The sequence below is a fragment of the Mustela nivalis genome, assembly GCF_964662115.1.
Source record: "Mustela nivalis genome assembly, chromosome: 6".
NCBI lineage: Eukaryota > Metazoa > Chordata > Mammalia > Carnivora > Mustelidae > Mustela > Mustela nivalis.
The window spans coordinates 39,854,993-39,999,171 of NC_139025.1; the positions used below are offsets into that span (position 1 = coordinate 39,854,993).

Here is a 144,179-nt window from a genome sequence, read left to right on the forward strand (position 1 = left end):
GAAGCTAGTTATATCCCTAGTTCTCTTTTCCCACTGGAGAAAGTAGTCGCTCTGGGGAAACCTCTCTGTAGTACTGTGTTGTCCTATGGGAGGAGCAATGTGGTGTACATTTATTTAGTCACTTCTCTTACCCTTTTAATACAGTCTGTCTTGGTCTCTGTGGTGCAGGGTGTATCTCAGCCTCAGCCCCATGTTCTAGGATTCCCTCAGAGGTGTCTTTGTTCTTAAATAGGTGTTGGTTCTTGCGAGGGGGAGTTAAGTCAGGAATGACCTATGTTGCTGTCTCAGTGACATCACTCTCAGGGCTTTCTTTGAAGGGAGTGAGCAAATACTGATAGATCTTAGGATGCAGTGACATTAGATCTGCAGGGACATTAACAGGTGATTTTTATTTCCTCTTTCTGCAGATAGCTCCCAGGTAATGAAAGAATGCAAACTCCCCATTGTAAGTTACAATTTGAATTAGATGATTGAGTTCAGATTTTGCTGAAAACTCTTGATGGGAAAAGAGGATTGTTGGTTTTATTGAGTGGTCGAAGGTGAAAAAAATACTTCAATTTTCAGGGCATAATGAAGCTGTGAGCCCTTGATATTACTGAGGCCACACCAAATTGGCATAGAATGAAACAAAGCAAATTATAATTAAGGCATTTGTGCATCATTATGTGGCTGATTAATAAAATTGTGGTAGTGACTAAATTAGAATAATGGAGCAAAAAGCTCATTTTCTGGCTTTCTAGCCTTGAGTGTGTATACTATGCATCTGGGCAGAAAAATGGAAGATTATATGAAACACAAAACAGATCCCATAAGACCAGTGTATTATCTACACTGAGACATGATTAAAGATATGTCAATACATAGCATAGCGATTGTCCTAGGAAGGCAGTACAGTGTTATCTGCAATCACGAACACCTGTCTGTCCTTTCTACCCACCTTCTCTCTTCCCATACCTTCAGGGTATAGTTTTTTCTAGACAGGGCACAAAAGGCAGAGTCTGGTATTTATATCAGAACCAAACATAAACCAGTTCCAAATGATGACTTTGTATCTCTTCTAGGTAGTGCATCCCCATATTTGACAGACAGCTGATGGCCTTAGCACAAAGCAGTCCAGGCATAGTACTTCTTGGTTGGATGGTTAATCTAATTTTTTAAAAAGTCCTTTCAGAACTCAGAAGGTCAAAGGATCATGAAAGGTGACAAAACTGAAATAGTGTTATAAGGACAGGAACTCCATTAACAACAAACCCAGGGCCCTTCCATTTTGCAGCGAGCACTTGTTAAAATGATGCTGAGAGGCTTAGCAAACTTTAGCATTCCTTTCTTCCTTCTCCCAAAGCCTATCCTTGCAGAAGTTTCCTAGTGGTATTTCAAGGGTTACTTCACAGTAGCTTTCTTCATTACTAAGCAGAATCTGTTGGGAAAAGAGGAGCACAACAATGTTGATCAGTTCTCTGTAAAAAGGTGAATTTAAACTCTCAAATGAAAATGGGTCATATTAAGTCTGCATGGTAAGGTGCAGGATTTATGAGAATGATTTCAAAGGTTGTCGAAATGTAAGGGGTAGGGAGTCTCACTCCAATAGTTTCTTTCAGAGAGCATGCTTAATAACTTTGCAAATATTACCTTCTCACATTTATGTCTAATCAGTTAAACCACATTATCTACCCTCTTCGCTTTCTCATAGAAGATTATCTGACATTTAGCATTCAACGGTTTTTCTGAAAAGGTTAATAGTTCACCAGCCAAAGTTAGAACTAAACAGAATGGATCATTCCTAAAACTCTTGGTTGAAATGTGAGGGCTTTGTGTTGACAGCCAACGGATTGTAATGAGTCTTTCGTACATTCTTAAGGCTTGTTTCATTTGCCCTATGAATGGAGAGAGTAAAATTATAGTCTCTAGGTGTTTTCCATGGTTCTTTCACATGCAGGCTTCCCGACACCAATTAAAGAGATTATGTCATCAAGTGAAAGGAAAGCTATAACTTGTATGTTAATGCTGTGATTACTTGAGACAGGGTCACAGGACCCAACAGCACAGCAGCTGACCTTCAAAAAATCAACTTTGAGCTCAATTCCTAATTAACCTTTTTCAATGTAAGAAAGTATAATTTCAAGCCATTGGCCCTCTACAATACTCTTATACAATGAATGTGTTACAAAAATCAATTAGTAATTATCAAGATATTTTTTCCCCTTAATGATGTTATCTCTGAGGATGAATTTGTATTTCCACTCCAAGTATTCTGTTTTCTCCATGAATAAAGCTGCAGGAAACACATTGAAACCTACAAAAAACTTAGGGTAAAAATAAGTTCATGTTGATGCTCAAAATGTCAAACACTGTACTCTGCCACCGCATACCCAACAATGTGAGATTATCAATCATTAGGACATATGGAAATATATGTAAATTTTGAAGTTCTGTTGGAAGCCAAAAATTTCATTGCTTTGAATTAATGTTCTCTGTAATTCTTAAAACTTTGATATATGATGTGTATTTTATTCCAGAAATTGCTCGGTGATAAAAATACTCCAATTACATTAGCTCTTATTTAATCAGGTCTGAAGTTAATAGCTGATGGACTTCACATTTCTTATAATCTCTGGTATCCTCTGGCTGAACAAAAGAGAAAGTTACTTTTAAGGTAGTGCTATATAACGGTTGAAGGCTTTGGTCTTCATATTCATGATGTACCTCTGGAGATTATAAGCGTTTTCTGAATAAATGATTTTTCCATCATTTCGTAATTGTCCTTTATGACCTCCATATTAAAGCAGCATTTACCAAACTTCAAAACAAATCAAAATTAGCATTTTTATGCCATAGATTTAGAAAATGCTTTAAAAGTGACTTGAAATATGGGTTCTAGCTTACTCCTTTGGCTGCTTTGAATCCAGATTGTGGATGACACAGGCCAAAATATTGTTTGGGTAATAAATTATCAGGAACTACTCTAATGAGATCTGCATTTTTCTATTTTTGCATTTCCCCCAGTTTTGTAATAGTAGCGTATTTTATTCTGTTAGTATTGGATAATAATCTATAGAATTCCGCAATATTTTATCAAAAGAATTAATAATTATTACCCTTTTGTTAAAAAGACTCCAACATTTAGATCTGAAGTGGTATTGTGGTAGAAATAGAGCAACAGACTTTTTTAAAAGAGTCGCACAAAATAGCCTGAAATATACTGGCAAATGTGAATTTCTCACTTACTCTTTGCTTCATGAACAATGTACAGAAGAATACACTGCTGTTTTGTTTATCAGTTTTATTTCTCTTGGAGCATTCACATATCCAGGATTGAAAAGAAGAGCAAGGACCAGTAATGAGACACAATTAATGTCTTGCATAGGTTTCACTCAAATCAGAAAAATGGCACCAAGAACATAGTAGTGAGCACAATAGAAAACAGTTGGGGCACAGCTGGAAAAGTTGCCTTGATATCTAAGTATGCAATTGGCATTGATCCTTAGGCTTTTAAGATGAAATAGGAAAAAAAATCTCCCAGCTCTCAACCCAATCTTTAAAATAAAGAAACACATAATGTTGGAAAAGCAAACAAAATGTGTACATTCTTAAAGCAGATTTTATATAGGTTTAGTGTTGTTCCAAAATAAAAAAATAACCCTGGAGACGAGAGTTCAGGTTTACTATAAAATGTGTGTGTGTGTGTGTGTGTGTGTGTGTGTGTGTGTGTGTGCGTGATGTATTTGTCAATGGATGAATTAGACCCAGAATGAGTTTAACATGGTTATGAAATAGAATTTTCTATTTCAGGGAAAGGCAAAATGACTTCTGAAGTCACCATCAACACACTTGTTTTCCACTCCTAGTGGATTCTTTTGTACTGTTTGATTCTCTTGAATTCATTTAAAAATAACGGGATTTAAAGTATACTAAATAAGCCCCACTCTTCAACTGGTAACTAAGGTGACTTGGAGCACAGGTAGATGACTGAGGTTGAACTATTAACATTTACCTTTATTTGTTCAGTTTAAATACATACTCACACAGAAGATATTCTGTAATTATAGGAGGGTCCACCATTAATAAATTTTAATATATCTTAGCAGATAAATGCATTAAAATATTTATAGCATGAATGAAATAGTTATTAGATTTTTGTCCTCAGCTAGAACTGTCTGCTTGATACATGAAGGAAATAAAATGCAAGGATTCCTGGGTTCTCTTCCCAGCTCTCATTGAACTCTTTCATTCTCCAAAATGCTCTGGAATTGGGAGGAAGGCATTGCTCTCAAGCTTCCAAAGAGAATGCCTTGTTGTAAATATCCAGTAACAAGCACCACCATCAGTAACTATGCCTGCCCCTCCACCAGCTGTAGAAAGCCACAAACATACACATTTCTACCTCTTCTCACAAGCCTTCCTACTCTCTTAATTTCTATAATAACTGCTCACATATTCACCAATGCATCTTTTAAAGTCTCCCTGAATTATTTTTCCATCTTAATTCACAAACTTTCAATGAACACCTCCTATTCCAGTCCTTCTTCAATCTCTAGTTAACTCTATGCTTTTGAACAAAAGCCTTAACCATTCTTGGCTTTTCGTCCTTAAAATCTCTGAAGTCCCTAGTGACTCTATATGAACTCTCATGTAACTCATTTTGATATCTTTTCTGAAAAAAGACAGAATGTATATAAACAAATATTATGTCTATTTTCAACATGCATTTTCTTTAATCAATTCATTTGTGGATGTTTATGTACATATGGCAAAGTTTATATAAAAAAACAAACTGCAGAGGAGCGGCTGGCTGGTTCAGTTGGTGGAGCATGTGACTCTGGATCTTGGTTTTGTGAGATCAAGCCCCACATTTGGGTGTAGAGATTACTTTAAAAAATAAAATATTTATAAATAAATAAATAAATAAATAAATAAACAAACTGCTGATAAAATATCTTCATGTCCCTAAGTTATACATGATAAGATGTAGACGGTTATCACTTAGTTCCTATCACTTATAACCTAGTTCCTTTCATTTAGTTAAAACATACTTGAGTCATAAAATTCCAACACAATATGGGGAGTTTGATAATTCAGTGAAATTCACTATAATGAGATGTGACAATTATACAAAGTTATGCAAATACCCACACCTGTATGCAATGCCAGATCATGTATGTGTGGAAATGAGAATGTTGTATGGGTACAATACTTTTATATGATTGTGTTTTAAGTAAAAATTGCTAAATATGTTTGGATGAAAACCCCTTTTAATCATTACTGGTGTTTTCCAAGAATATATGAAAACAGCTGAAGAAACTTTTTGACAAATGAGTTTGGGGACAATGTGTGTTCTCAAGGTTTACAAACCCTAGAATCATAGCACTGTGAATTAAGTCACTATGAAGGAGAGGAAGGCTCTGGTGAGGAGAGAGGCTTTTTCAGTTCACCTGCCTGTGGAGCAGCTCAGGATGCAGACAGGAATGCAATGTAGCCTCTCCTAATGCCAACGTAGGAGGAACCCGGAAACTAGTGGCTAACAGGAACACTTAATGAAGACATCCCTAAACACAGACAGAGCTGTAGCGTTTGGTGGGTTCATGTCACACTCAGATAACCATTACAGAGATTTCTTACAGAGAAGATAAACTCAGATGAGTAAGAAACCATCATTTCTTTCCAACTCAGTAGTATAGTGAAAGGAAAGAAAAGAATTATAATTTTTTAAAAAATGACTTTGCAGTATGTTACAATGCTAAGAAAAAACAATGCCATTGTGCCTTGTAGTCAGCATTTAGCTTGACCGTGGATTTAAGTCTTTATATTTAATATTATTATTGGTGTTATTTTAATGGAACCTTGAATGCTAAATTTGTTTGAGCAGATAGTGAATTTTTTAATCCGTTAGTTTTCAAGTAACCTAAATATCCCTGGAATAGAATTGGGAACAGGGTTTACTCCGCCACCTGCTGGTCATTTTCAAGTACTGCTGCTCTCAGGAATTTGCCACATGAAAAGGAGACTAAACCTGGTTTGTGAAAATGCTGTGCTATTGGGGAGAAGACTTCACCTGGGGGGGGGGGGGCAGTAGAAATCGCACTAGGGTGAAGGGGGTGGGCGGTAGTACGGGAGTCTCAGTTTTGTCACTTATTCCATGGCCAGTTGTCTAAGGCTCCCTGCTTAAGGAGAGCTGTTCTCCTTTCCTCTCCATTGACGTTTGTACCCATCACTTTAATTTCCTCCTCCCCGGGATAGGTGTCCTGAGACCTGCCTCATACACCTCAAATGGAAAAATGCTTTTAAGACTGTAAGACATTATATAAATAAACGTATTGGTCAGAAGTAGAGGTTAAATTAACTATATGCAGTTCCTTGGGTTCCTATAATCTTTATTTTTTTTATATTTAATTTAATTTGTTTATTTATTTATTTTTAAAGTAGGCTCCCCACCCAGTATGGGGTTGGAACTCCTGACTGGAGATGGAGAGTTGCATGCTTTACCAGCTGAGCCAGCCAGTCGACCCTATAATCTGTATTTCCCGTGGACACTGTGAGAAAACTTTTCAAGTCCAAAATCTAACTGAAGTCACCTTAAGTCATCTTTAGGATGATGGCAAATATAGATGTGTATGCATATTTGCATGTATACTGAACCAGTTTCCAACCTCAGCAGATCCCTTACATGTACCATCCCTTCCATCTTGCAAAATAACTAGTCCAATTAAAATGCTGAAAGTTTCCAAAATTTGTGCTTCCAAAGAGACAGTACCAGTAATCATAAACACAAAATTACCTTCACAAGCTTTTCTAGTTATGGCAAATAATATTCAAAGGTGGTCTTAGTGGAATGCAGGGAGACAGAACCATGATACACACAAGGCAGAAAGGCCAAAATTGGATTCAAATTGCCAAAATGAACTTTCTTCCTCTCACCACCAACAATTTCTTGGTTTCCTCACTATGGATGATCCGTTTTTTAAAGCCCTAATAAAATTTCCACAATTTATCTTTGTGAGGAGCTCTGTTGTTGAGATTTAATATAAATTTGCAGGTATTCACAAAAGGCAGGTCAGGCAAAATTACATCCTCCCCAATTACTTTATTTCTTCACATAAATATCCCTTAAAATAGACTTTTTCATGCTCCTGAACAGCCCTGCAATCACTCTCACAAAACAAACATAGAATTCTGAACCTAAGCAAGCCAGCTAGTCAGCTTGAGGGAGACAATGTCTTTCTTGTCACTTGATTTTGTCCTTTTTTTTTTTTAAGAAGAGGGAAGTTTTCTACCCCCTCCTGTTTGCAGACCACCCATGAATCTTTTTATTTTTCTCTTTTAATCTGAGAAAGAGGAGAAAAGGAGACTTGTTGCTCTTAGCAGTTCTGGGGCTTTTCTGCCAATAGGGTAAGTTAATTATTTTAACCTACTGATGAGGGGTGGCCCGGGCAGTCAGCATGGGAGGGAGGGGGAAACAGGTGTTTCCAACACCTGCATTTCTAGTCTTAATTGCTCTGAAATCTTGTAGGCTCACAACTGCTTCTCCTTTCTTTACTGAGACTCAGGGGGAAGGGTTCGTTTGTGGAGTTTTTCACTGATTGTAACATAAATATGCAACCACTTTTGGCTGAACAAATTATTTTCTTTAACATGAACTCCAGGTAAATTTAATTAGGAAAAAAGGTGATTGGCAGGTATTGCTCTGAATGCAAGGATTAAAAGCCCTTCTGTTGTTAAAAGAAAAAGTCAGAGTCAATTGCCAGCCATAATGTCATTGTTTTCTTCTCAGAGCAATGACTTCAGGTAATGAAAACCCAGATCAGTGATTCTGGAATTCTCCATGTTGTGTGACATAGCCACTACAATTAAGTACCAAGAAGTAATTCTGTTTTCCCTAGAGTGCATGAAAAGAAATCTGCTTTTAAAAATGTGTTGAGATAACTTATGTACCAAAATGAGCATTTGATGTGGATATTTTACATTCAGCTTGAATGTTCTCCTCAGCACAGGTTATAATAGAGTGCTTACCACATGCCAAACATTCTTTTATATGTGTTGTCTCATTTAACCCTCACACCAACCCCGTGAGGTATTTCCTATTATTCACATCATTTTACAGGTGCAGAAGCTGAAGCATAAGGAGAGTAAGTAACTTAACCAAAACCAGATAGTAAGTGGTTGAAGGTCCAGAGTCTGTGACTCCTCTTCATATCCCGAATTCACTGGAAGTCAGTAGCTGGTAGGTCTCCTGACACTGAACCATTCTCCAGGAAATTTTCTTCTTGATTCTTGAGGCCAGTAGAGGTAATTTAGAGGTTAGAACTTTCAGGGCTGAGGAAAAAGCTCAGTGGGTTTTGTTGCCGAACCAAGTTGTGAGAACAGCCCTGGTCACACACAGTATTATTTAATAAATGGTATGGGAAGATTCTAGAAAAACACAAGATTCCAGGATAGTGTAGGTAGCCTGAAATCAGGAAATCTTGGAAAACCAATTATTTTAGAACTAATCCCCCTGCTCAATAAGTAATCTGGGGTCCAGAGAAATTAAGGGAGATTTTGTCAAGCTTTCACAGCAGGGTCAGTGTCTGGTGCAGGATTATAATCCAGAAATGCAGCCTCGCAGCCAGTGCCTTTTTATCCCCAGCAACGAATTTTTCTTCCTTAGGTGAGGATAATTAGACCAATCAATTAGGACAACAATTTAATGACCTTGCTGTGTGACTGACTTCTTGTGTATTGGTGAAAAGGCCCCCAAATGGAAATACAGTCTGTTACTGACTTAATGGTTCTCATCAGGCAGCAGCCAATGCAAGCTCACTTGGCACAGGAAATCAGGAGTCAACACGGGCTGAGTCTGGCAAGTCAAAGTTCTAGCCTCGGACAAGGGGGCCTTGGTTCTTGCTTCCGCTTTCCTTTCTGCCTGCCCATTTTCACCTGTGTGTTTTCAGGATATGGAGGTGTGGAAAGAGGAAACGGTGAGATTCCCCATTGTGAACTACCTGAAACTTCTCTCCGCTTCCTGATCCCAGACATAGCCTTCCATTAGGCCTGGCTCTGCCTCTCATTTCCCAGCCTCCTTGAAGAATGGAGGTCATATTAAAAGGAAAATTTTTTTTAAGATTTTCTTTATTTATTTGACAGAGAGAGAGATCTCAAGTGGGCAGAGAGGCAGGCAGAGAGAGAGAGGGGGAAGCAGTTTCCCCACTGAGCAGAGAGCCCGATGTAGGGCTTCATCCCAGGACCCTGGGATCATGACCTGAGCTAAAGTCAGAGGCTTTAACCCACTGAACCACCCAGGTTCCCTAAAAGGAGATCCTGTTAAAGGTTCTGATGTGGGAGGTTTCAGGTGAGTTGGAGAGTCTGCATTTCTAGCTAGTTCTTAGATAAGAACTTAGCTTAATAAGTTCTTAAGAACTTAAGAAATAAGTCTGCATTTCTAGCTAGTTCTTAGATAAGAACTTAGATAGGGGCGCCTGGGTGGCTCAGTGGGTTAAGGCCTCTGCTTTCGGCTCAGGTCATGATCCCAGGGTCCTGGGATCGAGCCCCACATCAGGCACTCTGCTCAGTGGGGTGCCTGCTTCCTCCTCTCTCTCTCTGCCTGCCTCTCTGCCTACTTGTGATCTCTGTCTGTCAAATAAATAAATAAAATCTTTAAAAAAAAAAAAGAACTTAGATAAATACATTGATGCTGCTGGTCTGTTGATCCTACTTTTGAGTAGCAAGAAAATAGAGTAAATTCTGCTCATTTGAGAAGGGCATTCTATTCCATTTTTTATGAATAAATTTACAACTTTAGGGAAGGCATTTTTTAAAAAATAACAATTACACTTTTGTGTGTCAATGAGTTCTGCTATCATAGTGTGATTTGGCGCATGTTTTTCAGACATGTGAACCAGTTAAGAGAATTTGAACTACACAATTGATAAGACTATCTCACATGAATAGAAAATTCTTGATTTGATGTTTAAGTCTGCATTTTGCATATTCAAAGCATTTGAGAGAATCAGATATGCTGAATTTACAATCATATTTTAAGATATCTAAGGGACTTTGAATAATCATGTAAATGTTATAAAAATTAGGGGAATTCGATTTTTTAAATTTAAATTAATTGACTATTAGTCAAAGAATAAGACAAAGAAAGAAACGTACCTAATTCATAGATCAATAAAGAAATTATAATGAAAATGAGAAAATATTGAGAATGGAATGATAACAAAATGCTACATATTGGGTGCTTGGGTGTTTCAGTTTGTTAAGCATCTGCCTTCTGCTCAAGTCATGATTCCCAGGTCCCAGCATTGGGCTCCCTGTTCAGCCAGGAGTCTGGTTTTCCTTCTACACCTCCCCACGCATGCTCACGTGTGCTCTTCCTCTCTCTCTCTTGCTTGCAAAAATAAATAAATAAAATCTTTTAAAAAATACAACATGGGGTGCCTGGGTGGCTCTGTGGGTTAAGCCTCTGCCTTCGGCTCAGAGTCCTAGGATCCTCAGAGTCTCAGGGTCCTAGGATCGAGCCCCACATTGGGCTCTTTTCTCAGCAGGGAGTCTGCTTTTCCCTCTCTCTCTGCCTGCTTCTCTGCCTACTTGTGATCTCTCTCGTTCAAATAAATAAATAAAATCTTTAAAAAATAATACAATATATCAAAACTTGTGGGATAAATCTAAATTGATAGTTATAGATAAATTCAGTTTCTAATACTTATGTTAGAAAAGAAGAAAGGCTAAAGTTACCCAAAAAACAGGATAAATTGAGAAAAAAGAGGAAAATAATAAAGAATAAATTAATGAAAGAGAAAACAATTAAAAAACAAAGAGAATCAACAAAGTCCTAAATTTTTGAAAGGGTATAAATTATAAAATTCCATAAAGATCAATCAATTAAAAATTAGAGGACATACATATATAAACAAAGTCAGGAATGAAAAGTAACCACTACTGATGTTGCAGATCTTTTTTTAATTATGAGGATATTGTGAACTGTTGCAAATATACTTGAAAACTTAGAAGAAATGGACAAACTCTAAAATATATATACATATATATATATATACATATATATATAATAAAACTGACTCAAGAAAAAATAGAAAATCCGAATGGTTCTATAACCATTTAAGAAATGGAATTTAGTCACTTAAAAATGCCGTAGAGATTAAACACCAGACTCCTCCACTTTTAACAGTTTAAAAATGGGAAGGAGCATAAGAAAAAAAAAAAAAAAAAAAAAAAAAGAACACTCCCAAACACACACCTAAATGGAAATTCCAGGTGGATTAAGGGCTTGAAGGTGAAAGGCAAAACTATAAAGCCTTTTAGAAGATTAATATCTTTGTGGCGTGATGATGGGGAGCTATTTCCTAAACAAGTCACTAGAAGCACAAACTGTGGAGGAAAAGTCTAATAATAAAAAATGTCAGAATAACATAAAGAGAAAATTTGAGATAACATTTCACACTCCCCAAATTGGCAAAAATTCTAAAGTATGGCCAAATCAAGTGTTAGCAAGAATGTGGAGGATGATAAACTCTTACATAAACTGCTGCTGGGAGTGTAGATTGTTACAACCGCTTGGGAAAGCAATTCAGCCTTATCTAAAAAAGTTGAGGATGTACATGCCATAGACCCAGCCATTAGATATATGCCCCAGGAAGCACATACAAGAACATTCAAAGCTGCAAAATACATAATAGTAAAACACTTGAAATGACCCAAATGTTCACCCATGTTAGAAAAGATAGATAAATTATGTAATTAGTCATACAATAGAATATTATATGAAGTTGAAAATGAATTAACTAATGCAATACAGAACAACATAGATGAAAATCAGGGGCATAGTGTCACAGAAGAATATGAAAGCAGCAGGAAGCTTTTTACACATTCCTCTGCCTGGCACTCATATCGTTCCATAATCCATAAAGCCCATTTAATCTATCCAATCTCATGTCCTTCCCCAAAGCACATTAAGTCATTGACTCCATGAGGCACTGCTTCTTTCCTAGTTCCTCATGTACTCCACGATTCTTTGTCCTCCCTTGATTTCACTTACATTATCACCACCTCCAGAGTCCACCAAAACACCCCAGGTTTTCAAAGAGCACCACCCCGCAGGAAGCCATTTGCAACAGTTCAACCTCCCTCCTCTGAACTTCCACTGGATTTACTATCAGGACGGTGACATGTTGTGACAAGTTGTTCTCCAGGTAAACTTGATTTCACAGGGGCATCTAGGTGGCTCAGTAGGTTAAAGCCTCTGCCTTCCGCTCAGGTCATGATCCCAGGATCCTGGGATAGAGCCCCACATGGGGCTCTCTACTCAGCGGGGAGCCTGCTTTCCCCCTCTCTCTGCCTACTTGTGATCTCTGTCAAATAAATAAATAAAATATTTAAAAACAACAACAACAACAATAACAAAACTTGATTTTACAGATACATAGGGAACCCGGTTAGGTGGTCCAGTCTGTGGGACATGCTGCAAGGGGCAGAGAGTGGAACATAAAATAGTCCCCAGGTCCAGTTCTAAAGAGTGAGCTATCAAAAGCGCGTGGGAAACTAGGCAAGGCTTTCTCTACAGCTGAGGCTGCTCTTGAGAAAGTTGTAAAGCACCAGGTGGTGAAGTGGTTTGAGCGTGGAACTCACAGACCTGTCTTCTGCTCCCGGCTCCATCCCACGCACTAGCGGTGTGACCGAAACGAGTCGTTTTACTTTTCTATGTTTTCGATTGAGGTATAGTGTTATTACTCACTTCCTGGGTTGTGGTGGGGTGTACACCAGACGGTGCCCTGTGGGGTGCTGAGAACATTGCCTGGCACTTAGTAAGCATGGAAAAACAGTGGCTAATACCAAGAAAGATGGCTACGATTTCCACAGATAGAGATGATCCTGTAATCAGTCCGATTTGCTAGAGTACAATGTTGAGGCAAGAGGAGTCCAGGTAAAGAGGATGGTTTGGATCTGCTGTAGAGAAAGACGCTGCATCTGAGAAGTTTGTGCTTAATCCTGTGGGAAAGGGCATTGGGCAAGGTGACCACCAAGACCATTCTTGTTTCTAAGAAGGCCCTGTGGAGACGGTAGAAGCAGGGAAACTGATCAAAACCATCACAAAATTGTTCTGTTTCAGCTCTAGTACAAAGTAATAATGCCATAGGGGCACCTGGATGGCTCAGTGGGTTAAACCTCTGTCTGGCTCAGTTCATGATCTCAGGATCCTGGGATTGAGCCCCTCATCGGGCTCTCTGCTCAGCGGGGAGCCTGCTTCCTCCTCTTTCTCTGCCTGCCTTTCTGCCTACTTGTGATCTCTGTCAAACATATAATAAAATCTTTAAAAAAAATAATATCATTAACTGTTGAAACTTATTATATTAAGTTTTTATTTTGCTTCTGTGGAAACAAAACAGTAAATAAAAAAAAAATAGACATTTATTCTATAGCTTAAACTTAATTCTATTACAATTTCCAAAATTTCCAATAATGCCAATAATCATTTTTATTGCTACAACTCTACAATACAAACATAAGAAAGATTTTCATTGCCAAGGATACTGTGAGAGTGACTGTGTTCTCAGATCTGCCACTGACTCTCATCTCTATTCTGGGAGGTAGGCAGGGGTTGGGAGAGGTTGGAAACAAGGGCTTGAGATGCTGCTTTGAACTGATAATTAGCTTTATTTTTAAGTTATCATGGCAGATAGTTATCATGTGACAAATGATGGCTATCTTCTAATAAAAACAGAGGCAGGTTGCCTTAAAGAGTCAGTTAAATACTTCATAGTCCTCGCAATATCTTTGAAAACTCTGAGATTCACCCAATCCACTTTGGATACCACTTTGGTATCCATCCTAGACTAGAAAACCCCTGAAAGTTCTTCTCTGCCTTATCAGTCCAAGAAGTAGGGAAAGGATCTTCCTCCATCACATGGACTTTACTCTGGGACTTTGAGTCACTTTGTGACCCTGCCAAAAATAAAAAGAAAGATAAAGTAATTAGAAATACCATGAACTCCGTTCCCTTTGTGATTTCCTGGCAAATGACATGAAGAGCCCTAGAGTTCTGACATGATGGGTGGCAGATTCTTCATGCTGTGAATGCAGGTAATGATGATGGAGGATTGTCTTTTTCGTAATTAAGGAGTAAAAAAAACCTCCCCTTCTCTGAACGCCTGACTTTCCTTCCCAACAATTCTCAAGATTATGCTTAAGCCTCACTCACTGAATTTACAAATCAACAAACTTAGAAAATGAGTTGAATTATTCATTATGACATAACCTACTCATAAATTCATCATAAGAAAGTAAATTTCTCCACAAGAAAGCCAATGCTTTTCTTGCATTTTATTCCGGCGGACTTTTTTTTTTTTTTTTAAGCTATTTATTTTACTCCACTATAAGTTTGTTTTGAAAATCTGAGACTGGATTTTGCTAAGTACAGATCTTACTTATTTCCATTTCAGAGGTGTTACCCAGATAATGTACAAAGGATTATTTGTAGCTCATCAGGAAATGCTAGAAAACCTGCCAGGAAGTCTGCAATAACATAAGGTGTATAGCTTCACTGACAAAGAATAGCCCTTTTTAAAAATGAGCTTCAAAAGGAGTTCTTACATTTACAATACACAGTAATGCTCTAAAAAAAAATAATAATCACCCTGTTTTCCTTTCATTAAAAGAAATAATTGATAGGTATTTCAATTTTCACCATCAACGACTGCAGCTTATGAGTGCGTTCAGAGTACTGTGTGTCACCTGACTTCCACAGATGCTCCCTTGAAATGGAAATAATGGGAGTTGATCGTATTTCCTCTTGAGGGAGGATTCCCACTGCCGTAGATAACAACTGCCATGTGTGTCTGAAAAGCGGGAGCCTCCCAGGACCATGGACAATATGGGGACAGAAACACGCTGCACTGTGAAGAAGGCTCTCTTACTAATGCCAGAAGCCCTATTTTTTGCTCTAACTTTAAAAAACAGACACATCGGGGTGTGTGTCTGGGTGGCTCAGTGGGTTGAGTGTTGTACCCGATCTTGGCTCAGGTCTCAGGGTCCTGAGTTCAGGCTCCCCATAAGGTTCTGTGCTGGTCGTGGAGCCTACTGAAACAAACAAACGAACAAACAAAAAGCAGACACACATTACCAGAATAAAAATGTGTTACAAACCAGGTAGTCAGTTAAGAAGCATAGGGAGCATTTACTGAGAGCGCCCCTGGCACTGTTCAGAGTACTTGATGCATGAGAACTTGGCTCACTTCATCATAACAACCTGATAAAGCTGGTTCTTTTATGATCTTCATTTTACAGATGAGGAAACTGAGGCTTGTGCAAGAGAAGTGTCCAAGGTCACACAGTAATTAAGAGGCTCATTCGGGATCAAACCCAGCTTTGCTTCTTTGAGACCCCATCTCCTAACCACCGGGGAGCCCCACACCCCAGAGAGCTCAGGTGTGGTAGCCTCGGTGATTGGCCAGTGCCAGCCTGGGGTGGGCGTTGGCTTAGAGTTGGAACCGAGGTGAATGTCTGTGGAACCAGAAGAGTTCCTTCCAGCCTGCTCCCCTTTCCAGAGAGAGAGGTGAGACACAAAAACAGTGAGTGGAGGGGTGGGGCGCCATCTCCTGCTCTCCTCGCTACCACGCTTTGCTCTGCTGTTTACAAATGTGCCAATTTTATTTGCAGCCATCCCAACAGTTTTACTATCGGCAAAGCTGCTGGAAGGGGAGCCTTACTATTTGGTTGCAACATAAGGGCTTCCTAAGTTCAAGTCCCTCTGTGTGAAGCATTAGTTCTCACAGACGGACCGTCACCCCTTGGTTAAGTAGCTGACAGACCTTCTGTATTGCTGAACAGGACTGTGTCATCAACCAGTTTCTCTGTCATCGGTATGACTGGAGGCAAGATGAAGGAAATCATTTGCTACACTGGTTCAGGTTGGCTCTACCACACTGTGGCCATATTACTCGTTTGACTGTGACTTAGACTGAGAGAAAATATCCTGCCCACGTAGCTATTTCTTTCCTCTTCACCTTAGACACAGAAGGAGCCTGGAGAGAGGAGCTAAGCCACACTCAGCAGATGCCGGGGGTGTCTCTAGTGATTACTGGGCAAGTGCTGGCTTTTCATAATTATAATCCCACCCCTCTCACAGGTTTAAATCTTCCAGGGGACAGAGACCCTCAAACAAGCCAGTACAATGCAGTGTGACAATGAGAAGGGAAAGCTGAGAGGGTTATGTGGGAACAGTGGAAGAGCACCCAATTCAGAACTGGGGGGCTGGGAGCAGAGAAGCTTTCTCAGAGGAAAAATGTCAGATCTGAAGGGAGAATAGGAATTAGTCAGAACAAATGGCCTGAGGAAGGAGAGACGAAAAGGGAAGACAGGGAGAGGGAATAGCATGGTGAAGGCTGGGAATTAGAGGGAATATGGCATCACCATGGCACTGGAAGGGGTTCCCAGAACTGTTATGTGTTTACTGATTTACATAAGGGCCAAGGAACCTCCTGCAAAAAAAAGATTTTATCTGTGTCCAGCTGGGGTTTGAAATTCACAGCCATAATCAAAACCGAATTGTGGGAAACACTTGAAGAAAATGAGGTGAGAGTCATTGTATTCACCCCATGTCATGAGAGGTGGGGTTCTGTGTGTGCACAGGAAAGGCTGGAAGCAGACTTGAGTGGAAGACCTTCCCCTCTACCCACACACTGCCTACAAACTAGAAGGTGCGCTCTTCCCACTTCTCCTGAGCGGTAACTTGGATCTTTGGCCTTGCAGTGCAGGCCCACATGCAAGTTCTCCTAGTCTCAAGGAGACCACAGTCCTGTTCTGCTTGGACTGAGCCACAGATGTTTTCTGCTCTGGCCACATCCAGGCCATGGGGATGGTAGAGAAGCACTAGGGCAGGACTTCTGTGGAACTCTAGTGGCCTGAGGCAGCAGAGGCCTGGCTCAGGGGGGCAAAAGAAAGAAGGAGCACACCATATGTAATATCTGGGAGCTCAGCTTGCTTTTGGGGAAAAGTAAAAATAGATTCTCCTGTCTTCAAGGGAACAGTGATGCCCCCTCATACTGGGCACTGCACATTCTCAGCTCTCCTGTCACCCTGGGGGTGGCGATGGCGACAAGGGGAGGTGCCAGCCTGCAAGCGAAACCTCCATGCGTTTGTTGGATCCCAAGATGGAGCTGTGGTTTGGCCAGCAGCAGCAGCAGCAAGGGATGACTGGGACTAATTCATGGATTCCTGTAAAGACCTTGGGAGTTTCTAACCGTCCTACACTGTTGTTGGGAATGTAAGCTGGTATAGCCATGCTGGAAAACAGTGTGGAAGTTCCTCAAAAAATTGAAAATAGAGCTACTCTACGACCTAGCAGTTGCATGACTGGGTATTCACCCCCAAGATACAAATATAGTGATCTGAAGGGATACTTGCACCCCAATGTTTATAGCAGCAATGTCCACAATAGCCAAACCATGGTAAGAGCCCAGATGCCTATCCACAGATGAATGGATAAAGAAGATAGATACAAGGGAATAATACATAGCCATCAAAAAATGAAATCTTGGAGCGCCTGGGTGGCTCAGTGGGTTAAAGCCTCTGCCTTCAGCTCAGGTCATGATCCCAGGGTCCTGGGATCGAGCCCCGCATTGGGCTGTCTGCTCCGCGGAGAGCCTGCTTCCTCCTCTCTCTCTCTCTGCCTGCCTCTCTGCCTACTTGTGATCTCTGTCTGTCAAATAAATAAATAAAATCTTAAAAAAAAAAGTAAAAAATGAAATCTTGCCAATGAAACCAAAGAGAGAGACAAGCCAGAAGACTCTTAATCTCAGGAAACAAACAGGGTTGCTGGAGGGTGAGGGAGGTGGGAGGGATGGGCTGACTGGGTGATGGACACTGGGGAGGGTATGTGCTATGGTGAGTGCTGTGAAATATGTAAGACTGATGATTCACAGACCTGTAGCCCGGGAAGAAATAATACATTACATGTTAATTTTAAAAAGAATAAAGTATCCATTTGATAGAAAATATCAAAAATAAAATAAAATAAAGACTTTGAGAGTTCCTAGAGATACTTTAACAAGAGGGAACTATGTGAAAGAAGGTATTTTCTGTGGTTGAGAAGGGAGAAAGGGACTTAAGGCCACTGACATTTGAGCATGGATGGGTATACATCCCTCCGCACCAGGTGGAGAAGGCGGAGAGATGTGGGTCGCATCTCAGAGGCATCACTAATATGGCTGAAGACAAAGTTTCACAGAACGAGTGTGTGGTTGAATCTTTTGAGGCACTTAACTACACGTTTTGCATATAATGAAATTTCATAAATATTTGGCAATCTGATGACCGACTGCATGCTTTTCGGTTGGATCTCTCTGGAAGGAAAACCTGTAACCATGAAGACAGGGGAATTATGGTGACACAAAATAAGGTACGTCTTCCCCTAGGCATGTGCTTGGAGAGAAACATGGTGAAACTTGCTGGGACACTGAGTTTTCTGAAGAGTTTTTGGACAAATATTAAACATTTGAACTGGTAAGTAATTTAAGACAGTTTTTATGAAAACAGGCATGGCTCGAGATGCCTGGCTGGCTCAGTCGTTAAGCATCTGCCTTCAGCTCAGGTCGTGATCCCAAGGTCTAGGGATCCAGTCTCACGTTGGGCTCCTTGCTCAGCGGGGAGTCTGCTTCTCCCTCTGCCACTCCCCTCTGCACTTGTGTGCTCTGCCCCCACTCCCTTTCTTTGTGTCTTAAATAAATAAATAAATAAATAAATAAAATCTTTAAAAAGAAGAGGCATGGCTGTATTAAGAAACACCATATTAAAAAGCACACTGAATCTATTCATACTAAATGATGTATGAAACAGAATATGAAACAAAGAGAACACAAAGTGATTTCAGGCTTGCACTAGGACACTTAGAACCTCACCTCACCTCTGTCTTCCCAGGCTCTTCATCTTCACTGCTTTTGGCCCATAGAGGCCCTGAAAAGCACTGCTGGGCAGAGGGGTGGGGCGGTGGTCAGGAGATATGGATTTTAAATTTCTAATTAATAAAAATAATAATCCACTTTCTAATCACTAATAGTAATAGCAATAGTAGCAACAGGCTGGTGTTCAGCAAATGCGTACTAAGTGCCAAGTACTTTTAATGCCTTATCTCATTTAATGCCCCCCCCACGCACACACATCTGTTGAGGTCTATACTTTTTATGTGTGACTTTACTGATGAGAAACCGAGGCACAGACAGCCGAAGTTACTCAGGGACTATGGGATGGAACTAGCTTTCAAACCTTGGGGTGGGTGTTTAAAATCCACATGAAGCGACAGGACCTCTGCTGCCCCCAGCTGGGGAAACAGGCTATTGGCCTAAGCCCAAGCAACCAGCTTTGGGCTGCGCCAGTTGCCAGGAGGGACCAGACAAGAAAACCTGACCCCAAAGGCATGCTTTATATTGGTGATATCCAGTGATGTCCATTTGTATTTTCCTGAGAAAAGTATGTATGTGAGATGGTCAGAAAGAAGGTACTAGGGCCAGAGGCAATAAAGAGGGAACACAGTGGAAAGACAGAGGCAGAGGGTGAGGTGATCAGAAGAAAGCTGAGCCCCAGCACCCCTGAGATGCTTGGAGAGGACACAGAGGCCAAGTCCCTCGAGCTTCCCTTGGGAAGTCATGTCTGCTTGGTCTGTCAGAGCGGGAACACAGTGTTCTGCCTGTCCCTGGGGCCCGCTGAGGCAGTTCCCCAGAGGTTTCCCCCATGTCTTCACCTCCTGTGTACAGTTTCAGTCATTCCCTGGCATCTGAGGCAGTCCCTCTGTCTTCTCTACAGCCCGGCAACCTAACACAATACCAATTCAGTGTAGGTCTTTGGGCAAATGCCTTCTCCCTTCTGGGTCTCAGATTTCTTTTCAGTAAGTTAGGCCATTGTGTTCCCAAGTGAGGACAATATGTCCCAGGTCCCAACGGAGACACTTGGAATGTATGCATATGGAGGCAGGGGGCTCTGATTGTCCCAAAAAAAAAAAAAAAAATCAAGGGGGTACTCCCAGCGTTTAGCGCCCAGGAGCCATCAATGCTAAACACATTGAGAAATGCTGGGCGATTCCAAGGTTATACAGGTGCTCCTTCCTATAAAAACAGAAGTAAAGCCATTTTAAGGTTTGCAGCTCTGTTAAATGGGCTTCTTAGAGTTGAAAGTTAAAATGTAAAGGGAACTGAAAAAATAGCTCATGATTTATATGGAGCTTTCCAGACAGACTTTTAAATACTGGTTGATTTTCTAAAGGAAACAGCTTTGCTCTGACTGGAGGATTTCTGGCATGTTTCTAATGCCTCTGAGCTCTAAAGATCTAAAGCCGTGATCACATTAAACACAGATGTCCTATGAGCCAGAAAGTGTTCTGTTGACAAATGGTATGGTAGAATTTTCTCGAATCGCAGAAAAAGAAAACACATTTTTTTCTTAAGCCAGTGGTATCTGATTGTATTTGTCTGCCAGTGAGGGCTAAGGGAATGTTGAGTCAGACAGGAACATACCTTGTTAAGGGCCCTTTCTTCAGGGCCAACTAGAGTTGCCTTTTTTGGTCCTCCTGGCTTATATATGAATCTAATGACTTAAATTTTAGGTGATCCTTCCTGCTTACATTATTCTTGTTGTATCTGATTATCATGGGTGTTATACTTAGCTGAATAATTTTTATCAACTTATTTAAAAAAAAAAAACTTGTTTGTATCCCAAGTAATTTCTGTGAAATGACACTTTGATAAGCTATTTATATTTTTCAGATATACCTTAAAATATATGCATAACTTAAAATTTCTTAGAGTTCACCTCCAGTAAATGTAACTATAACCATAACCATAACCTATAACAATAAAACAAAGGAGCTTTAAAAATCCAGATCCTACACAGAAAACAGGGGGATTAAAAGAGAATAAATCAACCCATGTTTATAACATGAGTACATAGAAGTTTATGATAAAGTTGACTTAAGCACCAGTTAGTATGTGTGAGTGTGCGAGTGTGTGTGTTTGTGTGCGTGCATGCAGTTATAGCTAATATTGTTTGTGGCCTCGTGTTGCATTCTCATATTAACCTTCCAAATACTCCTTAATAGGTAACTGGTAAAACAGTATCGCCACATTGAATTATGAATGCTGTAGCCAAAAGCGAAGAAATTCGACATGTGTGTTAGTCTGTTTTGGCTTACATAGGGTGGACAGTTTCTTTTAGTCTTTGGAAGTCATTGAAACAGATCCTGTGGCTGAGACAAGGGAAAAAATCTAACATGTGGGCAGGGAATTGAAGGTGAGAAAGGAGAGAAATGAAGGCAGGAGGAGGGCCAGTGAGAGAGTTAAAATAGGTTGTTAGATTGTGGTCCCAATGAAGTTGAGTACCAACTTCATCAAATTCATAAGAAGGAATTAGATCTCTCTTTTTTTACATTTTTTTAAAAGATTTTATGTATTTATTTGACAGAGATCACAAGTAGGCAGAGACGCAAGCAGAATGAGTGAGAGGGAAGCAGGCTCCCCACCCAGCAGAGAGCCCGATGTGGGACTCAATCCCAGGACCCTGAGATCATGACCCGAGCCGAAGGCAGCGGCTTAAACCACTGAGCCACCCAGGTGCCCCAGATCTCTTTTTTATTCTTGCAAATATATGGGTTCGTCCACCAGCTATGTCTCTTTTGTTGAACTTATGGAATAATCACATGAGAGCTTCACATGTATGGAGGACCCTCAGTGTGTCAAAATTCTCATCAAGTCAAAAGGAAGGATTTTATTTATAGGAAACTAGTGCCCGACCATTGTCAGATTGACATTGTCCATAGATTTTATCAATGTATCTTGCTTCTTGCAAGCTCTAGGCTGACAGAGTCTCACCTCTTTTGTTCAGAGTCTGAGCACCAGGGTTGAACAGACAGAAGGCACTTAATAAACATTTGCTGAATGAACAGATGATACTTGGTCTTTCCCAGCTTCAATGAAAAGCACTGCAAAGCCATTGGGAAGAAAATAAGGAGGACTGGTCCCTGATGTTTGTTGATGGAGGCTTTTCCCTGTCACGCAGACCAGAGTAAAAGACATGAAATGCTCCACGACCCCATGTCATTCTTGAAGCCCATTTGCAGGGACGTAGAACCCTAGTCAGAAAGTCCCTCTGCCCCCTCTCTGGGGACAGTTCCCATTGATTTAAAGATAAACTGATGTATACAATTAATCTGGACTTCAAACTTCAATGGTCTCTGCAGCTTGAAAGTCACAACGATGCATGGCTAGTCAGTCTTCAGAACTCTTAAATCCCTTCCCTTTTGCGACCCGCCCCCCCCCACCTTGGTCACTGAGAAGCCTCACTCCCCTGCCCAGTGTTTCAGGAGTCATCCCCAACAGCTAGTGTTGTCCAATGTATTCTATTTCCGATTAAAGCATTTTTCATGTATTTCTAAACGCAGTTTAACTTGCCTAGCTTTGTAAGATTTCCTCCCATCTGAATATCCAAATCACTGGGAAAAAAAAAAAAAAAGAAGTCATTTGACAGATATAAAACGTAGTATATGGATGACTGATTTATAGGTTGGAAAAGAGGTTTACACAGGGAAATTATGGCTAGGACACTTTCACACAAAACGAACTCTCAGACGTGGTTCGGTATCATCTTAGTGTGTGCGTGCCAGCCACTTCACCGGCCACACTCCGGTTTTTTAAGGTTGCACGAGGGAGACCACGTCTTAGCTCATCTGCCCACACCCAGCACCCGCAGGCCTGGATCAGTGCATCGTTCATTCACATCCCCCACCCCACCCCCGACCGTGGGCGGGAGGTGACCGCGTCCGGGGGGCGGGGCGGTGGAGTCTCCCGAGCGCCGCCTGGGGCTGGGCGTCCGCAGGTGCACCGCGCAGACGAAGCCACGGAGAGACCCTCCCCTGCCCGACGCAGCCCCCGACCCGGGAGTTAGACCAAATCCCTCCTGCCCCGAGGTCTCGAGCCACGCTCGGCCCACTCTCGGGGCCTCGCAGGAGGGCGACGTCCTGCCGAGTCCTCCGCAGGCAGCGCCCTGTGAGCGGGACAGCAGCTGCACCACGCCCGCAGGCCCCCTCGCGGCCCCCTCGCGGCCCCCTGAGCGCCCAGGGCCGTCCCGGGGATTTGTCAGTGCGCCCTATATAGCGGCAGACAGCTGCCATCTGTTATGTTTAGTAACAACCCCACGCCGCTCCCCCTTCCCGGTGAATAAGCCTGCCTCGGTCTTTAAGCCGGGAAGTTCTTTTTTAACGACTCCCACTCCCTTTCGCAGGCGGGGTTCGCCCATTAGGCAGCGGCTACGGCTGTCTTCAGCGCCCAGTCCTCCTTTCTCCCTGCCTCCCGACTCGGCTCGGTGCAGGAGGCTGCTTTCCCTGCTGGCCTGGGCCTCCGGGCAGGTGCCTCACTGCCAAGGCGGAGACAACACCTCCCTCCGCGGGTTCAGTGGAGAGAAAAATCTGTGATGTGTGCACCATTTTAATGCATCGCATTTCAGTTCTGCAAATGCGAAGTGTAAATTGGACTAGAGTATGATTGTGAATCAGACCGGACGTCATGATTAATTTATCACCGTGCTCCAGATACATCAGCTAAAATAATATGAATTTAAAGTAACGGTTCTTCCTGCCTTTGTGTTTGCCGATGAACTCAAAAGAATAGATCCCTAAAGAAATTGAGGAACTCAGATGCCACTTTCTTCTTGTATTGGCAAAGCAAGGATGCAATTAAACATTCTCACCCAGGTTTCCAACACCGATTGGAATCGAATTTGCCCACTGACCTTTTCCATCAGCCCATGTCCTACTCTCATTGATACACCAGAAGCTGTTGGGGAACACTGGAGTGGAAATGAGCTTTGTCCTATTTCAAGGAACATCTGAAATGCCTAAAGTTCTGATTCTCTGACTGGCTGATTAGCATTTTCTAGGCCATCGCCACTCAGAGTGTGGTCTGTGAAGCCACTGCACACCGTTACTGTCAAGGTCGTTAGAATGCAGAGTCTCAGGCCGGACCTCAGACCTATGGAGGTAGGTTCTGAGAGTCTACATTTTTAAGAAGATCTCCAGTTCAAGTTTTGGGGAAAATGACTTAGGTTTTTTTTAAGCCACGAATACTTTTGCCCAAACTTCCAGATGTGTGGAGGAAACAGCCTACATGATTCTTACGTCTTTTTTTACGTCTTTTTTTTTTTTTTTTTAAGATTTATTTACTTAACAGGGAATGAGAAATCACCAGTAGGCAGAGAGAGAGGGATAAGCAGGCTTCCTGCGGAGCAGAGAGCCCGATGCAGGGCTCGATCCCAGGACCCTGAGATCATGACCTGAGCCGAAGGCAGAGGCTCAACCTACTGAGCCACCCAGGTGCCCCAGCCTACATGATTCTTATACATTGAGTGGTCACCTCAGTGGAGGTCACTGTGACAAAAGTCCAAGGTTCAGGTGACTTTTATGCTCAAGACATCAGCCAAAGTTTTGAATCAGTAAAACTGTCTTTTGGTGCATGTGAGTTCATCTGTTTGGTTGTCCATGAATTACAGATGCAATAAAGGTTATGAATTTTCTGGTTACATAACAACATATTTATTGCTCTACTAGAAAGCTCAAAACCGAGAAGGTGGGCTTTTCCCTGCATCACTGGCTAATTCACTTCCAGGCTGAGTGTAGGCATGAGAAAATCTTTTGCTTGGCCATTAAAACGGCCCCCTCCTCATTCAAATAGTCTGACTTTACTTACAACAGTACCTTTCATTCAGAAGAACACAAAAGTTCTTTATGCTAATGCTCAGGGCTGTTTAGGGCCATATTAGAAGTCTGTGTCTCATTCTGGACTTTACAATTAGAAAAAAAAAAAAAAAAAGGATGTGGAGGTCTTGGCAAAGTTTCAGAAGAAATTCCTAAAGGTTATTTTTATAAAAATTCAAAGTGAATCTTCAAATTACATGGCATTATCTAGAAAGTGGGCATCCATCCATTGACATCAACAGCATGAAATGAAACTTCACTGCAGCTTGAGAGATTTTCATTTGCAGAGAAATAGGTATTGTAGGAATAAGAAGAGAGAGAGGAAGGAATGTCTTTGGCGCACAGGTTCTCCATCTTAGTTGCACATCACAATCACAATCGCCTGGGGAGGTTTTAAAACTCCCAGAGCCAAGAAATTGGGATCTTTGTGGACGGTACCCAGGCATCTGTGTTTTTTAAAGCTCCCCAGGTGATTCTGATTTGCAGCTAAAAATGAGATGAGAGCATCTGCAGTGTGCTTACCACCACCTGGGGTGTTGGGGGAAATGCAGATTCTGATGAAGCAGGTCTAGGGCAGGGTCGGAGCTCGCGCAGCTCGCTCTAAGGAGCCCTTGGCTCCCCTCCGGTCATGTGTGTTGATGATGTGTTGAAAGCTCCAGGTCTGTGCATCAGGCTCTGAGGAAGGGGCCAGGGACCACGGACGACAGACGCTCCCTCCCGGGAAGAGTCCTTGGTCTTATTTTCAGGCTATCCCAGAGTCCCTATGGCTGTATGGCATTTCTTGACGTATGAAAGAGATCCCTTCAGGCATTTTATAAACCAATGAGAAGAAGAGCAACACCAAGAACATTGCTTGGGATGAAAATATTTGACAATGATCTGTATCTCCTTGAAGGGAAAAGTATCCACAGAATTTAAAGGACAGAACTATTCCTGGCATTGGGGAGCAATATCACCATCCCTAATCTCATGTTACTCTTTCCTCAGAATGGCTTTAGTAGCAGAGCCATCCAGTGGTATCTGGTCAAGTTCAGGGGCAGTGGGGATGCTGGTGCTGCTGCATCAGGGCTAGTGACATCTGGTTCCAAGCAGAATCATCTCAAACACCTAGAGGTGTCTCTGAGTTCTTGGCCTCCGAGAACCAGCCACTTTGTCATGAAAGTCCATTCAGCTGTCAACATGATGGGGAGAGTAACTAAACAAAATGTTTAAATGTAAATATATCCCCTGTGATAGTAACGGCTAGCCTAAATGACTGGGCTTTAAGTGTACTATTTCATTTAATCCTCTCAACAACCTTCTGAGGTGATTACTATTATTATCCCTCTCTATTGTACAAATAAGATAACAGAGCTTGGGAAAGGTGAGATGCTTCTCCAAGGTCACACAACTAACAGGTAGCGGAACCCAGATTGGACCCCACTTTTGTTTGACTCCAGAGTCCCCACACTCTGTTCATCTATGTAATGATAAATCTAGCTTGCCGTTTGGAATTTTCTATGGCTATTTCTGCCAATATAGGCAATGTGTTCATGTGTTCCCTAGGCTGTGGTCCAAATATTTTTAAAAAGCAGCCTTTTAATTTTTTAATTAGCCCGGTTCCCCAAAGATAAAGCTCTTTAAAGGTCAGATGTTAACTTAATCCTCTTTGGGTTATCATTGAAAAAGATCAGCAGAATTGACCTTGACAAAACCGCCTCAGAGGCTTGGGGACAGACAGGCCCTTCAGTATCAGTGAACACAGACAACTGCTTTTATGGGAAGGGGCATTTTCTGCACTTTTGAGAGCAGGCCGATTTGTTTTTCTTGACAAGACCCTGAGTAAAAAGACTTAATATCCATCCTCGATGTGAATCGAATTGTGTCCTACTGACATTAGATCCTCAGCCCCAGGGAGCACCAGGCTGGCCACTGAGGGGCTGCATTAGGCCGACTCAGTGACCGCAAGAAGAAACAGAGCATGACAGGGGCTGGATTATACTGCCAGAAAGGGCAGGCTCATCGCACACTTGTTGGCCCGCCTCTACTGCAAAGCTTAACCAACAACACAAGACAGCAAAGGCCCACAGCTCATAAACACTTTCCTAGGGACAGCATTTCTAAGATATCAACATAAAATGCAGAGTTTGCCTGGAAAGCATACAAATCTATCAGCTTTGAGTCAACATGTTAACAATTTTTATATGTGACAGCATAACCAAGCATTGGTATGCGGGCTCTGTCCTGAGACAGAGAGGGTCTGTGTCCATGCTGACCCACAAGCCTGCTCTCTTCCTCCTCCACGAGGCTAGGATGGGGGCAGCTACGGCCAGCATTGGTTGGGTGCATTCCTGGCCCCCTTGGCAAAAATCAGAGTCCTGTCCTGGGATTTTTAAAACTGGAAGTGAAAAAAGGAATCTTTACCGTCCCACAGGCAGCAGAGGAGGGATGGTCACAGCTGTTGTGCTTCCCACAAGGAGTAAATTGGTCTGACACAGAAGATAAGAAAGGTGAGGGAGAGCATAGGAGAGCGTAGGGAGAGCTCTCAGATGCTCCGTCCTAGTGGCTCCTGAGGCCCAGATCCAGCCCTGACCAGTCACAAGTTACGTTCAACAGTAGATGTTGTGGGGTAACAAATTCCCCCTTTGCCTAACCTTGTTTAGTTAAGTTTCTAACACTTGTCACCAAGAGAAGTCCTAACTCCTACAGAGGAAGTGTGAAACGTGAATTTAGAAAATCTACACTTTATTTCCAGGGTCATCTCCTCTGAAGTAGACACGCCGTGCATTCCTGCAGGGGACACTGTTTTCTCCCCTTTCGAAACCAGCAGGCTGATGGCTCCTTCCCAGAGGCTCGGACCATCAGCTTTCTATGGTTTTAAAGAAAAAGCTGAGAATTTCAAAATTCCTCCTTTGGGGAAAAGCTGCAATTTCTTTAAGAACAGAAAAAGGGAACACCTGGGTGGCTCAGTCAGTTAGGCATCCAGCTCTTGATTTGGGCTCAGGTCGTGATCTCAGGGTCGTGAGATGGAGCTCCCACATTGGGGCTCCCTGCTCAGCAGGGGGTCTGCTTGAGAGTCGTTTGCCCACCCCCACCGACTCTCTTGCACTCTTTCTAAAATCAATAAATAAATCTTAAAAAAAAAAAAAAAGAATGGAAAAAAGGAATGCATTTTAACTCTATCAGCTGATGAGTGCAGGTCCTTAAGGAAAGAGCAGGTCTTCTGGCTGTTGTCCACATGACATCACAATGTCACACCTAAATATTTAGAAATGGAAAGGAAAGGGCATTTATGGAACACGAGGCACGTTTTATAAAATAATCATTACAATCACAGATAAGAATTCTAGTCCATTTTGTAATGGAGCTGAGAAATACTCTGATTTTAACTATTTTCTGATCCTTTGCCCATATCTTTTGTTTTATCATTCAAGCATCCATGGGGATTTTCTTTATGGATAGGACTAATATCCATAGAAAGAAAGAAGAAAATTCTTGCTGTTTGAGTTCAAAGGCAGATTTTTTTTTTTTTTTAAAGATTTTATTTATTTATTTGACAGAGAGAAATCACAAGTAGGCAGAGAGGCAGGCAGAGAGAGAGAGGAGGAAGCAGGCTCCCTGCTGAGCAGAGAGCCCGATGCGGGACTCGATCCCAGGACCCTGAGATCATGACCTGAGCCGAAAGCAGCGGCTTAACCACTGAGCCACCCAGGCGCCCCTCAAAGGCAGATTTTTAAAAAAGTTTATAGTAGATATCAGACTTTCCAATGTGAGAGCCAAGCACTTGAATGATTTTTGTCTTTCTAATTCTAAATTCTTTTTTCCAAGTTAAGGGCCAAAGATAAGAATACCTAGAGTCTAGACTTTATTCTATAAATCAGGGGTCAGCAAGCTATGGCCTGCAGGGGTAAAGCTCTTATAAATAAAGTTTTATTGAAACAGTCACACCACACCCATCTCTTAATGAATTGTCTATAACTACTTTTGCACTACAACAGCAGAGTTGAGTGATTGCAACAGAGACTGGAATGCAAAGCCTAAAATCGTTACTTACTATCTGACCCTTTTCAGAAAGTTTGTTGACCTCTGCATAAACCATAGAAAGGAGGAAGAATATAATAAGAGTTGGTGTTTTCTCCTCCACAAAAGAGATAAGGGTTTGACCTGCAGGAGGAAGAAGAAATTTAAGGATGGGTACTAGAGCTTAGAGACTTCTGGGTCATGTGGATGGGGCACAGAGCCCACAATCCTGAGCTAAAGTCCAAAAGAGGGAGTAGGAAATAAAAACCATAGATTGACTTGGAAGCAGAGAGCAGAGAAACTTTTGGCTACAGGGGATCCCATGAAGGGTCTGCGGTCAGCCTCAATACTGAATGGTCTATACGAGTTTCCAGAAGTTTCCTGTGTCTCCTAAAAAGGGCTGGATTTGGGGGCGCCTGGGTGGCTCAGTGGGTTAGGCTGCTGCCTTCAGCTTGGGTCATGATCTCAGGGTCCTGGGATCGAGTCCCGCGTTGGGCTCTCTGCTCAGCGGGGAGCCTGCTTCCTCCTCTCTCTCTCTGCCTGCCTCTCTGCCTACTTGTAATCTCTCTCTGTCAAATAAATAAATAAAATCTTTTTAAAAAAAAAAAGAGCTGGATGTGACTGAGAGGGCTGCTAGCCTGGATGAAGTAAGTCTCTCAGTTATGACATGGGAATGCCTTCAACATTCCCTGGACCATACATGCTGGACCATACATGCTGGAGACCCCAGCAGGACTGAAGCATCCTTGGAGACTGAACCAATATCCAAATGCTATCAAGGATAGAGGATGTTACATGTCTTGGATGTGTCACGCTTAATGCCAGGGTAATTCTTGGAGCTCCTAATTCACCCTCAAAACTCAGATTACTCCTTGGACAGAAAGAGATAGAAGATGGGATCGTTGTTTTAAGTTGTCTCCAAGAAGTGCTGAATGGTTCCCAAAAAGTGTCTTCCAGGCAGCCCACTCTCACTACTAGCAATATCTTTTAGCTCGTCTGTCCGAAGTTCTGCCCCCAATGAAGTGTCATCAGCATTAGAAGAATAATATTGGTGACTAAGACAGGACTGTCCCACAGAGCTTTCTGCTGTAGTGGAAATTTTTATATCGCACTGTCCAAATAGGGCAGCCACGGACCACTTATGGCTACTGAGTGCTTAAAGTATGGCTGTGCAAGTGAAGGACAGATTTTTTTTAACTTGCATTTAATATTTATTAATTTATGTTACAGCCTAAATAGCTACAGTTCAGGTCTAAGAGATTAGATCATTTTCCAGGTCAAAAGGAAAAGGAGTCACTGAAGAAATCCAGTGTGAGCGCTCGTGGACATGGTGATGTCTGTTCTCTAGTCCCTCCAGTTTGGTCCCTGGATTAAATTCCTTGAGTGTTCCTGGCATGTTCTCACACAGAATACAGATTAGAGAACCCAAAGGAAGAAGCAAAACACAGATTGTTTGAGATGAGATGCCTCAAGCGCTTGTATTTTGGTCCTCACAGGCCATCTGGAGCTGGCGTGGGAAGATGGACAAAGAGATCTGAGATGAGGACAAAACACAGATCAAAAAAAGAAAGGCCAGGTGAGAAGAAAAGGTAGAGGGGCAAGGCGGGGCTGGGCGAGCATATAGCGTCCCAGGCTCCCCAGCACTCTCAAAACCCTCCCCAGACGTCTGCATACCCAGCTGCATTTGGGCTGCCCTCCTCCCTTCTTTCCTCCCCATCCAAGCCTGTAATTATTGACACCAGGTGCACTGCTCCCCCCCATCTCCTTTATCGTTCACAGAACCCCGAGTGGAAATTTGCCGCCTCCATGGAAGTTTCTTTTTGAAAGCAGAATACACTGGGTATAATGTTACATCACCAAGAATCCTTAGACAATAGAAAAGGAAATGGAATTTACCCAGGCAACAAAGGAGTCTGCAGCTCACTTCTCTTTAGGCCTCCACGACACTGTGGGGTTGACCGCAGGGCTCTGGGAGAACGGAGACTGCTCAGAACAGGAAGGGGCTTGTGGCAGGAGGAGCTCCTGGGGTTGGTGCTGAGTAGCTCCGAGATGCCACATTGAGATTAAGGCAAGGAAGCCAAAGTCTGTGGTTTAGCGACTCAACAGATCACCGGGGAAGGCCACAGAGTAGTTAGAAGGCTCGATCGGAAGGCTTACTTCCCGGTCTCCAGCCCTGGCTTGACCAGTTAGCAGTGGAGCACCCTGGTAGAAGTCAGGCACCTTCTCTAAGCCTCAACTGTTCGTCGGAGTGAGAGTGAGAGGTGCCTCTCACATGTGTTGTTTTGACAGAATCCGCACACGGTGGCGGCAGCCATGGGGTGCTGCTAGTTTGATGTGCTTTGCCCAGCTCCCTGCAGAGCAGTCCCGAGACAGAGGCCACGTTTTGGGGGGCATCTCCCTCTAAGCCTGGCATGTTCGGTATCTTAAAGAAGAGAGTGATGCCCGCGGCTGGTCTCTGGCTTCTACGGGCCTCTGTGCCAGGGAAGGCAGACTGACAGGGACTCCTTCCTCCTCTCAGCCCTTTCCCTGGCTCAGGGGACCGACTGACTGCTCCAAACTGAGAGGTTGGGGAGTGCGCTCCAGGGAACTAAAAGAGAGAAGAAAAGAGCCATTAGTAAATAACTTCCATCTTGGATGACAGAGGGAGGAAGAAATTACAGATTGTGACTCAAATACAAGGGACTCTAAGCTGTGTGTTCAGTGTGTCTCCCTGCTTTGGGGCTTCCCAGGAGCAGGAGAAGGAGGTACAAACCCCAAGGGTCTCAGGTAGCATCTCCAGCCTTTTCCAGACCAATGCGTTTTCTAAGAAGCCCATTCTGAGGGATTTTAAAATCTTACTTTGGTGACCAGGTTTCCTTACCACCCCTCCCCGTCAGCTTTTCTGTGGACTAGGTTGTCTTTGAGGGCTCTATGGGAATACCTGTTCTCCCGGCATCTTCCTTGCTCTGAGAGAGACTTAGGAAGAATTTAGAAAGGCAAAGATTTAGAAATAAGGTGGAGTAGCGAGGTGGGACACGTGGGAAGGAGCAACCACGAGGAAGGAGCAGACATCCGCTCCCAGAGGAGAAGCGTGGCGGTCACCAGCGCCCCACCCCCCGTATTTATCCCAATACACCAACTCTCCCACCCCCGTTCCTGAACTAGCCTGTGAGACTTCATCTGAACCGCTGGCATCAACTGGAAAGGCTGCCTGCCCTCCATTTAAAAAAACAAATAATCATGGCTCACAAGTTAGAAATTAGGCCAAATTAAAAAAAAAAAAAAAAAAAAGAAAGAAAGGGACGCCTGGGTGGCTCAGTTCGTTGGGCAGCTGCCTTCGGCTCGGGTCATGATCCCAGTGTCCTGGGATCGAGTCCCGCATCGGGCTCCTTGCTCAGTGGGGAGCCTGTTTCTCCCTCTGCCTCTGCCTGCCATTCTGTCTGCCTGTGCTCGCTCTCTCTCTCTCTCTGATAAATAAATGGAATCTTAAAAAAAAAAAAAAAAGAAAGAAAGAAATTAGGCCAAATTTAGTCATAGAGATACAATTCATATTCACAGCCCTTGAAGAACTGCCTCCAGGGGCAGTCACTTTGGATGGCTGCTAGCCCACCTCCCCTCCTCCCCACCCCCTCACCCCAACCTCCCAGTTCCATCACAGCCCAAGACCACAGTGCTGGCTTCTGTGTTTCCCAAAGGCTGAGAACCTGCCGAAATCTATTTCAAAGGTGATTTTTCAAAAGTCGTGCTTATGTGGTGATCTTGAGTTTTTGTGGTGAAAGCATTAATACTTGGCCAATTTAAATGTAAGACCCAAATGGATTTTACAAGCAGTGCCTGCCGTGCTCCATGAAATGTTCCTTCTTACTCATTCAACTAAACTCACACCGACCTGGGCAGCATGCATCTGAAACCCAGAGCTCACCCTGCCTGCAAAGCAGTAGATGGGAACCCCCATGTGAACCTTCATCCTGCCAGTGGGGAACCACAGGGCTGGCTCTGTAAGGGCAGGGGACACCCAGGGAGACACAGGCACTTGCTGTTCAGAAGGAACCTCCAGCCAGCTCCTGTGGTTTATGGCTTTGAGGAAGTTGAATGTGGCCCAACAAACCTGGCAGAAATTTATCCCAATACACAAACTCCAAGACAGACCTCGGAGCTGTGCCCACAAAAGGAGGGTGCCCGCTATCGTGCTGACAAGCCAGGGGCAGGGTGTGGGGACTACAGAACCGTATGCACTCGAAGCTTCCTCAAGTCCCAGGTGAGCATCTCCCATTAGCCCTGTCCAGTGTCCCCCCACCTCAGCGCAGCTCTGAGGCAAGAGTTAGGAGCTTTCTGGAATAAGAGTGGCAGCCCCTGTGCTCTCTGCCTCTGTACAGTTCTCTCCCACATGCAAAAGCAGCTGCACCCCCACAGACTGGCTGTGCCTGCTCCCCAGCCATTGCTGGTCCCGCAGAACAGGGTGGGACACAAGCACATGCCTGGGAGGCCTGGGAGGCTCCAGGATAGGGTTGCATCTGCTGGTTCCCTAGTATAGTAACAGCTGTCACTTACTGAATTGTCATTGACCTGTGTGCTCAGAGGTAGCCAACATCACGCACCCACGGCATGCTGCATCCTTCCCCTCCCCCCGTTCATTCATAAATGTGAGCAGCCTCCATCACTGTTTCTCGATGACAAGAAGCAAGTCGTTCTCCCATCTTTCTCTCCCACAGAGATCAGCTCAGGGACTGGCATGTACCATTGGAAAAGTTATGTAAAATCCTCGCCTCGTACTCTGGATGTCATCTCCCGGGTGCCTGCCGTTCTCACAGAAGATCTTGCCTTACCCCCGTGACTCTGCTGCCCTGTGTCAGGGGTTGGCACCGAGTGGAAGGCCTCTAACTCGCAGGCTGGCCATGGGCTTGGAGGGGCTGGCCCAGAGAGGGGGCCCAGCCTGCTCCGCCCCTTGAGAACGGATGCTGACTAGCCGGCCCATCAGAGCCTCTCCTGGGGTATCTGGAGGAAAGGAGTTCATCAGTTGGTGGTAGCAAGAGCAGTAGAAATAAGTTGAGTCTCATGTGTAGTGGAATCCTGGAAGTGAATGACAACAGCTGTCCACGTCTCAGGGGCTGGAGCTGGGATGTCGTTGGATGGTGTAATCCTGAGGCTTGGTCTAGCTAAAATTAAATTCTATGCCTGGGAACATGTGGACTCTTCCACAACCACCACCCGAACTTATAAATGCTATAAAAGAGTTTGGGACTATAAGCTGAAATGAAAAATAACCAGAAAGTCAGGATGAGCCCACGCACTGTCCAGTGCCAGCACCTGCTCTCTTCCTGCCCTTCCTCACCCAGCTCCGTGGTCTCATGTGGCTTACTGGACTGGGATCTCTGAGCACACAGGCCACTATACCCAGACTATGGGTCACCTCCTTGTTCTCCAGAGGGGCTGTGGGCTGAAAAGTCCAACTGCCTGACTGTTGTATTTCTGGTTGGCCAGGGAGCAGCAGTCCCAGGGTGGGGTAGATCTAGCTTGGGGTCTACTGTTCCCATGTAGTGCCAAACAATGGCCTTCCAACCGGTAGGTGCTTTTTGTCAATTTCTAGGTGATATTTATTCCCAGGGTGCACTGCTTTTTTCTATCCTCATTATAGTTTACTTCTCTCTGGATTAACAGGGGAATTGGGTATTCTCAGTAAATCTACATATATCCATACACATCCACATAGGGTGAAACATGTTTACATGATGGGCATTACCAACAAATATAATGTGATAACCAACAATAATAACCACATTCTAGAAAATAAGCGTTGGGTTCAGCTAATACCATGACCAGCTAATAACATAACATCATGTTTTTTTTGCCATGAAGTGAAATATATTGGTCCAAACACATACGCATCGCAAACATGTATTGCCAATTGTCCACAGAAATCATGGCTGTATTAATCTACATTCGAGAGTTATAAGTTCATTTGTTCTCATACACTGACCAACACAGGATCTTATTCTTTCTTGTTTTTGCCCATCTGAGAGGTGACAAAGAGCACCTGTGTAGCAGCCATTAAGTTGTTCTTTTCTTAATGGGTAGTAGTTGTATCAGTCATTGTCTAGTCAGGAAAACAGAAAATTAACTCCAGCTTTCCAGTCCATCTCCTATAATCGGTATTAAGTAACATAGAAAGGAAACAAAATCTGCTGACAAAGGAGAAACGTAGTCGAAGGGATTGGAGGCCTAGCACCACAAGGTGGAGTTGGAAAGAACAGATCTGGAGCCGAGATTTGACTTTAGCTTCAGATCAGCATATTTCCGGGGTGCCTGGGTGGCTCAGTGGTTAAAGTCTCTGCCTTCAGCTCAGGTCATGATCTCAGGGTCCTGGGATCGAGCCCCGCGTCGAGCTCTCTGCTCAGCAGGGAGCCTGCTTCCTTCTCTCTCTCTGCCTTCTTCTCTGCCTACTTGTGATCTCTGTCAAAAAAAAAAAATCAGCATATTTCCATCATCACTGAAAGCTCATATTTCTCCTGTGAATTTCCTATCCATAGACAATGCATGTACTGCTTTTGCATCGTCTTTTATTTAAAATTCATGTATAAGTGACATGCAACATTACGTTAGTTTCAGGCGTACAATGTAGGGATTTGCTTGTTATCTTTAAAATCTCCTTTCCCAACTCCCTGTGGATCTAAGGACATCCCGCCTGAATGCAGTTAGAGGAAATAAAATGTCATGGAAGTTCTATTGGGATTTTTTATATAAATATTGCTCAGAAGACAGTGGTTCCTGAAAGTTCTGATCACAGGTTGGTACATACAGGCTAGGACTCTGAAGTGTCGGGTTGCCAAGAAGCAAAGGACTTCAGGTTCTAGTCAAGATGGAGTATTGGGGACCAGATTTATCGTTCCACATGAAATAATTAAGGACATTGACAAAATATACGCAACAAAGGTTTTCAGGACATTGGACAATCGGGCGGTAAGCCATGGGGATCCCTGAGGAAGAGAAACATAAAACATGAGCCCGAGAACACCAGCTCGTTGCCTGGGAAGAGGCTTCCTCACACAGAGGGGGAATGGGGTGGAGCCTGGTGATCCCTTCTCATTGGGCAGAGTTTGGGGTGGGGGAGCTCAGGCTCCAGGGTTCTCAGGAGAGAGTGTCTGAGAAAGTTGACAAGAAAGGGCTCTAGAGAGCAGCAGAGGCTCCTCAAGTCTCCAGCCTCCAGTCTCCCGCAAGTCTCACAGGCATGTAAGGAAAGCACACACAGCACCCAGCACCCTGCACTGTGTATTCTGCATATACCACATTTCAGGAACCACTGTCTTCTGAGCAACTGAATTTGACTTTGGTATAGAGAATTTAAAAAGTATCACCCTCTATTTGATGAATGGAGATGACTAGGTCATGATAAATTTCCCTTTTGCACTGGCTTCTAGAAAGTCCCAATCCAAGCAAAGGCTCCATGCCACGCATTCTATATACTAGCCTTACTCCAGGCTTCGTCTTACTTTTGCCATTCTTACTTCCCGTCTTAGTTGGGGCTGCCATACAAACATACCACACATTGAGGGGCTGATACAGGACAGAACCGCATTGCTCACTGTTGTGGAGCTTGGAAGTCCGAAGCCAAGGTGCCACAGTGGTTGGGTTCTGCCGAGGGCCCTGTTGTGGGGTGCAAACTGCCAACTTCCTGTATCTTCACACGGTGGAAAGAGAGCCAGCCTGCTCTCTGGCCTCTTCTCATGAGGGCATGAATCCTACTTCTGCAGGCTCCACCCTTGTGACCTAATCACCTCTTAAAGTCCCACCTCCAAATACCAGGACGTTGGAGATTAGGGTTTCAGCCTATGTATTTTTATATACAAACATATGAGACACTTGAACATTTAGCCCATTGGATTTTCCCTCATCCCCAATCTTCCTCTTAGAGTCATTGGTATATTTCTGGAAACTACCTTTTTAGAATAAGGCACAAACAAATAGTCAAATCAGGGCTCATGTTTTGAGAAAAAAAAAATCCTAGTTTTGACTTTTAGAAAAGCCAGTGAGACAAAGATTAGCAACGAAACTCTGTCTAAAATGGTTAGGGCTGATGGAAAACAGTAGAAATCTACAAGATGTAAGAGAGGGAATAAAATACTTAAAAGGAGGTGAAGAATGACGTAATGTGCTCTCTGAGGTAAGTGCTTTTAGCAACACATTATCAATGTCCAGTCAGCTCTCCAGGGTACATTATCTAGACTCAAGACCAAACGCAGGGTGGGGTGAGGGGCTAAGCTTGGGGAAGGGTGACGCTCAGAGATGGAGCAGGCGTCATGGTGGGAAGGCCAAGCTCAGGACTGGAGCAGGAGCCCATGATGGGCTGACGCTCACAATAAGGAACTCGAGGATCTGGTGAGAATATGCTGGGGACACGTATGAATTTTTATTTTATTTTTTTTCAAAGATTTTATTTATTATCACTTCTCGGCCTTTTGGCTAAGATCAAGTATAAAGATTTTATTTATTCATTTGACAGAGATCACAAGTAGTCAGAGAGAGAAAGAGTAGGAAGCAGGCTCCCTGTTGAGCAGAGAACCTGATGCGGGGCTCCATCCCAGGACCTCGGAATCATGACCTGAGCCGAAGTCAGATGCTTTAACCCACTGAGCCATCCAGGCGCCCCGAGTATGAATTTTTAAAAAGCTAAAAGAAAGAAAAAGGAAAGCCTTTCCTCATGGTAAAATATACAAAGTATGGAGTTATAAAATCAGTTGATGCTAAAACTGGTGGGCAGAGTTAGATGAGGAATAGACTATTTACATGGTCTCAGATAATCTCCCCACCGATTACACATTTATTACAAAGGGAAAGTCGTGACCTTCACAGCGGAGAAAACCAACAGATACCACCTTAACTGAGTGATCAAAGATAACTTCTAAACCTAGTAATGAGAAAACACCAGAAAAACCCAAGTTGAGGGATATTCTCAGAACAACTGTCTTCTATTCCTCAAAAGTGGCAAAGTCACTCAAGACAAAGGCAGGCTGAGGCACCGTTCCGCAGTGAGGATGTGAAAGCAACAAGACTACGGACGGCCATGCAGGATCCCAGGTTGAGCCCTGGGGTGGGAAGAGCTAGAAAGACATTTTGGGTTAAGTGATGAAATTCAAATGTAGACTGTGGGTTAGAGAACTGTATTTTATGAATGTGATATTAACTGGTGGAGAGAACTGGCCTGCGATTCTGTAAGAAAATGTTCTCGTTCTCAGGAAACACACACTGAAGTATTCAGAGGTGGAGAAGTGCAGTGTTTGCGACGAAGTCTTGGTCGGTTCAGAGAACGGTATTGTCGCTACAACAAAGAGTGATGCCACTGTTTGCCCACATACTCTTGCCAGTTGTTGGTTAAATTCACCAGTTAGTATGGTAGCTACTGAAGGCGAGGACTCAAGAGTAGATTATCACAGAGATTTCCTGCACTTGGTACAGTAACTGATGACACTTTGTGCTGTTTCCCTCTAGGGAAAAGCTAATGCATTTTTTTTTTCTTTTCATTACATTCAATTAGCCAACATATAATACATCATTAGTTTTTGATGTAGTGTTCAATGATTGATTAGTTGTGTATAACACCCAGTGCTCTTCACATCCCCTGCCCTCTTTAATGCCCATCACCCAGTTACCCCAGCCCCCATCCTCCTCCCTTCCAGCAACCCTCAGTTTGTTTCCTATAGTTAAGAGTCATTTATGGTTTGCCCTCCTCTCTGTTTTTATCTTATTTTCTTTTTCCTTCCCTTCCCATATGTTCATGTGTTTTGTTTCTTAAATTCCACATATGAGTGAAATCATACGGTATTTGTCTTTCTCTCACTTATTTTGCTTAGCACAATACCCTCTATTTCCATCCATGTCGTTGCAACTAGCAAGACTCCATATTTTTGATAGCTGAGTAATCTTTTAAACAAATGGTTTTGGGAAAACTGGAGGTCCATATGCAAAAGGATGAATTTGGACCCTTATCTTATGCCATATATAAAAATTAACTAAAAATGGATCAAAGACCTAAATTTAGTAACTATACAGCCCTTAGAATAAAACAGTTGAAAATCTTCATGGCCTTGGGTCAGGAAATGATTTCCTAGGTATGTCACCAAAAGCACAGGCAATAAAAGAAAAAGTAAATCAGGCTTCTCAAAATTAAAAACTGCGTATCAAAAGACACCATCACAGAATGGGAAGAAATATTTGCAAATCGCCTATCTCATAAGAAATTAATATCCAGAATACATAAAGAATTCCTACAACTCAACACACCAATACAGCCAAACAACCCAGTTAAACAATGGGCAAAGGTTAAACTAGACACTTCTCCAAAAAAAATACACAGGTAGCTAGCACAGAGAAAAATGTTCACCATCACTTGCCATCAGGGAAATGTACACCCATCAGGACAGCTGTTACGCAAACAAAGAAACAAGTGCTGATGAGGGTGTGGAGAGCTGGAACCCTCGTACATTGCTGGTAGGGATGTAACATTGTGCAGCTGCTATGGGAAACCATCTTTCAGCTCCTCAATAAGTTGGACACAGAGTTACAATATGACTGAGCAATTCTACTTCTAGATACATACCTGAAAGAATTGAGAACGTGGATTCAAATTTGTACACCTATGCTCATAGCAGCATTATTCACAATAGCTAAAAGAAGAGAAAAAAAGAAAACCTGTCCACCAATGTATAAATGGTTAAACTGTGTATACACATTGTAGGAATAATAGCCATAAAAGAGAGGGGTGCCTGGGTGGCTCAGTTGTTAAGTGTCCGCCTTTGGCTCAGATCATGATCCCAGGGTTCTAGGATTGAGCCCCACATCAGGCTCCTTGCTCAGTGGGGAGCCTGCTTCTCCCTTTCCCACTCCCCTGCTTGTGTTCCCTCTCTGGCTGTCTCTCTGTCAAATAAATAAATAAAATCTTTAAAAAAAAAATCCGTAAAAAAGAATGAAATTCTGATACATGTCAGAACATGGATGAAACATGAAAACATGATGCTAAGTGAAATAAGTCACACAAATAGACAAGTAGTGTATGATTTCATGTATATAAAATATCTAGCTTAGGTAAATTTCTAGACATAATAAAGTAGAATAGAAGTTGCTAAGGTCTGAGGGGAGGAGACAATGGGAAGTTCTTGCTCAGGATACCAGGTTTCTGTTTGGGGTGATGAAAGCCCTCTGGAGATGGGAGGTGGCCATAGTTCAAAAACACTGCGAATGTACTTAATGCACTGAATTGTACCCTAAAAATGGTAATTTTGTTATGTACATGTTGCAAGAAAGAAATTATGTCAAGATAATAAAGCAGGTAAGATCTTCCCTGAGAAGTAAATTCAGGTGGCTAACGACCAAAGATGTGTGAAAAAAATTCTTGTTTTTTATGAGACTCTTAATCTTGGGAAACAAACGGAGGGTAGCTGGAGGGGAGTGGGGGAGGCATGTGGTGGCTGAGTGATGGATATTGGGGAGGGTCTGTGCTATGGGGAGTGCTGTGAATTGTGTAAAACTGATGAATCACAGGGCGCCTGGGTGGCTCAGTGGGTTGGGCCGCTGCCTTCGGCTCAGGTCATGATCTCAGGGTCCTGGGATCGAGTCCCGCATCGGGCTCTCTGCTCAGCAGGGAGCCTGCTTCCCTCTCTCTCTCTGCCTGCCTCTCCATCTACTTGTGATTTCTCTCTGTCAAATAAATAAATAAAATCTTTAAAAAAAAAAAAAAAAAAAAACTGATGAATCACAGACCTATACCCCTGGGGCAAATAATACATTATATGTTAATTTTTTTAAATTCTGGGGTTCCCCCCCCCCCAGCTTGAGGTTTGTTTTTGTTTTTGTTTTTTTACAGGTTGCTATAAATCATGGTTGGAGGTAAGTCTAGTATATCTTAATTATTAATATTCCTCAGTTTATACAATAATACACACACACTAGAATTTCTACTTGATTTGTCTTTTCCCCGAATCACAAGAAAATGATTGGAAAGATCGTCACCAAAGTCAGAGATTTAAGTTAGTCTAAGTTAAACTAGAGGTTCTGTGGGCCGCCTCAAATTCACTCCGATGCTCCCAGAAGCGCCGGGGAGAGGCGCGGTCATTACCTGCGGAGGAGACGGCGGCCACGGCCGGGAGGTGCTGGCCGGGAGCGTGCGGTGCGCGCGGGCGGTTTCCCCGGGGGCAGACTACGAGTCTCAGGGCGGAGACTCCAAGGGCAGCTGATGGCAGAGGGGAGGCCGCTGGCCGGGGCGGCTGAAGCCTGTGTCGGGGTTAGCGACAGCAGGGGCGTCTTTATTTCATTCCAGCCGGCGACGGAGGGCGGGGCGGCTGGCGCCGCGGGAAGGCGTACCCTCCGGGCAGCAGGCAGAGCCCACGTCGGTGGGTTTGGCTTTTGTGTTGTTTTTCGCTCCCCACTGGGATTCAGAGACTGTCTCCTCCGAAGAATCACCTTCACGAAGACAAAACGTAGGACTGGTGACCCCATGTCCTGGCCACCGCCGGCACGGGTGACTGTCTTCGAGTGGAAGGGAGGGGGCGTGGGGAGGGAAGCCTGACAAAACTAGGCCTCTCGCAAGGTGTACCCCCAAATTGTCAAAGTCACGATGAGCGGACCTGGGCAACCGCTTCCGAAGCAGCTCCAAAACACAGAGTAATTGCACATCTTCAGGGAGTCGCCTCGGAAGTGAGTTGCCGATGAATTGGAGTCTGTATTTTTTTTTTTCTTTTTTAATTTGACAGAGAGATCACAAGCAGGCACAGAGAGAGGGGGAAGCAGGCTCCCCGCTGAGCAGAGAGCCCGTGCGGGGTTCGATCCCAGCACCCCGGGATCACGACCTGAGCCGAAGGCCGAGTCTTAACCCGCTGAGCCACCCAGGCGCCCTGGAGGCTGTTTTAGAAAGTGTTTTTTTTTTTTTTTTTTTTAATTAGGAAGTGTGCTATCCATTGTTAAAACGTGAAAAATGAAGAGCCGTCAGACGCTTCCCGGCCCTCCGCGGCCTCCGTGACTCTGGGCTCGGGGGTGGCGGTGGCGGAGGGCAGCGGCCGCGCAGCTGCAGCAAACAGGAAACCTCCAAAAGCCTTTAACGCGGTCCCCGCCTCTCGGCTCCCACGCACTTGCCTCCGAGCCCACAGTTCAGTTCGCCCCCGGCTCGCGGCCCGCGCTGGCGGCGGAATAGCGAGGCCGGTCGGGGGCGGGATTGGGGGGGTGGGTGCTCGGCTCAGGTCGCGCGGCCGCAGTCCTGCCAGAGCCGCTCCAAGGCTTCTCTACAGCCCGTGTCTAATCCGGCGGCTCCAGAACATCCTCGGGGGGAGGACGCAGCAGATAAACCTTCCGACTGGGCAATCAGCCCAAGTGACGGACAGACGGTTAGGTCCGGGGCAGCACCGCGCTGGTGGCCTATGAGGGGTGGGGGGGCCCCAGCACGTGTGCCTGGGGTGAAGCTGATTTGACATAAACAATGCCCTATTCCTGATGCAGACTTACTGAAAAGCTCTTCTCAGGAAGCAAAGGACACGAAAAGCAGGCCTTCTTAAGTAAGGTCTCTTTAACCCTCTCTCATTCCCCGTCGGGGGTCCGGGCGCGGGAAGTCCCTGCAAACCGGGTATCCTCACCAGCCTCGGCTTACCTTTGCGTTCCGTGGCTCATCGGTTTCCTCTGCTTGGAAACCTTCCTGTTCAGCTCTGGTCTATGCAAATCTGACCTCCCCCTTAAGGTCAGGTGTTCCACTTCATCCCCAAAGATGCAGGAACGTTGACCTCTCATAATTATGAGCACTTACAACATGGAATCATCATCCCACGTGGTCCCAGCCTCTCAATGGCCGGCACTGGTCTCGGAGTGCACAGCTCAAAATAAGACCACCTCTCCCTGAGCATAAAGACCAATCTCATTTTCTGCAGGCACAGACACACCCACAGGCTTATTTATCCAAGTGCATATTGTGCACCCAACACTTTTTAAGGTTATTCACGAATATTCTGGTTTGTTCCTTTCAGGTCTCCTAACGTTAGATGTGACTTGCTTTGGCCAATGAAACCATCCAAGTGGAGGGAACAGTAAAGCAAGTTCCCCTAAGACCCCAGGATTTGAGTGAGACAGGCATGTTCTGGGGACAGCCAGAACGGTATGGGAGACGCAAAGCAAAGGAGGTGTGTCCTAGAGGTCTCAGGGACTGCATCACATAGGGGGGTTTGTAGGCCGCTGTGAAGGGCTTTGGCTATTACTGAGTGAAACTGGAGCCATCTCAGGAATTTGAACCAAGGATCTGAGGGGCAAGGGAGAGTGCAGGCATTCCCTGGGGATGGCGGTGGAGCCTTCCCTGATAAAAGATTTTTTAATTTTCCAGATCATTCTGTCTTGTAAACAAGTTAGAATCAGTGCTTCAGAGAAGCCAGGGGACCAATTAATAGAAGGGAAACCTACAATCCTTATCTAAAACTTCATTTTTATTGCGTTCCTCATCCAACCTATAACTGACAGTGGACAATTGACATTGGGTCATCCCCTGCTTCCCATTACATAAGGCCTTTGGAGGGACATACTGGAGGGAGACCAGAGATGCCTGATCTGCCAAGCAGGGATGCATATTGACTGCTATAAATCATAAGGGTTTATGGAGCCTAAATTGATTGATTCTGTTTTTAATTTCAGTAAAGTCGAATTCTCTTAACTTAAAAAAAGAAAACCTGATACCTTCTCACTTTAGAACCTCTTTTTCTTGCCCTTAGTATGTATCATTTCCTCCCCCTCCTCTGTATTCCCTTTTCCTCTTCCTCTATTGCCAAAAAGAATTCTGCCGATTTCATTAAATGACCTCAAGTTGCAGTCTAAGAAAATCATAGATTCTAAGATTAAAAAGTACAATGATTTCCACATAGAGCAAATTTTTATACCTGAACAAATGATTTTTGAACAAAAGGGTTTGACTTTCAGCCTAAGAAACTAAAATATCAAGACAGTTCCAACAGATTTAGAGAACCAACTACATGATCTTCAAAAACCACTACTGCCTTCTCATCTCAAATCATGGAGACATGGAGACTCGCCCTCCAGGAAGTTTCCTTCTTGGAGCCCTGCTCCTCCTGAGGTGAAGTTTTTACTGACACTGTAGTTCTGTCATATGCCAAATTCATCTGGTCATGAAGCAGCAAACCTCTCTGAAGGTCAAGTTGAACCAGTAACACTAGGGACAGGCACTTGGAGTGGACCTTGAACAAGGTTATTTATATATGCCTATGTAACACCCTTATAATCACATTGTCATTAAAAAGTCCAACCTAGAAATATTGAGGAAATCAGGACAGAGCACAATGCAAACCCTCGGGATAGGAGAAGACAGAGAATTCAACACCCTCAGACTTTTTAAAAAAAAAAACATTTACTTAAATCCTAAAGCGAATGTAGTCTAGCAACTTACATATTTAAAACAAAACCAAGGGAAAAACCAAGGCAAGCATTCTGATTTCAGACATAAAAGTAAATACTAAGGAAGAAGGACACCAAGCAAGCTTCCTTTCTGGGATCTAGGCACATTAGCCATTTTGTTGCCCTTATTAAATACTAACACCTCTGTCTTTTTATTTTGTTAAGGATGATTGCAGCAAAGTCTGTTAAAATACATCAAGAAAAGTGGACAATTATAAAAGTTGAATTTACATCAGATACATGAAGACTTAATAGCAGGTTAAAGTCACTTCCTATGTGCTTCTACTACCATCAAATCACTTGAACATTATAGTTGTTTTGTTAGGAATGTTTTGGAGACTTTTAGTTAAAATCACTTTCATTAGTAAGCAGTTAAAAGATCAATGGCTAAAATAATTTAAAAAAAGCTCTGCTCTTGGGGTACCTGGGTGGCTCAGTGGGTTAAAGCCTCTGCCTTTGGCTCAGGTCATGAGGATCCAGCCCTCCATTGGCTCTCTGCTCAGCGGGGAGCCTGCTTCCTCTTCTCTCTGCCTGCCTCTCTGCCTGCTTGTGATCTGTCAAATAAATAAAATCTTTAAGAAAAAAAAAAAAAGCTCTGCTCTTATAATGATATATAGTGAATCTTTGTTTTCTTCATTAAATAGAATCAAATATACACTGAAGATCATTATACAGAAAATTTAAAAGACAATCCTTAGAATGGTTTCAGTATGCTAATGTGAGGTACACACAGAACCCATGGGATCTAGAACAGTCACAAACTCTTTTGGCAAAACTTTGATTTTTTAAACACTAAACAATTTGAGTTGACAGCAAAACAAACACAAATAGCAAAATACAATACAAAAAGGATCTTGAGGAAGGACACAGTATGGCTACAATCAAAGTCAGAATTTGACTGTTACCTAGTTAGAGCCCTCCTACATCTATAAGAATAATTTTCAGAGACCTCAGTGATGCCTCAGTCAGACTGAGTTGGATCCATAATCTCAAAACCCTTAGTATTTGAAAGAAACTCTCCACTCACCTCAGTTTGGTGTCATTCTAATCTTAAAAATCATTTTCCCATCTTTCTTTATGCTACATTATAATCCAGCATTAACATTTGACATAAGCTATGCCCTATTGCTTATTATTATTATTATTTCCTTTCTGGGTCAGCTGCTGAAATAACATTTCCCGTACCGATGTCCAAGCAAGTTGATCTAATGCTAGAGCATCTAGAGGGGGCTTTATGCAAAGTCAAAATGACAAAGAATAACTAATTTAAAATAAAAACATATCTTTAATTTCAAAGTTGGAATTATAAAGTTGGTATTGTATTTATCAAGCTTCATATATGCAAATTTTCTATATGCATGATTTTTCTTTAAACCTGTCATCCAGTCCTAGGGGTCAATTCTAAGGAGACACGATTAAACTGAAATAACGAGAGAGGTATTGGTTTGCAATCTGATCATTCAAGAACTAGCCTGAGAAACTATGAAATTGAACCAAATAAAATTGCCATTTTTGTAGATCAAAAATGGTCAAATGAGAAACTTGAAATCAGAAATTTCAATTAGAGGGATGCCCGGGTGGCTCAGTTGGTTAATCGTCCAGCTCTTGATTTCGGCTCAGGTCATGATCTCAGATTGTGGGATTGAGCCCCTTGTGTCAGGGCTCTGTGCTCAGTATGGAGTCTGCTTGTCTCTCTCCCTCTGCTCCCTCCACTCTTACTCTCTCTCTCTCTAAAAAGTTAGTAAAATTTTTAAAAAATAAAAAACAGAAATTTCAATTATAAATTTCACTAGTTCAAACCTTAACATCTGGAAAAACTCTTTGTACCTATAAGGAAAGCCACAGAGAAAGTACTTTGGTCCGGGACACCCAAGCCAGTACCTAAACTATAAGCAGAGGAGGACACATGTGCAGTATGTTTAGCTAATTTACTATCTAGGTAATGGTATAACTATTAACATGAAACACAGTCTTTTAAGAAGCTTTTTAGATACTCTGTATCACCTTTTATAAGGTATCTGAGAAATTACTATGAATCTCATTTAGACAACAGGCAGCAGCGGAGCACAAATCCCTTCCCTATCTCTGGTAAATGGGTGGTTTTGTGGCAAGTAAATGAATCCTATGGACGGCATGCAAAATAAGTTTTTCTGGGGTAGTTCATTTAAGAATAGATTTTCAACTAGAATCAAAACTTATGGGAATTTCCATCTAAGCAATTAAGTGATAACAAGGGAAGAGTACCCCAATATTAGTTTCTTGGTAAGTAATCACTTAAAGGGAAAAAATATTTGAAATAAACCATTTTTAATTAAAAATAAAAAACCCAATTTTCAATGTTTAAAAGAATAATTACAAAAAACAAAAACTGTTCTCCAAGATACAGAACTACACTTTGACAGGTGAACAGGCACTAGTTACATGTGAGCCAAATAAATTCTTATTTGCCTCAACTTTATTTCCAAGGCTTGTTACCTTCAATGTTTTCATTACACATTTTATAACAAAAATTGGCTTCTGCAGTTTATAGAACTTCACTTAAATCACCAACTCAATGTACTTTAAAATCTCTCTAATTCAATTATGCAAGCCTACAAAATAAGTCACACTTTCAGACATGAACACAGGTAATACAACAAAGTATTAGAATTAGCAGAAGCAGTATCACACACACACTCAGACACACCCACACACCCCACTATGAAGTGAGCACTACACCAGGGACACTAAATGGTTAAGTTTGAGACTGCTCCCAATTCCCAATTCTCCAAAGGAGTAAGAAATCTTTATCATAAGAAGATAGATGGAAATGTTCTTGCCGAAGGACTTCAGGCTTCTTTGTTTCTGGAATGTTTTTATGAAAATAACCATCAATTGCAACTGACTTCCTAGAATCAAGCAGGGACAAGTCTAGTTCAAATTATGACTATCAGTTCTATCTTCTTTAGCCAATAAACCAAATTGAACAAAAATTCTCCTAAGGTATCCTCCTAACTTCAAAATTCCGTTTCTAGGCAGAACACAAATGCTGCCTGCAGTATCAAACAATCACCAACACACACACACACGTTATGCAATTGCCTGTTTATTTAGTGGCACCAGTTTTGCAAACTAGAAATTATTTCTACTTTTCATCTCACATACAATCTGCAATCATTCACAGGCTGAATGCAATTTCTTCAACAGACTTAAAAACAGAGAGTACATTCTTAAAGTTAGAACTGAATCCACATGTTTTCTTTGGACCAGGAAAATGGTACATAATACAAAATATACATTTATGGAATTTCTTTAGAAGTTTGGATCACAGAAACGCAAACAGTGCGTGAGTTAACTGTGGAGAATTTTGTTATACACTGTTTAGGAAAAATATTTCTGCAGTTGTATTAGTTTTACATTTATAGATTTAAAAAATGAATATATATATATGTATATATATATATATATATAATGCAACATGCTTTAACATGTACATGGTCTCTCCACTCATAACATTTATACAAATTAAGTGAAATAAACCAACTACCAATAGTGAAACCAACTACCTTTGGGGCGAATTACTACAAACAAGATACTTTCCTGCAGGTATATGCTGTTGCCTTAATCAATGGCTAACCAAGTAAGACAATGGTTTGTGTTTCAAAATTTCCACAAATGGAAATTAAGCAAGCTGTAATGGGAACATCCAATTTTGGCAACAAATGCAACAACCTAATGATTTTTTTCATGGTGGTTGTATTTTAGTGAAATCCCATTAATTCTGTACATTAATGGCTGTATGTTACATCTTATCTTACGACTGAAGTGAAATCAACATTTAATGAACTCTAAGACAAGGGAGCTCAAAACCTGAGTGAGATCTGACAGTTAAACGTGTTGTGAATATACTGTATTTGCATGACACAGGTCAGAAACATTACAAATTTCCATTTTTTATCTCTTTTCTGTTGAGATTCAAGTGGCGTAGAGTGATGTTATCCTCTAAAACCAGTCTAAATACTCTATTTTATTCACCTTTAATCACTCACTTTCCCCCAAAATATCTTTTAAAAGGGTATTTTCATAGTCAGCTCTAGACTAGGCTCCCATCTACCTCTTCCATCTTTTAAAAAGTGAAACACTTTCTTAAAATAGATTCAAATTATTTTATTTTTTTTTTAAGATTTTATTTATTTATTTGACAGAGAGAGAGATCACAAATAGGCAGAGAGACAGAGAGAGAGATGAGGAGAAGCAGGCTCCCTGCTGAGCAGAGAGCCCTATGCGGGACTCGATCCCAGGCCCCTGGGATCATGACCTGAGCCGAAGGCAGAGGCTTAACCCACTGAGCCACCCAGGCGCCCCAGATTCAAATTATTTTGATGCCCTTGAAATTTTTATGGGCTTTGCAGGAAAAAGGCTGATGAACCACTGCAATATTGTCAACTTTGGGGAAGTAATGTACATTATGTGAATTTTCCTGGGTAAGGAAGTTCCTAGGATTCATCAATTTCAAAGGGCCTGGAAACCTAAAAAAAGTTAAGAACCACTGCTAAAATGAGTTTGTACCCACCACTGTACCTAATTATTAGTAATTTTGTTCTGCAGCTACCCTATCCCCTAAACAAATCTTACTTCAGATAGTACCATACAAACACAAATGTTACTCTATGTCCTTTACTGGATCAGAAGGAAAAGGGGGGTGGGGAGGGGAGGCAAAGAAAGGGAAAACATTAAACTTTTCTAAACATTTAATTCAGTAAGAAAGCTAACAGAAAACAGAGTTTTGGAGCAATTAAAGAACAAAAAGATTGGGTTTTGTGGTGAATAAACATTACATTTATTTTTCTCGGTTAAGTTGAAGCAGCAGTAATTTTTACCATTATCTCCCTTGCTGGAAAAATCAAATGATCTGAGGAAGTAAAGGTTGATTGTTGCTGGTTTATGTGATGCAACAGTTCTTAATAATATACAGCTAGGCTCAAGAAGACCTTCCAACTGCTTTTAAAATAATTAAGAGTGATCTTCTGTGTCTTCCTCACTGGCATCTCCCCACCCCTCCATCTCCCAAGTTTTCTCATTTTTGGCTCACTTTATATAGTGTCTATTGGCCTTGGTGAGGTAATGCACCCAAGAAAATGGAATAGGCCTGCTTAAAGAGAGTGAGAGAAATAGAGACACAGAACCATCACCAAGAGGATAGCAGAGGAAATCAAGAAATATTTCGTGCTAGGTGAGGGGGGAAAAAAGTCACTTTTTGTTGTATCAATTCAAGCAATATTTTCCCCCATCTAACAGGTTGTCAACTTCTGTTTAAATATTTCTGAGCTTTTCTAGTTGGTGCACTCCTACGTGCTGGTAATATAATCAGGAAAATTTAAGAGCAGAGGCCCCTAAGTTAACATATAAAGCAGGTAAAAGGGAAAGAATCTATGTAAAGCTGAACAGAAGTAGAAATGTTCATTTGACAACAAAGTGGAACTAAATGGCTCTCTTCACTTCTGTATGACATTCTGATTATCAATAATAACACTTGAGACTTATTATTCTGACCAACAAAATAATACAGTAATTTAGTCCCAACATTTAGAAAATGTATTCTTAAATATTTCAAGCATATTCTAAAGTAATGTATAACTTAAAATACAATCCAAAACTCATGGCACATTATCGAAAGAAATAAAGTAAAATTAGGCTTCTAAAGTTTCAAACTATAAAAAAGTCATCCTATGACTAAAAGAAAAACTAATAAGACTCAATTACACTCAATTACAAAATGGTCATCTCACCAGCAATATCTGCAAGCAAAAGTATGAAACTCTTTAAGGTTCCTTCAAAGAAAAGCCTTAAAAGAGGAACATTTATGTACTGAAATATTTACATATTTTCTACTATGAAAGCCTAACATAATACTGTACAAATAACAAAACATCATAGGCTTTCACCTCTAATTCAACTTTATGAATTAAAAGTATACACCATGAAATTCAAAATGAAAAAAAGAAATCCTGTAACCAATTTTGTCAGTTCTTTCAGAAATCACACACTGAATTCCCGTATGAATTTGTCCAATAAAGATGGGCAGTGAAATTATTTATAAAAACTAAAACACACAGTAATCATTTGACCAAAACTAGTTATTAACACTGGCAGTGTTTTTAAAAAAAATTTTTTCTTAAATAAGATAAATTTAGCTATATATATATATATATTTTTTTTTTTTTCCTTTTTTTCTTTTGAATGCCTTAAACTCAAAATCCACCAGTATTTCCCGGGTTGGAGAATTCTAAGAACTCCATGACCTATTTCTCTGACTGCTGTCAGCAGGAGGAGTAAAGGCCGTTTGTTGAAGGTAGTCAAGCATAATGAATAGAATTGAGCCTCCTCCATCCAATTTTATTACTATGCTAACCAAAATTTTCTTCTGAATGAGATTTCTAACTTTGAGGAAAATAAACGGAAGAGTTTTCAAGTGAATAATGGAAGTACAAATGAGCTGGTTAGGGCAGAGGCCCGCCTTATTCAGGAAACTTATCTGGCAGAGAGTAGTAGGAGGGCTGTAGCTATTTTTTTTGGATGTGTGATTCAGTTACAACATTAACATACATTAGATTATAAATTGTACTCAAATGTAAACTCCTTGAGGGCAAGGACCTCTTCATGTCTTTATAGTTCCAAGATACTTGGCCTAGAACAATGTTTTACAGATAACTCTCAATACATCTTGTGGAAAAGATGGATTAGCGGAACCAATATGTGGCCAAATGGATGGTCACTAAAAGTGTTGGTATAATTCAGATTATTTGAATTACGTACTTGATTTAGTCTTTAATCCAAATTTCTTAATGTGGTTAAAAAAAAATAAATGGCTGGAGCAGTACACTAATTGCATAGTACTCTAGAAGCAAGCATTATTAATAAAAAATGTTTGAAATACTTCTAAAGCTAAATTAAGAAAAATACCACTTGGATTTTTTGAAAGTTAATGCTAATATTGAGAACTGCTTCTGTTATCTGTAAAAGTATATTCCTGAAGAAAGTGGAAATTAAGAGAGTTTACTTTGCTAAAACAATAAGAGATTAGTAAAATTTTTTAATATTAGGGTAACAAGAGTCTACACAAAATGAATTTCCCATTAAAAGCAGCAAATTGAGTTCATCCTATGAAAACACTTAAACAAAAGTACATTTTGAACGGTATATTATCATACAAGAACTTTCACCCTCCAAAGGAAATAACATAAAACGGATCAAAAACTTTTTGAGGCATTGCCCTGAGATGCTAGTTAGCACACAAAAGGGGGTTGGGAGGGCAAGAACTTAAGTGGTACAAAAATGAAGTGCACAACAGAGGTGCAAAAGTGCCTTTTGAAAGTGTGGTTGGTTCCCACCCCCCACCCTTACCCCCAGGAATCAAGAACACATACAGTCTGCAATTATAATGTACACTTCCTTTTTTACAATGAAAAATTATATATAGTATGGCAATGCTAACTCATGTGGAAAAGATTTAGTCTTCTCAGAGAACACTTCATAGTTTTCTCTCACTTCCAAGCTTCAGTTCAGTACTATTAATTTTAACAAGGAATATCTTAACCTCCTATTTAAAAATTCCCAAATAAAAAAACAACTCTAAATATGCTGTTATGTTTTGAAATATAGCTTTCCATCACATATTTTAATACTCGTGACTTATAATTTTGCATCTCAAAAGCTAATTCATGGTTTTGAAATTTCTAGAACTAAAAAACTCAGTCTACTTTAAGTCCTAAGGAGCTGGCTACTTACACTAGAAATTTAGTTGTCAGCGCTAGTAGGTCTAGGAATCACTCTCCACCAGCAGAAGCACTGCGATCCGCTGACACCACATGGAGGTGGCCTCCCAAGCCATAACAGAACATCTCATACTTCGCACTCTACCACAGATTTAGACACTGAGCATTTATTTGTAAGTTTGGAAATGGTTCTATAATTCCAACTGTTACGAATTTCTAAAGATAAATAGTATGTGTTTTTCTTCATTCATGCTGGATTGAGTTATAAATTAAATACAATTAAATACATTGAATCGCCTCACAAATAAGAGGGATAATGGAAAGGTTTTGCTGGTATGTAACTACTTAAATCTGAGACACTTCACATTACCTTGCCCACTACTCCCCTAACTTTATATTAGTTTTAAGGCTATATATACAAATATGTATATTTCCAAGTTAGGGAAAAAAACAAATATAACAAAATTGATTATACTACTTTTTATACACAGTTTCGATTTTGTGTTCAATGTTGTACTGTAATCTTACATGTTAATAGTTTTCTAGTGGGGAATCTGCCTACTGAATGATTAAATTACACAGTAATAAATACAATATCCAACCTAGACAGACAAAAATACAGAAGGGCACAAAACAGTAGTCTTTTCTGTGTGACAGATTTAAAAACTTACTTTCACATGCTTAATCAGAGGAATTTAAGCCTAAATTAAATTAGGTTATTTTTATATCTACAATTCTTTAAGCTTTGAAAGTTATTTTTAAAGGCCAACAGCTAAATATTAGCAACATGCTACATTTCAAATCACAAATACATCTTAACTACTTGGATTCTAAAGACATGGGCCAGTTAAGAATCACAGGCAAACACACACACACACACACACACACACACACATATCCCTACACACACCCCCACTACAGAGTGTTAGATTGTCAAGCTCTGACAATTATTTTAATTAAACAGTAGGCAAATTCAAGCTGATCCACATCTTAATGAAAAATAAGCAGCCAGAAAGAAATCCATTAAAAAAACACATTAAGAAACAACCACAGACTTAAATCTCGTAGTCTTTGTAACGGAAGGGAAACAGTTCCATCCGTGCCTTGAGTAACAGTATTTCCTGATTAAAAGAGACTAACATCTTTCCCCATGAGAAACTTCTCATCTACAATGGCATGGTGTTTTAAAAGGGCGGGGTAGAGGAGGAATTACACATACATGATTACATTTCTTGTTTGTTAAATCAAGCTTTATTGATAAAATGGAATTCAGAATACCTTACCAGGAACAGCAGCAGGCCCAGCCAATCATGAGAGCAAAAACGTGGCAGTCTCCGGTTAGGTGTAGGAAGCTGCTGCTTATCAATTAGTAATTCAACGTAAGGACTTTTAAAAGAGGTGCAAAGAATCAAGGCATTTTAGCCCCAAGATTGATACTCTTATGAATATACTGTATTACCTGCAATACTCCTGGCAACAAGGTGAGAACCTAAAAGACAGTTAAATGAAGGGACCAGCTTATCAACAGTGCCAACCCCACTGCCAAGACAGTTTTCGGTTAACTCCCTGGATGTTCGGCTTTGTAGGATTTTGGAATTCTTCTCCATAATCGTGTGCACATTTGAGCATCTAGCTGACATGGCTGCTGCTCTCCCTGTCCCGACCCCAAGTCCAAACACAACATGACTTAAAAGGACTATGTATCTGTTGCATCACACAACAAGCCAAACATTTTTTGCAACTTTGATAGTGATTTAAAGCAGTTCATAATTAAATATGAGCATTTTGTACAAGGACAATTATACTTTACAAAAAACAAAATCATACAACAAAAATTGCTGGAGTCTGATTTACAACATGAATTATGGTTTGAAATCACGTTTACATAAGTCTCAAATTTACAAAAAAAAAAAAAAATCAGTCCTGGGCTAGCTGTTGTACTGCTGAGTTCTCTGGTGTGATCCATTCTCACCCACGTCATACGTCCTTCTTTAAAGTTGAGGATGGATGCTTCAAAGGTTCAAGGAAGTTGAGCTGTACTCTCCTTTGGAGGTGAAGGTAAACTCCATGGCTAAATGAGCAGTTTTACCACATGTCATCAGTTGATGTAGAGTCCTTCATAAAAGGAAACAGAGCAGAACAAGGAACTACATTAAAGCTGAAAGGTGCCAAAATACATTACTTTCCGGATAATGCAGAAAGGTAAACTTTTGTAAAGTTCACATTTAGACTGCACGTGCTTTTTAAAGTGTGTGTGTGCTTGTGTATGAAATATCAGTATTCAATCTGCTCAAAAAACTGTTAGCCCTTTGTTTTGTTTTGGAATAAAATATTTTAAATACAATTTTACCATGAGGTTGACCAAATGTATTTCTAAACCAGTATAATTACTAAAAAAAAAAAATTATTTTCTTCAATTAAAACCCAATTTACCTCCAGAACACTACTTTATAAACTTTTACTACATAAGAGATTAAGGCTTCAAGTAATATGAGATTTGAGGAGGTGTCATAATGCAATTTCTATCTCAGAGCTGTGCCCAAATGATGGTAAGTTAGCACTGTTCTGTAAACACCACACTACAACTGCATTCTAACCTGGAAATTTAACTTGAGAATAGGACATTCTAATGTCTTTTTATAGTAGAATTCTCTACTTCAGCATTTAAATGAAGTATGTGTTTCAGGGTTCTGAAAGTATTTCCAAACATAAAAACTACGAAGTGGAGCTGAGCATTCTGAAGTTCCATTGCAGCTGTTTATAAAACTCAGAATAATTCAAGATTCTGAGCAGAGGTATCATTTCCACCTTCAAAAAAAATCACTTAGTGGAGGCAAACCTTCTGAAGCTGATTGCTCATAGAGGCTTTAAGAAACAAGAAGAATTCAAAGGACTTTCTTCTTTTCTGAGAGAGGTGGCCACTCACCATGATTATGTCCCTAGTCACTAGAACTGTGGTGCAGCCAGAGCTCAGAGCAATCGATCAGGGGTGTGTAAGAGAATGGGTACAGTGAACAGCTCTGCAGAAACAGGTAGGAAGGATATGCATTTAGAGTGGAAGGAAAGGGAAAGCAGACGCAGCCAAAATGTTACTTACAGTGTCATCATTTTTGTAAGGATTCAGTCTATTGTAAACGGCTTCAATTACATTCCGCCTAAATTTAAAAAAAAATGCAGAAAGTTAATTCTTTAGAACACAGAACTTTAATAATTCAAAGTTAGGTGCTCATTAAAATGTCAAAGATAATCTTAGAATTATTTTAATTCTGTTTCTTACTGTCAATAGGTATCCTCACCTTATTATATATAATAAATTATTATAAGATATTTGAGACCCAGTGTTAAACTAGAGGTGAATTTACTCTAAAATATAACATTCTACCAGCCAAATTAACAGAAGACTAAAAGTCATGGTTTAAAAAAAAAAAAAAATCAGTCTATATATGGTCTACTTCATTTGAACTGGCTTATGTGGTTATGAGTCAGCAATGATGATGCAGTTTTAAGATCTAATACTAATCTATATTCTTTTTAAGAACTGAACGTTAGTTTTGAAGTAGAAGTTTATTTCAACAACTGTTGTGATAAAATAATTTAGATAAATTTTACATTTAAATTTGTTTTTTTGTAATGTCCCCTTTAAAAAACTCTATTAAAGCTAAAATGTCAAATATGACATTTCCCTGCCAAATCTAGGACATTCTGAATAACATTTTATTAAAACAATCTGTAGTGTTATTTGTAAGTTATAGCCTCCCCTACTTCCAAAATAGATTTAAAGCAATTTCATAGACAGTCATTTCACAGGTCATACTGATGAAAAGATTTCTAAGAAATAAAACCTTCAAACAGGAATTTTAACAATTACTAGAGAAATGATTATAAACAACATAGTAGGGAACCATTATATGGATATCAGAGGTAAAAATGTTTGAATTGTAAATTTTTTTTTTGAATTATAAAATTTCTTAAAGTCTCCACTTTGGTTTATAAAGATGTAAAGCTTAATATCTGACAAAAATTAGTCCAGTTCTAAGAACTGAAATGCACACATAAGAAGGCAAAAAATACATCCTCCTATCTTCCCTCATAACAAAATCCAACCAACCAGGAATCAACAACCAAAAACACTGGGAAAATCAGAGATGTAGAAAAATGGCCTAGATGGAGGAAGAGAAAGAGGCTCATCCCTGGGGTACTCAAATTTGACTGACAAAATCAAATTAAAATAGTAGCAATAAAAACAACAATCAGAATTTTGTAGTACTGCATCATTTAGCTTCAAAAATTGTTTCACTGTGTTAATTTATTATCCTATAACCCAAGCCTTCGCTAAAGACAGTCTTTAGTATAATGAGTTACACATAATGACATTCTGACACCTATTCTAAATGTGCATCATGTATCATTAATAGTGAAAACACTGAACCACAGGCTAAACATTTTGAAGACATTAAACATTTTGAAAACATCAGAAATTAGGATAAGTACACATCTGATCAATGAACACCTTACATTTTTATGTACTGAGATAAATTATTAAGAGTACTCAGAATGTAACTTACTTGCTTGCCAATTCACCCCCTGGTGGGAGGCTGGGGATGTTCTCACTTGCTAATGTGCGCATCACATGGACTAAGTCAGGGACGCCTTCCCCCTGCTTCTTTATGATTTCTGGGGATCAGAAGTACTTTTTTTGTAAGTGTTGTCCAAATTTAATTAAAAAAAAAAAAACTGAAACAAAGATAACTTAGGTTTTTAAAGATGGCATTTACCACATCTGAGATTTTCTAAGCTGGTATTAGGGAAAAAAAATCAAGTTGACCTTTGAAAATTTATGACAAAGGGATGCAAAAAAATGATACAACAAATGAGATGCTTTCCAGAATAACTTCAAAGAATGAAAATAAACAGGATAAAAATGTGAAAAAAATTTCATGTTAAAATCAATGTATTACATGATCAAGGATATGGGTATACAAATGAGAATATTCTTAAAATGCCAAACTAGTTACTTTTGAGGAGGTCAACTCCTCTCTTTAGACTAGAAAGAAACATGTTTCATGAATTTTGCACAAATTTAAAAAAAAATAACCAATTTCAAAATTTGAATGAAAAAAAAAACTCCTTTAAGTATAAAGGAATTTTTTGATTATATACTAACCAAATCATTTTTACGTATGTTTATATTCGCAAAGTGATACTTAAGTAGCATGTGCAGGTTAGGTTATATAACTGAATACCACTCACAGCTTAATTTTTGTCTGAAATATCTTTAGCAGTAAATAGATACATTACACTTAAAATTAATTTCAAAACATCCAGTTATTAAATGGGGATAGTGATATGATCTGCAGTGTTGCCACAGAGATGCATACTGTCATTCATACCACAGAACACCAACAATTATGTACAACCAACTTAAAGAATTCTCAAACTGTCAAGTATAAGAAGTTTTTACTTGGAGTTTTAGCATATTTCCTCTAAATGCAAGATCATAACAAAGGTATTTGTAATTTAAAAGTTCAAGTTTTGCTCAATTATCTGTTTTTAAGTGTTTATACTAAGAAATTCTCTTTGTCATCATTAGGGCAAGAAAACTATCATTCTAGTTCTCAAATTGTAAATACCTTTGAAAATTACAATGCATATAAAGATCTTCCATCCTTCGATCAAGTCTCAAAATATCAATTCCTCATTAAAGCCACATATTAAAAGACAGACACTGCTACCCATATTTCTTTAAATGGCTCAAATTGTCCTTTTGGAATTAAGGCCAAATTTTACCATGATTTTTTTTTTTTGGTATTTTTAAAAAAAAAAACAGTCTTAAATCGAACAAAAAGCAAGGATCTCAGATTTGGTTTGCCAAGTTCCTTTATTGTATAATCTTTAACATCTAGTATTCTACATGGTTCTAATGCTGGATATCTGCTGTACAAAAATAAAGGGTTTTGATGTTTACCTAAGCTGCACAATTTCACAATCTAAAGCTGTAATACACTTAACATACAGTCTCTGCTAAGCCAATACAATTATTGGATAGATAACTAAATACAACAGAAATGAACACTGATGAAAAATTTAATCAATGAGAGTATCAGGTCTAAAAAACATTACCTTGATTCATCTATATTTGATGTATCTTACATCTCCTTTATTAAAATATATATTAGGGTATTTTAATTGTGAAGAAAATTACAGGAAGACAAACTCTTTAAAAAAATTAATGTAAGGCTTTAAAAACAGTATTTTCTATTCCACATGGGACAACACATTTAAACTGTCTTACCATTAACACTACACTAGCATTGCTTCTTCTGCTTTTAAAAAGGAAAACAAGATGAATTTAATGAAATATTTCTTTAACTGCTCTTGGACTGTACATTAATTAGAACTGCAAAAAGACTGAATGCTTTTACTGAAGAATATATGTATAGAAGATCTGTTTCCCATACTCACATATAAACACATTCTGCTCTTCCCTACTCCCCTCCACACAGCATCTGTGGGATCCTATCAGTTATCTCCAAATTAGCAACTTTAAAGCTTGGGTAGTCAACAGAAAAGATTTTAAAAGTATATATGTACAGGTACAATCTTAAACTGGCTTAGATGGACCACAACCTTAAGAGATGTAGTTTAAATTATGAGCCGAGTCTTTTTAATCGCAACCCTAGAGAGTCAAGTATTTTGAAGGGCACAGGTAATAGGAGAGCTAAAAAGGCAAACTCTTTTCTGTGGCACGGACAAAGAAGCCAGAAGTATTCAAAGCAAATAAAAGGAGGTTTAGTAGATCACAGCAATTTTGAAGCCAAGTATTTAAACAAATAAAGAAAAAAAGAAAGAAATGTTCAGTGCCTGTTCTGGAAGCTGAATGTAGTGTTTTTTATGTAGAACAACTTTTGCAATGTAAATAGTTACATTCTATGTTTTAAAATATAGTAGGAATTTTAATTAACATAGTATTTATTTTCTAGTTGCAGTCTTATCAAACCTACCTCAATAAAGAATATGAAATTTGATTTGTGACATAATAATCTCAGACTGAATGATACAAGTATAATATTTCAACATATCAAAAATATTGAGATTGATGTAAACTCTGTTCAGGTAGCAATTCTTCCTTGATAAAAAGCAATATAAAGCTTAATATTGTAACATAAAGTTATGTATCTAAAGCAATTATTTAGAACTGCACCAAAAACTTAGAGAGTGTACACTAAAGAGAAAAGCTGTAATTCATTTCTAAAATGTGATCCTGCTTCATAGTAAATAAAACTAAATTACTTCTTCATTAAATCAGTAAGAAAACATATACCCAAGTTACTTTTTTTTTAACCCAAGTTACTTTAAAGTGCCAATAAACCACATACCAATTTATCCCAATACATATTCTTACTGTTTCATTTTTCTACTAGCCAGCAGTCTGAACCAATGTGATATGACTTGGTAGCATTCTAAGTATTTTACTGTATTATAAATAAGTAACATATCAAAATGATTTTTTTTAAATATAAAAATTCCAAGAGCCTTGGGTAATAGTGAGAAAACAAACTTAGTGAATAGTATGTCCAATGAGTGAAATACTAACAGTTCACACACATACTAGATATATCACTATCAAGTGGGGGAGAGCAATAAAAACAAAATAGCAGCTCTAGATAGTACCGAAAGTCAAAACCAATCATGGTTCTAATAGCAGACTGATTATAATTGATATCAAACAGTAAAATGGGAGAAAACAAAATTAAAGTGCATATTAATTTTAATAATGCAGGCACAGCAGGATATAATAGTGTGTAGGTCAATGCTTACATGCTATTAGATCTTTAACGTGCAAATTCATGACATTAGGAGCCCAAAATGCATTTTAATGCTATCATAGGCATGTCAAGCTTTTCTGCTTAAAAAAAACTGCATAATCTATAAGTTTACTGCATATATGCAGCCAAATGGAATTCTCTGGGGAGACTTAGCATTTAAAGCAGTAGCTTCGTAAAAGGTCATCTGTATTTTTTCAAATATTTAAAGGCATTACACTTGAGAGTTACAAACATCTTTCTAGTTGTCTCAAAGTAATTTGCAGAATTATGACAAATATATTCCTGAAATTCCCAACTTATTTCTTGCTTTAATTCAGCATTTGTATTTCTGCCAAGTAGAAACCTATTGTATCTTCTATTTAGGTCTATGTTGTCTTGGTGAGGAAGTTTATGGCTTAGTCAAGAAGCCTTGAATACAGTTTTAAACAAACTTTTAAAAGCTGTGGCACATGGAAGTTCCTAATAACCAGGCTGTAATCTTCAAGTTATTAAAAAAAATCCTAAAGACCTTAAATTCATACACATAGCTTTACACAGAAAGATGGTATTCAGATTATCACCATCATAAATAAACTGTTTATAATTAAATAAACCACAAATCAGACTTTCCTGGCATAAAACTACACATGCCAGTGAATCCATCAAGAATTTTAAAGCATACAAACACTTTTTAGCCTTTTTAAACAAAAGTATCCTGAACAGAATGTACAGGGTCACACTAGTTCTTATTTCTACTATAACTGTAATAGGACAATCAAAAACATCTGAACAGTTACTACAGAAATGCCCTTTCCCACTTTTGTACACTAAACACTAGATGTCAAAGGCATGTAAAGACCTAAAAGCTAAAATACTAAAGTTTGATTGTGTTGAGGTTTTTCTTTAATAAAGCTACTTATTTTTTGTTAAATGATCCACCTTCTACTCTGCTTTCCAGGTACTTGTCCAATTCTGCCTCCTTCTTCACTGCTTCTGGTGATACTTTGGGTGCATTTGGAAAACAGATCAATATCACACTCATGTTGTCTCGACTTCCCTGGGAAGAAAAAAGTTGGAGAAATATTACGCTTTCTTCTTGTTCTTTAAAGCCCTGAAAACTTTTACAGCCATGACAATTTTAATTATACTTGTTCTAGTAATGACACATATATATACATATACTAGGAGGAAAAAATATGCATATGTGGAGAGGCAACCCCCCCCCCAAACACATACAGTGTATATGGTATACAGAATAACCAACACTCCAAAAGATAGGAGAAGCACTACAAGTTAACCTCCATTGTAACAATCATTTTATTTTTAAATGCTATAAAACAAAAATACTACCAAACATTTACTGGTTGCCTACTTAATTAATTTGAAGATACCTAACACAAATACACACACACACACACACACACACACACACACTCTCTCTCTCTCTCACTCAATCAACAAAACATAAAATTCCAGAGGATTTGACCTATAGTTACATGTATACTCAACAAATTTATATTTAAAATAAATTTGGAAGCCAATTAATTTGCTTCATAATAAATATAAATACGGGATTAGTAGTAAAACTAAATATATATAATTTAAAAACCAGTTTTTTAACTTTCATAATTTAAAAAAATGGCTTAACTTTTAGGAAGTACATTCATTTTCAAAGACACCTATTCAAAATGCTGTAATTAAAATACTTGAATCAATGTTAGCCTCCTCATATTCCCCTCCCTATTAGGAATTAGAGTTAACTTTTACATATTATGTATTTGATTCCTCAATATGGGAAAACTGACCTTATACTTTAAGTTTAAGCAAACCATACGAAAGAATTTAATATCAAAAAGAATCTTGGGGAAAAACAGTATAAAATGTGGCAAGTGATAGGGTACTGAATAATTTTTTAAAATGGAGAATGCAGACAAGATAAAGTATTAGCTGAGTCAAAACTGACTAGTGTCTGAACATGACAATTCTCTCCAAGAAAAGAGCTTTTAATCTAGCCAACAACTATTTAGTTCTCAAGAGCTACACAATAAGGCCAATAAATAGATACTACTTTTATGCACACTAAAAGGGACAAAGAGCACAGGTACCACTATTCAGCTCTCCTCAAATTCAGCAATCAACAGTTTGCACTATCAAGTCATTGCTCTATTGGTTTTTTTAAACCTATGTGCTGGATGTTACATAAACTTGATTTGTTACATAAACCTGATTTCTAAGTATGATCAGATTTTTAATTAAGATTTTAAGTAGAGCTGGCAGTATGCTTATAACACTACAAAGAACAGTAAGATGACTTTCTATTTCTGCACGCTGAGAGAAAATCAAATATGCAGTCTCAGAAGAGTTTTACAAAATCAACATTTGTTAGAGGAAAAGAAAGAAAATCAAAGAACAAGTTAATGAACAGTATGGACAAAAAATTTAATTTCTCAGTAGTCCTATGAATTAGCTACTGTCAGCTCCATTCAACAGCTGCGAGAGGTCAAACAATTTGTCAGAGACTGTGGAGTACAAAAGAGACAGAGGTAAGCCTGACTCAAGGCCTGCCTCTTCAGTCTGCTTCCTCTTGCTTCAACTTCCACATCTGTAAGATAAAGGGGCTGAGCTGGCTCATCTACGTACATGACCCCTTTGATCATCCCAACAACCCCATGAGACAGCGGATAACATCTCTTACCTTTTTTACAATTACAGAAACTGATTTTCCAGACAGCTTAAATAGCTTACCTGAAGTCATACTCATTCTCATACCAAGTTCTTCTGACTCCACGTTCAAGGCTATTTTTATTACATCAAACCAAGTGATCACTAAATTCTCTTTGTTGCTGCTACAGATTGATTAGACTATAGTCTCAAAGTACTTCCATGAATGTATGGCGACATCATGTGATAAAAATAAAATATTAGAATTCTAAAATACTTTTCATTTATTAGACACAAAGGCCTAACCCTCCCCATGCCTTGCCTTTTAAGACATGCACTCTGATATAATCTTTCTGCCTTTGATAATCTCCCACAATATTAAAAAGCTGAGGTAGTCATGGTTACTAAAAGACCATTTAGATTATAATTCTTGCATATTGTGTAATTTCTTTCTAAAAAGAAGTCCCTAAATTTTCATAATTGGTAAAGAGTATCCTACAATTTTGTGCCAACAATTTATGTCTGAGAACTACAGTTTCTATAATGATTAAATACTAGAGTAATAGTTAAGATAACATAAAACCATTTTTATCTCTTAAAAAAAAGTCTAACTACCTTATACAAACAGGTGTCGACTACTTCATTGCAAACTTTCTCAAGGTCATCAGTGACTTCAAGTCTGGATCTTACAAAATCACAGAGCTCTTCATTTCCCATAACATCCCAAATACCATCACATGCAAGGATAATGAACTGATCATCTTCTTCAGATCTTTCAATATCATGGACTTCAGGCTCTGGTGAGACAAGCTGTTCTGTAGGACCTTTTCCGTGGACACATTTGTAATCAAAGTCCCCGAGGGCCCTCGATACAGCCAGAGAGCCATTCACACGCTGAATCATGACAGAACCACCTGCATTCTGAATTCGTTCTTTTTCCAGCGGATTACTTGGTTTGTGATCTTGTGTGAAGAAGTGAACTTTCCTGTTTCTACAAAGTAAACCTCTCGAGTCTCCACAGTTAATGAAATAAGTATGTTGAGGAGAAATTAAGACACCCACAGCTGTTGACCCACTTCTATCTGCACCATGTTTCTTCTCTGACATAACTCTCATGTGTTCATCAATCTCCAGAAAACCTGTTCTGATTCCATTCTTTACATTTTCCACAGAAGGTGCTCCTGCAGACCCTTTAAAATCCTGGTTATTGGTGATGTGATCTAACAAATGCTCACAGCAGTATTTGGCAACCTGAGAACCAGCATGCCCATCATACACAGCAAAGAATGACCATGTTTCAAGTCCACTTGGCAAACCGATCACAGCCGTATGTGCATCCTCCATTTCAACTCGCCAACCTTGCATGCTGCTTAGCCCATACCGTAACCCATTACCCTGCCCCTGGGCGTTATGTTTTTCCATCTTTGGCTTGTCTAAAAATGCTCCCATTATGTCTTGATATTCTAGGTCTGCAAAAGAAGAGAAACAGGAAAGTTAATAACTATCTTATAGACAAAATACAGATCCAACAATATTTTTAAGAGTGAAGAAGATACAAAGAAAGCTTTAAATAAGAAGTCACAACTCTTATGAGCAGACACTCCTTATGTTGCTGACTTGGAACCTAGAGATTAGTAAGGAAGAACTGGAAAAGAGGCTGATCAGGCACAGGTTAGAATGAACAACAGGCAGAGAGAACTAAAGCATCAGAATAAATTTGCTGACCTGACACTCCCCCACCAGGCACAACCACTTGAGGCAGAAAGGAGACTGGCAGTGGTCATCAGCTTACATGAACTAGGCCAAGTGTTTCAAGATGCAAGGAGTATGTGAATCTCTCAGGGAATCTCAGACCTAAATTATATGTGTATGTTAATCCAGAAAAAGCCCAATGAATTCATAACATATCAAAAGCCTACTAATTCAAACATCTTGGTTGAACATTTAGGATTTTCCAGTTTTATTCTGAACTACCTAGAGTTTTATTGCTACTACATGAACCCTCTTAAAAAGTAAAAAATGACCTACTCAATGATCCAAATTTGCACACTCATTCCTTTAAGCCTTTGCTCATGTCAGTCCCCTTAACTGGAATCCCCTGTCCCTCCTCCTTACTTACAGAAAAATGTATAACCATCCTTTAAAGTCTAGTTCAAATTCTACGTTCTCCACAGGTTTTCTTTTTCTCTGACAAAGCCATTAAGTTATTAAATTATCACAAGGAGTACAACCTCAATTATCAAGTTGCAAAGCAATTATACATAAATACAAGTGCTTATTACATATAACAAAACCAGCCTATTGTAATCTACTGATGCCCTATTACTTTAGCAGTTATAACATGTATATTTATTATTAGTATATGCTATGACCATTTGGTATTACAGTAAAGGAGACTAGAGGGCCTAGAAACAGCCATGTGGACAAGGATTAGCTAATGTAATCCTTTCCCAATAATCAAAAGCTAAAAACTCTGGTCTGAAATGGGCCCACACAACACAGGGGGACAGTTGGTTAGAACTTAGGTTGACCTTTACTTGAGCAACAGACTAGGAATGTAGAGACGTGGGGTACAAATCATCAAATAAGTCACAACTGAACTCAAACCAAACTGAAAGAAGGTAGAATTAAATTTAATGAAGGTAAAGTGGGAAGGCAAAATAGGGCTTAGGTAACAGTACCTAGGTAAATCAGGATGCAGTTATGAGACGAAAGGATTGATGATGCTAGTGAGGCTAAGCTTTGAGAAGAAGCTGGGACAGAAACGGTTAAGAAAAACCCCTTAGGAAGGTCACAGTGTCCCAGTAGCCTTTCCCCCCCTTCTTCTCCTACCAGGGCCAAACCTATATACAGGAGATAAGTCTGGCTGATGTGATAAAACAATCTCACAATATAACAATATCACAACAATGTGATGTGATAAAACAATCTCCTGCCGAGTACTCCTCTGTCCCCTATTACAATTCCACTAATGAAGGTAAATAAGAAAAACTAGTCATCATTTACTCCTTATGGCAGTATTCATCAGATTACCAGATACCAAGTTGATATACATTATTATGACAAGAGTGCTTTGACTGGACAAAGGAATAACATAATGATAACTTAATAGCAGACAATGTTTAATAAGTCTAAATCATTCATTCTGAACAACTCTCTAAAGTGAGTAATAATATCTTCAATTTGTAGATGAATCTCACTGAGACTTAAGAATGGCCAAAGTAACTCAACTGAAAAATTTAGAGGAATCAAGACTCTAATTCAAGCCTCTCTGAATCTAATGCACCATTTACTGCTAAGGCAATGGTTTTGATCATGGATATACAAAAGGATTATTTATGGACTTTTTGAAAAATTACATTAACAAATCAGAATTTCCAGGGTAGGGTTGGAACCAAGGCACCTGCATATCTGTAAAAAAGATTAGATGAGATGCCTAGATAAGTACATCTAGATGGCTATATGATGACTGAGCCATTGTGAAGTTAAGTCATCTGCTGAAGGTCAACAGCAATTTGCCTCATCTCTGTACCTCAATTCCTTCAGCTAGGCTAAAGGGGAAGAAGAGAGATAGAGTTAAGATGCTTGATAATGTAGCATTCCTTGTCTGTACAATGAACATATTTATACTTACCTCTGAATGTTGCTTCAAGATTTAAATGAGGTAGGCAAAAATAAGGTATTCTGCGAACTATTTAATTATTACTACATTCCTACATATATAGTTACATTAGATTCTGGTATTACCTAAGAGGGAATTTACTTTCTTTTGAAGAAAAGCTCAGTAGCTATTTTACAGATGTACATATAAAACTACCAAGTAAGTAATTATTTGAAGACAGGGTAAAATTTCTAAAAGCAAAACCCAAACTTGTGAAAAATATATATTAGAGATGTGAAAATGTAACATACCAAGCCAGCCATCTGATAAAATTTTAGGTCCAGCCCACAGCAAATATAAAAATATGCATCAAGGACAAATTAGTAATTTAGTGGTTGGACTTTCACATAGTGAAAATAGACAATTCAGAAATCTTACCTCCTGGGATTCTGAGTAATTTGTAGAATCCTAGTGAAGCAGCCAACAATAGCTACATAAATATAGCAGATGGTTATGTAAATATAATACCAGAAATTACTTACTTATAAATACTATGTTTACATAGTCATCTTCCAGAAGTGGACTATTAATTATGTAGTCAAATTATTAAATTGGCATCTATCTATAAATAGTAAATCCCAAGGGGTTTAATTTGCCCAAGAAAGCTTAATCTAGTTTCTGAGAGGAATTCTAGTTCTTGCATTGTCTAAAATCTCCTCTGAGCACATGCTGGATGGATCTCACCACAACACTAGCTTATCAGTTGATCTGAACTTTTCTCAAAACAAAATACTATGACAATCACAAGACTGAACTCTTTGATATAACCAGAAACTTTGGTGAACACTTTTGTCTCTGAAAACCAAACTAACTCCTAAATTGAAAAATTCTAAGGCTGGGTCAGGAAGTCATTCATTAAAATTCAGCCATTGGCTTTTATTAAGCAAAATTGATCTCATAATCATAGCAGAAAATCTTAAACCTGTTATTTGGTTTAATCTGCTTATAAATCCCCCCAATAAAAGATCTATATATTCAACAAATTAGCCCAGAAATAAGAGTTACTCAAGTAACAGTTTGAGCAGTCTCCTAGTAAAAAAAAAAAAAAAAGAGGAATAAAACCACGTAAGGCTTTTTTCTGTTTACCTATGGGGACACAAGCTAATATAGAACTCCTCCAGGGTCCACAAACAAAGGACAAAATAAGACATGTAAACAAAGTGGAGAAATTATATTTTAAAGATTAGGGAGAATTGTGGGGGACTATATACAAGAGAGACTAGGAACTCCTTGGGAAAGAGGGGGAAAATGGAATAATACACAACAGTGTACACAATATGGCAAATTCAAGTCATGTGCCGTGGGATGTGAGATGTAAACTCTCCACTGCTACCAAATATTCAGCATATTCTACACGTCCCACTAATGCTTACATGTGAATAGACTTTGTCAAACATGAAGACAAACGTTCACCTGACCTCTAAAATGCACATTTACTGAACGATAGGATTTATAAGTCTTTTTTTTTTTTAAGATTTGTTTGATATAGAGAGTGAGCTAGCAAGAGAGACAGCTAGCAAGAGAGCACAAGCAGAGGGAGAAGCAGGCTCTCTGCCGAGCAAGGAGCCCCATGTGGGCTGGAGTCCTGGGATCACGTCCTGAGCTGAAGGCTGACTGAGCCACCCAGGTGCCCCCTGAATGATAGGATTTAACAAAGATACTGCACAGCTGGGGTTCAGTGAAGAAACACAGACCCCTTGTGGCTGAATCTCTGCAAAGGATAAGTTAGAATACACAAACTACTTTGGACTTCCCAAGCTTTAAGACATAGTAATTCATAAATTATATTTTGTAAGGCAGCCACATCATAGTTATTTATGGTAATGACAAATAAGTGCATCGACAAAACTTTATACCAATTTCAGAAAGGAAAAAGGCTAATCTTTGGGTAATTTTTCTCTCATTTGAGTCTGGAATTTCTCATTGACCTTTATTTTTTTTAAAAATGATTATACAGGGGAACCTGGGTTGCGCAATTGGTGAAGCATCTGACTTGATTTCAGCTCAGGTCATGATCTCAGGGTCCTGACATTGAGCCCTGCACTTAAGATGCTCTCTCTCCCTCTTCCCTTGCCATCCTCTCTCTCTTTAAAAAAAAAAAAAAAAAAAAAAAAAAAAGATTACACATATTTATATTTACAAATTTAATTTTTGATTAACTTGTAAAACACATCAGAGCCAAAATGTAGAAATGGTCTAAATCTATTTTACAAATGAGAAAGCACACATTTGCTGAAGGTCACAAAGCTGGTTCTACAGTAAAAGCTGAGAATAGGAACCTATGTTTCTGGAACTTTACTGCATTCTATAAATCCTGTCCTGTGTACTTACTTGCAAATGAAGTTAACAGGAATCTAAAAACAGGCTTTTTAAAGGCCACACATAAGTAGGGAAGACTGTCACAGAACAATGCTGAAACTCCCTTAAGTGCCATTTTTTCCTCTGCCTACTCTAACTTCTTTTCTAAATTTCTATACTGCCAAAGATAAAGGATGAAAAAGAAGGAAAGGTAAAGAGAAAAGGGAAAAAAGCAATAAATCTAAACTTTGTTTTTTTGTCTGGGTCTGAGGAAAAACCAGAGTGCACAATTTCTTGCAAAGCTAATCTCAAATACTCAAGGGCTAAATAAAATGTAATAATGAGCAAAGAAAACTAAGAGGATATATTTTTAAAGGTTCAGAAAATATGGGGGAGAAGGGGACACACACCTCAGTATTCATTACCTCCACACTAGAAACAACCCATTAAGATACACTCAATGAATGAAACTACAGGCTGTCAACTTTAAATAACTAACTAAATAAATAAAGGCACTCTAAAAGTAGTACATGGAAATGAAAAAACAATTATTGAACTAAAAATTATAACAGAGAGAATGAATAGCCTACTGGATACCATGGGGGGGGATCAAACCAATAAATGCGATCACCTCAAGGAATTCTTTTAGAACTCAGGTCTTTCTTCATCTTGTTAATTCAACATAAAAACCCACCCACATCTGTATCCATCCTATCGCCATACCTTTTTGTTATAAAAGAGGACTCTCTGTGCTCTCACTTAACATAAATCCCTCTACTAGAGCTTTGAGGCACATGCTTCAAGAAATCTTATACTACTTAACATGTCTTCTCTGGAACTTTACACTTTTATCCTCTTCTTCTTTATATTTAACCTCTCCTTTTCAATTGGAGTACAATTTTTAAAGACACTCAGATGTTAACCATTACTAATTAAGTCTTTATGTAACTCCTTCTCTTGTAGCTACCCTTCTGGTTTTCCCTTCCCTTTGGAGTCAAACTTCTTAAACACACATGTTTATGCTCTACACTGCTGCATGGCCATTCCACCAAAATAAGCTCCTCCAAGTTGCTTAATCCACTGGACTTTTTAGTCCTCGTTTCATTGCTTACAACAGCATTTGACATTCACTCTTCCAAATTCCCACTGGCTTTTCAAGACGCTACACACTCTCAGCTTTCCTCCTGCCCCTGGCTTTTCCGTCCTTGTTCCCTTTGCAGGCCCATCTCCATCTTCCAGCCATTAAACACCGACATTCAAGGCTTAGACCTAAGCCCTTTTCTCACTTTATGTTAGCTTCCAAACTACTATTCATGTGTATGGAGGAAAGGGAACTAGATGGTATTTTAAAATACACAAGGACTAAGTATACACTCATAATTTTTTAATAAGAAATCCGCCGAGCAAACATTTACTCACTGTGTTTTAAAACTAAGTTCATCTCTACGACTTGTCATTTGTTTAACTCTTAAATAACCTGCTTCTTAAAAATAATCTAAAAAACAAAATCCCATATATAAAGTAAAAAGAAGTTGGGAAATTGCCCACTTATCCAATTTAATACTACGAAGACATCCCCTTTATGTGTATAAATACAAATACCTTTCGTAAGATTAAACTAAAAAGTTAGAGATGTATCCAATATATGACTTTGGACAAATCCTTTAACTTTTAACTCTCGAGATTCCTTGATAAACAAACAAGAATGATTAGCCACTTTCAGAACAATTACCTTGTTCTGAGAAATGCACAAGCAAGAAGCCTAAAGTTCTAAGAGTAACTAGGTAAATGGCATCAGTAAATAATACTTCAGTCTAAAATCATGTTGATGAATTCCACTTAAAAATACTATTCTTAATACCAAGATAAAAATTACGAGATAAAATTATTTTACAACAGAAGAGTCAACTTGGAGAGAATGAAAAAAAGAAAAAACCAGCTACCAACTAGGACCACAAGCTGATAGCCTGAATTTGATCTTTACATACATTTTTAGCCTCTGCCCCTGAACAGGGGCATTCTTCAGTGCCCCTACTACTCCTTACGGACCACATGGCATCTGAGTTGGCATCATTTGATAAAGAGGACAATGCATACAATCCATGAGGATTTACTCTAATCTGATTTTTAATGAAGTGGCCATCTCATCTCAAAGTAGCAAAACAAAATGATACCTGTAAAAGGCTGAATAATGGCTTCAAAGATACCAGGTCCAAATCCTATAAAGATCACCTTATTTGGAAAGAGTCTTTGCAGGCATGGTTAGTTAAGAAACTTGCAATGAGGGGATTATTTTGGATTATATATTGGGGCCCTTAAATGCAATCTCAAGCACCCCTGAAAAAGAGGCAGAGGAAGAATTCTCACAGAGAAGTGAAGATAAAGCAAAGAGATTTAAAGATGCTAGCCCTTGAAGATTACAGTGACATATAGCTACAATCCAAAGAATGTTGCACTCTTCCTAAAGCCTCCAGAGTGAACACACTCCTGCCAATACCTTGACTTTGGCCCAGTGAAACTAATTTTGGACTTATGCCCTCTAGAATGGTAAGAGAATAAATGCGTATGACAAATAAGAACCTAGAATATAAAAAGTATTAATAGAGCTAAGGAAAGAAATTTTAATAGATTAAAAAATCATTGGAATGTTTTAAATAGCATGAAAAACAATCATGAGTAAAAAACCTATAGAAAACAATCTGGAAGGGGTAAAATTTAAAATAAAAGAAAAATCATCCAATATGCAGGTAGGAATAAAGAGATAAAAGTGAGTAGATTAAAGATATAAACAATGCAGATACAACAATTTAATTCGTATACCATAAAAAGAAAATTAAATAATGGAGGAAAAAATAGAACTTCCAAGAAAAAATAAATCAATCCAAAACTGAGTGAAAAGCTGAACTGATGATTGAAAGTGTTCATCAAGCAATAATTTTAGTAAAAAATCATCAATACCAAAGTACTCATAGTGAATTTCAAGAATACAAGAATTTAGAAAAATGAAGCATGCCAAAAAATAAAAACAAAAACAAATCAGCCTGGCCTCAAACTTCTTTGTCACATGATACGCAATAATGAAGTGATGGCTATAGATGTTGAGAGTAAAGAGGGATATTCCCAGAATTCCATATATGTGAAGGTAACAGAAAAGACAGCATCAACTATGCCAACACTAAAAAAGTATCATCCAAGGGCGCCTGGGTGGCTCAGTCAGTTAAGTGGCCAACTCTTGATTTCGGCTCAGGTCATGATCTTTGGGTCCTGGGATAAAAGCCCGATGTCAGGCTACATGCTTAGCCGAAGAGTCTGCTTGTGGATTCGCTCTCCTCCTCCCTCTGACCCTCTCCACGCTCAAGCTCTCTCTTGCTCTCTTGCTCTAACAAATAGATCTTTTAAAAATATTTTAAAAAGTATCACCCATGTACCATTCACGGAAAACCTATTTAAAGGAAGATTAAAGCTGGGGTGCCGGGGTACCAGGGTGCCAGGGTGGCTCAGTTGCCTTGCCCCATATCCGGCTCCCTGCTCAGTGAAGAGTTTGCTTCTCCCTCTCCCTCCCTGCCTGCTGCCCACCCCTGCTCAGGCTCTTGCAGGTGTGTTCTCTCTGTCTCTCTCAAATAAACAAAATCTTAAAAAAAAAAAAAGATTAAAAATGTAGTGTCCAGTATTGACAAAGGAGTAAAAAAAATATGCTTCTCATAGGTAGGAGACTAAACTGCCACCTTTCTAAAGGATATATGTACAACACACATTAATTTTAAATGTTGACTTCCATTTAAATAATTTTCTATACTCACATTCTGAAGTGCCCTTCTATTCCAAAAGTATTTTTAAAATAAATGGACTATAAAACAAAATTAAGAAGACCAAACCACCTGCTAAAGATAAACTCTTAAAATACAAAGCTTTTTGTGAAGCTAAAAACTATAGGAGCCTCCTGGATGGAACTAACAGAGATGGGTAAGAGTCTACATCCTGCAGGGATAGTAACAGAAATTAAAAATGCTCTGTGCAAAGCTGGGATAGAACTCAAACTCACTGAAACTCATGCCTGGGGTGAAGGGGGTCTGCTGCCTATAAAAGGAGCAGGAAAAAGCTACTTATTAACCATACCTGGAGCTATCGTTTAGATGAAATTAGGTGCCCAGTGAGCAGAAGAGTATAGATAGCTCTTTTAGTTTGTGTCTTTTCTTGGAGCGATAAACCTGAACCTGATCTTATCAAGAATCAGGAACCACACCTCCAATGTAAGACATGCTTTCAGACTGGGAACCCCAGGGTCAAGATGTAGACATGCAAAAACATGGATAAGAACGGTGAAAACAAAGAAAACAAAACAAAAAACTTCAATTTAACAAGAGAACACAAAACCAAAGTCCAAAACACATGAGGGTTAAAAAAAAAAAAAAAACCTGTGATGGACAGCCAACAAAATCAACAATTGTAGAAATTCAAACTAGAAAGAAAAACAACTATCTGAAAATAAAATATGTGTTTAGGATCCTTCCAAAATTAAAAAAGACAATAGACTTGAAGAGGAAAAAAATTTAAAATAGTTAGAAATCAAACCAGAATAGGTGGCTATTAGAGACAGCGAGAACCTGAAAATGAGAAAAATATTCATTGAGAAATAAAAACTGAGACACATGAACTCTAGCTGGATAAAGTCAAGGGGTTAATTAATAAATTGAAAAATGATACTTAGGAACTGCCTAGAAAATAACACCGAGATTAAAAAGGAATACTGGAAAAGCAATATTCCAAAATATAGGGGTACCTGGCTGGCTCAGTGGGTAGAGAGTATGACTCTTGATCTTGGCGTTTTATGTTTGAATCCCACATTGGGGGTAGAGATTACTTAAAAATAAAAATCTTGGGGCGGGGGATGGGAGGTTGGGGGAGCCAGGTGGAGGGTATATTAAGGAGGTATTGCATGGAGCACTGGGTGTGGTGCAAAAACAATGAATTCTGTTATGCTGAAAATAAATAATAAACAAACAAACAAATAAATAAAATCTTAAAAAAGAACAAAGAAAAATATAAAAGTTAAATTATTTCTAGAATTGAAGATAATGCATCTTTAGATCAATAGTATATTTCAAAGAGTACCTCCATATAGCACAACATATGCACACCTCCTAGGCATAGGGGAATGTGCTCAAGATATCAAGTATGGTGGAACAAATACTAATATTTATTCCATGATTAAAAAACAGGACTCTGGGGTCCCTGGGTGGCTCAGCCCTTAAGCAGCTGCCTTCAGTTCAGGTCCGTGGGATTGAGCCTGCATCAGGCTCCTTGTTCAAGCAGGAAGCCTGCCTCTCCCTCTCCAACTCCCCCAACTCCTGTTCCCTCTCTGGCTGTGTCTGTCAAATAAATAAATAAATAAAGCCTTAAAACACACACACACACACAAAAGCAGGAATCCGTCCTGCATATTATTTTACATATATTAACTTAATCACTGCTTACAAACCCATACAACCTCACTATAAAATTATGTCTCACTACGTCTGTTTAGAACTTGTCCAAGGTCACAAGTAAATAGTGGTAACAGGACAAAGAAAATGAATCTTTTTAAAAACTGCTGGAGAGAAAAATTATGTACAAAGGCCTTACAACCAGGTAGAAACCAGACTTCTTAGAGATCCAAATTTCATAATACAATGAAATATACTAAAGGTACTAATAGGAAGCAGGGGGTTACCTATTAACCAAGAATTCTTTATTTGCTTAAGAAAAACAGAAAGTAATGTATAAAATATACTTTCAGATAAAAATTATAGACATTATAGGCCCTCCTGAAATGATTACTAAAAGATGTACCTTAGCAAGAAGAAAGGTAATTCCAGGAATGAGATACAAGGAACAGTAAGGACAGTGAAATATTTGGTTGATTAAAGTAGGTATTAAATATAAAAAAGAAAATAAAACCTTTAGGCTACAAAATGAGTAATTGTATAGTTATACAGATGATGAAGGAATGTTGTGTTTAATCAAATATCAGCACACAGGAAAAAATCACCATATATACAAGGATACAAGCTGCAGTGAATAGGAGTAACATAACAAATACAAGATATAAAATAACTATGAAATGTTTAACAAGATTTTTCACACAAACACACACACATATACACACACCCCCGGAAAATGAGAAGAAATTATTTAAAAATATATTTTAGAGGAAACTGGGAAAGAATTAAATGCCACCTTTGGAAATTAAGAATTAAAAACATTGATATTAAAATTTCAAAGGATGACAACAGATTAGAAACAAATGCAATAAATGTAGTTCACTGAGTTGAAGAAATAAAAAAGTAAAATTATGTTCACTTCAAAAAACTTACAACCAAAGGATGAGGGGGGTTAGGAGAAAAAGAAAATCAAATTCTCCAACAAGTTATGTAGCATCAATAGTCCACAGAAGTAACTCTAAGAAATGTTAAGAGTTGGACTTTGTAGTGCTTCTGAAAGTCCAAGAACTATTAACTAATCTTTCTGCTGACGACAACTCCCTAGAACATGGCTCTGGTAGTACAAGAGTTCTTTACATATTTATTTCACTGAGAGAATCAGAAAACACCGGTGAAACAATGGCACGTTACTCTATAAGATACAGCTTCATCTCATTTAACAAACGCTCCTCTGGTATCTCATTTTCTAAATATGCCTAAATCATAGCAATCTTTAAATTCATCTACCTTTGGTTAGAGGTAGGTATTTCTTTCCTATGGGGTCTGTTAGTTTGCAGCTCGTAGGGCTAAGGCTTCTGGAATGGTGTTCCGATCTCCCTCAGGCCTAACATATTTTCACAGGTTTCTCTAGTTAAATATTCTTGTAATAAAGCTCAATTTTATAGATAAGTCAGTTAAATCAACAATTACTCTTAAATTTCTTCTCCAAATATAAGTAACCTATAAGTTATGAAGATATATAGAGTTCATTTTTTTTTTTTTAAGATTTTATTTATTTGACAGAGACCGAGAAAGCGAGAGAGCACACAGCAGGGGGAGTGGCAAGCAGAAGGAGAATCGGCTCCCCACTGAGCAAAGAGCCCAATAAGGGGCTGGATCCCAGAACCCTGGGATCATGACCTGATCTGAAGGCAGAAACTTAACTACTAAGCCACCCCAATACCCCTATAAAGTTCTTTTGAATAGAAATACTTATTATTAAAAAACCAAACAAACAAAAAACACATTTTGTAAACTTGGGTCCCAATACTAAAAACATTCACTTATGTCACATGATATTTTAAATGTTAAATAACGAATCTCATTGTTCTAAAGAAATTATCTTCATCACCTGCTCCTTTAGAAAGTTATATACAAAATATTATAGGCAATATTTCTGATAAGGGACTGATTATGGTGTTTTAAACCTATCATCCAAGATATAAAATACAAGTACAAACAGTTCCCATTAGTTTACATTCCCCTTCTCACAAATTTTGAGTTGGCACTTTTACTGATTGTACCTAAAATCCCACTAACAATTCTAGTTCAACCAGAGGCCCCGATCTATCAAACTGAATTAGATTTTCTTTGGCAGCAGCATCTCTCAATTAGTGCCATTCCCCTGACTAATTCTAGATCCCTGAAATAGTCCACTGAGTATGGAGGCACCAGAATAGGTAGGATTCTACCCCTCCAATTTGAAAACCTCATTGCTATTTAAATCTGTGGAATTTGTCCAAAGTATTCCAAGGTGATAAGGGTTTCCCATGCTATCCTGGTTCAAACCTGAAGATCTTCAATCCCCCACCCCCCAACCAAAACCAATACATGACTATAGTTCAGCTTCAAAATTCCTATACAAAGTTCTGGAAAGAAACTATGTCAAGGGTACCAAACCTCCTTCACTGACATTATGACTAAAATTTGAAGTTCAGAATGGAGAATTAAAAAAAAAAAAAATCTTATCTTCTACTACATGGTAACATATCTGCCTTTTCTTTCTTCCCTCTAGGTCTTATTCTCTCCTAAGCAACCTCCAAGTTTCATTCTTCTGTTCACAAATTCGGTCTTCCTTGCAAATTTTATACCACTTCTATTCCTGTTCTCACCTAGAGAACTTTGTCCCTCCCCAACCTGATCAATCTCTTCTATTTTCCTGTTCTTGCCTTTCTCATCCTTGGGTTTAGGAGAGTTAGAAGGTAGAGTTCAGGCAAGTCAGCTGCTAGGGGAAACATTTCAGTTAATTCATGCAAGCCTGAGTTTGAAAGGTAAGCTACTAGAGCAACACTTCAGGGGAAGTGGAGGGACTAATGAGCAACCCACAGTAAAAAGCACTTCTGGATGAGGACTAATGGTACATATTCTTTGAACCTATAATATCAGTGAAGAGACTGATTCTTGGTTTAAATTTGGATACAGTCTTCCAATTACTGAATTAATTTTTCCTGGTCAGAGGAGGAGGAAACAACCATTATTTAAGCTACATAAGGAGGCCACATTATTCATCGTTGGTTATTTCATAAGATACACAAGAAGTTTATAATGGCTAGAAATCACTTGATCAAAAAGTTATTTAGATTGCATTTATATGAAATATCAAAAAATGTATAGAGACAGAAAGTAGATGAGTGGCTGACAAGGGCTGGGGGACAGGAGAATGGGGAATGACTGCTAATGAGTATAAGGTTTCTCTAGAGGTGATGTAAATGTTCTAAAATTAAATTGTGGTTAATGGTTGCACAATTCCGTGAACACACTAAAAATTACTGAGCAGCAAACTTAAAATGGATGAATTTTATACTATGTGAGTTATATCTCAATAAAGTCATTTAAAAATACTGCTATGGTTTTCTGTATTTTTATTCTGCATAAAAAGATTTTATTTTTTTTTCAAGATTTTATTTATTTATTTGACAGAGAGAGACACAGTGAGAGAGGAATACCAAGCAGGGAGCCCAAAGTGGGGCTCGATTCCAGGACCCCGAGACCGTGACCTGAGCCAAAGGCAGACACTTAACGACTGAGCCACCCAAGTGCCCCCATAAAAAGATTTTAAAAGATGACTACAGAATATATGGTCCAACACATAAAATACTATATTAAATTTTTTCAAAGATTACTGGAAAACTTCCTCCGCTGCCCAATATTTCTTCACCTTATAGCCTCAACCAAATACTGACTTCACTCTTCAAATTAAATATTTCTTCCAAATAATCAAATGAATTATAATGCAAAAGACTGTTACTGAGTTAAAAAATACCTAAATTCAAATGCCCTGAATTCAAACCTCAAAAATGAAATTTCAAAAAGCAAACCAAAAGTGACCAAGCAAACCAACCAAAATAAGTCAGATACAGCTCTTCTATGCTAAATAGTATTTCCATGAAGTCCATGACAAAAGTCATTTTTTTCTACAAAACATCATTCAAAAATAAGTCTTTGCTGAATTAGGTAAAAACTTACAACTACCCAAACCACAGTGACCTTGTGCAGTAGTCTCAATTTCATATACTAAGCATAGACAGAGCTTGCCACTTTTGATGTTTCCTTCATGTTTAATGTATCAATATCTTCTAGACATGTACTGTGATATGAATTACATGCTATATAAGGTAGACTTTTTTTTTTACAAAGGTATGTAAGTTTTTTTTACAAGTTTTTACAAAGGTATGTACTGCACAATTTTTTAAAAGTTCAACTTCAGGGTGCCTGGGTTGCTCAGTTGGTTGGGTGACTGCCTTCGGCTCAGGTCATGCATGATTTTGGAGTCTGGGGATGGAGTCCCCAGTTTGTTTCTCCCTCTGACCTTCTCCCCTCTCATGCTCTCTCTCACCGTCTCTCGTGAATAAATAAAATCTTAAAAAAAAAAAAGTCAGAAGGACGTAATTGCCTGAAAAATATTTAAGCTCAGGGGTGGGTTAAAGCCTCTGCCTTCAGCTCAGGTCATGATCCCAGGGTCCTGGGATGGAGCCCCACATGGGGCTCTCTGCTCAGCAGAGAGCTGAGAGCTCTCTGCCTGCCTCTCTGCCTGTCAAATAAATATTTGTCTGTCAAATAAATTATTTTAAATTACTAAGCTCAATTTAGTTGGTGGGTTCTACTGACTATAAAAATTAGATACTGACCTATTATCACAAACCACTACAGTGTGAGCAAAACATTGAAAAGATGTGGAAAGCACAGAGCTATTTAGTTTTTAAAGTTTTCTAAGAATGTTCTATAGTATTCATAATCTCAATTTGCCTCATCTGTTAACTATTTCAAATTTCTGGGGTTTTTTGGTTTTGTTTTGTTTTTAAAGATTTTTATTTATTTATGTGAGAGACAGAGATCACAAGTAGGCAGAGAAAGGTGGAAGCAGAGAAGCCGGATTGGGGCTTGATCCCAGAACCCTGAGCCAACCAGGGGCCCCTCAAATTTGTTTTGAATAACTTGTCTAAAGAAGTGGATTCGATTTCCAGTTTGCTATTTTTTAAACCTTGCATATTTGAGGATTCAAACTCAGAATGACCTAGAAAATAATAACTGACTCCCTTAGTCAATCCATTCTTTTTCCTTTTGCTTAAAACAAACAAAAACCCCTGCGTGACAGCACACTTTAAAATGTATGCTGGTAACCTGAAAGAGGGAGAAAATAAAACTTATTAAATATTTACGATGACAAAAGGTTTATTCAAAAACAAAATATGCAGCAGTTTTAAGTATTTTACACATAAGTATTTTACACTGCTAGAAAAAAAAATAGTATTTGCCCCATGAGAAAAACTTCTATCCATACAATCTAACATTTTTCCAAAACAGACTCATTAACTGAGTCCACAAATTTTGATGAGATGCTTTGTGTATATGGAAAAGGGTATTGGGAAAGTAAGAGAAAAAAGTTTTGTTTTTTTTTAAGTGAAAATTCCATCTTTCTGATAGCTTTATATACACACACACATACACACACACATATATATATATATAAATCTAACTACCTCCTGTACTTGATGATCCACACTTCAAATGACATGACCTAAAATGAGTTTCTCAATTCCATATTACTTCTCCTACCCAGCTCCCTGTCTCAAGAAATAGATCTACCATTAGTCATAGCCTCGCAGAATCCTGTATTTTCATCCTTATCACAGTATATAAGACCCTGTGAATTCTTCCAATTTTAGATTTTCAGATTCATGAGGGAAGGAATCATGTCTTTTCTATTCATATTACTTTGCGTATGGAGAGTAGGACAAAGGAATGATAGTAGGACAAAGGAAATGATAGCCATCATCATGACTTCTCTCTTGTCAACAGACTCAGGAGTTCTTTTCTACCCAGGAAAAAGTATTCCCATAGAAGAGGATCTGCAGACTAACTCTATCCTACCATTTCCATTTTGTTATTCTACAGAATGCATAGTTCTAATATTTAAGATCTCTACAGAAATATAATTGATTTCTAGTAAGAAAACATTGGACTCTAAAGCAAATGTGCAGCTTACCAATTAAAAATCTGATTCTCAGATTATGTTCATTAATGACTTAAAAGTTTCTTGACATCATTAGCTGACACTCTCATTACTGAAAAATGCCACATAAGATATATTAGAGATGACAAAAGAGAAAGATGTAGTTTTGACTAGAAGTTAGAGCCTATACATTTTCTTTCCCTAAGCTATTTATTTATTCATCTGATCATCCAATCAATAGTCACGAATGGGTAAATTTCTTAAAGTCTTTTCTATATGGGAAGCAAGGTATAAAGTAATTTAGGAATAATTTCTGAGAGCTAGGAAACCTACTTTCAATGTATTTTCAACAAAAATATCTTTAACTTAGTCTGGGAGTTTTACTATATATAACATGAATTGATCCCATAAGCACTTAAGGTGCTCCTTATTCTACTGACTGCAGCAAACTAGTACAAGATCACACCAGATGGCTGACTAGTTGTTACAGTACTTGCTTATACCATCAGGAAGAATTTACACAGAGAAAAATGAAGATGAGATATGGAGTAATAGAGGGGGTTAAGGTGTGGGCTGACAACAGAAAAAACCTGCCACTTCTAAGATTAGCCCCTAACATCCAAAACAGCCTTACTCTCAGCAAGGATAATAATCTACTGCTTTATAAAAAGTGAAAATTTTATTTACCATCTATTTATATTCTGAAGCATGATGACATACTGCAGAGATAGTTTTCTGAAGCCTGGTAAGTTTTGTAACTGTTTGCAAAACAAAAGCAACAACAACAAAAACAACTGTAGAGCTACTCCTTGCTTATCCTTATCAATATTTTCAATTCTGGAATTTGGTAAAGGAAGCTGTAACTTCTGTAGACATAATATCAAATTAAATGTAATTTTCTACCACTCGTGCTAAAGAAAAGGAGAAATGCTAAGAAAAGGGGGGGAAAAAAGTCAAGGCATTTATTCAAAATCAGTAATGAATTACAGTCTTAAAAATAGCACAATAGTTTTTGAATAACATATTCTTTAAACAAAATAACTAAGCTACATACAGCCTGATTCAAAACAAAATACACACCAAAAAAAAAAAAAAAAACCCATTTATCTATATTCCTGCCCAAATGGTCATATCACAGATGAGTAAAAAGAACTAGGTTAAATATAAAATAGATTACCCATCACCTATGCTCTCATAATTTGCTACACTTTGGTTCACATTCAATTTTCTTTGTCATGTGTTCATCAGAAAATAAGCAAGCAGACTATAAGATTAAACAATAAGCTACTAAAAACAAATAAAACCCTATCCTTGCTTTCAAGCACTTTATTTTTAACAAATCTTAATATTGAAGTATTCCATTTATATTATAAATTCTATTTTAAGCCCAATTAGGTAGCCTGTATTTAAGACCATCTTCTTAAATTCACTAGGAATATAATTTGAATAAAGGACCGATGAAAGCAGTTGTCAGTGGGTTGCAAAGTAACAAATAAGTCTTAAGGCAAAACTGTGTATGACTTGTAATAGCTGTATTATGCCCATATCTTATATTTTTCTGATACTACAAAATTTAATAGTTCTTCGTAAAAAGTTCTAAAGTTAACGGACATAACACATGACACTATACTTTTCAAATTTAGTATACCCTTCCACCTCAGACCTCAACTCAATCACAAGATTCACTCACAGGGTACAATGGAAATGTAGTCATAACCTTCATAACCAAAGATTTTCTAAACCATCATAACTGCCAACAGTTTCTCTCAGCAGGAGCAATAAAACTGCAGTGATCCATATATATAATAACAATGAAAAATCCAAGGACTGGAGTTCACTTTCTATTACCAGCTGTGAAGCTTCAGACAAATAACTTAACCTTTGTCTCAATTTCCTCATCTGCTAAGATCCAAGTAGTAATAGTATCTATCTCATATATAGAGATAGGAAGATTTAAGGAGACAGTAATTAAAATTTTTCTACAATAATACCTGGCCTACTGCTCAATGTTAGCTGTCATTGTTAGTAGCTAATGTTAATGTTAGAAAAACTTAAAAGGTGCACAAAGAATCAAATTTATTATTCTGGCCTCATTAGTATCATACTCCAATAAATGGATCTCAGCAACCAGACTGCTCATATAAAATTATCCATTTAAAAAGTCAATAAAGGAAATTTTAGCATGCATTTTCCAAATACTAGAATCCGTTTTAACAGTTTGATACGGCTTAAAATTTAGCTTTAAGGTTTTTATGAACATGGACTACTCATATATTAGATACTTGTTTTGGTTCAAATGAAATCAGGTGAGCATATCTCCCTTCTTTAATATAACGTCTCATTTCTGTGACTCCACAACTCCCATTTAAAAGGCTGTCTAGTTCATAATATCTGCAAACATAACTCTGGAAAGAGATAAAAGTCTATGGAATGTCCTATTAACCCTCAAAGTGAAAACACTGGAAATTAAAGTGAAACCTTTAGGTCTAGAATCAATCAACCTAATTTTCTATACCAGCATTAAGAACTCTGCCACATTTCTGATATGTATTAATCTTCAAATATCCAGGTTCAGTCAAAATAATATACAGGAAGAAAAGTCAGAAACATCTGCTACCTGAAAGCTCTGAACTTTTCTACCACTTCCAACAACAATCACTTTCACTTGCAGGTAGATTTTGGCTACTATTTACAAAATATCTGAGTATCTACTATCCACAAGGCACAGTGGTAAATTCTGAGGATAACAAAAAGCTACTGTATCTTCCCCTTCAGAATTTTATAAGTTGAACACACAGTTATAATTAGAACACAAATACCTAGCAATAAAGCATACAACTAAAGTCATACAAGTAATACAGTAGATACTGCCATAGAAGTACAAATGAAACACTATGATCAGAGAAGGCATCGTGAGAGAAAAAAATATTATAAATGAGCTTTGATAGAGGGGAAAGCAAAAGCTAGAAAAAGAAGGGCAAGAATTCCAACCTACCAATTAGAATGAACAACAATCCACTGAGATAAAAGGACAAGGTATGTTCCAGACAGAGATGGCAAAGTGTACTGGTTTGGTTGAAACTGATCTGTCCTGGGACGCCTGGATGGCTCGGCTGGCTAAGCACCTAACTTGTGATTCTGGTTCAGGTCCTGATCTAATGGGTCCCAAGACTAAGTCCCACCTCTGGCTAACACCCCCCCCCACCCCCACCGTGTCTGCTTGAAATCCTCTCCCCCTGCCCCTCCCCCCCATACACTCTCCTCACTCTCCCCAAAGCAAATAAACAAATCTTTTAAAAAAGAGAGAGGGGCACCTGGGTGGCTCAGTGGGTTAAGCCTCTGCCTTTGGTTCAGGTCATGATCTCAGGGTCCTGCGACTGAGCCCCAAGTTGGGCTCTCTGCTTGGTGGGGACCCTGCTTCCCCCCTCTTCCTGCCTGTCTCTCTGCCTGCTTGTGAACTCTGTCAAATAAAATCTTTAAAAAAAAGAGAGCAAGAAATAGATCTTCAAGTTCAATTATGGAAAGTGTCAAAACCCCAGCAAAGAATTCTAAACTTTATCCTAGATGAAAAGGGAACCACAAGTATTACCAAGCAGAGAAATAATATGATATGAACAGTTTTTTAGAAGGAGTTTGTGATGGTTTATTGAACGGGGAAGGGAGATGCAGTACAAAGTAAAAGTGGAAAGACCAGCTGGAGTGCTAAAACCAATGGTTTGGGTATGAAGTGATTAAGATCTGTACTATTCTAATACAATTTTTCTAACTTAAATAACACAGGACCCACCTGTAAAGCCTTAATACTTTCTATATAAAGACTATTTTTTATAAGATCTGAATTACAATTTTGTTTTCTTACTTTCTCTTCCCCTTTCTCCATAACAGTATCTTCCTGCCCATTTCTAATCACAAACTGTAACTTCTCTTCAAAATACCAACCCTTGTCTTTCTCCACTTACTCATCATTCTAGTCTGAACATTCACCTTTGCTTTTATTACTCTTTATCCTCTATTTAACCATCTCTTCCCACCTAACAATTAACGACAAACCAATCACATCTCTAGCTTCATACAGTCAAATAAAGCTGCTCAAACTCAACTTTCTCTTCCACTACCTCTTAATGTTTAACTTTTATTTATAAATTCTATATGCCTACAACTTTTGTAACTTTTAAAGTCTCTACCCAATCTCTTACAGTATGATTTCCAGGCTCACTGCTAAAACTGTACTCAAAGACTCACACTCTGTTGTTTCTATTCCTGTATCTCAAGATTTCACAAACTCAAAAGGAGCTACTATTTATTTAGTACTTTCTTCATGGTAGAAAACGTCAAGTATTTTACACAATCATTTCACTTAATCTTCAAGAATACCTTATAAGGGGCGCCTGGGTGGCTCAGTTGATTAAGCAACTGTCTTTGGCCCAGGTCATGATCCTGGAGTTTCAAGATCTAGTCCTGCATAGGTCTCCCTGCTCAGCAGGGAGTCTGCTTCTCTCTTTCATCCTTCCCCCTCTCCTGTGGTTTCCAATAAATAAAATCTTAAAAAAAAAAAAAAAAAAAGAATACCTTATGAGAAAGGCTTTCCCATAAGACAGATAAATATGAGGCTTAGCAAAATTGAGGACCTTGTCCAAAATCACCCCACTAGGAAATTTTATCACCTCCTCTCTAAAGCCTTTAATGTATGTACTTAGAAACATTACTCTTAGTCCTTCATTAAGGACATCAACCATCTGAGAATTTAATATTGATTCCATTCCTCAATTTAAACAATGATAGTTGAAGACATAAAACCGTTTAGCTCTGCTGACTTCGGAAACTTAGGGAATGAGAAAATGAACTCCAGGAACTTCTTAAACTTTTTGGAATGTTTCAGAAGAGACTTTTTGGAATGTTTCAGAAACACTGGAAGGCTTAATTTATACATAAATTACATATAAAGACAATTTATACATAAATTTATAAGGTGTCTTTTAATTCTAGGAATCTGAATCTTAGTGTTAACATTCAGATTCTCAATTTTTGATTCGTAGGAATAAGGAGGATCATCTACTTAGGAAAAATTCACTCAGGAATGTTCTGAAAATAACTTCGTATCTACACAGTTCTGATCTTGGCATGTTAACTTAGATTCTCTGAGTCTTTATTTCTTCACTTGTAAAAAAGTAACATCATATACTTTAGAGGGTTGTGGGGAAAATTAAAGCCTGACAAATGGTTAATACACTGTGACTTTGGGGCGCCTGGGTGGCTCAGTTGCCTGGGTGGCTCTGTCGTTAAGTGTCTGCCTTTGGCTCTGGTCATGATCCCAGCATCCGGAGATCGATCCCCATACCGGGTCCCTGCTCCATGGGAAGCCGCTTTTCCCTTTCCCATTCTCCCTGCTTTTGTTCCCTCTCTTGCTCTGTCGAAAAAGTAAAAACCTTAAAAAAATATATACACTTTCACTATATCTTTATTCTGTATCTAGAAGTAGTTTGTTCTCATAGGATTTTAATTCAAATCTTATCACCTACAAAAATTCTTTCAATCCAGATCCTAAATGCGAATAGTACATAAACTTGGTCAATGGATTCCAAATAAACATTTAGAATTATAAAAACTCAAGCTCCCTCTTATTATTCAAGGAATGTTTAAGACATCTCTAATTTCGTAAACACAGTATCAGTAGTCTGCTTTACTAATACACAATAAGATCTACCACTTTTCTCTGTTTTAAAAAAAAATTCTAATTCTATCTACCTTTTAGATAAAGGTATTCAGAAGCTCACCTCTCTTAATCGTTTCCTTTCTCTAGCTCCTTCTACTTGCCTCAGCAAAAGAAAAGCTAGGTAAAGAGATTATCTAGGTTGTACAGAGATAGCTAGGACATGCAAAGGTCAAAATCAGCAAGGAATATATTCTGTAGATTCAATAAAATATGAAATTGTTACTTGTGTAATATGAAGTACATTTGAGAGCAAAAGAGGCTCCTGGGTGGCTCAGTGGGTTAGGCCTCTCTGCCTTTGGGCTAGGGATCAAGCACTGGGGGCTCTCTGCTCAGCAGGAAGCCTGCTTCCCCTTCTCACTCTCTGCCTGCCTCTGCCTACTGTGATCCCTCACTGTCAGATAAATAAAACCTTAAAAAAAAAAGCAAGCAAAAGAATATAATCAACCTTTTGATTTTTATATAAATTTAACCCAAGCTTCTTTTATATAAGGGTGGTTAATAATCCCAGCTAGAAATTCAGGGAATTTCTTGGCTAATAGCGCAATAATAAATGAAGTAACTGAATTTTAAAAATCTGTCACCAACATTATTCGAAATGAAAGAACACATTCTGGCATAAAGTTACCATCAAAGGTACAGGAGGGTGCAAATTTTATCTAGTTGCTTCACACCTTCCCCTCACCCAAGGTCCACATATTTCACAGGCCACATGTTGTTTTATGTTAACTTTTTAAAAAATATATTTTATTTATTTATTTGACAGAGAGAGACACAGTGAGAGAGGGAACACAAGCAAGGGAGTGGGAGAGGGAGAAGCAGGCTCCCCACTGAGCAGGGAGCCCCATGTAGGACTCTATCCTGGGACCCTGGGATTATGACTGAGCAGAAGGCAGACCCTTAACCGACACAGCCATGCAGGAGCCCCACTTCTTCTTCTTTTTTTTTTTTTTTAAAGATTTTATTTATTTATTTTACAGAGAGAGATCATAAGTAGACAGAGACGCAGGCAGAGAGAGAGAGGGAAGCAGGCTCTCCACTGAACAGAGAGCCCGATGTGGGACTCGATCCCAGGACCCTGGGATCATGACCTGAGCCGAAGGCAGCGGCTCAACCCACTGAGCCACCCAGGCGCCCCAGGAGCCCCACTTCTTGTTTAACTCTTATAGGACTCCACTTCAGCCGACTTTCTTACTTGGCTGCCTCCCTTCTTTGATCTAAGGATGGAAAGTAATCCTTAGATTATTTTACAGTACCACTCAAGAGTCAGGTGCCCAGGCAAGAGTTAGATAATCATGGGGGGGGGGGGGGTCATCAAAATATCACCCTCTAATTATCACAGATTTACACTTTAAGAAATTAATTCAGCTCTCATGGGTGAGCATTTCAGGGACAACAAGCTCCCTGTGGACATATCAGTCTTCAGTTTTAAATTATTAAATAAATCAGCATTCACAGCTGAGCCAAAATCAGCTCTACATTCTATTAGCTACTATAATAAATAGTGTTGGTATAATCTGAACAAATTCAAAGACTGTTGTAAGTTTTTGGTAACTGCTTAGCAATGTTTACCATGTGACAACATGATGTTGCTATAGAGTTCTTTGAAAAAAATTAGGCATTAGGAAACAAATTTCAGACAAAGGTTTATTAACAAGTCAAGATAAGCAAGACCCAGCTTGAATTTACAGAAACATCTTCATAATGTGTTCATATAATGTCCTTCACATCAAACTATGAAAGGTCCTGTGCTTGTTCAAACCTGCAGTTTCACCTACCCTTTATTTCTTGTGGAATCCCCATCCTTCTTCCTCCCAAGAGTTTTTCTAGACTTCCCAATCCCAACAGAAAAATCAATAAAGCCTATCTACAGGAGTATCATCCCTAAAGATCAATTATCAACTTAAAATTCTTTTAAGACACTTACTTTTAAATAACATACAGATTTAGAATACTGAACCTTCTAAGTGCCTAACATATTCTAGGCATTTGGTCAAGGCATACTGAATAGACAGTGTTAACTGAGTTAAGAAAATTTAGTAACTGGCCATGCATTTGATAATACAGTATACCACTATGCTTTACTGATTTGTAAACTGAGACTTAAAGGGTTAAAAAGCACTTGTCCATGGACACAGATATTTTGGAGCACAGCCATGACTAAACAATTCTTATCTCCGAGTACAATGTTCCCTTCAACAGGTTATACTGTAATTATGGTCATCACTCTAGCCCTTCAAACCGAAATATAAAAAAATACAACCTGTGTTTAAAAAAAAAAAAAAAAAAGAATGTCTAAAGAAATTTATGTATATTTCCACCAAAAAAGAAAAAAAAAAAAAACACCTTTTTAAAGCAGGCTCCATGCCCAGCATAGCCTCCAAGGAGGGGCTTGAACTCACAACACTGGAATAAAGACCTGAGCTGAGACCAAGAGTCAGAAGCTTAACCAACTGAGCCACTCAGGTGCCCCTAAAAAAGACATTTTAACGACTAGCATTCATTTTAACGACTAGCATTCAACCCTGTTACTTTGCAAATATATACTGAGGTAGCTAGCCAAACTTCCTGCTCTTATATACCTCTCCCATAACAAATTACTTCACTAATGTGAAAAATGTTTGATGATATGAAATCAAAAATGTCTTCAGTAACTTCTATGTGCACTTCTCATTACCGTTTCAATAATGTGTCACTGCAGCACTGTGCAGCTTAAAAGTAATCATCTCTACATGATTCAATGTTTATTCAGATATACAAGAGTCACACTTAAGAACAGAACTACAACATCAGGCAAGGAATGTTACTTTGTGCTTCAACTTATTTACTGACAAAGAAACATTAAACCAAGGGTAACGTCTATGATTAGAAAATAGGGGTGGGGTGGGTCACCACCCTCCTAATCATCTAATCTGTAAAGTGTTACAGAAATACAGTATTTGTAAAAGACCAAATATGTAAAAAATATAAAAGTTATAATAGTGAAATTGTTCCAGTTGAAGAGGAACTGGGGAGTAAGCCCTGCCGCCGAACTCCTATGAGCTCTGGAACCCCTATGGCTCAGCAGAGTACCATTTAAATAAATAAATACCCCCTTACTCTTCAGAGCTCTTTGCATCTAAAAACTGATTGTGTTTAAAATTCCACCATGCAAGTTATGAAAAGATTAAGACTTCTTCCTCCAGAACAATTTTTGAAATTTTTAATTTCTTTCAATAATGTCAAAATCACCTACTCTGGGAAGTAATACCTATATCCCATTGATTTTTACAACTCCCATCACTCTCTCAATCACTTCTTAAAATTCATTATGCTCATTAGTGCAACCTGCAGAAAATTCAGGGGTGGGAATGGGGGCGGCGCATGTATTTCTTGGCTTGGACAACTTAAGTATGACCTTTGTGGATTTGTAAGTACCATGCGGTGCTTGAGAAGGGAGAAGGAAAAATACCTCAGGTGATGAAATTTTCAAAACGTATCTAAACTGCGGTTGGTAGAAGGCTCTCCACAGCCAGCTGTCTTTCAAGAGAATATTTAAATCTACAAGCAGAACAGAACCATACCTCAACCACCAAACTCTAAGAAGTTCATCACACAATTCACACAGTTAAAAATACAAGAAATCAGTGTGATTTACTTCAATGGATTTGTTCGATGCCTTAATAATGAATGGACTGGAGGTATCACCGACTTGAGTTCTTAAGGAGCCTCATTCTCAGCTCAGACCCCTGAAGCAAATCCTCCAGAATTTGGAGCTTCGAGGCCAAGTCCGGTCCAAAGGAAGCCTACCCCCTTCTTCCTCCAGGCCTCCCTCCCAGGGGTTGGAGCCCTTGGCCGCCCTGCGGGAGGGGGCGCCGCGACGCCCCACGCCTCGCTCGGGAAAAGTTCCGCCCGCCGTTCTCGGGCCAGGCTGCCCTGGGGCCCTCGCCCGCGCCGCGGCCACAAACACTTGCCCGGTGTCGGCGGCAGGAGGGTCGCGCCCCCTCCCCGCGCCGCCGCCGCCACCAACACCCCGCCCCCGCCTCCCCGCCGCCACCGCCCTCGCTGAGCGTTAACCCCTTGCGGCCCGCCGCCCGGCTTCGGGGAGGAGGCCGGGCCAGGGGGTGGAGTTGTCGTGTCTCCTCCCGGGAGCGCCCGGGCAGACGCCCGGCTTGTTTACAGGCCCCAGGCCCAGGCCTGGCCGCCACCGCCGCCGCGCAGGCCCGCCCGCCCGCCCGCCCTCGGCCCGAGCGTCGCGCTTACCCGGAGCAGCCGCGGGCGGGCAGGTCCCTGGTCGGCCAAGGCAGCGGCGGCGACGGCGCCCGGGGAGGGGGCTGGAAGGGGGTCACCGCGGCGGCTGCCGGCCAGGTCAGGCCGGGGGAGGGGGCGGAGGAGGGGAGGAGCCGGGCTGCGTCCGGGCCCCCGGCTCTCGGCGCCCTCGCGGCTCAGATCATCCGGGCGTTGGAGCGGGAGGCGGAGAGCGGGTCCCGGAGGAGGAGGAGGAAGAGCCGAAGACTCATCGCTTTCGCGCCCCACCTGCCTGGCGCCCCCCCACCCCCCCTCCCCAACCACCCGTTCCGGCGCTGCAGCCGCCCGAGCACCCGAAGCTGCGGGCCGGGCCGGCGCCGAGACCACTGCTCCCTCGCTCCCGCGCGCGCTCCCGCCCCTAGCGCCGCCGCCGCCGCCGCCGCCGCCTTGAGCGCGTCCCCGCGCAGGCGCGCTCACGAAGGCGCCGTGCGGCCCCTCCCCGACTCCTCTGTCCGCCCCGCCCAGCGGGCTCGGCGGCCGCTACAGCTGCGGCGCGGCGGAGCAGCTGCAGAGACCCGGATGTCGTTGGGCAGGAACTGCGGCGAGGGCCAGCAGGCGGGGGAGGGGCAGCCGCAGATGACATCACTGCCCTACCCTGCTACTCTGGCCGCAGCCCCCTCGGCCCAAGGCCGAGGCCGAAGGGAACATCCGAATCCCGGTTCGGAACCGGGACTGGAGCTTTTATGCCCCCGGCTCGGGGGCTGGACAGGGTGCGTGATTGTAAGGAGTCCGGGACTTCGAGAGCTTCTCCAAACCCGGCAGTCTGTCGAGCGGGGACTCGGGAGCTCCCCCTAGGGCGTCGGCTCCTCCCGCCCCGGCGCTTCCACTTGTCTTAAATACACACCCCACTGAGACGCGGTTCTCAGAACTTGGAAGACCGACCCCGTGCTTACGACCTCTCTCGGACGCAGTTGCGGCCTAGTTGCCGCACGGTGGCCGCCGCTAGAACGCACTGTTGCACCAGGCAGCCGCCAGACCCCCTCTCTTCCGGGGCCCCAGGCCTCTGGAGCCACCCTAGCCAGCGACCCCGGGAGCTTCACGCAGGTGCCCCTACCACACACCTCTTGTCCCGAAGGGCAACAACACCCTACCACCACCCACCCACACGCGAGTGTAACTGATACACGCACGGGGCACATGTTCTGAGTTTCTGGCACGTTTTCCATTCGTAGTTCATGGGATTCCACATTGTATTTATTTGCACATGTTAGTCACGTGATTCTGTCACAGGGGACCTCCAACGACCTCCTGCAAGGTTTAAGGAACACAAGATTTTCTAGAGAATAATCAGAAACGTAACAGCTGCTTCTATTAAGAGTTAGAGATCAAGTGAACCTAATTGAAACTACATATGCAGGCGGCCAAAATCCAGTTTAGCTAGCTGGACTACAGAAAACCGACCCACGCTGTTTGCAGACGCCGGGATAGAATGACAACCCTAGGCGGCCAATGAATCGGAACTGGGAGCAGTACATCACCAGCACGATTTCCCATTGGATGGGGTGTCTTTCTCTCTCGTCAGAGACTTAACCTATTCACGGACTTGACCTATACCACACTGGCTGCAAAAAAAATTTAAAAGAAAAATCCGTGTTTTAAAAAATAGTCGCGTATATATAAAGAAAAACCCAAATAGTTCAGTGCAGGAGGCAAGTAATTTAAAAAGAACACCTGAAAATATTAGTCAAGTTGGGTTCTGGCCAATAAAGAGGTAAACTTGCGATGAGGCCTCTCTATTTTATCTCAGGAACTCACTGTAGCAATTTATACCCTGTTACTTTGTATATCCCAAAAGTACTTTGTTGCCCCAACTCTTAGATCAAAAGCAATCTGTTTATTCTTTCTGTCATTCAGCAAACACTTAGCTGTTTTTGAAGCTGTGAAAGCCATCTCCAATTTTTTCTGCATGACTTTTTTTGGAAGTTGTGTTCCTTTCACATTTAGGCCTGGAATCTGACAACAGGATAAAATAGTTTCACCAAACAGTCACTGGCTGGCCAATTCTTCGAGAAACCCAAAAATCACTCTACCCAATATCTGTGGCGTTAGAATTTCTTAGAGTAAGAGGAAGATGGATCTTTTCCAGGTATACAACATGAAAATAAAATTCATTTATGCACTTGGTCCCAGTATCATCTGAGGACACATTTCCTAATTACTTCTCCCTACGCTTGCCAAAATGAGGGAAATTAGATCAAAGATCTTTGAAACTGTGCCGTATTGAAATCCTTAATACTTAAGACAAGTAACAGCATGATTAGCATGCTGGTGGACTCATTACAATTGTGAAATTAAAAAGCCCAAGAGGCAACCACTATTTGAAGTGCCCTTGGAAAGCAAACTTTCTTATTCCTAAGGCAGAGCCTGGGTAGTCCATGACAGTAGAGGGTAATAGAGAACTTAAGGACTAGCTTATCTTTCTGCTTCCTTCCTTTAGGCTTCCATATCTTTGTCTCTCTGTTCTATACTTGTAAGAGAATCTGGGTCAATTACAGCAGAAAAGCCAGAAGGATAGAAAATAAGAGCATAAAGAGACTTTTAAGGAGGCTGCACAGTGTGCCACAGACTACTGATAAAGCTGTACCTTCCTACTATTTCTCATTTCTAGATACAGTTTGCAGGGACATTTTGGTATGAACTAGGAAATTCGTGGGTTATAAGGTAACATTTTCAAGTTTGGGACGAAGGTATCTTAATATTGTCTGAATAAATATGCTTGATATTATAACATTCCCTTCCTTATTATTATATTAAGTATTATGTTCCCAAAATGTTATGCTGTAGACAAAAGCCAAGTATTTAGAAAGGAGGAAAGGACATTGAAAAAAGAGGGTTAAAAATTTTTTGTTGTTTGAACTACAGGGGGACTCCTACATGTATTTGGGTTGTTCAAAGTGAATTTCTGTGAAACCTCAGTGAGAACATATTCTCATAATTGTAATTTAGTAATTCTTACAGGTATATTGTAAAACTATCATGCTCTGCTTTGGAGTTACATTTCAATCACCAAAGAGGAGGAGGATTTTCTGATAGACTGGCTTTCAAGTCCTGAATTTAACTGTGTGCTATCAGCTTAGTAATTGGGAGGCCTGGTGTGAGGAGGAGGCTGAGGTGAGGAGTGTGAAGCTTAATCTGGTTAGCTATACTCTCTCCTCTTTTCCTCGATAATCACAGTTAAAAGTGAAGGTTACATTACTTGTTACCAAATTGCTATTGTGAATCAATCCAGGAGGGTCACCCTTGAGACAGCCTGGCTTAGGCCTCTCAAAATAAATGTCAACAATATAAGTGATCCCTCCAGGGAGTACTGGAGAATTCCCCTCACCTGAGCCGTTCACCCTTTCACACTGAGGTCAGTCACTACTCAAGAGTCACAGAGCCAAGCAGAACAGAGTTTCAACTCTGCCTGCCTCCTCCACCTTCACTACCTGTTCCACGTGTCTTTTTCCCAAATATCCTCTTCATATGGCCTCCTCTTCTCTCTTTTTTCCTTATCACTCTTCTCCCTTTCTTCTGTTCTTTCTTAGTCCCCTTTGTCCTTCTTTTCCCCATTCTTCTTTTCTCACTTTTTCCTAGCTTAGTCCAAATTACAGCCTCTGCTACCCACTTTCTCCTGAAGTAGTACATTTCAGTGGATAGAGCCCCAAATTAATTTTGTTGGTGGGGGGTGTGCCCCCCACCCTGGCCCTCTTCCCTCCATCCTTCCCCCCCTCCCCCAACCATTTAGGGTCACGAGAAACTTAGGTCTTTAAAGTTCTGTCACAGAATGAAAAGGATTAGAAAATCCTGTCCTGTGTGACATCACTGAGGTAGCTCTGTCAGGTGGAGCAGGTGGAAACTAGCAGCCTTGTATTGTCCCTGTGACGACTCCTGGACCTTTTAAGAGAAATGTGGGTCACCATGAACACCATAGGCCAAGTCCTAGGGAGTCTTCAGAGTAGGTCTCACCTCAAGAGAACTGTATATGGACAGCCCCATGACATTGGTGCAGGTCCTTTCAGGCAAATTCACTTGTTCAGCAGATAGTTATTGGATGCTGGGCTGGTCGTAGATAAGGACATGACTAGGCAAAAAGTCCCACCCTCAAGGAGTCGATATTATAATCAGGGATATAGACGAAGAAGCAAACAAATAAGGAAATTAAGATTATGATCAGTGCGGGCCGCCTGGGTGTCTCAGTTGGTTAAGCGTCTGTCTTTGGCTCAGGTCATGATCCCAGAGTCCTGGGATGGAGCCCCATTGGGCTCCCAGCTCAGTGGAAAGCCTGCTTCTCCCTCCCCCACTCCCCCTTCTTGTGTTTCCTCTCTTGCTGTTTCTCTCTCTGTCAAATAAATAAAATCTTTAAAATAAAATAAACTTTAAAAAAAAGATTATGATCAGTGCTCTAAAGGACATAGATTGGGGACATGACTTGAAACAGGTGTTCAGACAAGCCCTTTGTACAAAGGGGTCAACTTTGCAAAGAATCAGGGAAAAGCTTTCTTGGCAGAGGGATCAACATGAGCAAAGGGTCTGATGTAGGATAGGCTTTGGCAGAAAAGTTGTCTACAGACCAAAGAGAAGTTCAGAAAATGCAAGGTATATATTTTATAAAGACGGTCACATTTAGAATTTCAACTTGGGATATTTGGGATACTTAATCCAATTCGCTGTTAGGAAACCACCTTGAGCAGAGAAGTATGGTCTATGCCAAATAACTTAGTGAATTGGTCTGGCCCCAAAAGCAAAGCAGCTTGAAAAATCAAAATTAAAAATTAAAGGACCTTTATCCGCTATTGAAAATAAAAAGCATTTTACAACCCGAGGGAGTGATCCCCTCAGACAACCCAACAGCAGCTAGAAATGGGTAAAAAGAATCCTTTTTCTTCCAAAATAGTTACTCTGAGCAGGGGAAGACTAACAAAAATTTGGACTTCTCAAGGACAATTTTTCTGGGTGTTTACTGTCTACTATAGACGTTAGAGAAGATCTCAAACCATATCTTTGAAAGCTGCAACACATTTTCATCCTTAATGATGGTGGCCTGGTTGAGAACCAGTGATGAAATGAACACCATGATAAAGGCCTTTTCCTCTATCTGGCTGTGTTGTTTTCAAAGCACTGTCACTTAGGGCAGGCCATTTAATCCTCACAACATCCCTTATGGGTAGGCAGGGTAAGGACTGTTGTTCTCACCCTTTACAGAAGAGAAAATGGAGTGTCAGGTAGCAACAACACAGGGGCACCAGAAGTAATCATTAGTACCCAGGTTTCTTCCCTGTCTGCTACAGATCATCTCTAGCATTTACACGTCACTAATAAAAGCAGCAAAGAGACTCCATGGGAAGCACATGGACTTCAAGCCAACAGTGGTGTATGGAACTGCCTTCTGCTAGCTCATGAGAGCCGACTATTAAATTTTCAGGAATTTTGGGGTGCCTGGGTGGCTCAGTGGGTTAAAGCCTCTGCCTTTGGCTCAGGTCATGATCCCAGAGTCCTGGGATCGAGCCCCACATCGGGCTCTCTGCTCAGTGGGGAGCCTGCTTCCTCTTCTCTCTCTGCCTGCCTCTCTGCCTACTTGTGATCTCTGTCTGTCAAAAAAATAAATAAATAAAATCTTAAAAAAAATTTTTTCAGGAATTTTGCCAGCTGTTAAACAGAATAGTTATGAAAAATTAAATTATATAAAACTTCCAATTAAATAAAATTTAAACAAAATGTCTATTTAAAAACTCATCACTTCCAAACTATTTTAATGTATTATTTGTGCTCTTGAGGTTACTTATATATATTGTGCCTGTCTGGTGAAAATTCTCTATACTGTGTTACTGCCTATTTCTTCTCAATGCTGTATTCAGTGACTTCACTTTGGTGACTTGAAATTGGCTATGAAAGGAATATTTACACCATGGAAATCAGCAAGGGCCACAGACAGGGCTTGACTTAGGCTTCGTTAATTGTCTAGACTTAAGAAAGTGACAGAGAAACTGTTAAAGCAGATCCAACTTTAAAAAGTGTGTTGTATCTATAGCTGTGACATGGTGAATGGCACAGGACATCCAGTTCAGCAAAGGAGCCCTCACATCATTGACAAGTAAGTACCCATATACATGTTTGCTGTTTTAGTTTTATCGTAAATACTAACCAAGAGGCATGCCAGAATCACATTTGGAAAGCTGGCTGTTAAACATTTATCAGCATACCACTGGATCTGCATCTGCTATGACAATTGGGACACTTCCTGGCTCTGTGACCTTAAGTAAGTCACTTAGATCATTAGCCTCAGTTTCCTTCTCCATGTTCAAATCCCTTGAACATGGCAGGAGTTTAGGGGGACTGACCTGTGTGCAGTTGAAAATCAGCACATAACTTTTGTTCCCCCCCCAAAACTCAACTACCAATAGATTACAGTTGATCAGAAGTCTTACCAATAACATAAACAATTGATTAGCACATCTTTTATGTATTATACATATGTAAACTTGAGGAAAAAATGCTATTAAGAAGATCATAAGGAAGAGGAAATATATTTACAGTGCTGTACTGTAGAAAATCCATGAATAAGTGGACAAATAGTTCAAACCCACATTGTTCAAAGGTCAATTGTATTTCCTCTCACTGTATTGTAAGATTTAGAATAGATGAGATGCCCTTGACCATCATATTCTTCTTCCTTCTCACTGGTAGATCCTCTCTCACTACAGTTTGTATATGGATAATGCTCTCCCAGTCTCCCTCATAGCCTCGAGCACAGTGTCCCAATCCATGTGCCAGCACACACTAGTTTGTCCTGAATGGGTTAGCAATGTGACAAAGTATTGATCCCTTAAGCCCTTGGAATATTTGAGTGAGGATCAGCTGCTGCAACCTGAGACTGTCCTGTGTGGCCACAAGCAACCTCACTCAGGTACCCCTCTATGTCATAAAAATATTCTCTTTCTGTTTGTGTCATGATGTGAAAAAATTGGGAAGCATTGGCTTAAGGCATGTGTACATGATGCAGTTCTGACCAATGGAACTTGGGGAAAAGTCTTGGGAGATGGATCTGGGAAAGATTTTCCTCCCTAATAAGAAGAGTCACCCGAGAGACAATGCCTTCTTCAACCATATGCTGTTACATCTATGTATGAGCTGCAACTTCTGAGCCATCTTGCAAAGAACGAGTGTAACATGGAGAAGGTGAATAATGACAAAAGGTTGGTCCTGCACATTGTTGAACCATTGAGCCATCCCTGCAACACCTGCCTTCGGAATTTATTTTGGGAGTGGATAATATTTCTCATTGTTGAAGCCACTTTTATTTTTGTAGTCAGTTATTTGTAGCTAAAAGCAACCAAATACAGCAGAACTGGTACATCCTTGACACCCAGTGAGTGCTCAGGAAGGTTAGCTAATTACCAAATTAGATCTTTTGCCTTTAGAAAATCTGATGAGGTGAGGTGTATACTTACCTTATCCCTTGATATTTGAAGGATTTGTTCTGTATGTAGATTCACTTTTAATCATTATCTTTATTCTTTCTTAGAAGTGTTTTTAATTAGGTAGTAAAAACAGTAATTGAAAAATGAAGTCATTTTAGGTTTGAGAGCTATTGATTCAGAGACGTTGTTACGCATTTTCTTTTCTTGAAAGCTCTAGACTGACTAGAGCATTATCACATGAAAAAGGTGATAGAATCCCATCAGGTTCTGCAAAGTAGAACAAGAACCAATTCATGGGGATTACAGAGAGCACAATTCTAGTTCAATATGAGGGAAAGGGAATCAACAGGGACTAGAATATGCCAGGGTCTATACCAGGCCCCTTATGGGTGTTATTTAATTCTCACAACAACTTTGCAAACAAAGATCCTTTCCTTCTCTCTCTCTCACCCCCCATTTTACAGAAAAGGAACCTAAGGCTGAGAAAAAGAGCTCTTTTGCAGACCTGAGACCATGAGTCCAAAGTCACTGCTTTTTCAGTCCCAGAAGCTGACTGGGCCTTCTTGAGCTGTCTTTCTCTCTTCTTGAGGAAGTTTCCCATCCACGAAAAAAAGAACAAGTCCAAAAATGGTGCCCTTGCTGAAGATGTCTTGGAAAAATAAGTACACAGCACATCGAACAGCGAAATATTTCTCAAGCTCCATATAAAATCATCACTTATCTTAGAATTTTGTTTGCAGCTGTCACAAACTCCATTCTCCTGCCCTCTCCACTCAAGAAAAATTTCTCTCCTCCTGTTTCCTAAAACTTTGTCCTTTCTTTTTGGCTGATTCTTTACAAATCCTACTTAGCAAGACAAAAACCAGCATAACAGCCATTGACGGCCACCCTAGGGGTTTTTAGAAAGCATCCCGCCATTGGTACAAACATGGCAGAGGCCTCTTTGTAGAGAAGTAGCAGGTAGAAGGAAGAATTCAGATTAGCCTGAAGACTGACAGCTATAGAGCCTGCCAGGCGGGTCCATGGTAAGTGTGAGACCGGGCTCGGTATGACGACAGGCAGTAGCAAAAACTTCATTTTGTTTGAAGATATTCATAACAATCATTTTTAATATTTTAAACATGTTAAAGCCAAAGAGGATATTCCAAAGCCTATCTCTGCTGTTTATCCTGTGGACAAGTCATTAACCTCTCTCAGCCTTGGTTTCTTCATCAGGAACACAGGAATAATCAACATGCCACATGGCCCAATAGCAGTGGCACAAGAAAATGTAACTGTGACTTTAAAGCACATCATGTGATATTTTTAATAATAACACATTGTAAATGATTGGACACCTCCATGCAATATTTTGTCCCTTCTCTAGGCCTACATAGGCATAGGTACGGCTAAAATTATTCTTTTTTTTTTAAGATTTTATTTATTTATTTGACAGATCACAAGTAGACAGAGAGGTAGGCAGAGAGAGAGTGGGGAGCAGGCTCTCTGCTGAGCAGAGAGCCCAATGTGGGGCTTGATCCCAGGACTCTGAGATCATGACCTGAGCCGAAGGCAGAGTCTTAACCCACTGAGCCACCCAGGTGCCCCTAAAATTATTCTTTTCAAGACTTGTTTTGACATCTAGCCCATTGGCTTACTGAGGCCCTGTGGGAATGTATGTGTGACCTATGACAAGGGTCCTCTCCTGGAGGATTTTGTCACCCCCACCACTGCCGACCCTTTTTAAGTGAATTTCCACTTCATGCCATCTACACCCAGGGGTGACCATTTGGTTCTGAACCTAAACTCTAAATTGTTCTTCTTACACTGCTTTAAAAGAAGGACTCCAAACCCCATGTTTTATGTGTTACAGTATTTGTAATTTCCAAACCCTATGTTTTATGTGTTGTAATGTTTGCAATTTTTATATTATAGACTTGAGTCACCATCATGCATTTTATCTAATCGATAAAGATAAAGGTATTGAGTACCTCAAAAATGCCAAGCAGTGTTCTAGAGGCTGGGGATACTATGGTGAAGAAGAAAGTCAGTTTTCATAGAGCTTACTTGGGGTTAACAGAAAACAAACAAGATTCTTACAGAGGAATAAATACTCTAAAAGATGTAGAGCAAATTATGGTGTGGTCCAGCAGGATGGGAGAGGGAACAAAGGAAAGGTTACCTTACGGCAGCTGGTCAGAGAAAGCCTGTTATAGGGGTGGCAGCTGGGCAGGCCTGGATGACAGAGGAAACCACCATGTAAACATCTAAAGGAAGACCCAGGTAAGAGCAAAGGCCCTGGGGTGGGAGTGCTCTTGACATGTCAAGGAATGGAGAGAACTCTGGAATTTTCAGGGCACGGTCAAGGTGGGACAGAGTGCTATGTAGGCAGTTGCCTATAGACCACAGCAAGTATATATATATTTAAGTGTGATGGAAAACCACTGGAGGTTTTCATGCAGGGAAATGATGTGATCTGATTTATGTTTTGCCCTTGCTGCAATATGGAGAAGAGATTTTAGAAAAGTAAAAGTGAAAGTAGAAAAATCCTTTCATGTCAGCTTCATAAATCCTTGAAGAGGAAGTGAAATTAGTCTTCAGCTTTAAATGGCATAAAATGATTACATATTGGTGGAGAGGAATGAGGTCTTCTAGAGAGCTCTTATTACTGGAGTTTCTGTTTTCATTTTCTGAGAAGGATGCTTAGATATTTTTGCCAACGACTCATCATGTAACCTTTCTTGGTTAGTATACTAAAATGTAGCAAGGAGTACCTTGTAGGAAAGGCTAAATTAAGAGTAGGTAAGATAGACCCACATTCAAGAGGCTCAATTTCAGGTGAATACCTCCCTCAAAAATACTCTCCAAGAACCTTATTATCCTCTCCCTCCCTACTTAATGCTCTCCTAACACACATCTGAAGGCTGAAGACCAAAATTCCACTAGTTATTTAGATCTTGTGCTATCCAGTGAGAATAGTAGTTTAAGTGTACTTACCTAAGGCAGAGATTTTTAATATGAAAATCTTTGGATCTTTTGATTGTTAAATTTTAATACATGGGAAGCAAGTTGCATTGACATGCATTAGTGGGGTAGGGTAAAGCAAATTTAGGAAGGTACTCGGTAAAGACCTCAATAAATCAAAGATGATTCTACTTCTTCCACTGCCATATCTAGGTTCAATCTCACTCATGGACCAATGAAAAAAAGATAAGTACTTCACATGGTTAGTCTTCTTATTTGCTCCTGAGATTTCGTCCTTTAATTTGAAGGTCATATATTGGTAATCTTCAAGGCCTTTTCTAAAGGCCAGAATAGGCCTTTGAAAAAGAACCATGACTAATTTTATGTTTAATCTTATAATTAGTACATTGCAGATATCCAAGAAATATTTCATAATAAAAGTTATTATGGCTATTGTAATATACCTGTAGAATCTATGATCTCTGCAATAGCGAACCAAACAACAATTTCTGCCAATAGTGACAAATTCAGCCTGTGCACTAGCTGATATAAATCATAAGCACCTATCATTGGGAAAAATAATCCATCATTCAAAACTAAGTACTGATTAGGAACCTACAATGTGTCAAATAACATTAAATATGGAGAAGGATGCAAATAATAGTTGCTATAGCATATCGCAAACCTCCTGTTTACCAGACTCTGATATATGTATATCAATTCTATTAAAAATATCTTTTAGGGCGTCTCGGTGGCTCAGTCAGTTAAGTGTCGACCTTCAGCTCAGGTGATGATCTGGGAGTCCTGGGATCAAGTCCCGTGTCAGGCTCCTTGTTCAGCAGGGAACCTGCTTCTCCAGGTCTCCCTGCTTGTTCTCTCTCCATCAAATAAATAAATAAATAAACAAATATATGTATAAAAATTAGAAATATTTTGTTGTTTAAATTACATTTATGGCCACCAAAGTTCTTGAAAAGAGTATTTAATAAAATATATGGATCTGTACTTTTAAAGAACCATATGTATATCTTGAGGTGGGGGTCAGTAAAATTACTGACCTTTGTCCAAGTAGGCAAGACATACAAAGCTCTTTTGTGTTGTCAATCACAACAAAAGTATGGGAAGGTTAAAGGGAACGATGTGAGTACTTGAAACATGGGAGGCCCCCCCAAAAATCTTGGCTTGATATAAAATACCAGTGATTTATATGGCCTGTGAGTCATATGTATCATATCTGGGTTATGTGCCCATAAACATTGCCCTAAAGGCAGTCAGAGTATTTGGACTGTCATCACTAAATGCACCATCACATGTCAGTCCTGCCTGAATTCAAAAGCAAAAACCAAAATACAGAAACACATGGAACTGACAACTAAAATTTCTGTCCTGTACTTAGATTCTCAAGGGCAGCATTACAAAAGGGTGTTTAAAAGTCCATGAAATGCTACTTGTAACTCTATTGAATTTGGATTAGATAGATCCTTTTTGGTTATTAATATTTGTTTGAGCTGTTAAAGGGTAAGAAATTTCATTGACTTAATAAAATGTTCTAGATGATGTAAATCACAACCCCCACACCTACGAAAAGAATTGTTAGTCAAATACCAAGTTGGAATAAAAACATAATTTGTGTTAAATCCCATTAAACATGGCAAGAGACACAAATAATGGCTACCATTTATTGAGTGCTTCCTTTTTTGTTAGAATCGTTATTTCCACAATAGCTAATTTAACCCCAACAATATCCCTTCAAGGTAGCTGTTTTTACTATATTTCACGAATGAGACATGGGAGCTCAGAAGGGTTAAGTAACTTGTCCAAATTCATAGAACAAGTGAGTGGATGAATTTGACCACCATGTGACTCCAAGCTTGCTGGTTTTTATAACGCAAATTTGAAGTTTAAAACATAATCCTAGCTCTATTAAGGCATCAGGTTATTCAAAGACCCTGTGGCCTGGGGAGTCAGAACACAGGGTTTTAGTTTTGGCACTGATGCTATGCCACTGTATGCAATATAGGCAAGTCATCTCATCCTTCTGAATTTTGAGCTTCCACATATGTAAAATGAAGGGATTGAGTCAAATAGTCCTTGCAGTTCCTTCCATCTTCAATATTCCACTACTCTAGCAGTGAAAAAACCATGACTCTGGAACTGAACTTTTTTTTCTTCCACATTCTGGTACCAGTAATGTACATTTCTTTAGGAACCACAACCTCTTCCTCTCAATAGAATTTCTTCCTCTGACCCCAGAATCTGGTGCAAGTTTAGGCACATGACCTAAGTGGACCAATTAGAGTAAATCCTAGGAATCATTTGGGAGTCATTAGAAGAAAGACATCCTGTTCCTCTGTGGTTGTTAGCAGTAAGGATGCTGAGAGTTTGGAGTTTCTTGGGTCATGTGCAAAGATAACTTCTCTGGAGTGTTTAGTTCCTTGAGGCAATACATTCTCTATTTGGTTAAGCCAGTTTAAATTGGGGTTTCTCTCTGGTTCATAGAGTCACAATAGGGGTATTCCTTGAAGGATAGGTTGAATTTGCATTCAGTTGGATTTCAGTGGGGAGAAAGCTCTGCCCAGAATCTTCGAAATGGGCATGACTCTTTTAACTAGATTAGAAGCAAAGTATAAAGAGGTAGTTAGATACCAGGGATGAAAAGCAGTATGAGACTAAATTGTTAAGGATGTTGTAAGGGTCCAGGAGGACTTTAGACTTGGGTGATTATGTCAGATTTTATGTTTCAAAAAAGACCCCTCTCATATTTTGAGTTCTACCTCTCCTTTTCCAAACCTTGCCATTGTTGCATTAAAAGGTGGGAGAAGATACATCTCTTTACCCATTAATCTTAGTTAAGCCTTTAAAACTGTCTCAACAAATAGATTGTGATTGAAGCAACACTGCATTATTTCCAAGGCTAGGTCATACAGGCAATATGGTTTCCCTATGGGTTCTTTCTCTTTTGGAACATTTGCCCTTGAAACCATACTACCATGGTGTAAGCAGAGACTGTGTGTAGGTATTTTAGTCGACAACCTGTGTAATAAAGAATTTGGCCTTTCTCCCTAGTTCCTGGGAAGTAGCCTTTAAAACCTTGGAACATCCCAAGTGCTAGGAGTATCTTTGTTATTCATCACATTCCTGATAGTTTATGCTAATTAGTTGACTAACAATGGGACCTTTCATAATTTAAACAAACGTGATGACTCAGGATCTAAGCTGACCATGCCAGAAAGACCAATCATGAGACTAGACATTTGGGGTTTTGAAGTGGGTGAGATTAGCCCAACCTATGGGAAGGGGTGGGGGGTGGTTGGAGATTGAGTCACACGGCCAGTGATTTATGGAAGGCAGTGATCATGGAGGTTTAACATTATGCTCAGAGTTGGAAGTCATTGTAGGGTTTGTCAGCATCAAAAAACATATTAGAAATAGCAGGATTATTTCAAAGAGCTTGTTGCATCCATTCCCATAGTAGTAATGACAAATCCAGTGTGACTAGCAGCCACAGTTAAGGGAAAAGGGGTTGGGGGAAGTCAAAAAGAAGTAGAAGGCGAGGATCCCAGAGCCATCTAACGTAGACAGCCTTCTAAGATGGTTACAACAATCTCCATCTCCGGCTACTCACATGGTTTTGTAATTCCCTCCCCTTGTGTATGGGCTAGATCTCCTTTCTAACAAACAGAATGTGGCAAAAGTGATGAGCTGTTACTTCCAAGATTAAGTTGCAAAAACCATCGTTTCTGTCTTGCTAGAACTCTGTCTCTCCTTCCAGCTTGTTTGTGCTGATGAAGGAAGCTGGCAGGTGTGATCTGTCTTCTCCATAGAGAGGTCCATTTGGCTAGGAACTAGGGGCAGCCTCCAGCCAATAGCAAGTGAGGAACCAAGGCCCTTGGTCCAACAGTCTGGAGAAACTGTATCCTGTCAGAATCCTGCCAACAACAGCATGTATGAGTTTGGAAGAGGACCCATCCCCAGTTGAGCCTTGAGGTCATGGCAGCTTTGGCCAACATTTTGAATTTTAGACCGTGGGAAACCTTGAGCCAGAGGACTTAACTAAGCCATTCCCAGGTAACTGACCAGAAACTGTGAGGTAAGATGAGTTTGTTGCTTTAAACCATAAAGTTCTGGGGGTAATTTTAAAGCAGCAATTGATAACTAATATGGCATCTAAGCCCATGATTTCTATATCACTTCTAACAATATTGCAATGATGCTTAAAAATGTTTTTGTAACACAGCTCTCTCTGTGTCCCTAAATATATGTGGTATATTTGTTTAAAGTTAGGGTAACTAAAAATAAGTTTCATCTTGATACATTTTTGAAAAGTTAACAACATCTTTTGAAGTAGTTAGAGAAATACTGTATGTAACATCCCAAACCCAGGGGCGTCTATAATTTTGGAAACGAAAATGGACTGAAAGAGATTATATTCTCTTCTTTTCTGAAGACATTCAACTCCTAGCAAGTTTATTCCAGGTTTGTTATTTATAGTTTTCTTTTTTTATTTTAAAAGATTTTTTTTTAAAGATTTTATTTATTTATTTGACAGACAGAGATCACAAGTAGGCAGAGAGGCAGGCAGAAGGAGAGGAGGAAGCAGGCTCCCTGCTGAGCAGAAAGCCCAATGCGGGGCTCAATCCCAGAACCCTGAGATCATAACCTGAGACGAAGGTAGAGGCTTAACCCACTAGCCACCCAGGCATGCCTATTTTTATAGATTTTTAAAAATTTATTTATTTGAGACCTAGAGGCAGAGAGAAAGAGAGCATGAGCAGGAGAGAGAGGCAGAGGGATAGGAGGAAGCAGGCTCCCTGCTGAGCAGGAAGTCTGACTCAGGGCTGGATCCCAGGACCCAGAGAGCCAAAGGCAGATGCTTAACCATCTGAGCCACCCAGGTGCCCTGCTACTTATAATTTTCTTAACAGATTATCAGAATGTAGATAGGTCTAAAGAGTCCAGAGTTGTAAATAGGGAGCGTGTGGCCCATTAACATTGTACAATAATAATTCTTCTTTAATTCTCTCTCTCTCTCTCTCTCTATCTATCTATCTATCTATCTATATTTGTCCCACCAAAGTGTGCCCCTCTAATCCCTGGAACGTGCAGCTGTGTTACCTTACGTGGCAAAAGGAAAAGGCAGATGGCATTCAGCGAAGGGTATTGAGGTAGGAAGATTATCGTGGATTACCCAGGGCACAGTGTAATCACAAGTGTCGTTACAGGAGTGAATCAGGAAGAGTAGAGTCAGAGAAAAAGATGTGATGATGGAAACAGAAGTCAGAATGATATGAAGAAAGAGGGTCACAAACCAAGGAGTTAGGTGATCTCCAGAAGATGGCAAAGGCAAGGAAACTGATTCCTCCCTAGAGCTTTCAGAAGGAACATGGCCTTACAGGCAGATCTTATTATTTCTGATCTCCAGAATGGTAAGATAATACATTTATGTTGTTTGAAGCTACTGCGTTTATGGTAATTTGTTACAGGAGCAACAGGAAGCTAGGGCATATACTTTACTTATTTAGGATCTTAATTTGCTTGTTACTGCTATTAGGAGATATTTTCAAATCTAATTTAATAATGGCATTTTAGTACAGAAAACCAACTGAGCATCATCTTCACTTGGAAAGCTTTTTAAAAATACAGTTCCCTGACAGAAGAAAGAGGAATTAAGGAGTCAATCCCATTTACAATTGCACCCAAAACCATAAAATACATAGGAATAAACCTAACCAAAGAGGCAAACAACCTATAAAGTAAACTATGAAGAAAACTATAAAGTACTCATGAAAGAAATTGGGGAAGACACAAAGAAATGGAAAAACGTTCCATGCTCATGGATTGGAAGAACAAATATTGTGAAAATGTCTATGCTACCTAAAGCAATCTACACATTGAATGTAATCCCTATCAAAATACCATTCATTTTTTTCAAAGAAATGAAACAAATAATCCTAAAATTTAAAGATTTTTTTTTTTAATTTGTCAGAGGGAGAGAGAGCAAACACAGGCAGACAGAATGGCAGGCAGAGGCAGAGGGAGAAGCAGACTCCCTGCCGAAAAAGGAGCCTGATGTGGGACTCCATCCCAGGACGCCAGGATCATGACCTGAGCCGAAGGCAGCTGCTTAACCAACTGAGCCACCCAGGTGTCCCAATCCTAAAATTTATATGGAACCAGAAAAGACCTCGAATAGCCAAAGGAATATTGAAAAAGAAAGCCAAAGTTGGTGGCATCACAATTCCGGACTTTAAGCTCTATTACAAAGCTGTCATCATGGGACGCCTGGGTGGCTCAGTGGGTTAAGCCGCTGCCTTCAGCTCAGGTCATGATCCCGGGATCCTGGGATCTAGCCCAGCATCGGGCTCCTTGCTCATCAGGGAGCCTGCCTCTCTCTCTGCCTCCGCCTACCTTTCTGCCTGCTTGTGTGCTTTCTCCCTCTCTCCTTCTGACAAATAAATAAATAAAATGTTAAAAAAAAAAAAGCTGTCATAATCAAGACAGCATGGTACTGGCACAAAAACAGACACATAGATCAATGGAACAGAACAGAGAGCCCAGAAATAGACCCTCAACTCTATGGTCAACTAATCTTGGACAAAGCAGGAAAGAATGTCCAATGTTAGAAAGAGAGCCTCTTTAACAAATGATGTCGGGAAAATTGGACAGCCACCTGCAGAAAAATGAAACTGGACCATTTCCGTACACCACACACAAAAATAGATTCAAAATGGATGAAGGACCTCAATGTGAGAAAGGAATCCATTAAAATCCTTGAGGAGAACACAGGAAGCAACCTCTTCAACCTCAGCCGCAGCAACATCTTCCTTGGAACATTGCCAAAGGCAAGGGAAGCAAGGCAAAAATGAACTACTGGGATTTCATCAAGATCAAAAGCTTTTGCACAGCAAAGGAAACAGTTAACAAAACCAAAAGACAACTGACAGAATGGGAGAAGATATTTGCAAAATATCTTGCAAAATATGTCAGATATCTGACCTATCAGATAAAGGGCTAGTATTCAAAATCTATAAAGAACTTACCAAACTCAACACCCAAAGAACAAATAATCCACTCAAGAAATGGGCAGAGGACATGAACAGACATTTCCTCAAAGAAGACATCCAGATGGCCAACAGACACATGAAAAAATGCTCCACATCACTCGGCATCAGAGAAATACAAATCCAAACCACAATGAGATACCACCTCACACCAGTCAGAATGGCTAAAATTAGCAAGTCAGGAAATGACAGATGCAGGCGAGGATGTGGAGAAAAGGGAACCCTCCTACACTGTTGGTGGGAATGCAAGCTGGTGCAGCCACTCTGGAAAACAGCATGGAGGTTCCTCAAAAAGTTGAAAATAGAACTACCCTATGACCCAGCAATTGCACTACTGGGTATTTACCCTAAAGATACAAATGTAGTGATCTGAAGGGGCACGTGCACCCGAATGTTTATAGCAGCAATGTCCACAATAGCCAAACTATGGAAAGAACCCAGATGTCCATCAACAGATGAATGGGTAAAGAAGATGTGGTATATATATACAATGGAATACTATGCAGCCATCAAAAGAAATGAAATCTTGCCATTTGCGACGACGTGGATGGAACTAGAGGGTATTATGCTTAGCGAAATAAGTCAATCGGAGAAAGACAATTATCATATGATCTCCCTGATATGAGGAAGTGGAGGTGCAATGTGGGGGGGTTGGGGAATAGGAAAAGAATAAATGAAACAAGACGGGATCGGGAGAGTGACAAAGCATAAGAGACTCTTTTTTTTTTTTTTTTAAGCATAAGAGACTCTTAATCTCGCAGAACAAACTGAGGGTTGCTGGGGGGGGGAGGGAGAGGGTGATGGGGTTATGGACATTGGGGGGGTGGTGTGTGCTGTGAACTGTGTAAACCTGGCAGTTCAGTGACCTGTACCCCTGGGGCTAAAAATACACCATATATTTATTAAAAAAAAAAAAAAAAAAAAAAAAAAACAGTTCCCTGAGCTTTATCCCCGGGTAGTCTAAGTTGGGAAGTACTGCTCTAGAATTAAGTGTGGCTTGAAAGGAGTGCCCACTCTAACAGGGTAGATGGTTAGAGTGTAAATAGCACTTTTAAGCTCATTTATGGTTAAGATATGTTTTTAACCAGACTTTTATAATTAGACTAATTGTTTTGTTTGTTTGTTTGTTTGCTTTTTAAAGATTTTATTTATTTATTTGACAGAGATCACAAATAGGAAGAGAGGCAGGTAGAGAGAGGGGGGAAGCAGGCTTCCTAATAAACAGAGAGCTCGATGTGGGGCTCGATTCCAGGACCCTGAGATCATGACCTGAGGAGAAGGCAGAGGCTTAACCCACTGAACCACCCAGGTGCCCCAGACTAATTGTTTTTTAAACCTAGGATCTGGACTTCTCCAGCATTTACAGATTTCCCTCTTATGACTCTATTTGATGAAGGAACTTGGATGCAAGCATCACAGAGAGAAGCTGACTGCTATCCAGTGATGGTGAAAAAACAAAATAAAACAACAAAATGAAACAACCCTCAATGGGAGTGGGAGTAGGTACTGACACAGATGTACCAACACCACAGTGGGTTGAAGATTGTTCTAGTGCCCTGGGGCTACCATGACAAAGTTCCCCAAACAACCAAAACTTACTGTCTTACGGTTTCTGGGACAGAGTCTAAAATCAAGGTGTTGGCAGGGACATGATCCCTCTGAAGACACTAGGGAGGGATCTGTTCCAGGCCTGTCTCCTAGCTTTTGGTAGCTTTGTTACAGCAGCCTAATGAAAATCTTCATGTAGCATTTTCCCTGTGTGTATCTGTTTCCAAATTCCTCCTCTCTCTCTTTTTAAAGATTTATTTATTTATTTGAAAGGGAGAGAGCACATAAGCAGGGGGAGCAGCAGAGAGAGAGGGAGAAGCAGACTTCCTGCTGAGAAAGGAGCTTGACATGAGATTCCATTCCAGGACCCCAAGATCATGACCTGAACTGAAGGCAGACACTTAATCAACTGAGCACCCAGGCACCCCAAATTCCTTCTCTTGATGAGGACACCAGTCATATGGGAAAAGGGTCCATCCTACTTCAGCAAAACCTCAACTTGAGTCATTACATCTGCAAAGACCCCATTTCTAAATAAGGCCATATTTTGCAGTCCTGAGGGTTAGCATTTCAACCTATGAATTTGGGGAAGACACAATTCAAACCCAAAACAGGGATGTAGGTCCTGGGAGACTAAAAACAAGGCTTGTCAAGAAGATGGTGGAATAATCAGAACCACCTTTTTTATTCTCATAGAGACTGTCCCAAGTAGGTGTTTTTCTCCCTTGCTCTGAGACGAGGAATCCAAGACTGAGGAGGACGAGGCAGTTGCTCTGGGTTCACGCAGCCAGGGGCAGAGCTGGGCGCCTGCCCAGGTTTCTCTGGCTCCAAAGCCTAAGCTTTCAATCACTTTACTGTGCCACCTCCAGGAACAGTCACAAGAGCGAAAGACCTGGTTTGTAGGCCCAGTTTTGCCACAAAATAGCACGAGACATTTAATAAATCATTGAACTTCTCTAGGGCTTAATTTTCTCTCCAGTAAAATGAGCCTAATAATAATATATGGGGAAGCACAAGTACTTCATAGATTGTAAAGCATCCTGCCATTGTGATAAGTGTTATTAAGAGCAGCATCAGCATAAGGCAAAGACAATTAACATGTTCTCAGCGGAGAATGAAAATATGTTTCTGTTCCCTTGGTTTTTAGGCTTTGTATTGCTTTTATGACCCTCCACCCTCCCTATGTGGGCCTCTCCATCAGTCCATACACCTATCATTTAATCTTTCACTTAATTTAGACCTCCTGCCTTGAATAGACAATGAATTCCAGGCTTTTTTTTTTTTTTTAAACCAAGTTTCCTGGGGCATGTGGGTGGTGCAGTTAAGCATCCAACTCTTGGTTTCAGCTCAGGTCCTGATCTCAGGGTGATGAGATCGAGCCTTGTGTCTGGCTCCATGCCCAGTGGGGATTCTAGTTAAGCTTCTCTCTGCCCCTCCCCCCATGTATGTGCGTGGGCACATTCTTTCTCTCAATAAATAAATAAATCTTGTGTGTGTGTGTGTGTTTTTAAACAAGTTTCCAAAATTAAAACTATTTTTTTTTTTTTTTTGAGACAGTTCTTTGGGTAGCTAAGAAAAAAATATATAGTGTCTCAGTTCAGGCTGTTATAACAAAGTACAATAGACCAGGTGGCTTATAACAGACATTTATTGCTCACAGTTCTGGAAGCCGAGAAGTTCAAGATCAAGGTGCTGACAGATTAGGAGTCTGATGAGGCCTGCTACCTAATTCATAGAATGGCTACCTTCTCACTGTTTCCTCATATAATGGAAGGGATGAGGGAGCTCTCCGGGGTCCCTTTTATAAAGGCAATAATCCCATTCATAAAGGCTCCATTCTCATGATCTAATCACCTCCTAAGACTATCGCTTTGGGGCTTAGGATTTCAATATATGAATGGGGGGGTAGGAAACATGCATTCCGTCCAAAGCATACAGAAAATGGGGCATTGGATCTCTCTTTTTTTGGTAAAGATTTTATTTATTTATTCATGGGAGACAGAGAGAGGAGGCAGACAGAGGCAGAGGCAGAGGAAGAAGCAGGCTTCCCAAGAAGCAGGGAGCCCGATGTGGGACTCGATCCCAGGACCCCAGGATCATGACCTGAGCCGAAGGCAGATGCTTAACCATCTGAGCCATCCCGGCACCCACATTAGATCTCTTTAGAAGCTTGCTAAATTCTCCACCATCCTTTGCCTGTTGAATATCTACTACCAAAGTGCAAAAGGCAAACACAACCAAAGAGAAGACCAATTAACCCACTTAACAACTTCAGGTAAACCTATTTATTTTTCTAGTTTAGCTTTTGTTTACATTTTTGAATTGACAAAAAATACATGTTCATTAAGAAGATTAGAAGTTACCTAATAGGGGCGCCTGGGTGGCTCAGTGGATTGGGCCGCTGCCTTCGGCTCAGGTCATGATCTCAGTGTCCTGGGATCGAGCCCCGCATCGGGCTCTTTGCTCAGCGGGAGCCTGCTTCCCTCTCTCTCTCTCTCTGCCTGACTCTCTGCCGACTTGTGATCTCTCTGTCAAATAAATAAATAAAATCTTTAAAAAAAAAAAAAAAAGAAGTTACCTAATAAAGAGGAGCCTGGATGGCTCTGTCAGTGAAGCCTCTGACTCGACTTTGTCTCAGGTCATGAACTCAGGGTTGTGAGATTGAGTCTCCTGTGAAGCCTGCAAAGGACTTGGAGTTTGCTTAAGACTTTTTCCCCATCTCCGTTTGCCCCTCCCCCTCTAAAAAAAAGTTACCCAATAAATACAAAGAAAAGAATACTTACCAATAATCTCATATCCAAGAAAAGAAACCATTAACATTTTGGTTATTTGGGAAAAAGTGGACTTTTACTGAACACTTTGCTTTTTAAATTAGTATTGAAGGGGCACCTGGGTGGCTCAGTTGGTTAAGCCTCTGCCTTCGGCTCAGGTCATGATCTCAGGGTCCTGGGATGGAGCCCCGCATCGGGCTCCCTGCTCAACAGGGAACCTGCTTTTCCTTCTTGCTCTGCCTGCTACTCCCCCTATTTGTGCTCTCTCTCTCTCTGTCAAATAAATAAATAAAATCTTTGAAAAAGTAAACTTAGTATCTTTTAATGTTCTTTAAGAAAACATGATTTTTAATTACTATATAATAGTCCATGCTATGATGTATTATAATCCATTTAACCAATTCCCTATTGTAGAGAGATTGTATTCAGCTTGTTTCCATGTTTTGTTATTCTAAACAAGGCATGGAGGATATCCTTTTACTTAAATGTGCACATCTAATGATTTACTTAAGATATGTTCAGAAAGTGAAATTACTAGGTTGGAGAGCTTTCTGTATGTATTACTCTACCAGTCAAACAACAGGAATGACTGCAGGAATTTATTGCAAGGTGTTGGGCAGCCCACAGATGTGTCAGGAAAGCTAGAATATCAGGCTTAGGTAATGGGCAGGAGTGGATGAAGGCCGGGCAGCCAGAGCCCCAGCCAATGTCTAACCGATGACCAGTGCAGCAAAGGACTCTTCTACTCCTACCACTGAGGTGGAACGGGAGCCCACACCTGCTGTCGCTGCTGGCACAGGGCCTGGACATCAGACACCAGGCTGGCACCACTACCTGATGGCTCTTGGACACTAGATGTTGCTGTGGCAGCCAGAAAGTTCTGCTCACTTCCAGCTTCTAGGCATGATAAGCAATGGACACACAATCTTGGGTCACTACATATGAGAGCCCAAACCTAGAGGCTGAGAATGAGAATGCTGGGTGTTTGCACCTCTTACAGGAAGAGATGCCAAGACTCACAAGGTGGAAGAGTCTTCTCACTGCCAGTCTGTAGGCAAAAATTAGTCTCTTAGTCTTGCTTTAATTTGCACTTACTTGTTTGCTAAAAAGGGTGGATTTTTTTTTTTAAAGATTTTATTTATTTATTTGACAGAGAGAGACACAGCAAGAGAGGGAACACAAGCAGAAGGTGTGGGAGAGGGAGAAGCAGGCTTCCTGCTGAGCAGGGAGCCTGATGTGGGGTTTGATCCCAGGACCCCAGGATCATGACCAGAGCAGAAGGCAGAGGCTTAACGACTGAGTCACCCAGGCACCCCAAGATGGATCTTTTGGATAGAACTATTGATAGTTTATGATTTTTCTTTTGTTAACTCCTTAATCACATCTTTTGATGCCTTTCTGTAGGAATATTTCTATCAGAGCATATATCTGCCTTTTTGTAAGTACTACTTTTATTTATTTTTATTTTTTTTAAAGATTTTATTTATTTATTTGACAGATAGAGATCACAAGGAGGCAGAAAGGCAGGCAGACGGAGAGAGAGAGAGGGAAGCAGGCTCCCCGCTGAGCAGAGAGCCAGATGCGGGACTCGATCCCAGGACCCTGAGATCATGACCTGAGCCGAAGGCAATGGCTTAACCCACTGAGCCATCCAGGCACCCTGTAAGTACTACTTTTAATAGACTATGAACACTTTGACAGCCAAATATGTTTTTCCCAATTTGAACTTTAACTTCCTTTAGGTATTTGTAATTTTTTAAAATTTATTTTTGAGGGTGGTATTTGTAATTTTAGACTTAAAATTAAATCTATCACCTTTTACCATTAGGGTTTGTTACTTTGCTTTTAAAATTAGGCCCTTCCCCAATTGCTTCTGAATCCCTCCCACGTTGTAGTTGGTATCATAAGAGCTGGTAACTTGCTAAATGGGAAGAGCCAAAGGCAGGCGAGTCTGGGGACATGCAGCATGTGGCCCTCCAGAAGGGCCACAGAACGAGTCAAAGATCTACGGGGAACGGGTGCATCTGGGCAGTGTTAAGAAACGGTCCCGGGAACTAATAACCATGGGATTCACGTCAGGAATGGTGTGGGAGTAGCTGTTTCCATCACCGCTGCTTCACCCCGTCAGTAAGGGGAAGATTCCCTTCCTGGGATTATGGAAATGGCTGTGACACCTGACATGGAACCGGTAAAATCAAGTTTATTGGTCACACCTCCTTAGCTTGGAAGAGGACACTCCAAGCCACACCAGGTCACGCAGGGGTGGCACTTAGGGTCAGAGCAAACAAGTAGGGGCTGTGAGAGGTAGGCTTTGTAGTATCAAGAGGCTGAAGTGCCACCTGACTCCCAAGGGAGAATGGGATTGGTTTGTTTGAATAACTCAGGGGGGTGCCTGGGTGGCTCAGTCAGTTAATGTCTGCCTTAGGCTGTCACGAGCCCAGGATCCTGAAATCAAGTTCTCACATTGGGCTCCCTGTTCAGCAGGGAGCCTGCTTCTCCCTCTGGCCCTCCCCCACCTCATCCCTCCCCTGCCCCGGCCTCTCTCAAATAAATGAATGAATGAATAAATAAATAAATAATCAATCCTTGGATAATTCTGTGGGCTGGCAGGAAACCGCAACCTGCTACTCAGGGATAAGCAAGTGGCGTGCCTGGTCCCGGTGATAAGGAGGGTTGTTTGGGTAAGAGACCTTATCCACATGAAGAGTGCAGGGAGGGGAACTTACAGTTAGGCCACTGGAAGACCTCTGGATTTTATAAGGTGTCAAAACAGTAAATAATATCGAGCCTTCATGTCAAGCCTTATACCATGATAACATTGCAGGAGATTGGTTGGTGGTGGGCTCTAGCGGTTAGAAGGAGAGAAATTCAAGTCCTGGGCGGAAGTTACTTTATGGTTTCAGAAATGGGGGGATCTCAGAACCAAATGGCACAAACAAGAGAAAGTATCAGGACAGGATGGGAGTCAAAGGTTTGAGGTAGGAAGGATCCCACCCATGGTAGCAGTCAGGAGACTACACGTTGCCCCAAACCAGTGCATAGTACAGTGAGTAGAGAAGACAATGTCTATCTGGAACTTAACTTGTTCTTTGCAATAAGTATGAATCCTTCAGCCAACAATGTGCATGTTGCACTGGGAGAAAAGGAGAAGGGAAAGTGAATGCGAGGGGACTGGTCTCTGGAAACCCTCATGTCACTGAAGTGATGGCAGCAATAGAAGCAGCCAGACAAACTTCTGGGGACTTCCCAGGGATGTTTTGTCACAGTCTGACATAAGGTGCTGGGGTGGTGATTTCCAAGCAAGCCAGACCTCTCTTGGACCTAGGGTTAGCATCATAAAGTCCAATGTCTCACAATATTCAGTGTTTCATGAAGTATTTGATGAGCACTTATCAAACACCCAGAATTCCACATTAGGTTGCATAGGACAGAATTCCTTCCCTGAGGAGGTTCCTAATCGGCTTGGAGGAATTACTAAATTACTAAAATTTGATGCCAGACACCTGTCCCTGTCTTCCCTCTCCCTAGAACATTGTTCCCCTTGTATCTCCTTTCCATCTATCTGGTTAGTTACCTTCAGATGTTTTCAGATGTCTCGATCATGTCCTCACCGGTGTGATTATTTTATTAATGTGGGGAAGACAAACACTGTTTAAAGAATAGAAGCTTCTTGAAGGTGCCTGTTCTATTCATTGGAACCTGGCATACGCTGTGCCTCGGTGACTATTTGTTGAAAGAATGAATGAATGAGAGATGCATTCTTTCAGCTTAAGGGCACATGTTTCTCACAGTGCTAGTGCCCCCTAAAATGTTAAGTTGTTCTGCAGACACAAAGAAGTCCATGGTCAGATAAGTTGGGACACTTTGGATCAAAGTTGGACAGGTTCCTTCTCGGCGGGACTTCTCAATACTTCAATATGCTAACGTGAATTATGAATTTCTAGTAGGAGGAAGGTCAAAACCAAACAGGGAGCCATATATGTCATTGATACTTCATTGTGACTGAGTTTGATCAGCCCCGTGTGCGTGAGTGAATGATGGAGGGAGTGATGAAGAAGTAGAAGAAGTTATGGGTTCTGATGCGGAGGATCTCTGCTTCCCCGTAGCCCGCCCCCAAACTCAGAGCCCATGGACTCCTGGGAGCAAAACCAAGTGAAGTCCCATATATCTGAGGCTAGGGGACTGTTCACAACTCGCCCCCTCACAACGGAATCTTGGCCCAGCAATCCTGGCTTGGACCCGAATTCTCCTTACTGCTGTTCTTACCAAAAGACTTCTTACTTACATCCGCCATGGAGGGACTTTATCTATTTGTCATCTTCAATAAAAAGTGACTCTGGCAATGTGGTATAAGGTTGATATGTCCCAAGAAACAGACCTGCTCTCTGTCTGGTTCTGTTTTCTTTGATTGCTTTTGAAATCTAGCATTCCTCTTTTCACCACTGGCTTGGGCTACAGAGCAGTACTGGTTTCACTCAAATAGAATATCTATTTGGAGGTGATTGAAAAAACAAAGCTGGTTAAAGGAAGGGTCAGGCCAGTCCTAAAGATAATAACAATAGAAGTAAAAGGGGGACACATGAGCCAGACGGGTATCCCAAACTCGCTTGGTTTCTATATTCCAAACATTGACTTGTGGGAGACCGTGTTTGAGGGTGAGTGTGGGGCCATGCCTGGTGCCTCACAGGGCATGCGGCGTGTGAATGAGGTTGGATAGAACCGAGTTGACGCGTGGCTCTGAGTCCTTGGGCTTCCAACAGGTCCCCACAGTAACAGGGAGAGTATTGATGGGCACAGCTAAACTCCTGGGTAGGAAGAGTCTGTCTCCAGCCCTTCTTTTCCACATCTTGCTGGGGGACTCAGACTGCGTCCTCCCTAAGGTCCCATTGCTATTTTCAACCTCGGCCTGCTGGAGGAGCTGACTTAACCCCCATTCCATTCATTCAAGGTCCCGATCCTAGTTTTAAAACGGATGGTTTAAAAATGTGACTACTTCTTTTGTAAAGCCTTTGGATTTTCACAAGGGTTTTCTCGCAGATGCCAAACAATGGGAAATCAGGCCTTGGGTGGGTATTTCAGGGTCGATAGTCCTTCGGTTCCCTTCAAGGCCTCAGCTGAGGCCGCTGTCTGCTCCGGCTTGGGGGCTGGCACAGGGACAGGTCTCTGCTGTGCAGTAAAGGTGGGTGAAAGGGCAGCGGTGCTCCAAGTGGAACTGAGAATAGAAAGCAGCACATGGACATGGTATTTTGCCCATGGATTGGGGATTACTGCCCTAAGCAGCCAGGCTTTTTCCAGTCGAGTTTTACACAGTAAAATAAATGTGTTCTGCACTTTTAGTGTTTAAATAAACATGAAGGATTTATTTCTAGCCATAATGTAAATTGGTGATGTGGAAAGTTATGGAAAGAGAATACATGCTAAAACTTCAGCCCTCCTGGTTTCTGTCACTGTTCTGTGTGCTTAAACAACACTGATTTCTACATAAATAACTTACCTCTTATATACGATCTGTAAGATATTTTATTCTAAGAATATATATACATACATGTATATATATGTATATATGTATATGTGTATATATATATGTATGTATGTATATATAGAATAAAATATCTAGGATAATATCTAGAATTAATATATATATTATATATATATAATTTCCCCCCACTAGAGTTTCTGATTTCCTATATTTGTGTTTAAAATTATAACTTGACACAATGACTTGAGATATACATTCCTAAAATTTACCCAAGTATAGTGGCTTTCCACCTATTTTTTTACTTTGACTTGCAGTAATGAATCTATTTTCCCTTGGACTCTAACACATACACACAACTGAAATAAAAGTTTCAAAAACTAAGCTTACACTTGTTATGTGCAATGCACTTTAGTATTTTTATTCTGTTCTCCTCTATTCATTTTTCTTTCTTTTCTAAAAAAAAAAGGGGGGGGGCGCCTGCATGGCTCAGTGGGTTAAGCCTCTGCCTTCAGCTCAGGTCATGATCTCAGGGTCCTGGGATTGAGCCCCATGATGGGCTCTCCGCTCAGCAGGGAGCCTGCTTCCTCCTCTCTCTCTGTCTGCCTCTCTGCCTACTTGTGATCTCTGTCTGTTAAATAAATAAATAAAATCTTAAAAGAAAAAAAAAAGGATTGGGAATCCCCAGTTTGATAAACACTGCCTTAGGAAAGCTCTTGCACACATATATAGAAATGTTTGTAGGAGCACTGTTGCAAATAGGGAAAAAAGTAGGAAAATTGCATCCAGCCAATGATAAACATTGTGTATAGAATAATGACAGAGGTAAAACTTGGATTGGGGAGTTAGGAAAGGACTTTTTGAGGAAATGACATTTAAATTTAAATTAGAAGGCAAAGTCTGGAAAATAGCATTATACACTGAGCAGGCCTTAAATAAGCAAAGAACTTGGCATTCTCAAGGAACTGAAAGAGGCTAATGTGGTTGGGTCAGAGTGAGCCAATAGGAGAGACACGTGATGAGATTGGGCTGGTAAGAGGGAGATAAATTATGCAATACTTGAAAGTCAAACATCAAAGGTAGCAGACTTTTTTACAGTGAACAAATTGATGGTTGCCAGAGGAGAAGTGGGAAGGGGGGTGGGAAGTTGGGCAAAATGGGTGAAGGGGAAAGGGAAATACAGGCTTCCAGATACGGAATGAATAAGTCACAGGAATAACAGGCACAACATAAGATATGCCGTCAGTGACGCTGTAACAGCAATGTAATGGGACAGATGGGAGCTAGACTTGTGGTGAAAGAGCATCGAGTAAAAACTTGTCAAATCACTAAGTTTGTGCACCCCAAACTAAATAACATTGTGTGCCAACTCTATTTAAAAAAAAAAAAAAAGAATATACTTATAATGATGAGCACTGAGTAACATAAAGGATTGTTGAATTCCTGAGACTTATTGTACACCTGAATTTAATATAACCCTGTATATTAATTATACTTGACTAAAAACTGAAGGAAAAAAACAAAGATAACAAAGCTCCATCCAAGTGCCATGGGTAGCCATTGAAGGGCTATTTTAAGCTGGGAAATGACATGATCAGCTTTATCTTTTCGATCATTGCCTGGCTCTTATGTGAAGAATGGATTAGAGAAAGTATGGAGGAAAATTAGTTAAGAAGCTATGGTGTAAGTCTGTGGTGGTTTGGATTGTTGCTGGGGTGGAAACAGCTAGAAGTGGATTGATACAGGTTATATTTTAGAGGTAAAATTTATAGGACTTGGTGATGTCTTATTTGGATTTGAAGTTGGGGTTGAAAAAAGGAGGTGAGATGGAAGGTAAGGGCTAAGTCAAGCAGAGAAATGGAAAAACACAATTGCACTACTAGGTGGATGGGGGGATAGGGCAACGGCCTGTTAAGCATTTAGGAGGGCACGTGATGTAATGAGCACCAGGTGTTACATGCAACTGATAATCACCGAACTCTATCCCTGAAACTAGTAATACACTGTATGTTAACACATTTGAATTTAAATAAAATAAATAAAAAATTTTTTAAACAGGGTGCTATGTCAAGCGCGATGCCCCCAGTATTCTATCAAGACCACCTGGGAAAATGAAGATGTCATTTACTGATGTAGAAGACCAAAGCGGGAAGCACATCTGAGTGGGCAAAAATGAAGAGTTTGACTTTATAAATCTTCAGTCTGAGGTGTCTATGAGCCATCCAAATAGAGAGTCAAGTTAGTAATCACCTATGCAAAAGTGGATTTCCCAAAAGAATTAGACTGGAGATACACATTTGAGAGTCTGCTGCCTACACAGATGTAATCATTCTGGAATGACAAAACAGCAAGTGAAGAAGATAAAGACCAGGAGAGGGCCATGAAGAGAGCCAACATTTAGAAGTGGCTTGAGAAGGAGGAATCAGAACAGGAGTCTGAGATACTATGGCCACAGGGGCAGTAGTGAGCCAGGAGTGTGCAGTCTCATAGGAGACAAGTGAGAATGGTTTAAGAACTGGTAATAGTCAATATGTCAACAGCTGCTAAGCAGCTCAGTATGATAAGACTGAGAAGTGTCTGTTGGATTTAGTTATATAACTGTCACAAGTACCTTAGCAAGAGCTTTTTTTATAGATTGGTGGCAGAGAAGAAGGAAAGGACATAGAGATGGTGAGTGAGGATGATGATGGCTTGTGAGACTAGGCTGGAAATGAGAGAAGAATGATCAGAATACGCACAGAGGAAAATGTATCAACATGGAGTCTTTTTTGTTTGTTGTTTGTTTGAGGATAGACTATATAAGATGCTTTGAATATTGTTTGGAAAGTTTGGGTGGAGAATAAGAGGCCAAAGATGCAAAACAGAGAGTCTGACTACTAGAGCAAGAGCCTGAGTTGGAAGGCAAACCAGATGTGGCTGAATGACTTTCAATTAGATGAAAGATGTCTCTTCTACTGTGGAAAAGGGAGAGAAAGAGTGTGTGGGGGTCCAGGGCATTCTGTGGGATTGGCGGTTGGGAGGCATGGTCTGATGAATGCAATATTCTCTGTGAGAAATGAATTAAGAAGGTGATTTAGTTTGGGACGTTTCGGCTGCAAGTAACAGAATATCCAACCAAAAGCTGCTTAAACAAATAAAGATTTAGTTTTCTCCCTTAACATAGAACCCAGGGCCAAGCAGTTGGAATTTGAAGATAGCTTTACATTCTAGTTTTCATTTAGTGAACTTGTTGTCTTAAACTTGTCCATGAATAGAAATTCTACTTTTCATAATACAGCTAAATCTACTCTGTGCAAAGTTACAGATAGTAAGAGAGAAAGAGGGGTAGAAGATAATGGGCCCTTATCAATTCAGGCTCACAAAGGATCAAGGGTTGTTCCTAGTGGGACTTCCTGGAAATGATGCTCCCTGGGGTTGTACAATGTTGTAGCAAGAGTTGCTAAGTGCATAGTAGAATCCACTGCATATTTCTGTTGGGAGAGTGCAGACCATGTGCAAGGATGGTAGGTATAAATAAACTAACAAGGGAGTGTTTGATGTGGACAGCCAACTGAAGATGTTCACTTAAGGAAAAACAAATGTGGATTTACAATATTCAAGAATCTTTTGGTAAAGAGTAGTGAAAATGTTAGCCTCCTAGTCTGAACAAATAAATAAAACACTAACTTTGATTCATGGTTTTTTTTTTTAACTCTAAGCTGTATTGTTTACCTATGGGAAGTCAGCATCGAACTTTTCACCTCTTCCTCTTTGAAATCCAGCAAAATATGTAACTGAGGCACAATCAGAGACACAGCTAAAAGTATTCACCTGATGCTTTTTCACTCTTGTGCACAGTGAAGATTCAGGGACTAGATTTCATGCAGATTGGTTCTGGCCAGCATGCTTTTTACCATCTTGAATACATGAATTCCAAGATGAGAGAGAAGTCCTGGAATCTTGCCAAGGATAAAACAAGATACGCCACCGTCAACATTTCTTCTAAGTGATTAAATGAAAGTTGCCATCCCTTCCACTGCCACACCCCATATCATAATTCAAAATATCCCGATATTGGCCCCAAGCCCCATTTCTAAAACTATGCTTCACTTCTACTGGAAATATATTATAAATGCACAAATTCCTATCATGAGTTTATGATGCCTTAATTAAAGAAAGCTTTTCTGATAATACTTTGAAATATCCCTTGATTTACTGCATCAGAGCTTACATCACTGTACAATTCCCCACAGTAAGATTTTAAAAAGGCGAAGTGCATGAATTTCTTCTATAAAGCCAAAAAAGGATAATTGCCAGAGGGAGGTGAGAACAGAGGACCAGTAGGGCATTTTCAGGTGGATCAGTGTAGAAAAACTTACTCATATTTCCTTGGAAAGTCTTTGTGTTCCTTTGAAGATTCACATAACACCGGTTAAAAACCACTGACTTAGCTCAAATGTGATTTCATGTCGCTGAAATAAAATCAGGATTTCATCAACAAGGACAAACCTACAATGTCTGCAACAGATGGTCTTCTGAGAGTGAGGGGCAAAGGGAGTCAGAGAAATAGTCGTTGGGAAAAATGGGAACTCAGACTTTCTAGAGAACAAAAGTAAGATTGCTGGGTCATGTAAACCACCCACTGAAATCTGTAATTGAGATTTTATTGTGATACTAACCAAGATTGGTTCTGTGACTTTTATACAACAATCAGCGGCTCAGGCATCGACACAGGGGAGGTGGATGGTCAAGTTCATACGGGGCTGGGGTCCTGTAAGTGGATACTGTGGAAGAAGAGGTCAGGTAAGCCCAGCATTTTTGCAACAAGATAATTAAGTGGATGTGCCCAGGAATTGAAGCTGGTGTGGGGGAAGGGAGGACAAAAGTACAAACAAAAACAAAACAAAAGAACCAAGGCAGAAGGATCCATGGATCTAAAAGCCCAGTGAGGCCAAGGAAGAAAGCTGAAAAGGGTAGGTCACAGATGAGAATGGGATGTTTGAAGTTGTGGTTTGTGAGGTGATAAATTTCTGATTTTTAAAAAGTACCGGGTATAACCATGGGAAGCTGGGGGAATGGAGATCATCAGGCATCAGGAGTTTAAAGAACTGAGATGTAGAGATGTTAGGCCCTTGCATAATGAGATCTTCAAAAGTAATGGTCGGAGCCTCATAGAGAGGAAGGTCCTTTAGTCAGTGGGAGCAGGAAGCAGAAGTGATCAGCAGACTCTTATTCCAAGGTGTGTAGGGCATGGTGGAGTCTGTACCGTGTGAACCAAAGAGAAGAAGCATGTAGAGTGAAGAGGAAACGTCTGAAAGTGTCTCTGGAGAGTGAGAACACTTCCACTTCCCAACTCTGAGGGGTCTGGTGCTTCTCACACTATGAGCTCTTTGTACATGAAAGAGAGTTTCACTTGCCCTTCTATGGTTGAAGTAACATCGTGATTGTTTGTAGTTTCCTGAGCACTCTCATGGAGCTAACCCTGAAACTTGGCGTACCCAACACTGAGAAATATAATCAAAGTGGAAAAGATGCAGTTGACCCTTGAAAAACATGGGACCCTTGAACTGCAGTGTCCACTCATTTGCAGACATTTTTCAGTAAATATATGCACAGTACTGTAAATGTATTTTCTCTTCTTTATAATTTTCTTTATAACATTTTCTTTCCTCTAGTTGACTTTATTGTAAGAATATAGCACAGAACACAAAATATGTGTTAATTGACTGTTTATGTTATTGGTAAGGCTTCCAATTATCAGTAGGCTATTAATAGTTATGTTTTGGGAAGTCCAAAGCCATATGTGCATTTTCTGCTGTACAGGGATCAGAGCCTTAGCCCCTGTGTTGTTGAAGACTTGATTATATTTAAAAATTCATATTTTCCAAATGCATGGATGTTTATTTTATAGAAAAAAAAATGAGAAGTTGCATTTTTCACTTTTTTCAATTTTCAGCCACTTCTTCGGTACCCTTTTTTCCTGAATTTAGGTAAGAGATAGGCCTTCTTCACGTATTGCATGGAACACTGGGTGTGGTGCATAAACAATGAATTTTGGAGCACTGAAAAAAAATAAAATAAATATAGGCCTTCTTACTCTATGGGAAGATATTGGAATACAATTTATTTTTTTCAAATTCTACCAACGGAATAATTTTGGATTCTGTGGCCTGTACCTACTTTTCCCTGTACTTACAGGGTGAGTGTCAGGCACAATGCCAGGCACAGAGTTAATGGTTAGACAAATATAGTCCTTCTCCCCTCCAAGGAAACCAATCTAAAAAGAAAGACAGTATAGATTGCCATTAGATACCTCATTAATTTATTTATCCATCCATACATTGATTTATCTATCATTTGTCTGTTCATCCTTTTGTCAACAAACATTTATTAAGCATCCAATTTGGGCATAGTGTTGTCTTCGCAGCTTTGACCATGGCCCATCTGTAGAGATCCATAAACTGTAATTATGGGTCTGGTACTAAAGTTATTTCTGGTATTCCTAAAGGTAAAAAGATTATTAAGGTATTCCTTAAGGTAAAAAGATTATTAAGGTATTCCTTAAGGTAAAAATTATTAATAATTGACATTTGGTAAGAGGCATGCGTCTGACCACCAAAATGCTCTAAGAAGCAGTATCATGTGTCTAAGAGCCTGGATTTTTAAATCAGATAGATTTGGATTCAGTTGGATGTCTGCCAAGTTTAAACTCTGTGCTCTTCAATGTCCTCATCTGTAGATTGGGAATAACACCTATCTCATGGAGTTGTTGGAACTAAGCAAGATACTATTCATCTAGCACTTAGCAAAGAAGTGCTTAGTAACTGACATGATGTCACTGACAAGTAATTATTAAGGTAAATAGAAACAGACAGAACTGTGTGACAGCACTCCATCACTTCTTCCTTGCCTTCCTTACTGTCAAATTCAGTAACAACCATTTCGGAAAGAAAGGATGTGAAAACACAAACAAACGAGTGCACACAAACACACACACACACATACACACACATCTGTGAACCCACAGGCAGAGCAGAGAGCCCTGACAGCTCCAGGAGTGCCTGTAACCTCTGTGACAGAAGGCTTTTTCCATTTTACTAAGGATGAGCTGTTCAGAGTGCCAGTCGGAAAATCCCCTTGTCTAACAGAATTTGAATTACATTGGTGCGATGCTTTACCTGGGGCTGAGAAAGCCGCTCACTCAGATCTGGCCATGGCAGAACTTTGCCCTGGTTCAGTTTCGCGTTTTTGACCCTGTCTACCACTGTGGCTTTGCCTGATCCGTGAGTGGTGGTTGTTCATTCCTGTCAACTAAAGCATTAACTTCGGTTGACCAGAGGCTTTTTAACTGCCTGAGCATTGGCTGTGAAGATGTTAAAATGTCCTGAGGCCAGATCCCACCCCAAGAGGATCTGATTTAAATGATCTGGAATGCAGCCTGGGCATGGGGATTTTTTTTTCTTAAGGTGCCCCCGAGACTCTGATGAACAGCTGGGCTCCAGAATCCAGGCCCTAGCGCCCAAGCTCCAGCTGAGGTCACAGAGGAGTTCCCATCTATATTGTGAGAAGTGGATGGTACCTGTACACACCCAAAACACTCTAGTCACCTGCTGTCCTTGCAACCTCACTGAGACACCGCAAAGTTCGTGTTTGGTCAACAAGATGGTGAAGTGCAAGGCCAAGTTTTTCTGTCTTGTGGTCAGCACCTGGGAGCAGAGCTCAATGTTTTATCATTCTTAGGCATTTCTCCTGTCTACGATTCCAAAAGTGCCATGGGCAGCGACAGCTGCTCTTGTCATGTGAAAAGCCATTAGAGTTTCTTCACAAAGTTGTGGTGAAGACAGGACATCACAGGCACGGCAAAGTCTGGATGAGTGGCAAGGGCTGGAGAGAGGAGAAAATGCTGGCTGAAGCCATGAATCAGAGCCATCTTGTGTTGCTCAAAGCTCGTCACAGTTCTTCCTATGGTTTACAGTGTGGACAGCTGCCATCGCTCATGAGGGTAAACAATGGCTGGAGTGGAGAGTTCAGATAACTGTGCCTACAGAAATCTCTTGGGAGACTTGGTGGTATCCAGATTATCCTTTCCGTTCTGATTCATTAGGTCTGGGACAGGGTCAAGGAATCTGTACTGTAACAGGTGCCACAGGTGGTTTTCCTGCAGGTGCTCCCCCGATACTTGAGGATCCTAAGCAAATTGATGGTCAATTATATTGAACAAATCCAAAATATGAGGTTGCATTAGAGAAGCATACAGTATAGTTGCTGTTAGAAGATGTATGTATATTCACAGGCCTGTACCCCTGGGGTTAATAATACATTATATGTTAATAAAAAATAAAAAATTTTTTAAAGAGATGTATGTATATGAGTATAAGAAACAAGGGCCTTAAAACAGGAGATAGGATATGATGACTGCTATAGAAAAAGGCAAAGCAAGCATGTGGGAACTGAAATGTGACATATGTCACATTTGTCACATTTGGTTGAGAGGATCAGCAGAAACTTCATGAAGGAGGTAGTACTGAATTAGACTTGGATGTGTGGATAGGCGTTCTGTAGGTGGTAATGGGATAGAGCAGAGAAAAATATTATTGTACTGGAGATGTCAAGTATTTCCTGCTTACCCACAGTCCCTTCTAAGGAGACCTGACCCACCCAAGGCCTTAGCTGATTGAACAGTAGATCATATGATCCCACCTCTGGTCAGAGTTGATTCGACCAGATATTGCCATCTGATTAGGGTAAGCCCACCTACAGGCTTGCTGGTCACCTTCCTTTGATACGGTTTCCTCACAAAAATATGCTCTTCTCTTGAGAATAGGAAATTGGGACACTGAGAGACTGAGTGACTTAAAAGAAAGGTTATGTCAAGGAAAGTTGTTTGGAATTGTTGGGAATTGTTTTGGGGCATAAGAAAAACAAATCTGTGTTTTGGAAGACTTTTAAAATTATTATTCAGTACGTTAAAATATACGACTTTATTAAATTAGGTTTAGTGAAGTGGAATGAAGTGGAATGGAGAATGGATTAATGATGGCGGGACAATTGGGAGGTTACTTTGACAGTCTAAGGAAAAAATAATAACAACTAGCACTTATCTAGCATTTATTAGATTTCAGGCATAGTATTTGAGGCATTATTTCATTTAATGCCAACAATAACTGTATTAGGTAAACGCTACTGGTATTCCCATTTGAAATGGGAAATGAAGCTCAGACAAGTTAAGCAACTTGCCCAAGGTTATGTCTTACAAGTAGTGGAGGCAGAACCAGTGCCTGAACATGATATGCTTGATTTCAGAACTTCTGCTTTGAACCAGTACTCTATGCTCCCCAGATTGCGAAGTGAGAGCTTTTTGGCACTGGGGACAACAGGCATGAGAAGAAGGGGATGATGGCAGGAGGCTGCATCCACGTAGCACTGACATGTATACAGTCATGGAATGGTAGAACCAAAACAGATCTTAGAGACCATTTAGTACCGTAACCTTTTTATGGACAATGCTTCAAGACCCTGAAAGGAGAATACTTCTTCTGTGAGCTCCCTGGGCTACAAGCAAAGACTTAACATGGAAATTAATGTGGAGGAGAAAGGGGAAGGAAGAATCAACAATACTTTTGAGGTTTCACATCCAGGTGACTGAGAGGATAGAGGTAGGGCCTGATTGTGATGCTGAGTTTGAGGTCCTGATGGAACATGAAGACGGAGATTTCCCATGAACTATAGGCTAAGTTTAAAGATTGGCTGAAGTCATAGGAGAGGGTGAGATCATTGGAGAGACCCTAAATAGAGGGATGAAAGTCAAGACAGAATGAGAGACAATGAGAGGAAAAAAAAAATCCATAAAAAGTATAGGGAAAGAATAGTAAGAAAGATAGGAGGACTTTCAGAGAGTATAAGGTAACTAAAGACAACATAAGAGAAATTTCAGGAGGGAGAGGATTCAGTTTCAAATGCTACAAAGAGGTAAAGGAGGATACAACTGAGAACAGGCCTTTGCATGGTGAGGAGGACATCCTTGCATGGTGAGGAGGAGTCAGAGTTTGTGGTGGCAAACAATACAAACCAACTTTGGCTAGCTTCAGAAAAGGGTGAATTGGAAGAATATTGGGTAACTCAAAACAATAAGAATGGAGAATCAGACTCAGAACATTGGTAGGAGCCAGAAAAGCTGGAGTTAGGGAACATAGTTAGGGTTTTGCCCAAGAAACTGTTGGGTGAAGAATTGCTGTGGGGTCCACCCCTCTGACATATTCATTGCATTTAGAAAGTTCAACCTCACCCCTGTTTCTACAAATAATTCCTAACTGATTGTGTGTCCTTGCTTCATTCCTTCTGAAAACATAGTTCCTTTTGCCTTTTTAGCCAATTCCATTGGCCAGACCTAGATCATGTACTCCCACTCTCACAGGGAGAAGGACAAATCTTATCTTTTTCAGCTTGCATACAGGGTCAAAAAATCTGCATCCACCAAGCCTCATAAATGGGAAGTTCTCACATACGAAGTTGTTTCTTTGCTGGATAACCCCAAATGGTCATCATATCACTTGAGACATTTGAAACCAGGGTTGCAGATAAGGCTTTAGTGGCAAAGATCGTTTAATGGAATTAATGGATATTAAGGAAGTTTTAGCTGTAGTATAAACTACTCCCCCAAATGGGAGAACACAGTTGAAGAAAGAAACCCTTTAGAACGGGAAAGACAGGGACAATTTGTAGGTAAGAAAGAAGGCATTCATTAGAGATGGAGGAGTGATACGAATAAGTCTCATTGGCCAGTGGATTTTCAGCACCTCTGATAGGAAGAACGGAGGAAGAAAAAGAAGGAAGCAAGCAGAGAGAGAAAGAGAGAGAGATGCACGAGAGCATAGATGTACAGATATACAAAGTCTGCTGGGGAGAAGAGAGGATCCGGTTGATGGTAGGCATATTTGTTGGGTTCTCATCAATTTAATTTAGGACTTTCTTTAGCAGCCACATCCCAACACCCTCACAGATAACCATGGTCCTGATCTCTGCTCCTGACTCAGCACATTTTCTATTTCTCTTTCTTTTTTTTTTTTCCTTCTTTCACCAGTTTTATAATAGGCACCATGCCCTGATTTTCAGCCCAGTCCAGCTCAGCTTGCAGTTCATGAATTAAACGTAATGCATTCTAATTTGTTCTGATGTTATGCTGCTGCTCTTTGAGTGGGGCAAAGAGATCTGCCCCGGTATCATTTATACCGTTTTGGTTGAGCTTCTCAAAATCTCTAGCTCTCATTTGTTAAATCTGGCAAGGTTTAGAGGTTCGGTAGGCATTGAGGAAGAAAATGTAGCTAAGTGGCCCTGGAAGAGATTACATCCAAGACTTAGATCTCTTTATACAGTGTTCAGCACAAAGGGAAAGGGTAGTCAGTTGGGGTCAGTGGCTCCTTCCCAGAATCTCTTCTGCTATCCAATATAATCAAGTCTAAAAAAGTACACTTTTTCTACCTAACTCGATTTCACCAAAATTTTCATAAGGAAGATTTAATTACATGACAATGAACAGCAAAAACGAACAGCTTCACTCCTTTGTTGTGGCTGTCTTTTCATGTAGACTATTCATTTGCCAGCTTGGTGTCTGATGCCCCTAGAAAGATTTCTTTAAGACCTAAAGCATAAAAGATGCCCCGAATATGAGAACCTGTGAGTTCATTAAACTAACACACATTCTATCAATTGTGAAATAAAATAAGAAACAATAGGGCAGGTTTTAAAATGATTTCTGAAAAAAAGGCTGACCACCACCAAGAGACATGGCAAAGGATATAAGCAACTGGTGGAGATATAAAAAGGTACAATAACATTTAATATGAGATATATATATCCTTCATCACTTTAAAGGAAAAAAATATATTGCTATAGAATATGCATATGAAGCTGATTTGGACAGTGTTTTTAATTATTGTGGTGTCTCAGGTTTATTACCTCGTAGTATTTCCAGTTTAAAGCAAAAAAAAAAAAAGGGTGGGGGATAAGGGGGATAATATTAACCCTAGCTCTACTGTTTGACAGATAGTGAGTTCTGGAGCCAGACTGCCTGGATATAGGGAGCATGTACCACCAATAGCAAGCTCAACCACACAATAGCTATGCAACCTTGGCCAAGTTTACTTAACCTCCTCATACTTCCATTTCCTTTTCTGTAAAGCACAGCCAGTGAACATACCTACGTTAGAGGGTCACTGCTAACATTAAATGAGTTGATGCATGTAAAAACACTTGAGTGTCTGGCACAAAGCCCTCAGGAGATGTTCTCTATCATAATTTACCAGTTGGAGAAATGGAAGTACAAGACATAATCTACATATACATTTAGTTGGATCCTCAAATTAGCCAAAAATTTGTCAAATATATTGCTGGAAATAGGAAAACTTTTAAAAGAACAATAATAAAATGAATGCTTACATTTCCAGGCATCACAATATACAAATACAGTCAATCAATGCATTCAATAAAATATCGTGAGACTATTCCAATAGTAAACAGAACAATGGCACACTACAGAAATCTTTGAAAACAATCCCAAACACACAAAAATTAACCATCTGACAAAAATGACACTTAAAAATTGAATCTGAAGAAAAGTTAAGCCACGCAATAAATGGTGGTGAGACAAATGGTGAACAATAAAGAAAAGTTGTCAGAGGGACGCCTGGATGGCTCAGTAAGTTAAGCGTCCCAGTCTTGGTTTTGGCTTAGGTTATGATCTCAGAGTTGTGGTATTGAGCCCCACATCTGGATTGGGAGTCAGCTTGAAGGCTCTCTCCCTCTGCCACTGCCTCCTTGTGTATACTCGCTCTCTAAAATAAATAAATAAATCTTTAAATATTTAAGAGAATTAGAAAACAGAAAAGTTGTCATATATATTTTTTATAATTTATACCAAAATTCAGATGGATTAAACAGTCAAACATAAAAGCAAAATAAAAATACAAAAAGATGAAAAACGGGTATAGTTGATAAAGATAAATATTAATCAGACTTTAAGGTGAGAAATGACTTTAATATTGAAATTAAAAGGAATCATTACTAAGAAGCAGCTTGATTTAAATATGCAAAAATTTGAAACTTCTGCATATTAGAAAAATCAAAGATTTTATTTATTTATTTGACAGAGAGAGAGAGATCACAAGTAGGCAGAGAGGCAGGCAGAGGGAGAGGAGGAAGCAGGTTCCCTGCTGAGAAGAGAGCTCGATGCAGGGCTTGATCCCATGACCCTGAGAGGATGACCTGAGCCAAAGGCAGAGGCTTAACCCACTGAGCCACCCAGGTGCCCCGAAAAATCAAAGATTTTTTCAAGTAGGGAAAAAAGTTGCATATGATGTTAACACTCTTAATATATAAAGTTCACTTACAAATCTGTAAGAAAATACAGTGCCCACAGAAATGGAAAATGGACAAAGGACATGCGAAATCAATTCCCAAAAGAAGAATCTTAATGGCTAATACATTAAAAAATTTAACTGGACTAATATTGAAAGGAAACAAAGTTTCAAAGTGAGATACTGTATTTTTCTCACAAAATTTAATTAAAAATTACCAATTTTTGATAATTATAATTCTTATTATCTGTCGGGGTTTGGGGAATAAATATTTTACTGTTTTAAGAGTGTATTTTGCTACAACCTTTCTGTGGTTTTTAGTGGTAAGTGTTAAAGGTCTTAAAAATGCTTTATACCCTTTGGGCAGTAATCCCACTTCTTAAAATTAATCTGAGGGAAAGTACCAGGAATGTGACCAAAGGTCACAGAACATCTGTATGCTGTGATATTTGCAGAATATCTTTATCTGCAAAGATATTCATTGAACATTTCTCCTAATGAGAAAAATAGAACAAACAAGGGACTGGGTAAATAGATTATGGTTTTTCCATATAAAAGAATCATATGCAGTTATTAGAAGTCATATTATAGGAGACTACATAATGATATGAAAAACTGCTCACCGTAAATTAAGGGAAAACAATAGCTTATAAAACAATATGATACCAAGATTTTTAATATGAATTTTTAAAAATCTAGAAGGATACACTTTAAAGTCTTTCTTTTTTTTTTTTTTTAAGATTTTATTTATTTATTTGACAGACAGAGATCACAAGTAGGCAGAGAAGCAGGCACAGAGAGAGGGGGAGGCAGGCTCCCAGCTGAGCAGAGAGCCCAATGCAGGGCTCAATCCCAAGACCCTGGGATCATGACCTGAGCCGAAGGCAGAGGCTTTAACCCACTGAGCCACCCAGGCACCCCTACACTTCAAAGTCTTAACAGTTGTTCATTTCTAGCTGATAAAATTGAACGTTCTTTTATTTGTCCTCTTCATACATTTCTTTATTTTCTATATTTCCTCAGAGAGTGTGTACTATTGTCTTAGACGAAATGTTAATTGAGATAATTGTATGCTCACATGCAATTGTAAGAAATAATCCAAGGAAATCCCAAGTACCCTTTATACAGTTCCCCCAATGGTAACATCTTGTGATACAGTATCACAAGCCAAAATATTGACAGTGATGCAATCCACTGATCTTGTACATATTTCTTATTTCATTGTGCTTGTGTATGTGTGTTGGGGGGTTCTACGCAATTTTATCATATCTGTAGGTTCAAATATCCACCATTACAGGCAAGTTACAGAGCTGTTCCTTTATAGTAAGAAGCATCCCTCCTGTTGTGTTTTATACCCACAGCTACCTCCCTCTTCTCCCATTCTCCCTCTGGATCCCAACCCTGGAAAACACTGATCTGTTCCCTGTTTCTCAAATTTCTTATTAAATAAGGTAAATAAATATTTCTATTTGTTAAAGAATTTAAACTATGGAATGTTAAATAAATGGAATTGTTAAATGTTCAAAATGTTAAAGTATATTAAATATTGGAACATTAAATGTTAACATTTAAACATTAAATGGAATAACACAATATATAACCTTTTAGGACTGGCTGTTTTTTTACTCAGCATAATTCCTGGAGATTAAACTAAACTGTTGCATGTACCCATAGTTTCCCTCGCTCTCTCTCTTGCTCTCTCTCTCTCTCTCTCTCTCTTTTTTTTTTTTCAGCTGAGTAGTATTTATGATATGGTTGTGTTACAGTTTGTTTAACAATTCATCTGTTAAAGGACCTCTGGGCTGTTTCCACTTCAGGGCTATTATGAGGAACATTTGTGATGAACATTTGTCAACTATGAGCATTTGTGTACAGGTTTTCGTTTGGACATAAGTTTTCATTTTTCTGGGATAAATGCCCAGAGTGCAATTGCTACATTGTATGGTATTTGTGTGTTTAGTTTTCTGAGAAACTACCAAACTGTTTTCCAGAATGGCTGTTCCATTTAACATTGTCACTAGCAATATAAGAGTGACTTAGTTTCTCCAGATTCCTTGCCAGCATTTAATGTTCACTTTCCTTTTCACCCTTCTGATTGATGTATGGTGATATCCTATTGTAGTTTTTAATTCAAATTTTTCTGGTAGCTACTAATGGTGAATATCTTTTCATGTGCCAATTTTCCATCTTCAGTGAAATATCTGTTCATGACTTTGACCATCTTCTTGGATGATTTGGAGTGCTGGGTTTTTTGTTTGTTTGTTTCTTTTTCTTTTTTTTAGTGTTGAGTTTTAATTTTATATATATTCTAGATACCATTCTTTTGTTGGTTATGTGGTTTGCAAATATTTTCCCTCAGTCTGTACCTTGTCTAGTTACCCTAACCATGCAGTCTTCAACACAGCAAATCAATCTTTCTTTCCTGCTTTCTTTTTCTTTCTTTCTTTCTCTCTCTCTCTCTTTCCCTTCCTTCCTTTCTTTCTTCCTCCTTTGTCCCTTCCTTTCCTTCTTGCCTGCCTGCCTATGCTTGTCCAGTTGATTTTAAAACCTGTCTAAAGAGGGACATCTGGGTGCCTCAGTCAGTTAAGAGTCTGACTCCTGATTTTGGCTCAGGTCATGATCTCAGGGTTATGAAATAGAGCCCCATTCTGGGATCCACACTGGGTGTGGAGCCTGCTTGGGATTCTCTCTCTCCCTCTCCTCTCTCTTTCTCTCTCAAAAAACAAACAAACAAAATAAAGAAAACCTGTCTAAAGAGTATTTGAAACACTAGGTATTTTTGATAGTGCAAATGTAAGATTGCTGGGTTGTATAAAAACCGGTTAATGTCCAAAAGGCCACACTGTAATATTTGGGGTTACCCATTCCACCAGACAGAAATTATTTGCATCTCTACCAGACAAGAATCTGTAAGTTCACCTCCACTCCTACGGTTGTAAATTCCCCAGACAATAGAATGTCAAGCTCAGCACGACAATGCAAGAGCATTGAGTAACATTTTTTGCTTCTGCCCTAGTTTAATAGTGTGCCAGGAACACAAAATTAAACTAGAGCCAGTGAGAATCTTCATGTTTGAGTTTTAAGTGGTAGACTTCAAGATCAATGCAAACTTCAGGTTCTTGGTAGAATGTTTAGTTTGGGACAGAACACCCGTGCTGACCAATCAATGGAACAAATTGCTAGGTATGTTCTTTTCCAAATCCGTTTGAGAAAGACTCAATAGGCTTACCTTACATCTTCTTGGGCAGTGGTTCATAACCAGAGAGTGAGTCAGGAGCTTAACTGACTGTGACACCCAGATGTCTCTTAATTTAAGCATTCATTAACAGTAGAATGGATTTTAAAAAAGGTAAACATATGGTGCAATCAAAGAATACATTTAGCAGTGAATGTATGCAAACTACTTTTATTTATTTATTTATTTATTTTAAAAATATTTTATTTATTTATTTGACAAACAGAGATCACAAGTAGGCAGAGAGGCAGGCAAAGAGAGAGAGAGGAGGAAGCAGGCTCCCTCCTGAGCAGAGAGCCCGATGCGGGGCTCAATCACAGGATCCTGGGATCATGACCTGAGCCGAAGGCAGAGGCTTTAACCCACTGAGCTACCCAGGCGCCCCGCAAACTACTTTTAGACTCCACAAAAAGCTCATAAACATGACAGTGAAAGAAAGAAGCAAGATACATGATATGACTCCATTCATAAAAAGTTTAAAAACAGACAAAATTAAACTATGCCAATAGGGATGCTTACAAAATTGGTATAACTATAAAGTAGAGTAAGGGGGCACTTGGGTGGCTCAGTAGGTTAAGCACTGCCTTCAGCTCAGGTCATGATCCCAGTGGGATTGAGCCCCTGCTTCTCCCTCTCACTCTGCTGTTCTCCCTGCTCATTCTCTCTTTCTCTCTTTGTTAAATAAAGAAATAAAGACTTAAAAAAAAATAAAGTAAGAAATGATGAACTCAGATGCCAAGATGGTAGCCACCTCTGGGGAGGGTAGGGAAGGAGTTTATTTAGAAAGGAGGGCACTGGGGCTTCTGGCTTGGAAATGTTCCTTCTTGATTAGATGGTGTTTTGCAGATGTTCGCTTCATAAATTTTGCTTTAAATAGTAGCACATTTATATTTTACACTGCTTTCTTTGTGTGTGTTGTAGTTTATATTTTGAAAAATAAACAAGAGGAGATCCTAACATAAAGGTCTATGTGTCAGGAGTGAGGAGGTGGAGAAATCACCTTTTCTAGAAACAGAAACCACTTTCAGGTCATTGACGTAGGACTGAAGGGTAGAGAAGTTAGTGGAGACCTTGATTATTGAAACTGAACCACTTTCAGGATTTGGTTGTCTGGGTGTCACAGTCAGCTAAGCTCCTGAATCTTGGTTTCGGCTCAGGTCATGATCTTGAGTTATGAGATGGAGCCCCTTTGTTGGTCTCTGTGCTCAGGGTGGAGTCTGCTTAAGACTCTCTCTCTCCCCCTCTGCCCTCCCACCCTGTTCTCACTCACTCTCTAGCTCTCAAATGAAGAAATAAATGAGTAAACAAATAAATAAAAAACAATTTAAAAAATGAACACTTAAATTCTGTTCAGTTTTTGGTGAATAGAATTGTGCAACCGCAAACATTCTTGTATGTATTTTACTGCGACTGTGCCAATAGATTTACCAGGGTAAATGCCTAGGAGGGGAATTTCTGGGTCATAGTATGTGAATCCCTCTGATTTGACTAGATAAAGCCAAAGATGTTTGCTAGTTTCCTCTCGCCAACAGTTCCCATTGCTCCATGTGAGCAGATGTGTTTTTAGAGTTCTGGTAATTTCATACAGTGAGGCCTTTTTCCTTTGGTTCTGCGGATTCATGCACTCTAAAGTAGGCAGGTTACCTAAAGCCCAGATTGAGTCTAATTCCAAAAGACAAGAGGTATCAAAGTCATCTTCACTAAGAAGGTGGCCGTACTGCCGTGATATCACTGAAACTTTGCCAAAGAAAGGATATTATTTTGACCACAAGATGCTTTTGTGAATCATAACAATATTTGTGGCATTGCATGACATCAGCACAAAACAAGAACAAGATATTAATTGACAATTCTGCCACTCAATAAATCACACTGTTTTTCTGTTTCCTTCCAGACCCGGCTCAATATACTACTTCAATTTTTTATATAATAGTAGTCACTACATAGATATGTTTTGTCTTTTGCTCATCCCCTAGACAAGATAGCATGAGCATTTTTTTTATACCTTGGTACATAAGCTTCCTAATAATTATGTTATTCACTGTGCAATTTTCTGCCAATTGTTGCAGGTGTAGGGGAGATAGCTGCGGTTTTAGTGCCCCCCGCCCCAGTCCCATTCTTCATTCCTCACAAGCAACCCCAAATACATATTCTAAGGAAAAAAACATGTACTCTGTCTAAACACAGATTTGAGCCCCCCGTCCTGACTCCAACAAAATTGCATCCTAAACCCTTACCATGTGGAAATGCTGGAGTTTTCTGACTGTCAAGAGCATACCATTACTGACTTCATTGTTTTCCTGGTGGAGAGCCTTCAGATTGCTTCTAGTGCCTTGAAATTTTAAATCGTGCCATTCACATAGCCATTTTCCTTCCTTAAGATAATTTTCTTAGCATAAATTCTTAGAAAGTGTTAATGAGGGGCCCCTGGGTGGTTTAGTTGGTTAAGCATCCAAACCCTGATTTTGGCGCAGGTCGTGATCACTGCAGTCTTGGGATTGAGCCCCACATTGGGCTCACATTCAGCAGGGTGTATGCTTGAGGATTCTCTCTCTCTCCCTCTGCCTCTCCCCCTACTTGTGTGCACTCTCTCTCTCTCAAATAAATAAATAAATAAATCTTAAAAAAAAGAAGAGAGTTAATGAGTCAGAGATGAATGTTTTTTCTGGATCTTGATATATAACACTAAAAGACTTTACAAAAGTGATGTGTCAGTTCATATTTGCACTAAGGATGTAGGAATGTACACACTATTCTGTAATGTCTAGACTACATTAATCAGGATTCTTAGTCTCAAATTAAGGGATTTATGGGTGGATAGAATAAGTCTTAGAAGCTCCACAGCTGTGAAGGATACCCACACCACACTATACAGGGATGTTCCAGAGAAGATTGTGTTGTTGTCTTCAGGACATAGCACCGCAGCTCATCCACTGAGTCTTGGCCGTTGCTGATGCCGGAAACTCTGCTGCCCTCAAAGCTGGACCCGTCTACTATTATTACCATCAGGAAATGAATTCTGTGTATCATCTGCTTCCTCCTATTTCCCTCTTCCGTATCAGATTCTTTTTTTTTTTTAAGATTTTATTTATTTATTTGACAGAGAGAGCACACAAATAGAGGGAGCAGCAGGCAGAGGGAGAGGGAGAAGCATGCTCCCCTCCAAGCAGGGAGATGGATGCAGGACTTGATCCCAGGACCCTGGGATCATGACCTAAGCCAAAGGCAGACACTTAATGACTGAGCCACCAAGGCACCCCCCATATCAGACTCTTAATTGGCTATATTTATAGGTTACGTATCAACATCTCTGTTGCAAAAGAACTGGGAAAATGAGTTTTGTATTTTTCTTTCAAAGACATGATTCATAATTTGACAACTTTCCCAAATATAAGAAATTTGTTCAGAAGATACTGGTGGCCACCAACATGAGCTATGTCTGCCTCACCTTCCATAGCTGTGAACCATAGCTAATTAAATTGCTTTTGCTAATTAGTTATAAAATAGGTTTTTTAGGGGCACCTGGGTAGTTCAGTGGGTTAAGCCTCTGCCTTTGGCTCAGATCATGATCTCAGGGTCCTGGGATCGAGCCCCATATTGGGCTCTCTGCTCAGTGGGGAGCCTGCTTCCCCCTCTTTCTCTCTACCTGCCTTTCTGCCTACTTGTGATCTCTCTCAGTCAAATAAATAAATAAAATCTTTAAAAAAAGAGTTTTTTTTTACTACTTGAATTTCCTTTCAAGTTTCTGTGTATCGATTTTATATTCACTTGCAGAAACTATCAGTGCAAATTCTTCATCTATCAGAAATATTAGAAATATTTCTATCAGAAATATCTGTGAATATATTTATTAATGTATTTCTCATAGCTGTGTAGAAACTTTGTTATACTGTAGAGATTAAACTTAGTTGTCAACATTTTCATCTTTCAACATCTCAGTGTCATAATAATTTCTATGCTGGGTGAAGGTCAGGTAGGCTCAGTTTGTCTGGTCTTTGTGGCCCTTCATTGCTATGATACCATTTATTCTAAGAGGTGGCTGGTCTCTTGACCTATGCCCAGAGAATTCCAAGTAACTCATAAAAGGGAAGAAAAAGTGAATCTGAAACACCTATATTTGTTTTGTGCCTTTGTACATGTCACAATTTCTAGTTACTTTAGGAAGCATGAGAACATTATGACTATAAGTGGCTGAGATCCTCGTGTCTCAGGCGATATTTTTTTAACCAGAAAGCTAGACAGTCCTTAACATTTTCCTCTTGTCTTCATCATGGATTGATGAAACAGTCAAGGGAAATATTTATTCTTTAAGTCCAATATTTCATCCAAAGGGTAGTTAGTTTACAAACATTGACCTCAATCTGAACCAAAGCCCTAATTCTGCACTCCAGAGATGGCCATTTTAAATATGAGGGATAAACAGCTCAGGTATTTTTATCAAGGTTATAAACGCTTTACCACTAGAGTCATAAATCGGGTATTTTTCAGTTTGGGGCCCTTACTGTTATCATCTCATATGCCCATTATACAGAATTACACAACGACCAAGTCACATTTTCAAAAGCCAAGGCACAAGGCAGTATTCTTTGGGGTAGAAGGCCATGCCCTCTTCTCCACCAATAAAAGTACAAAATATAAAGCCTACCTCATAGACCATTGGGCAAATGCCTAAATCCTGGATCAATCTGCCCATGTTTTCTGATGCACAGGGCTTTGGCCTCGCTAATGCTGCCTGTGATTATAAATGTCTGGAAAGCTCTTTGATGGATGAATGGTACTTTCCACCACTTGGTGAATGGTGTGCTCCCATGCATAATAAAAATAAATACAACCAACATGATTGCATTTCAGAGAAGGGGTAGTAGAGCAGGGAGCAACCAATCAAAAGTATCTAAAGTACCAAATTATGCCCTTGAGGAGTCATCTTGCATATCCTTGCTTCTGTTACCATGGTAGTAAGGATTGCTTGGGATATGCAAAGGCAATTTAAATGCATTTAGGCCACAGCTTACAAGGGGATAATCTTAGGAAAATCAGAAGCAAGTAAACATTAACAGCTAGTAAGAGAAGCAGTATTAAAAACCATTCTCCATCTTGCTTGCTTTTTTATTTAGTGAAAAATAAAAAGTTTTGGACATCTGGAAATTATGTCTGCTTCTAACTTGGGCTTGGGATGACTCATTTCGAGAAAGCGCCACAATTTCCATATGTTAGAACACAGAAATTTGAGGCTGCTTGTTTTTTTAAATTTAATTTTTAGACTCAAAGGTATGAATCTGCATTATTCTCCCTGGGGCCAGCCTCAGGAGTGTGCAGATCAGGGACAGACAGATTCTCCCACCCAACCCCCTGCCCCACAATCTGAAAATACAACTCCTTACCTATCCGTCAGCATTGCATATTCATTTCTTCAAGCTCTGGTGACTTTTCAGCCTTCCAGAGTCTCCAGAGGGAACTCAAAGGCCCCTTGGAGAAACTTGCTGAACCTTACCAGTTGTGATCTGCTAACACCCTGGTAGGAACTTGAAAAGATGGCTCAAGATGAACGTAAAAGAAAGAAGTGCAGGTAAGAAACACAAATGCCTATTTCTTAATTTTCCCCACAAATGCCTATTTCTTAATTTTCCCCTAGGGCACTGCTTGGTTTCCCAAAGGGAACAAAAGCCTCAGGAGGCTTTGTTCATTTTCTCATTTTGTTTAACCAATACCCGTGTAGCCCTTGCTAAGATCTTAGACACCATTCTGGGTATTTTACAAATCTAGCTCATTTGTTCCTCATGACTACCATAAAAAATAAGCACTTTTGATTATTTCCAGGAGAAAGAGGAGGAAACGGGCACACAGCTTGAGGTAAAAGTCCCAAGGGTCCCCAAGAGACCGTAAGTGGAGAGCTGAAAATCCGGATCCAGGTCCAGACATGGCTCCAGGGTCCCCGCTCTGAACCATTCCACACCACTCCATATAAAAACCACCTTGTTTTTTTTTTGTTTTTTTTTTTTTAAACTCTCTTGGAAAGCTTTGGCATTAGGGGATGTAGATAAGGAAAGAGGTCCATTTAATGGAACAGCTCGCTCCCAGAATTCAGCTTTCAGGTGAGAATGTATAATGTTGACTCATCTGCTTTGTGTAACATTTAGAGAGCTACCGCAACTCCTGCCTCTGTATTCATCTTTGAATGGAGATTTTGATGTTGATTAGGTAAGAGTTCTAATTTTCATATAAAAGAGAGGTTGAATTCCCCCAGGAGGCAACTGGCTTCAGCTTGATAGCCTGTGAAGGAAACCATTTCTTGTTCATTTGAAAGCAGAGAATAGTGGGATGGGAGAAAAAAATGGGGATTCGAACTATTTTGTGGAATCTGAGACTTCTCTTAGCATCAGGGGAATTGTCTTGGTCTGTGTTGTGAAGGTGGCATGACCCCTTCTCTATAAGGGATGGGAGTTATTCACTATTTCCAAGCGTACAATTGCTTCATTATGTCCACACCCACATTTTTCTGTTTACAGCCAAAGAAAAGGCCCATTGTTGATGCCAAATCACTACCTGAAACAAGCATATTATAATTCACTTAAAATATCTTGGACCGTTCTGGGGAATGGTATATTTTATTTGACTCTGGAAAGCAATTTTCAATCATCCTTTACTTAGGAAAATACTGTTAAAACTTTCTAGGTATTAAAATGACGTTGATATTTAAACGTGTTAAGTCTTTGAAGGAATTACAAATAATCCTCCACAACCCTCAAAATCTATGATTTTTTTTTTACTTTTTAAAATGTTACAAGTATTTGCATATTAGTAGCTTATCCACAGAAACCTGGGTTTCTGGCCTTTGGAAGCTACAGAGGACTGAAGTGGTTGTAAGCCATTGTTCAGAGACCATTGCATTCCAACATCTCAAAGGAGAGTGATTTTGGTCCCCCAGGGGATGTTTCTTTGGCAATAAGGAGAGAACTGGTGGTGGGATGTTTTTACAGGCATTTAGTGAGTTGTGGGTAGAGATCCTATAGTGCTCGAGACAGTTCCCTACAACAAAGAATATCGAGACCACGGTGTGATAGACAAACCCTGCAATGGAGAGTTTCCAAAACTTTTATGTAGGACTTTTTACAAAGACCCCTCATTTTATGTTGCTTGCCGTATAAGCCCCTTGTATTGGCAGCTAGTCAGTCTATATTGGAATTTACCAGATTGTGATGGGTGCTCAGGACCATCAGGAACTCCATGGTCACAGAGGGTCAGAGAAGCACTCTATCAGGGCTTAAGCTTCCAAACCACACTAAAAACAATTTTGCAAGCTTGCCCAAGAGCCTAACTTTCATGTATAGCTTAGAAAAGATATTTGCAAAGTTCTAGTCTTGGAATGAACTCTTGGAATGCATCTGCTTGAAAACTGGGTACCTCAGTTCACATCACTGGGATAACGGTTCTGTCTGTGTTGTTCAACCTCATGCTCTCTAGCTCCTTGGAGTATTAGAGAAGAAGTCACTGAGAGTAGCATGTTCTGTTGGCAGAGTATGAGGAAGTGGTGCTACAATGACGGGCTTTGGGTACAAATGTCATCACCTTTGTGGTCTTCTTGGCTCTATTCTCCATATATTCATCTAAAGATACCAACTTGCAGAGATTTGTCTGAATGACATGAAGTCGTTTATCCAAATCATGTGTTCCAGGGTCTGAGCACATAGTAGATGTTCAGTGAATGCTAATTCTCTTCTCCCTACCTATTTTTCCTAGGGAGAACTCCTCTCTTCCTCTCCTAGCTTGTCAAAATGAAATAACCACCCATTTCACATGGAGCCTTGTGTCCTCCCCTCTGGGTAGACAAAGACCTCAGGCGGTGACCACAGGCCTTCAGGAGCTGACAGCATCTTTATGCAACAGAGACTCACACTGGCACGCCCTGCTTGGCTAATGGAGTGTGATCTGGTTTTCAGCATCCCCCCCCCCACCCTTGCCCTTCACCTGGCACACTGTGCAGGGTACAACTTAAACTATTGTTTACTTTCTCCATTTTAGAACTGCTCTGACTATAAAGAGCACACATTTTCCTTTGCCCCTGATTCTGTGAGCAAACACAGCTGGGTCAAGGTCACAGTGTGGGCACCCAGAGGCAGAACTGTCTTATCTCTGTGTTTGACATGTGTAAGGCAGGTGGCTTCTCAGCAAGTCTTGCCTAACCACCAGGGTCTAGAAATCTAAACTTGAAGGGAAGCAATAGGAAGCCTGATTTTGGCTCACAGGGCCACATGGCATTCTCTGACTCCTAACTCTATTACTCTGTAGAAGAAAGAGGTAAGATTAGCATTTCAGAAATTCCGCCAATAATATTATTAATCCATGAATCCATGTTGACATTTACTACACAGTTTTTCAGCATGTTCATATGATAGGTGCAGTGCTAGATCTTGGGGGTATAACTTTGAAACAGACACAGTCTCTGCTCTGAAAGTACCTGTAGCCTAGTGGGGAAGAGAAACAAGTCACAACAAGAGGGTGTAACTAATTCTTCAATTAGAGGTATATATGGGGTGCTTTGGAAACATGGGACCAGATCAAGAACGTAACTCAGCCTGAGAGGTGCAGAAGAATCCAAGTTCTTCTCAGGAGAAGTGACATCCGAACTAAGGCTTAAAGGCAGAGAAAGAGTCTTAAGTACATGAGGAGGTGAGCAGGAGAAGGGCATCTAGGGTGATGTTCAAATGTCTGGCTTGGATGGCGAAGTGAATAATGGTGGCCTGTAAGAGGGAGAAGAGTTGTAGACATGTTGCCTGGAAATGATGGTCTGTGTTTCAAATGAAGGTCGTCCAGTGACTGGGTGGATATGGGAGTTTGGAAGAAAGAGAAGCAGAGAACAGCACGTTTTTAATGAAAATCTAATATGTGCCAGATACCATGTTAAGTGATTTACATGCTCTATTTCACCCATTTTTGGTCAGGCTTTGTGAGTTAGATATTACTGTCTCCACCTTACAGACAAGGAAAGCAAGGCCTTTCCAAACCCACACAATGACAGAGCTGCAACTTGAATCCAGGCTGTCTACACCAAAGCCTGTGATCTTCCCAGGATCTCTGGGAGAGAAGATGGGGGTGAGGGTTGGGAGTCTCTAACCTAGAAATGATGGCTCATTCTGCATCTGCATTTGTCTTATTAGGATCGCATTCAGGTGTTCTTCTCATGGTGATTTATGGCATATAGCTTAATTTCCATCAGGTATCCCTCTTTTTCCTTTTTCTTGCCTTTTTTTTTTTCTTTGTAAGTGCTACTCAAGTAGTAATATTTTTTTCTTTCTTTCTTTCTTTCTTTCTTTCGTTTTTTTTTTTTTTTTTTTTTTTTTACTAAGTGGAGCCCAATGCCCGGCTTGAACTCATGACCCTGAGTTCAAGAGCTGAGCTGAAATCAAGAGTCAGATGCTTAACCAGCTAAGCCACCCAGGGGCTCCAAGTCATAATATCTCTTAATGACTGTTTATTTTTTCTTATCTTATGAGTCAAAATTTGGGGTAGATTTCAGTTGGTCTTAATGCTACTGCTATGTCGGGTAAAATAGTTTGTTGGCTGACTTCCAACCAACCACAATTTAATCTCCTTTGACAGGAACATAACATTTTCATAGCAGGAGAACTGATCATTACAGCTGACTAAACTCAGCTTACATTTTGTCTCAAGAAGATAAAAAGTTTATCCCAGGAGCTAGAATTAGCATACACATTAGAGGAACTGCAGCTGGTGATGTCACAAAGCATTTACTTGACTTTATTTTTGAGGTTGCCAAAGTAAGAAACCAGTCCCCATTTACTCCGATGAGAATTTAATTTTCTCTCTCTCCCCTCTACTTTTTTTTGTCTCTCTGACACTTTTCTTTCTTTGTTGTTAACATACTTGAGTTCGGTTTTTAAACTTATAATCCTTAAAACTGGAATATGAAGCCTTTTTTTGAGGAAATTTTTATCTGACCATATTACTAGGCATGGAGGAATATCCAGACTGTTTGGATGTCCTAGTTTCCACGCGCTTCTCATTGACATTAAGAGAAAGTATCAAAAATCCTATTTAAATAATCTTGTGCCCAAGGTATTTATTGAGTAACAAACACAGATCATCCAGTAGAGGGCAGTGCTGACTTATTCGTGGATGCCTTCAATGCCTTATTCGTGGATGCAAAATTTAGTACAAAATAAAAGCCTTAATTTTTTTTAATTGAAATATAGTTAAAACACAATGTTATATTGATTCCAATTGTACAATATAGTGATTGGGTCAATCTATCCCTTTTGCTGTGCTCACCACAAGCATAGTGCCATCTGTCACCATAGGTTGTCATTACAGTATCATTGATTGTATTTCCTAACCTTTGCCTTTTATCCTGTGAATTATCTCCATAACTGGAAGTCTGTCCTGCCCACTCCCCTTCACCTATTTTGTCCATCCTCTGACACCCCACCTCACCTCCCCACCCCCACCACTGGCAACCATTAGCTCCTTCACTGTATTTATGTGTCTGTTTCTGCTTTTTGTTCTTTCTTTCTTTATTATCTATTATTCTTTGAAAGAAAGCCTCTGGCAGACAATAGGTAGTTTCACCTAAAATGCTTTGAATTCAGCAAAAGTGCCTTTGTTACAAAGAAGAAGTGTGGCCATCAGCTTTGCTGTCTGAACATCCAAGTTTCTGTGCTGTCTCAGCCCAGGTACTGATAAAAAGGT

At 40.0% G+C, this 144,179-nt stretch overlaps 2 protein-coding genes across 6 annotated transcripts; both read right to left on the minus strand.

The window, feature by feature from the left end:
* Positions 1-250: 250 nt before the first annotated feature.
* LOC309866911 (uncharacterized protein) lies at positions 251-42,468 on the minus strand. 3 transcript variants are annotated; one of them, XM_082735007.1, is made up of 3 exons: positions 40,803-42,468; positions 39,288-39,354; positions 251-1,417 (listed from the first exon to the last, which is right to left on the minus strand). In XM_082735007.1, the coding sequence occupies exons 1-2, from the start codon at positions 41,180-41,182 to the stop codon at positions 39,342-39,344; spliced, it is 393 nt and encodes a 130-aa protein (XP_082591133.1). In that variant the 5' UTR covers positions 41,183-42,468; the 3' UTR covers positions 251-1,417; positions 39,288-39,341. The 3 variants fall into 3 exon arrangements, with proteins under 3 accessions (XP_082591133.1, XP_082591134.1, XP_082591135.1); XM_082735008.1 differs by lacking the exon at positions 251-1,417 and adding an exon at positions 34,327-35,146; XM_082735009.1 differs by lacking the exon at positions 251-1,417 and adding an exon at positions 34,327-35,144 and having other exon boundaries at positions 39,284-39,354.
* Positions 42,469-53,104: 10,636 nt separating this feature from the next.
* On the minus strand, positions 53,105-93,427 carry PPM1A (protein phosphatase, Mg2+/Mn2+ dependent 1A). Of its 3 annotated transcripts, XM_082736517.1 has the most exons (7): positions 89,666-90,106; positions 88,875-88,963; positions 62,958-63,811; positions 60,621-60,738; positions 56,442-56,550; positions 54,974-55,031; positions 53,105-53,991 (listed from the first exon to the last, which is right to left on the minus strand). In XM_082736517.1, exons 3-7 carry the CDS (start codon positions 63,789-63,791, stop codon positions 53,962-53,964), a joined length of 1,149 nt encoding a protein of 382 aa, XP_082592643.1. In that variant the 5' UTR covers positions 63,792-63,811; positions 88,875-88,963; positions 89,666-90,106; the 3' UTR covers positions 53,105-53,961. The 3 variants fall into 3 exon arrangements, with proteins under 3 accessions (XP_082592643.1, XP_082592641.1, XP_082592642.1); XM_082736515.1 differs by lacking the exons at positions 88,875-88,963; positions 89,666-90,106 and adding an exon at positions 93,139-93,427; XM_082736516.1 differs by lacking the exon at positions 88,875-88,963 and having other exon boundaries at positions 89,666-90,155.
* Between the last annotated feature and the right edge of the window lie 50,752 nt (positions 93,428-144,179).

Coding starts and splice junctions, on each gene's coding strand:
- LOC309866911 (XM_082735007.1), bottom strand. CDS start 41,182: ATGGGGTCACCAGTCCTACGTTTTGTCTTCGTGAAGGTGATTCTTCGG.
- PPM1A (XM_082736515.1), bottom strand. CDS start 93,337: ATGTACTACTTCAGGAGAAAGTGGGTAGCAGAGGCTGTAATTTGGACT. Junction 56,551..60,620: donor CCTGGAAAGCAGAGTAGAAG/GTGGATCATTTA, acceptor TCTGATCCCCAG/AAATCATAAAGAAGCAGGGG. Junction 53,992..54,973: donor CTTACAAAAATGATGACACT/GTAAGTAACATT, acceptor CCTTTTATGAAG/GACTCTACATCAACTGATGA.